The sequence below is a fragment of the Columba livia genome, chromosome 2 (assembly GCF_036013475.1).
Source record: "Columba livia isolate bColLiv1 breed racing homer chromosome 2, bColLiv1.pat.W.v2, whole genome shotgun sequence".
In the NCBI taxonomy this organism is placed as follows: Eukaryota; Metazoa; Chordata; class Aves; order Columbiformes; family Columbidae; genus Columba; species Columba livia.
Genome location: NC_088603.1, coordinates 158,260,953 through 158,386,395, shown reverse-complemented (window position 1 = coordinate 158,386,395; position 125,443 = coordinate 158,260,953). Strand labels below are relative to the sequence as shown.

Here is a 125,443-nt window from a genome sequence, read left to right as displayed (position 1 = left end):
CTGACCCAGCAGGAGGTCCATAGGGACAATTAGGACTAGTCAAAGCACAGAATAATTCTTGCTCTGTGCTGCAAAGCATGGAGGGCTGCTGAAGGTCACTAGATTGCTAGAGTTTGCTCTGTCATCTCTGCCTTCATTAAAGGAAAAAGAGTTGTCTACGTGCCTGTTTCCAGTGCTAAAGACCACGAATTAAATAATGGCCATTGTCACTGTGGCTGTGAAAGAACATCCCTTCTCAGGGGAAATGGGGAATGAGAACCCATCCAGTGGTTCATCCATCCTTATACTCATTACTTTACTATGATAAGGCTTTTTATGTTCCACAGGCCATGAACCATCCTGTTAGCATGAGTGATACAGCAGTTTGATCCAGCAACACAAACACTGGCCTGATGGTGTTTCTGGCATTGGATGCATTGGAGAGGACACATCATGCAAAGAAATTAATTAATGGTTAACTTTCAGGAGGGTTTTGTGTAAATAGCAATGTCAACAACTTTTTATTCTTGCAAAACATAGCTATGGGTAAATCATGGCCAAATATCTTCCACAGTGCCCTAAAACTGGCAGCAATACTTTGTTGGGATGTGTAGAGGTAAGAAAACACACAGAGCCATAATGCAGCCAGGGACAGATGTGCCCTGTGCCTCCCCATATCTCCAGGACTTTGCTTTGTTGTTCTATGCAACGCACTGTGCGTCACCCCACAAAGCTCTGACTTGATATCACCAAGGATGTGTTTCAAAACTGCAAAAAGGGGCAGGGGTCCTTGCGATCTGGCTAGAGGAACTCAGACAAGGGCCAAAAGTGGAAGGTTGTTTACATGGAGAACAAGTTCTGCTGACCTCCTTTGTGGATAATACCCACTGTGAAAATTTGAGTAGTCCATAAAAGCAACACAAACTGAATGATGGCTGGAGGAGGTGGCAGAAATCTGGCTCAGAGGAGAGCACAGGCTGAGCTGTAGCAGATGTCTGCTTAGTCACCAGCCAGACAAAATCCTCTTTTGTCTTTCCCCTTATGAAACAGCAGTCAGATCCACTTCAAGCTCTTGTGATGCCTGTGGAATACTGTGGGGTCTTGGCAAAAGACATAATGAGATGCCTGGGATTTGCTTACCTGGTCCACGCATCTGGTAGTTGAACTGCATTTTTCAGGTCAAAAGGAGAGGCTAGAGTTGTGTTGTGGGTTTTTTGAGTGTATGAGGCCTGGAATCCCCAGATCCCTTTATAATTTCTTTAGCCCTTAGGAAAAATCCTCCTCTGTCCTGATTCTCATTTCCATCTGAAAGTCTTGACTCTTGGATCCAGGTGCTGTGAATCAGGTACTGTCAAAGAATAACAATCTGTCCCGTTAAAACGACGTGTCCCTTACTTTTCAAACAAAACTTACTGCTGTTGATATTTTTGACAATAATGATATTACTGCCTGCTGGTCCCATCCCCTTTAACATGTCCTCTTTCCCACTGTCCTTCTGGACACACAGACATTTGTGGGTTGTAATGCTGATTACCAATCTTCTGATTATTCCTCCCACAGACAGTTAGTTGGCCACATATATCATTGCAAGGGATGCTTTCTGCCTTTTTATTTTGAAACCATTATGACCAGGAACAATTTCTGCATCCATCACTGCTGCTAAATTTCAGACCATCTTCTTCAACTGTCTCTAGAGGCCAGAGATTTCTACCAGCCCAAGCACTGGAGAGGCCAAACCTTGAATCCTGGGGTCAGTTTTGGGCCCCTCATGCCAAGAAAGGCCTTGAGGTGCTGGAGCGAGTTGAGATAAGGGAACGGAGCTGGGGAAGGGGCTGGAGCACAAGTGTGATGGGAGCGGCTGAGGGACCTGGGGGGTTCAGCTGGAGAACAGGAGCTGAGGGGAGACCTTCTGATCTCTGAACTGCCTGAAAGGAGCTTGGAGCATGGAGGGGGTTGGTCTCTTCTGACAGGTAACAAGTGACAGGATGAGAGGAAATGGCCTCAGATTCCACCAGGGGAGGTTCAGATTGATTATTAGGAAAAAAATGTTTTTATGGAAAGGGTTGTCAGGCATTGGAACAGGCTGCCCATGGCAGTGCTGGAGTCACCATCCCTGCGTGTTTTTAAAAGACACGTAGATAAGGTTCTTAGGGACACAGTTTAGTGCCAGTTTTATGTTAATGGTTGGACTCGATGATCCTGGGGGTCTTTTCCAGCCAAAACAATTCTGTGATTATGCATTCCCTTAGCATGCTGTGCAGTCCCACAGGCAGTGGCAGTCCCAGTTACAGAGATGATTTCACAGCAGGGACAAAACCATAGGATGGAAGAAAAAGACACGCTCATAGAAACTTCTAGAGACTCCTTTCTCTAACCTTCCCAGATCACAGCACTTAGGACCAGCATAAGAATTGAGCAGAGGCATCTGGAAGACATCTGTGTCTCCAAACCCTTTGGAAGCCCTCTGCAACTGGTTGAGTTCTCCCATCGCACTTTGGCTGGGCTGCTCAGCACAGGGAAAATGCAGGTTTTGTGTCATTGCTCATGTAGACTGCTTATTTAACCCCTATAAAACCAGCATGATGATATCAGCTAAAATAATATCTGTAGGGTTTAAACCCCTGGTACTACAGCTCATGGAAACTCTGGGGCAGACTCTGTCGTAGTATAAATGGGTATAACACCACCAAAGTTGTTTAAGCTGCTGTAAATCAGGAAGGATCTGGATCCTTTGGCTCTGGTGCATCCCTGCACGTGTTATGACTTAATAAGCAATAACTAAGAATAACATTTAGTCTCCCAGCCTGAGTTCTGTGCAGAATATCGAAGTATTTCACCAGGAGTGCAATAACATGACTTTCTCTGTCCTTCACAATCATAAATATGTCCTAATTTCCCACATCCAGGGAAACAGTGAAGTCACTTATCCCCTAAATTATACTGAAGTCAACAGAAGCAGCGGAGTCCTTGTTTTACCTGATGTTCCACTCGAGAAGGAGCAACGCGAGAGCCTCTGTCATGGCAACTGCTCGTTCCTGGCAGACGAGCTGTCTCCAGGCCTCTCCGATTACATCTTTGCCGTTATAATTCACATCCTGCACTTATTAGCGATAAGGTCAATGGGAGCAAATACAATGGGAGCTGCTGAAAACTCTGTTGTTGCACATACTCCCAGTGACACTCACTGTGCTGCAGAAACCAAAAATAACTTCCTGATCTCCCAGAGTGGCCTGGAAAATATTTCCCTGTATTTTCTGGGTTATGGATAACTTCTCTTCTTTAGGTTTATGGTGGCTGTTTCTCCAGGAGAGCCATACATAAATATTCTTTGGGGGCATGTGCCATTTTCCTCTGCCCTCTGCAGAAGTGCTCTCACCCTTGAGGTCTCTGTGCCCTCCTTACAAGGGCAGAAAATCACTCTCCCTCACTTTCTCTGACTCCTACTTATGCGTACACAGCTTTAACTCACTATTTTTCCCTTTATTTGTTTTTTTCTAACGTTCTCTGCCTTATCTTCTTACTAATGAGAGTGTGAGCAATCAGTGCATGGCCACAGTGGAGAGCAGCAACATTGCTTTTATTCTCTGTTGTTCTTCTAAATGAAAAACACACAACCTGTGAAAGTCCCAGAGGCTCTTTCCTTGTTTTAGGGCAAGAGAAGGAGAAAGTGCTCCAGGAACTCCGTTTTTTCCCTAGGAAAAACTGCATCTGCAACTGCTAAACAGCGTGACAGCAGTAAACCAGAATTACTTTTGCTCAAGCAATTTTTTTGCTTCTTCCTACCACTTTTCCCATTTCTTCCCACCACTTTTTCCATTTCTTCGCATGTGTTCTCTCACTGCCTTCGCCTGGTTCTGGGTGGTGAATTCAGAGAATCTCCCTGCATAGGCAGGGTCTGCTCTGCTAAAAAGCTCATGAATTATCTTTTATTGTCTGCAAATGCTATTTTTTATTAATTTTACATACAGTTGTAATCTCCAGAACCACAATGAGTGTCAGAGAAGATAAGAATGGAATATGAGAATCTAACCGGGTTGAGAGTAAGCAAGAAGTGCATCCAGGGACCTTTGTAAAAGTGAAGTCCTGCAGATAAGGCACCATACCTCAAAAGCCATAAGCACAACTTGTCTTTCTAGTGAGAATCCCCATCCCTTTCCCCCCATATATTTGAAAACACAACTCACACACTCAAGGGGTGAGCCTGGGACCACTATTGCAGCGACACCTGGAGAGCTCAGAAGCCAGCAAGGCCACATTGTGCTGTCGTATGGAGACACATGGTAAGTCCCTGACCTCAAGCAGGATAAACAGGCAGGACAGAGCAGGTAGGCAGGAGAAGAAGAGATTCAAAGCCCTTTTGCTATAAATTTACTATTGCATTGGCCACAGAGAGGGATTTTTTCACTGGGACTGATTGGGCTGGCTGGCCTCAGACTCCCAGAAAAAGCACATTAACTTCTGTGGTTTAAGTATGCTGAAGGCTTTGACTTTCCCTGATCCAGCTGTGCTTGGGATCCAGCTTTCTTGAAAGCTACAACTGTGGTAATGACTCATTGTCAGAGCAAACATCTGTGTCTCATCTCACATATGGTGCAGCAGAAAAAGGGACCAAGTTATTCTGTAAAGGAACCAACAATGACCTGCTGATCAGGCCAAGAAGAGGAAGGCTTCAAGCTGGTTTGCACTGCTCTGTAGTCTCTAGAGTACTATTAAAACATACAAGACCTGGAACGGGGATCACAAGCCCTTTTCTGACCTCATATGTTGCATCCAAGCTAGAGATCCTGAGCATCACAACTTGTGAGCAGCCAGCTGCTTGGGAAGCAAGCCAGATTCAGTAGGAAGGATTGAATCCTGCAAGACAGGAGTAGGATGTCCTCTGAAAGATAAAATTCCCAACAATCACTGTAACAAGTCTGCAAGGAGGCCAGAAAGCTCTACACACCTAATTCTGCCAGCAAGAACGTCTTCCACTTTCAACCTACCAGTAGAAATGGCAGCGACACATGTTGGATGTGTGCACAATCATGTGTTTGCTCTCTCAAATGGAGAAAGCAAGATGAATGGGCAGAGTTACCATAGCACACTGAGATCCTGCTCCATGTCCTTAGAGCTAAGTGACAGTGTAGGTCACACTAGGAAGGGCTGCCCTCAGAAAGCCACTGGTGGTAGTGAGGACTCCATCTGCCTTGGGCTATGGTTTGAGCAATTGCACCGTGAGGTGTAGTTCATAAGAACCTTGTACTCAATCCAGTTGTCTCGTGCTGGCCATGAAACCCCAGCCTCCAGCAAGGCTTCAATCACACCAGCTTTGAGAGTGAGCCTGGAAACTGGGCTCAGTTATGGCACAGCTAACTGCAAAATGGTCACAACAACCCCTTGCAGCGCTACAGGCTGGGCGCAGAGTGGCTGGAGAGCAGTCAGACAGAAAGGGACCTGGGGGTACTAATTGACAGGAAGCTCAACATGAGCCACCAGTGTGCCCAGGTGGCCAAGAAGGCCAATGGTATCCTGTCCTGTATCAAAAACAGCGTGGTCAGCAGGACAAGGGCAGTGATCCTTCCCCTGTGCTCTGCATTGGGGAGGCCACACCTGGAGTATTGTGTTCAGTTCTGGGCCCCTCAGCTCAGGAAAGAGATTGAAGTGCTGGAGCGGGTCCAGAGAAGAGCAACACGACTGGTGAAGGAACTTGAACATAAGACCTATGAGGAGAGGCTGAGGGAGCTGGGGTTGTTTAGTCTAGAGAAGAGGAGGCTTAGAGGTGACCTCATCACTCTCTATAACTACCTGAAGGGAAGTTCTAGCCAGGTGGGGATTGGTCTCTTCTCCCAGGCAGTCAGCAATAGGACAAGGGGGCATGGGCTTAAACTCTACCAGGGGAAACTGAGGCTGGATATTAGAAAGAAATTCTTTACAGAGAGAGTGGTCAGGCATTGGAATGGCTGCCCAGGGAGGTGCTGGACTCACCGTCCCTAGAGGTTTTTAAACTGAGATTGGACATGGCACTTAGTGCCATGATCTAGTAAACGGACTAGAGTTGGACCAAGGGTTGGACTCGATGATCTCTGAGGTCTTTTCCAACCCAGTCGATTCTGTGATTCTGTGATTCTGTGAAAATGCCATGCTGGGGGACAGATGAGCTGCTCTGGAAACAGGGAGCCTGGATATCATGCTAAACATAGTTATTTAGAATCAGAGAATCATTTTGTTTGGAACAGACCCTCAAGATCACCAAGTCCAACCATAACTCAACACTGTCACTAAACCATGTCCCTAAGAACCTCATTTAAATGCCTTTTAAACACCTTCAGGGATTGTGACTCCACCACTGCCCTGGGCAGCCTGTTCACTGCTTCACAACCCTTTCTGGGAAGAAATGTTTCCTAATATCCAATCTGAACGTCCCCTGGTGCAACTTAAGGCCATTTCGTCTCATCCTCCACCTTCTAAAAGTGTCTCCACACTGGCAGCAGAAGGATCTTCAAAGCCTTCAAAGGGACCTGGGAGGCTGTCTCAGATACTGCTGCTGGGAAAGGACAGCCTGGACTAAAGGGGAAACCCCCTTCTAGTTGCAATATCAGAGCCTGTGTGAGGTTGGACACTTCTGCTTTCACACACAGGTGTCATATTGTGACATTTCGTCCTTCACATGCAAGTCAACATGGACACAAACTGGCAAAACATAGCCAAGGATCTCCCTCAGGCAGTTTGGTGGATACTGAGGGGCAAAGAAACATCTTTGCAGCACTAGCAAGGCCCAAATTATGTGGGGTGCTCCAAGTGAGAAAAGTAGAAAGCTCCCCAGACTGCTGGTGGTTGGATGGGTTTGGTATTAAGACTCATGGCCCTGGGGAACACAAGAGTTCCAAAAACCCAGAGACCATTTCAGTCTCGACTCCCGGCTGCTGCTGCTGACAACCTTGCTTTGGAGTCTTCAGCCTGGGATGTCCAAACACTCAGCCACATGTGCTGCAAGTTTGTTCTTAAAGTCAGAAAATTACCCAAACATCTCAGATATCACTGCAGAACCCCTTGTTCAGTTTTGGATACACTGAGAACAGTTCAGAAGAGTTGATCTTTCATCTAAATCAAATTTGTGTGTTCAGATTCTCCCCTGACATCAAAACTAAGCTAAAAGAGCTCGAACAAAAAATCAGGGGTCACAGAGAAATGTCCTTCCCTCTGTCCCTCCCTGCCGTACAACCACTGCCCAAAGTTTCACGCAGCCTTCTTGAACCTTGCGCCACTGTCTCTCCTAACACACACCCTCTCCCCTGCATCACTACATACTCACACCCTTCTCCTCCTTAACTTCAACCCCTCATCTACTCTCTGAACCAGACTGATAACAAGGCACATGGTCTGTGGCCACTTCCAGCCCCCGTGTGTTGCCCACCAATACTGAGGTGCAGCTGACTTCACACTGAACTCTTCCTGTGGTCTTGTCTTCCACCCAAGTCAGATTCTCTCCAAGCCTATGGCCTCCTACCTTCTTCTTCTTGCTCACCTCAAACCAAGACCCCAACCCTCAGCCTCTGTTCTCCACCTCCTTGACCCTGTTCTCCCTGATTCCCTGTCCTCCTCAAGAAGAGTCTTCCCTACATCCAACCCATAAACCTCACCCACTCCCTTTTCCATGCCTTCTACATCCCCCATGACCCAAACATGGGTGTTCTAGAGCCAGCTCATCCCAGTGTAGGGAACCATTTGGTTTAGTCCTGCTCTCTTATGGGATCAGATGTGACAGCAATGAACACAACAGAAAAGCTCTCACTAGAGGCAATATATGGAGACGGGACTTCAGATCTAATGACTGGGAACCATTTCAAGTGTTAATCATCCTTCTTTGTTGTTCTTTAGCCAAGTTGAAGCTAAACCTTAATCTCCTTAATCCCAATATTTCCATGTGAAAGGTCTCCAGGCAATGTGGGAGATAAACTCATTTATTTCTCTTAGAAGTTATGTTAAGGAGCACGACACGGGGAAGATCCGCATAGGCAGGAATTTTTAGCTACAGTCCCCCAGGGTGCAAGAGCCGTGTTCTTTTTTCAAACCTGATTAATTCTGCATCAGTTGGGCACATTACAGACACCATTTTCCTGAAGTCTACAGTGTATTCCCTGGGCCACAGCTGCTGCTTCTGCCACTACTTGCTATTTGTGGAGTGATTGCATCTGACAAATAGCAATGGGAGAGATATCGGGAATGACTCAGAGGCAAAGGCAATTTCACATCCAATTTTAAATCCAAGGACAGATTTTTTCTGGTTATAGAAATATGAACGAATGAGGCTCATTCCTGCTCCAGCATCCTCTTGGGATATTGCAGAATGTCACATCTTAAGCCATGGGCAGTCTATTGCCCTTCAGCTTTTCTCTGCTCCAGGCATAAAGGACAATGACTATCAAGTCCTCAGCCCATTTCTTGAGTTTCTCCCACCCTGGTGACAGTGTGCTGGGTTTGGATGTACCTTTTTCTTCTTTTTCCACGGACAAGTTGCCAGTGATGGGTCTCTCCATCCCGTCCTACCTTTGTGAGTCACCAGGATTTAGTCACTGCCTTTTGTCCCCCAGCCTGGGTGTCCTGAGACAGTGCATGTACATGCAAATCTTGCCAATTTGCTCATCTAGGAAACATTTACACCCACCATTTTTTCAGCCCTTCTGCTGTCTGTCCCTTCTGGTGTTTCTACACCAATCTTCATCAAATCTCCATTCTTGCCCCTCTCAGTACTTCCATTATAACTCCACAACACACTCAAAATCCCTTCTCCTGCTGACAGCATCGTGACATCTTCGTAATGGAGAAAGATGTTGCCACACAGGAATTGGCACACACAGATCTCAACTGGATCTCAACTGACCCAATGGGATCTGAACCTTGTCCCTTGTCCTTGCAGGCTCACAAAGAGCAAATCTGGGACCAACACACACCTCCTGTGCCTCTCACCAACCAAATAAAATGTGGGTTGTATGTTCACACCAAGCTGTGCGTAGGGGATTGCTCCTCCTCGCTGGTACTGCGTTGGTGTGGATTTATCTCAAGGAGGGCTAAGACAACAGCAACCCTTTCTTTCTCCCCTCTAGCACCATTCAGCAGAGCACAAACTCTCCGTGCCCCATCCTGGAGAAGTCTGTAACATGATTTCTCCTCCTGTTGGCCCTGCAGCCACATGCAGCTCTGCCATGATACTATTTCTTCCATGGCGCAAAAGCTCAACTGGCCTGTGTTCCCTTTGGAAACAAGTTTCATCACCAGAGGTAGATGTTGGCCTCCTGCATGCCACCTCAGAGGAGGTGGCATGTCATAGAGTCACAGAATAGTTTGGGTTGGAAGGGACCTTCAAAGCTCATCCAGTGCCACCTCTGCCATGAGCAGGGACATCTTCAGCAGCTCAGGTTCCTCAGAGCCCCATCCAGCCTCGCCTAGGATGTCTCCAGGGATGGTTAATCCACAACCTCTCTGGCCAACCTGGGCCAGTGTTTTACCACCCTCATTGTAAAAATTTCTTCCTCATGTCCAGTCTGAATCTCCCGTCTTTTCATTTAAAACCATCATACCCTGTCCTGTCATAACAGACCCTGCTAAAAGTCTGTCCCCATCTTTCTTATCAGCAAATCTTGTGTACTAGAAGGCCACAATAAGGTCTCCCTGGAGTCTTCTCTTCTTTAGACTGAACAACCCCAGCTGTCTCAGCCTTTTGTCACAGCAGAGCTGTTCCAGCCCTTCAGCATTTTTGTGGGCAGGCACGTGGCACCACTGGTCCAACCTGCCAAGGTCAGCATGTGCAGCAGGGGCATGGTAGGAGCATCCTTAATGTGTAGTGATGAATTAGCCACTGCGAGTAATCATCGTGGCAATAACAAGTGCTCAAGCACCATCAGGGTAATCAGAATTGAGACCATTTCCCCTTCACGTCTAGTCTATCCCACAGTGCCAGCCGAAACCCATTCAGGAAACAAAGCAGCAAGCGGCAGATGTCAGCAGAGTAACTTGCAAGCTGCAACGTTGCTGAGATTCTGATGCATTCCCAGAGCTGGCATAATCCCCAAACAAATAAAAATGGATCTTGAGTGCTCAGTTTCCAAAGCACCCAAGATACTAATTACTGGTGACAGAACGTCAGCAGGGTGGTAGGTAGCAGCAGTGACTACCCTGCCCATGCATGACCCACCTGCTAATGAAGACCTAGTGAGCCCTTGTCCTCCACTGTGGGTAAATTTGCCCATTACCACATCCCTGCTACAATAGCTTTCAACCTCTGTCTGTGTTTCTGCGAAACAAGGAACATCATTCATACTGCAAACCAGGGGAACATTGAGGCCTGGGCCAGACTGGGCCTGCCATCCCAGAAACCCACGTAGGCAGGACCTGATGTTGCTCTGAAATGTTTGTTTTCAGAATTTCGTTCCACATCCCAACAGTATCCCAAAAGTTTTGGGTTTGGTGCTTTTTTCCCACAGAAGAAAATTATGTGGCAGGTGATATAGAGCAGGATGGAAGTGGGTTTTCTTTTTTTCTCTTTGAGGTTCAGTTTTGAGGTACCGACTTAAAATGGTCTTAAAACACCATTATTTAATGAGTTAGAAACAGTCTTCTCAAACCACATATTTCAAAAAATATCTTTCAGAAATATTAAAACTCAGCTTTTCTCTATCGTTAGAGAACAAGTTGCCCAGAGAGGTGGTGGATGCCCCGTCCCTGGAGCCATCCCAGGCCAGGCAACCTAAGCTGGTGAAGATGTCCCTGCTCATGGCAGAGGTGGCACTGGATGAACTGTGAAGGTCCCTTCAACACAAACCATTCTGTGATTAGAAAGTTTATGAAATCCCCCCAGCTCCAGGAACCTCTCACTTTGTAGTGGAGACACATTGACCTCCCAGGGGAATATCCCCCTACCTGCACATCTATTGCTGCATGAGCTGGATGATCTGTGGCTACAGGCAGCGATGCACACAAAGCTGTCATCCAAACACAGGGTTGGAAATTCAGGTGGGAAACGTGTGAACGTGACAAGTGCCACCCTTGCAGTTCTGAGCAGCATCCTTCTGATGTAGTGCCAGAAGCCAATCCTTGACCACCACCACCTCCTCTGTGCTCCGAATATTCCTTATATTCGTGCTACAGTTCCCAACGCTGGAAATTATGCATTTGTGCATCTCTTCCACTTCTAGAATTTGCCCATTTTGTGTTTTTTTCCTTCTCTCAGGAATAGCCACGGGCACCTTCACAGACAGATGTGCAGTGGGTCACTCCTACCTCTTCTTCTTTTGTGTGACCCAGGCTTGGCCTTTTCTTTGTAGCCTTTTGACAGTAATATGTCTCACAATGCCAAATCACCACTCTCTAATTTCAGGAGGATTAATAGCAGAGATGATAATTAATATGACGGAGGAGTAACAGTAATTACCAGTAGAAATTAACACGTATTTTTACTACCATTGTTATTAATATTAATAATAGTAATTGTTGCTATTCCTCTGGCAATTAGAAGAGTAACAGTGTTAGTGCTGTTATTATATGTTGTTGTCATTGACCCACAGCCCTGAAGCACCTCAGAGTGCTGGTCATGGGTGAGGACATCTCTGTTCTAGCTTTTCGATGAGCCAAGCCAGCCATGGTGGCCAAAGCCTCAAAACACAAGCCAAAATGCAGCTTGAGGAGATGCTGAAATGGAGATGAAGGAGGTGGAGACTCAAGACGTCAGTGTCAGCACCTTGGCATGAGACGATGGGTGCTATCACACACACTGAGGACTCAGGAGGTCCTGAGCCATTCCCTTTCTCCACCACAACCTTCCCGCATGACCTCCAAGCAGAGATATTTGGAAAGCCATCGGGGACAGGAGGCAGCTGCAGGTTACAATGCTTAATTGTGGGTATCTCCATAGGCATTAAGTGCCTGATCTCACATTACAGCCCTCAAGGAGCTAATCAGTGCTGCCAGGGAAGACTAATAAGCAATTTAACTGACAGAATGTACAGTTAACCCCCTTGCCAGAACATAAGCACCACATGTTATTTGAGATGCTCAGACATACCTCTGACTGAAAGCCACTGAACTTCTTCATGGCGCAGTTCCCCATCAGTCACATGGAGATGTTACGGTTCACTCCTCTACAACTGCGTGTTTCAGCATGCCATCCTCCATGATAAGAGACGTCCAGAGCTCTGCAGTTGGCTGATAGACAGCAATTATATCACTAACAACATAAGAGTTTTGTTTTGTGGCAAAGCCACAAAGCTCAGTACTTGATTTAACTCACAGTTCTGCGCTCCTACATGAATCTCATGTCTGCATGTAAGATCTCAAGATGAGACGACCACTACATGTATGTTTTGCTTATGTTTATACACTTCAACCCATCCTGGAAGCCTACAACATCTGTGGATGAGAAGACAGTCCAGATCCATGTGCTGACCACATCTCTAACAGTAATTCACCACCTACCAGTCAGAAACTTTGCAGAAACCAATGCTGGTCCTGCAGGCCACCCTCCACTCTTCAGGAGTGACACATGCAACAAGGAACTCCTCGTCTTCCCCCCATGCATGTGGTAGGTTGTACTAGAGACCTCCCAGGGTCCACTCCAACCTGTACCGGGCACTGGTGAAGCCGCACCTCAACTGGGGTCAGTTTTGGGCCCCTCAAGCCAAGAAAGGCCTTGAGGTGCTGGAGTGAGAAGGGAACGGAACTGGGGAAGGGGCTGGAGCACAAGTGTGATGGGAGCGGCTGAGGGACCTGGGGGGTTCAGCTGGAGAACAGGAGCTGAGGGGAGACCTTCTGATCTCTGAACTGCCTGAAAGGAGCTTGGAGCATGGAGGGGGTTGGTCTCTTCTTCCAAGTAGCAAGTGACAGGATGAGAGGAAATGGCCTCAAATTGCACCAGGAAGGTTCAGATTAGATATTAGGAAAAAATTCTTCATGGAAAGGGTTGTCAGACATTGGAACAGGCTGCCCAGGGCAGTGGTGGAGTCACCATTCCTGAAGGGGTCTAAAAGATGCGTAGATGTGACACTTAGGGACATGGTTTAGTGCCAGTTTTATGTTAATGGCTGAGCTTGATGATTTTGAGGGTCTCTTCCAACCAAAATGATTCTATGACTCTATAAGGAGAAATTGACTCCTTCCCACCCACAGTGAAACCACTGGTCACACCCAGGGAGCCATGGCCGTTGTCTGGTGACCTGCTAACAAACACAATCTCCATGCCATGATGCTGACAGTCTCTCTGAGCCCCAAAGGATGCCAGTGGGCATCCTGGTCCTTCCCCTGAGGTCAGGAGCACCTCTGCTCTCCCCGTCCCCACTGCCATGCATTGGGAATATTCATTTCTGGTGGATGAGCCCTTGGCCTTGTGCTCTTAGGACACTTTTGCAGAAGGAGAGACAATACCTGAGATAATAACAAAGAGTTAGTACAGTGTGCAGAGCAAACACCTGATGTGGCAGAGAGCCAATAGAACATTAACCCAACAGTATTTTGCACAGAAGCAAGAACCAGGGATCACTTTGCAACATGTACTGTGGTGTAAATACTGTGGGAACAAGAGCATAGGTAAAAGATAAACAGGAAGACCAAGAGAAGTTTGTGTGTCACCACTGGGAGGGCCTTGTTTCCAAAGTAACTGGGTAGATTTTCAAACCACAGTGAGCAGAACTGGGAAGGAGATGAAGAGGTGACCTCGTCCTTCCCTCTGCCGCAAGGCAAGATCAAGCATGCCCGAACCAGTCCTGAGAGCTCCTAGTTCAACCTGCCCTTGGAACGCCCAGGTCCACAACATTTGTTGACCTCAGCTCTTGCCAAGTCTCTGCCTCAGTTTCCCTAGCTGTAAAAGGAGGAACAACCAGAATAAGTGGATCCGTTGTTGGAGAGGAAAGAAGTGGGGAGGGCAACCTTTGGCTGATGGTTGATCATCTGGTGAACAGCAAGAAATAACCATGGAGTACTGTGTACGTATGGGTGATTACAACTGCCTATGTGAGTTTGACACAGCTACAAAGTGCTGTCAGTGTCTTACACAAGATGGCCCAGGTGTGCACACACCTGCATGTTTTGTTCTTCTTGTGCTCCTCCAAGCACAAGATGGTCATTTGCCTTGCAGAGGAGTTCACAGTGCAGGGACTGTGACCAGATTTCCCAGGGATACCAGGTATCATCTCCTTTGAACTGCAGTTTGTTGCAAGCTTTGCTTTTTTTATTCTATTAGGCAAGGAAAAGTGTGGGAAACACAGGGCTGGACTTCCTAAAAGAGATGAATATTTGGCAAATTGGTCCAGCATTCTACTTCAGTAATGAGCGTGAGAACAAGATTCTTATTTGTGTCCAGTGCTGCATACATCTGACACTCGTGTGACAACATGATTGCAAGTGCACTCAAAAGGATGTTTTAAAAATGACAGTGACAGCATTTTTATGCTATTAATTGTGATACCCTCAAGTTTTGAACTCTGCTGCTTTGGAAGACATCCTAAGCCTCCAAAGCTGGTTAAGGTGGGTCCAGGTCTCTAGTCAAGACCAAATCAATATTTTGCCTGAATCAATAATTCTTCAGTCCTGTGGAAAATCATGCCATCAGCCTGGGCTTGAATATTCATGATGCATCAAGGCAGGCCCCAGACAGCCTCACAGATGTCCACCAGCCTCTCCTGACCCTCAAGAAAGACATTGCATGATCTGCCCAGGATCTACAGGCTCTCGGTGTGATTCTCCACTGCCTTGTATTAAATATTATGGCTTATTCCTGTGCAAGCAAGTATTGATCTTGCGTTCTACAGGTACTATTTCCTACCCAGCCATGTGAGAGACAGGGAAATGGACACCATGTCTCCAATAGGACCTGTCAGCTTGAGCCAGTGCCTCAATTACTATTAAAGATATAACTAAAAGCAAGAAGAAAGCCTGTTTGGAGACCGGAGGTGGCAAAGACTACAACACAGGCTGTGGCTCAGGGAGTCCTTTCGGTGCTGGGGCTCATTCAGAGGAACAAGCCTATTTTAGATGGCTGCACCCACTATCTGATGGGCTGCACCCAGAAAACACGGGGAGCCACAAACAAAGCCAGGCTGAAAACCAAGCTTTTAAGCCCAGATGCTCTCCCGCACTGTAGCAAGCACTCAAACATAGATCCCAGAAACCTCCAGCAACTCCAGTTTGCCAAAGAAGCAGGAAAAATAAAGCAAAGAGAAGCAGGATTTTTTTTTTCTCAAATTTGGAGAATAGTTTTGGCACCTGCCAGAAGATCAGAGCAAACTTAGCTGAAGATAGTTCGGTGTCCTGTACCTTGCTATGTTCCTAATTTAGCTCTTAAGTCACTGCTCCAGCCACTACTTAGAACACTAAACCTGTGTCATTAAATCAGCTCACAGCCCTCCAGAGAACAGCTAAGACTCAGGATGGCCTCTCGGCATTACTGTGCAATTTAGCTCTGTTTAATTCCCACTAGCAGAAAAATATGATGAAAATGTATCTAGGAGACCAGTGATTAGCCATACAGCTTCTATTCTTGACACATGCACAAGCACAACTGTCCATTGACAGTAATTTCTGAAAACTAGGACCCCATGATTTATCTAAGGTTCTTAAGAGCTTGAAATCTGCTGTTCTTCCAGCACGGAAATGCAACGTTTAAATATAAAACCTGCCTTGAAAAGTTCTCTGCAATCCAATCAGCCAGTAAATTTCTTACAGATGATAATGCACTGATCCTGGCATAATCCAATGTTTCATAAATGTCTTAAAAGATTAAGGCATCATTTTCTGCCCAAATGACAGAGGAGATTCACATCTCTGCAGAGTAAACACTAGCAACAGTCTTGCATAAGAGCCGGCAATATTGCTAAAATTCTCCTCTGTGCTTCCTCACAAGGGCAATTACATAATCAGAAGCCTTCATCTATCAAAAGCAATCCTTTTCATTAAATGAGATGCTCTGGTGTAAGTGCACAAGCGCACATCAAATGGGAAGGTAGCTGGATTGCATTGCCTGACTGACCTGAAAACAGGATTTTAACCATTTAATGACTCATCCCTGCTTACCATGTTCTTCTGTTGTTTTCTAGTTCCAGTTCTAAGAGTATGTTTGAAGGAGTGTGCCAAGACTCTTTGCCTCATGTATCATAAAATCACAGAATTATAGAATCGTTTTGGTTGGAAGAGACCCTCAGGATCATTGAGCCCAACCATTAACCCAACACTGGCACTAAACCAAGTCCCTCAGAACCTCATATATGCATCTTTTAAACCCCTCCAGGATGGTGATTCCACCACTTCTCTGGGCAGCCTGTTCCGACACCTGACAAACCTTTCTGGGAAGAAATTTTTCCTAATATCCAATCTAAATCTCCCCTGGTGCAACTTGAGGCAGTTTCCTCTCGTCCTTACAGAGTCGCACATGCCCCAACCTTCTTTGTAAAAACAAGGGGTTGACCTGCAAAGGAGAAGGGATCAAAGCAAGGTTCTGGCTGAAAGACCTGCAGGTGCAGAAATGTCACTTGATACTTGCCAGAAGTTTGAAGAACTAAGACACCATCCCACTCAGCCGTGCTCCTTTAGGGACTAGTAATTCTGCTGCTCCCTGTGCCAAAGGATCCCTTAGTTCCTATTTTATCCTAAGCTGCAATGAGATCTGTAAATTAGGGCAATTATTGGTTGAATCTTAAGGTCACTGCAGACAGGAGCAGGTGTCTGCACGTGAGCTTGTCATCTAGATTCTGTAGCACCCATGGGGAGACATCGCCTGGGATGAGATGTCCTAGTCATGCCAGTTTCTCTCGACTGGCTGTGCAGTGTGAATCTGACACCATCTGCAACACCCCAGCTACTTTTCTGGTTCAGTTCTGCAAACAGATACAGCAATAACCACTGCTGGCACCACCTCCTCACCAGCAGAGAGCTACAGATAGCAGCTATCTCAGGAAAAATGACATCAAAAGCCACATATGTGTCCTGAAGGACCATGTCCAGTTATAAAACCATCATATATAGAATCATAGAATTGATGTGGTTGGAAGAGACCCTCAAGATCATCGAGTCCAACCATAAACTAACTGTAGCACTAAACCATGTCCCTAAGAACCTCCTGTATGTGCCTTTTAAACCCCTCCAGGGATGGTGACTCCACCACTGCCCTGGGCAGCCCGTTCCAATGCCCAACAACCCTTTCTGGGAAGAATTTTTTCCTAATATCCAATCTAATACGCTAATTAACCTATTGTAAAAAGATCTCTGCTGCTATCAAGACCCCCTGGGAGAACCTCAGGTCTGACTCAGTTTGCTGTCTCATAGAAAAGCCATAGGATTTAATTGGGGATTCTCCTTGCGTTGGTGGCTCAGATTAAGACACATACACTGTCCTCAATGAAGATAAGGTCAAATTGTGCAGGGGCCCTCGGGATGTCCATCTGGGTTTGGGATGGGCCTCCCACCTCTGTTCTTATTGCCTCTTTATCGTGCATCTGCAAGGGAAAAATAAAGGGCTGGAAGGACCAGATTTAACACGTGCAATCTCTTCCAAGGCAGCTGAGGGAGGGATGTAATTCACTGAAGTGCCTTCCATCAGCAGGAGAGACCTTCCTGACTGCTGCTAAAGAAATATCAGGAAACAATATTTTCCCACTCAGACCTGGCAAGCAAACAGCACGGAGGTGGGATTTTTGGCAGAGTTCCTCTCTGAGAGCAGAAGGCTGCACGATAATTGGATGAAGGCAGATGGGATGCGAAGAGAAGGAGACCACGATAGGAAGGTCGCTAGGGCGGAGGTCAGAGTCTGTATTGTGAGCTGGAATGAGAGCATGGGGAGAAAGAGATGGAGCAAGGAAGGAATTGGATGGGGAAGGAAGGCCAGGAGGTGGGTATCCCAAGAGAGTTCCCACCAGTGGCAGAACTGGAAGAGTCCTGATATACAGCACATCTGTGACCTGTTAATATGTCTGGGCCTCCTAAAGGGACCATCTCTCCTACAGAGCACAAACATCAAACCAGACTGATTTTGTTCCAAACCTTTATGTCTGAAAAGATCTCACCTTACATTCAGGCTGATCCACTTGTGATCTGAAAGTCCCGTGTTAACTTCCACTGCCATTTCTCTGGCTTTCAGCTCAGGCCCCTTAGGTTTCAAGGCTAAAATGATGCAACGTCCTCCCCATGACCCAACCAACCTCCTTACTTTCCTCTGCCAAATAGATTCCTGCCTCTGAAGCCGCTGCTGGTTCTCAGGAGCAACAAAATGAGTTGATATAACCAGCACAGAGACACGTACCAAGACTAGAGGATACTGCTGTGGTCCTCCCTCCATTCACCACTGTGACCACAAGACCATCCTCCTGCCATGGCACAATTTTGGTGCTGTATCAGCTCATCTAATCCAGGATTTACAGAGTGAGGAAATACAAGCCCAGGAAGATACAAGAGAGGATTTAGCAAACCTTTCCAAACCATTTGCTGCAATGCACAAGCTGTCCTTGGAGAAGTGGAACAATGAAACCTGTTTTTTTTCAGATATCAAAGGTTTTTAGGTATTTTAGAGATCTCTGCTCTGAGGTAACATGTAGCACATTCACAGCACTGTATTTCCATTAGTGGAGGCACTGAAAGAGACTCTTCCACTCTCCAGCAACCAGTGTTTGGAAAAGTGGTAGGAATTTTAACATCTAAGATCTTTAGCCCAGCCAGATGTGGCTGAAATGGGTAAAGGATTGAAAAGTATGGAAGAGTGAAGGGGAAATACAGCACGCCAAGAGAAATCAAGACATTATTAGCTTTAAACCTCTAGTAACCAATAGCTAAGGAAAATCAACATCCTTAGCTATTGACTGTGATATTCATTAGCTATTGCTAGATCTGGCCCTGAAAGGCTCTGAAAAGCTGTCTCGGTCATCTCGGAGTTTCAAGATGATTTTGCCACTTCCAGTCAGTATTTTCAGGAGAAGCTGGGCACTCACTGGGAGGAGGAGGGAAAACAAGTAAACACAAGGCGATTGTCTGACTAATTTTTGACACACTCAGGCAGGCGGTTTGGCAGTGAATGGACTCATTGAAAGTGTGTCTCAAAGCCAGGCACGAGGTTGGTTGCAGAGAACAAAGTTTTTGTTGGAAAGCTTTAGCACTGGAACTAAATACCTGTTGTGCTCTGCCCATGGGAAAGCTGCAGCTTATCTCCTCAGCAGGGAGAAAACCACACAACGCCTCCAGCAAAACAGAAGACACCAGTGGGATTAATCAATAGTGCTCGAAGAAGAGAAACAAGCTGTTAACACTGTACAGATCTGCTCTAGGAACCCACTTTCAAATGCTCTAGGATAAGGGAAAAAAAAAGGGCTTTTAAGATAAATTAGTCTTTGTAAGTGATCTCCTGCGATGGAGTTTCCATGGGTCCAGGGAAGGTAACAGACGGTGGGTTAGGTGGTGGGTATCCCAAAAGAGTTCCCACCAGGGCAGAACTGGAAGAGTCCTGATATACAGCACACCTGTGACCTGCTAATATATCTGGGCCTCCTAAAGGGACCGTCTCTCCTACAGAGCACAAACATCAAACCAGACTGATTTTGTTCCAAACCTTTATTTCTGAAAAGATCTCACCTTACATTCAGGCTGATCCACTTGTGATCTGAAAGTCCCATGTTAACTTCCACTGCCATTTCTCTGGCTTCAGAGAAAAGGCTGCGGTGGGAATTGGGGGCACCTCTCCATCCTTCTGAGTCTCAGCAGGGTAAACATGATGCTGGGACAGTAGAAATATCAAAGCCTGCACCGAGCAGAAGAAAAAATACAAGGAAAACTGCTGATGTTGCAGCCGAGGGGACTGAAAAGCTGAACTGACTTAGAGCAGGTCACTTCCACAGAGCTCACAAACTGCCTTCAAATTATCCGGTCAAATGAGTGTTAGATAAGCAGAGAGTCCTTTGGGCCTTCAGGGGAATTCAGACAAGAGGGTTATTCAGCAGCTGGGTGATGACTAAAACTTTCTGAGGCAGGTGGGGGATAAATCACTGCTGCGAATTAGCAAAACAGCTGGGGTGGTGGAGGCAGACTGGGGGGTGTCTGAGCTGGGGCAGGAGCAGGGTCTGTCCTGCCCAGCTGCACATCCCTGAGCTCTTTGAGGAAGTTGGTTTCAAGGAGGTTTTTTTTGGCTGGGGTTTGTTTTTCAGCCAGGTTTCCAAAGTGGCTAGGAAATCCCCTTACGCAATAGCTGTGTGTGTCTGTAACTCCCCCCCTGCTCAACAATTTTTACCCCACCAACCCAGAGCTTTCAGAAGAACAAATAAAGGTTTTTCCTACAAGTGTTTTGAAAAGGGGTGGGTGAGGAGAGCAAGGTGTTTGGGGTCAAAGGGTTTGAGCGAAGCATCATGGGGTCCCATCCATAACAGCAGGGGAGAGGACAATTCTCTGGAAAAGCTGTAGGATGCCCACACTCAAACACACATCGGGTTGTGGGGATGGATAGAAGATGGAGAGCATTCCCATTTGGTGGGAACCATCTCAGCCCACCTGCAGCCAGGGCTGGACCTGCTCTGAGACCCTGTTGAACACAATGGGGGACCCGGAGGGCACCGCATCTGCAGTCTGGCACAGGACTATCTCAGGAGATAGCGCGGCTGGAGATGAAGAAGGCTGGGAGACGGGAGTCTGGCTTCTGCCAGTACGTCACTGCAGAGCTGGGCAAGCTGCCCGTTCATTCTGTTATGCCTCCAGTTCTGGCAAAAACTAGGATATAAATCTATCTCCATGCTGGGCTCTGAAATCTTCTGAAGGAGGCAAGGTACGTGCATTTAGACATCACAAGCCTATCCTTGTGAGCCTTGGAAAGGGAAAGTGCACAGTTTCTCCTGCAACCAGCAATTAGCAGTGCCATGGAAATCAGCTGATGATGATTCAAAGTGTATCAGTAAGGTTAATGAAGGACACTGAAGTCATCACTTCCCCCTTCTCTTCCCTCTCATCCAAACAAAGATCTTCTCCTTCCTGTGCTGAGAACCATAGAACAATTTAGGTCAGAAAGGACCTCTGGGCATCTCCAGTGCAATCTCCTGCTCTAAGAAGGGTTATCTTCAAAATTTGATCAGGATCTTACCCAGGTGACTTCTGAGTATCTCCAGGTGTGGAGGTAGCACAGGGCACCTGTCCCAGTAGTCACCCAGTCCCAGAGTGAAAAATGTCTCCTTTGCTGTACAGGGCACCATAACAGAAATGTTCAGACTGGTGTGAACAGGGATGTTTTGTGTGGACGCACCAGAAGGAATAAACAGCAAGGGAAGGGCTACACAAATGACACGTGCAGATGTCACCCAGCAGAACAAGTCAGCAAGATGCCAGAACATCACCATGCACCACCTCAGGCTGGGAGACAAAAGCCAGTGAGTAAATCCTGGTGATTCACAAACATGGGACAGGATGGAGAGATTCAACAGGTCCCACCCTTTGTCCTCCACGGCTTTGCAAGGAACCCTGGACAGATGACTTGGACATGAGTGGTTTGGTGCCGCTCTGGTGGGTGCATGCTTGTGGGCATGAATGTCTGAGTGCAATAAGTGGCAACATTTTTTGTTTCAGTTTTGCTTAAAAATTAAATCACCTGCTCTCTCACAAGGTCTCACATTACTACATCATCACAGTGTCTTTTCCTACAGCCGCAACTTGTGTTTGTTGCCTCATCCTCCCACAGTGCACCTCAGAGAAGAGACTGTCTTCTCTATGTCCTCCTCTTAAGCAGCAGAAGACAATAACTGCATTCCCCTGAGCATCTTCTCTCCCAGGCTGGTCAAAGCCATCTCCCTCAGCCTTTCCTCATGAGTCTTGCACTCTTCACTGGACCTGGTCCAACTTGTTGGTCTCTCCCTTGTACTGGGGAACCTACAATTGAAGGCAGTGTTCCAAATAGAGGGGAATCATCACTTCCCTCAACCTGCTGGCTATGCAAGGAACCTGCAAGGCACAGATATGAGGAAACTTCTACTAAATTCAGTTCAATTGAAGTCGTCCCAGAAGAGCCAAATAGTCTTGTTGTCCCTCTGTGCACCATGTCTTCAGAAATCTCATGACAGTGACATATATACCTCTTGTTACTTCCCAAATATCTGGCTCTGTGAGCAGGAAGAACGAGCTCTTGCATCTTTAACAGCAAAGCTTTCAGTATTTGTTGACATGAACTAACATTCCTGCTCCAGTCTGTGTGTCTACCCCCCTATGCCTGATAAATTGGGTCCCATGTCTTCACGTCTGCTGAGCAAAACTTAATTAACAGCAAACCTTAGAAGAATGAACAATAGAAGGTTCCTGCTGGAGATGAAAGGGTGCTTTCAAATCATGAAGAAAATATGAGGGTTGTTTTTTTTTTTTTTCCTTGTTCCAAAGCAGGAGGCCAGATCAGCTTTTCATTGTTTCCTCATCCCTACAGCCTCCATTGGCAACTTATTCCCCTGGCTGATTGAGCTCGTTGTGGTCCAGAAGCGAGGGTAGGAGGCTGCAAGACAGGATGTCTGGGTTCCCTCCTGAAGTCTGCCCCTGACCTGCTGTGGGAAACGTATCTCAGCTTCATTCCCAATGGGTTGTGTTTGCAGATGTCGAGGCCAAGTCTGCCCGAGAGGTGGTTCCATGCAGGACACGTCACTGCAGCTGTGCTTTCCACTGCACTTACCATTACGGCACTGTAATGCTTCCTTGTCTTCTGGAAGTGTCAGGAAGATTAGTTGATGTTTGCTCAGCACTGGACAGATGCGAGGAGAGGGGAAAGGTCCCCTGCCAGCTCTTCCTTCTCCCTGAATAAATGTGATTCTCTCTCATGATGTTTTCAAGCCCTGCCAGGATCCCTGTGCTTGCCTTTGCCTCCTCCCCTCTGGTGGACCTTGCAGATCGAGGTCCCAGAGCACAGCTTCTCCACCCAGAATAGCAGGAACCTTCTCATGGGAAATGTCAGGGCACTTAAAAAGCCCTTCTTTCTCACACCTTGCTTTCATGCCTCTTAGCTCCGCCCTAGAGAAGCTGAGAAATGTCCTTGTCTCCAAACATGACTTGGCCACACACCTGGAGCATGAAAATCATAAAATAGTTTGAGCTGGAAGGGTCCTTCAAATCTCATCCAGTGCCACCCCTGCCATGAGCAGGGACATCTTCACCAGCTCAGGTTGCTCAGAGCCCCGTCCAGCCTGGCCTGGGATGTCTCCAGGGATGGTTCATCCGCCACCACTCTGGGCAACCTGGGCCAGGCTCTCACCACCCTCAGTGTCAAAAATTTCTTCCTCATGTCCAGCCTGAATCTCCCCTCCTTTAGTTTAAAACCACCATCCCTTATCCTATTGCAACAGGCCCTGCTAAAAAGTCTGTCCCCATGTTTCTTATAGTCCCCCTTTAAGTACTGAAAGGCCGCAATAAGGTCTCCCCAGAGCCTTCTCTCCTCCAGGCTGAACACCCCAACCCTCTCAGCCTGATCTCCCAGCAGAGCTGTTCCAGCCTTGGGTCATTTCTGTGGTTCCTCTGGCCCCTCTCCAGCAGGTCCATGTCTGTCCTGTGCTGAGGACCCAGAGCTGGACCAGCACTGCAGGGGGTCTCACCAGAGCAGAGGGGCAGAATCACCTCCCTGACCTGCTGTCCACGCTCCTGGTGATGCAGCCCAGGACACAATTGGCTTCTGGGCTGCAAGCGCACATCACCAGCTCATGTCCAACCTTTCACCCATCAGCGTCCCCAAGTTCTTCTCTGCAGGGCTGCTCTCCAGCCCTTCATCCCCAGCCTGGCTTGATACCGGGGGCTGCCCCAACCCAGGTGCAGGACCTTGCACTTGCACTTCTTGAACCTCATGAGGTTCACAAAAAAAAAAAAGAGCCTCTCTCAGCTCTCACTGCCTTTCTCAGACAGCACTGGAGCTAAAGCAAGCAGCACAAAATCCCTTTGTCTGAAACAGGGGGGGAAGTGGTAACATAGAACCACAGAGGTGACACAGCACCACGGAGGTGACACACGGCGCAGTGCCACCACAACAGGGTGAAGTTCAGCCTGGCTGTCACTCACTCTGTGCACACTCTGCAATGCAGCAGCCTTTCTTCCATGGGTGGCCAGCCAAGAACTACACTAGTTCAAGAGCACAAAGCCAAGCCGTTTCAGCTGTGGTCCCACAGGGTTTCTCATTCTCCATGTTGAGGACTGCCTACATTCATCGAGTGTCTCCTGATGCATTGGAGTCCAGTCCAAGATGCCAGACAGTCTGAACCTGGGCTATGGTGTCCCAGAGGTCTCTTCTGCTGTCTGGGCACAGATCAGGGTACAACACACACACAGTTTGTAGGAAGCACCAGACAAACCAAGAGTGGCTGAGCTGATCACTCCCACAGCCCCACGATGCTGGGTATGTCAGGAGGTCTGGGTTTGAGGCCATGTCCTGTGCTAGTCAGACCTTCACTTAGAATCATAGAATCATTTTGGTTGACCATTAAGATCATCAAGTCCAACCATAACCTAACTTTGGCACTAAACCATGTCCCAAAGTACCTCATCTAAATGCCTTTTAAACCCCTCCAGGGATGGTGACTCCACCACTGCGCTGGGCAGCCTGTGCCAATGCCTGACAACCTTTTCCAGGAATAAATCATCGCAAATATCCAATCCGAACCTTCCCTGGTGCAATTTGAGGCCATTTTGTCTCATCCTGCCACTTGTTACCTGGGAGAAGAGACCAACCCCCTCCATGCTCCAAGCTCCTTTCAGGCAGTTCAGAGATCAGAAGGTCTCCCCTCAGCTCCTGTTCTCCAGCTGAACCCCCCAGGTCCCTCAGCCGCTCCATCACACTTGTGCTCCAGCCCCTTCCCCAGCTCCGTTCCCTTCTCTCAACTCGCTCCAGCACCTCAAGGGCTTTCTTGGCATGAGGGGCCCAAAACTGACCCCAGGATCCGAGGTTTGGCCTCTCCACTGCCTAGGACAGAGGGACGGTCACTGCCCTGGTCCTGCTGGCCACACTATTCCTGACACAAGCCAGGATGCTGGTGGCCTCTTGGCCACCTGGGCACACACTGGCTCATGTTCAGCTGCTGTCCCCAACACCCCCAGGTCCTTTTCCCCCAGGCACTTTCCAGCCGCTCTTCCCTGAGCCTGTAGCGCTGCCTGGGGTTGTTGTGACCCAAGTGCAGGACCTGACACTTGGCCTTGTTGAACCTCAGACAATTGGCCTCAGCCCATCGATCCAACCCATCCAGATCCCTCTGTAGATCCTTTCTGCCCTCCCACAATGTCCTAATCTCCTCCCCGTTTGACACCCCTTCCCGTTTCTCTTGGCTATAACCCTTTCTCCACCCACAGCCTAAAGAGAGCACAATGCTGCTTCTCAAGAGAGCTGTGGCCATTTTTCCAAGCCAACCCCACCATGGTGGCAAACACTGTGGTTTTAATGAGCCCAGTGGGCAACAGCCACCGTGAATGTAGAAAAGCAGCAGCCAAACACCATCACGGGTCTGCAGAGCTGAACTACCATTCGAGGAATGAAGAAAGAAATCCCATTTTATGTGACCCTGCATTTGCCCTGCTCCACTCCCTCTTTGCTGCCTGGAGCGTAGGTGTTGCAATGGACTTGTGCCCAGGATCGAGAGGCAGGTTGGCGCTGAACTAGCTCTGCTTTCTCACACAGCAAAAATCCACATTGCCACCAGCTGAACCAGATGACGCTGAGTGCTGGGATGATCTCTGAGGCTCTTCTGGGTCACAAACCAGCACAGTTGCAGGTCAGGAGCACCCCAAGAATGGTACGGGAAGCAGGGATATGAAAACAGCAGCATCACTTCAGGAGAGAAACACACATCTGGCTGCAGCAGGGAATAAAAGCATGAATAAATGAACTCGCTTCCAGCTAAAGGCTGAGTTCAGTGAACAGCATTTGACTTGATGCCAACCCCAGACCAGGCAGATGTTGCAGAAAAAATAGCAACCCACCAACAAAAGCCCAAAGTGAAGCATTCCTGTAGTCATGAGGGGAAGCTTCATGAGGCCTTGACCCATGGGATTTTTTAAACCTTATCCTTCGACATAACCAAAATGAGGGCAGCCAGGAGGCAGGAATCTCAGCAGATGAGGGGACCTCCATCTGGCCAAGCTTTCAAACAGTCCTGAAAGCTTTACCACAAGGTAGCTTCTGGGATGACCCCACCACAAACAGCCTCCCTCCATCCCGGCGCCTCTGCTGAGGCAAAGCTCCTGCTGCTGCCAAACTTCCCAGCTTTGACAGAGGACAGCAGTAGGAGGAATCAAAAAGCATTTATGCAGAATTCACCCAGCACTCATAAACAGAGCTGCCTCTCAGCATCACAGCCCAAGCTTGTCCACCAGGCAAAGCACTGCAGCCTGGTTGTGCTGATGAGTCAAGCACTAAATTGGACTTTTAAGAGGAAAAGAGTTTCTGTAATGCACCGTGGTGCCTGTCTGCCACTTGCTATTGAGCATGGGAGCAGTTGCCATGGCACTGCAAAGCAGGAAAATCTCTGGGCTGACTAGGATTAAGCATCAGCTTCCCAAAGACCAGGCTCCCCTCACCAAGCACGCCTCTGGCTTTTCTGCCAAGCCCTGCTCTGCTCTGCATGTGCACATCTGAGTGCCAAGGGAGCAGCTCAGGAAGGGGGCCCTGCAAACAGGGTTTGGCACCAAACACAGGACCCCTGCAAAAAAAGCATGTGTGCTTTTCAGGTGTGTGGCACACAGAGACATTGCACATCTACAGGTCTCCCTCCTTTAAAGCATCTCTTTTGTTCAGTGGTTTGTAGCCAGCTCGAAGTCATAGAATCATTTTGGTTGGAAGAGACCCTCAAGATCATCAAGTCAACCATTAACGCAACACTGGCACCAAACCATGTTTCAACTTCATCTACATGTCTTCATCTACATGTCTCCAGGGATGGTGACTACACCACTTCCTCGGGCAGCCTGTTCCAACACCTGAGAACCCATTCTGTGATGAAATGTTTCTGAATATCCAATCTGAATCTTCCCTGGCACAATTTGAGGCCATTTCCTCTCATCCTGTCACTTGTTACCTGGGAGAAGAGACCAACCCCCTCCATGCTCCAAGCTCCTTTCAGGCAGTTCAGAGATCAGAAGGTCTCCCCTCAGCTCCTGTTCTCCAGCTGAACCCCCCAGGTCCCTCAGCCGCTCCCATCACACTTGTGCTCCAGCCCCTTCCCCAGCTCCGTTCCCTTCTCTCAACTCACTCCAGCACCTCAGTGTCTGTCTTTTACTTCTGATACAAGCCAGGACGCTGGTGGCCTCTTGGCCACCTGGGCACACACTGGCTCATGTTCAGCTGCTGTCACCAACACCCCCAGGTCCTTTTCCCCCAGGCACTTTCCAGCCGCTCTTCCCCGAGCCTGTAGCGCTGCCTGGGGTTGTTGTGACCCAGGTGCAGAACCCGGCACTTGGCTTTTCCAAGGCATAAGGATGGCCCCTCATCTCAGTATCAAATTCCCACCACATTTATTTGCATGGGAAGCAGAGATGTTGTAAGCAGCACTGCAGAGCACCTCCCTCTCTGTGTAATGGACCCACGTGGCTTTTCAAGACTCTGGCTAAGAGGGACTGGTGAACAGCTGCTGTTTCACAGAGTCACAGGGTTTAAGACACATGGGGGTGTACAGTGCTAAGCAATCTGCCCTCTTGCAAAACCCAGCGCTGACAGCTTCCCTCTGAGCAATAATTTTGTTGTCTTGATTTAGAGATTTCCAGCTATGGAGAACCTACTATCTACCGGATACCCCAGCCAGCTGGTCACAGTGATTCCCAGTCTCCACCAGTTAAAACCAGCAGAGCATCTGACTGAATCTGAACGTATCTGGCCTTTGCTCCAGATCACTGGACGTGGTTCAGTGTTCTCAGCGTGGCCAGAGTTTTGTTCAGCCCTCGGCATCTCTTTGCATCAACCTCATCCTTCACTTCTGCACTTCACCCTTGCTTTGGGCACAGCTGTGTCTGGTCATCCCCAGTGGCTAAGAAGAGCCATGCTCTGTTCCCTGCTCTAATCCCCTTGATTTCCTGCAAGGCCACATGTTACATGAGATCTTCTCAGATATTCAAACAACAGCAGAGACATCCCATGGCTGGGAAAGGCCAAACCAGCATCCTGCCTCTGCCGGGTAGGTTCCTCTAAAAGAAATCGCAGTGGGGATGCAGGATGGACACACAGGTCCAGTGGATGTTAACATCTGGGTGTATTTTTATTAGAATTCAACATCACATGCTGACAGAGTCTCCAGTGACCCCCACCACACACTTTTTTGGTGATCCTGGTAGCACCAGCAGCCTGGGACCTCAGTTCCAGCCACTCTGCCTTCTTGCTGGACCATGAGTAGAGGCAGGTAATCTGTCCCCAGAGCATCTCATCCTTCCAGCGAGAGACTGCTTCGAGCCTGCAGACAGACATTTTCATGGGACTCAGGTCCACAGTGCACCTTGGCTTCCCCAGGAGCATCAGACCCCTGGGGACACTCTGGACATCTGCAGCTCTCCATGCTGGAGGTGTGTGGTAGAGAGGAAAGTCTGGATCTGCCCTGTCCTCTAGTCCAAACCCCAGGCAAGCAGGTTATTGAATCCTTGTGATAACCCCCCACAAGTGCCAATAGACCCAAACCCCATTAGGAGCCGTTTGCATGACTTCACTGACCTACCAGGTGGAGACCATACCCCAGTTTCCATCTCACACATTTCTGTCGCCACGCCATCTCTGCTTTGGTTATCTCACCAGAGCTGTTTTCTGATTTAAGTTGAACCTCCTCCGCAGTATTCAGTGCCATCTGAGAAGTCACCTTGCCTTTCAGCTGCCAATTTCTTGGACGTCTTTGATGTGCCAGCTCCTGCCAGGTGGGACACCTCGGGATCCTTGAGCAATGGAAGAGCCGCAGGGATGATCCATGTAATGCCTGAGCTGCAGCCAGATCTCAAGAGGAGCAAGAGAAGGAAAGCTCATGTGTGAGATCTGACACGCTGGTAACAAACCCAGCTGGCTGGCACACACACCGAGCCCAAAACACCCCAGGCCACCCCACTCCCACCCTTCTGATACCATCACACCCCTCTGCATTTAATTAAAAAAGGATTAAAGCTGCTGCAAGGACGTGGGCGACAGCTGAGGTCAGGGGGTGCCTTGCAAACCTCTGCCAAGCCCAGCAGCTGGTGCTGGGACAGTGGTCTGTCTGCTGGTGACGCCAGCTTCTCCAGAACTAAGGCAGGTTTAATCTGAGACCCAGGCGACTTACCCGGGTTGTTTTGTCTCTCACATCACTGGTCTGAAAGGAGAGCTGCAGGGCAAGGATGGGATCAGGGCTGGTGGAACCCTCACGGAAACGCTTGTGCCATTGGTAAGTGAACCAGCAATGGTGGCGGCATTCCTTTGAGGCCTCCGTGCTGTCCCACTGACCCTTCCCAGAGCTTGTGTTTGGCTGTATCTCCTTCCAGAGCTCACACCCTCATCCCATGTGAGACACCTGCAACCGTCCCAGCCCTGGCAATGAGGTTCAGCTCAGGCAAGCATCTCTGTCGCAACATTGCAGCCCGTTCCAGCCCGCTCCCCGTTTCCCAAAATACGAATGTTTCACCAGGGCAGAGCTCAGAGGCTTTTTCCAGCCAGGCAGATGCCAGGCAGGTAGGTCCTTCCCAGAAAGCCCTGAAAACGCATTTGTGGATGAGGCACAGTGCCAAGGAGTCCCCCATCTTTCCTGGCTGGAGGAGCCATGGTCACAAATGGCTGGAAGTCACCTCCACACAGGGGTTAACCCTGGGATTAAAACCTCGGTATCAGTGAGATTCACCTTCAAGAAGGACAGTTACTCACATGCTGTGTGCTGGCAGGAGATGTCTCAGGTTGGTGGATGGACCACACTGCACTAATGTTCCCCTTGGGAGCCCCTGGCCACTCAGCGTGGTTCATTACACAGAGAACTGACCTGCAGGACACAAGGCGGTCCCTTGTCAGCAGCTTGATGGCCCACCCAAGCCTATAACACACGGCTGGTCCCTCTGGGAGGACAGGTGAGTCCACAGCATGTAAGCCCTCTCCATTTTACCCAAATCAGTCTCACGTCCCCTAAAGCATTTCTGTTGAGCCGCAAACCCAACTTTTTCATAGTGGCTAGGCCATAGCAAGCCTGAAGAGCTCAAAGAAGTTCCTCATGGCTTTTAAAGCTCTTTCTGCTATGAATTAATTGCTTTCCCCTTCTCCCCTTTCGTCCATAGTCCAAGACAGCCCTGCTGCCCTCAAAGCAGGCCGCTCTTCACAGGATCTGACCTCTCTTCTAGGTATTTCTAAACGCTCCCAGTCCCAGCAGCCTCTGTAATTGCTGCTGTCCCCGAAACAACCCATCATCCTGTCACCCAGCCTTGGAAAGTTTTCTCCCTCCTTACCTTGCACTTGCCAGAGACTGGCTGATTCACCCACTATCTGCCTCAGGCAACCCACGCAGCCACCGATGATTGACTTACTTAACAATTAAGCAGAGTCTTAAATCTTTGCAGCACTTAACATGTATTGACTAATTAATCCAAGCACCCATGTGAGGTAGGTTAGTTCAGTCTTGTGTGTCGCTTCCAAACATGCCCACGGCTGCCTCACCATGGGTTGAATACAGAGGCAGATCTGTGGAGGTGACAGGAGGGCTGGGGAGAACTGTGTCCAGTTCTGGGCTCCACAGTTTAAGAAGGACAAGGAATTACTGGAGAGAGACCAGTGGCTACAAAGATGAGGGGTCTAGAGCATCTTTCTTATGAGGAGAGACTGAGAGAGCTGGGGCTGTTCAGCTGGAGAAGAGAAGCTGAGAGGGGATCTCATCAATGTTTATAAATATCTCCAGGGTGGGTGACAAGAGGATGGACCAGACTCTGTTCAGTGGTGCCCAACGACAGGATGAGGGGCAACGGGCACAGACTGAAGCACAGGAGGTTCCATCTGAATATGAGGAGAAACTTCTTTCCTTTGAGGTGCCAGAGCCTGGACCAGGCTGCCCAGAGAGGTTGTGGAGTCTCCTTCTCTGGGTACATTCAAACCCACCTGGACACCTTCCTGTGTGATCTGCTCTGGTGACCCTGCTTTAGCAGGTGGGTTGGACGGGATGATCTCCAGAGGTCCCTTCCAACCCCAACCATTCCGTGATTTTGTTATGATGCAGGGATGCACACAAGGTTATGTAGAGTCCATGCCAAGGTCCATAACTAGGCAACTCCTAGACCTGGGCTTCAAGAGAGAGAAAGGAAGGAGGTTTGCTGTAGCTAAAGCTACATATAGAGACTTGGAGAGCTGAGCTGGGTTCAGAGCCACACAAGCCTTGGGGCCTGATCATCGAACTTTTCACTTTTTCCTCCAACCTTTCACCTAGCCAAGGCTAAAGGAAAACACCACGTCCTTGTGCCACGCAGGTTCCCAACTAAGGCCAAGGCAGACATTAAAACTCCTGGCCATGCCATGGTCCTCTTGCGGTAAAGAGTACAGGATCCTCCCAGCACAAGGACAGGCACCCCAGAGGTAGGTGATGCGTTTGACTCCCCACCACCAACAGGTTTCAGCCTGAATCCTCTAAGCATCTGGTGCCCTTTCCCTGCCTCCCTGTCACCCCAGGGCTTCAGCACAGTGACATCCATCCCCCTCCCTGACAGGCAGGTGATGAGGCTTGAGAAACGCTTGATGTGAAGGACCTGGCAGCAGAAAGGCACTTGGTCAACCTGGGGAGTTGTGAAGCATCCATCCAGAGGAGAGCTTAATCTGAACAACCTGGCTCAGAAAAGCCAGGACCAGCAGAGTCAGGATCTGCTTAAACCACGTGGTGTCTGTAAGACCAGCTTGAGTCAAAAAGCATCAGCATTCACGCTATAAAGGTATCTCTGCTGCATGTCATGGTACATGTTCACATGTTCATGTGCCCTTCATCTCACGTTGCTGAGGACAGGGTTCCTGCCTCCCCATGGATATACCATTTGTTTTCTTTTTAACGTGCATTTAACAACACCAAAGGCAGAAAAGAAACTTCTCCCTTTGCAATCCAGCCCAGAAAATCCTGAGTTGTAACGCAGAGGAACTTGTAGACCAACACTTTTACCTCTGGGTCATAAACAATCACAAATATTAGAAGGGATTTTTTATTTATTTATTTATTTTTTTCCTTGCCGGAATATGTGCTGATCTCATTCATCTTGGGAAAAGCACAGGGTGTTCTCATCCAGGCTATACCTGGCAAGCTGCATCCACTGTGACAGAGGGAGCGAAGTTCTGAGCGAGCTCTGCAGTGGCTGCTGACGGGCTTCTTGGGGTTTATTTGATGTTTTGAGCAAGAGGCCGGCTTCTTCACCTGGCATTCTTGGGAGAGATGAAGGGTAAGTCAGCAAATCAGCTTCATGCACTGCGAGCATCCTCTGCTTTCAGCCATGGCAGAATCAGCTCAGGTCAGGATTTGCTGGTAGCTGGGTGAGAAACGTCTGCAGGGCTTTCTCCTCCCCACCTCTCCTGGAAGGAGAAAGCGAGCAAATATATATAGATATATATTTAATGTGCTGCATGGAGGCAGGTTGCAGGAGCTGTGGTACCCGGCATGGCTCAGCAAGCACTGCCAGGGAAACCAACAGTTCCTGATGCTATTTTAAACATGGGCAGAAAACGCGAGCTAGCAACACCGAATTCGACAGGGCTGCGCAAAGCTCCCGTAGAGCAGGGATCCCCCCCACCGCACGGCGATGTGTGGGCTGTGGGTTTGTTGAGAATATTTGCTACCTACAGCGTGGATTTGACATATCAGCTGGCAAACCGCTATCCGGATGCCTCGGTATCGCGCAGGCACCTCTGTTTCAGTCCTCGGGAGAGCAGCTTTAGCTCCGCTGGCCGGGGGTTAAAAATGCATCGCAGCTAAAACTGCTCAAAGGGATCCGCGCTGCCGCCAATGTGAGTGCTCCGTGCCTGGAAGTTGCATGCCTGGCTCCCAGGGGGGATGCAGCTCTTGCCGGGTGACTGCCAAAAATCACCCCTGCCCTGCTAGGGAACATCTTGCCTTGCTTGCCTGGGAGAGGATGGAAAAACGGGGGAGAGGATGGAAAAAGGGGCGCGTTGTGGGATTGCTGCAGCCAGCAGGCGCTGCTGAATGAAATTAAAGGTGGTGTCTGAGAATAAAGATGCCGTAGCAACCCGTAGCTTTAGAATAATGAATGCTGCAGGTCTGGCTACTGCAGGAAAAGTCCCCTTTGTAGATCGTGCTGTTCCCGGGGAGAAGAGCAATTATGCGGATTCTGCTGCAGCTCGTTTTGGTCGGGTTAATTTGGGAAGAGGGTGTTTGCTGGCAGCTAAAGGAGACCGGTTAATATGCAAAATTACCAGACCTGGTTGCTGTTTGGAAATGGTATAATAAGGCAGGAAACACAGCTCAGTGTGATTTACCTTCTGAGGTAGGCAGGAGAGGAGAGAACTTAGTTTAGAGGGTTCCTTAATTTAAAAAAAAAAGAAAATATTCCAAAGATAGAGCCTGTTCTGCAAAGCCCAGACACCTCGATGATGGGTGTTGCTGAAACCAGCTGTCCTGCCTGCCATCTGAATGCCAGGCCTTTCCGGAAACGCTGTTTGTGCGAGTAAAACAGCTCAGGGGAAAAAAACTCAGGGGAGTTTGTTTTCACACCTTGGTTTTGTGTGCATGTGTCTGTGTTCACGGGGAGGAGGCGTGAACTGCTCACCGTACCCCAGGTCTGACTTTGCAGCCGTGGTTTTACTGTCGCTGTGACACTGGGTGTTACGCAGGGCTGTGCTTTTAAGAGGAGAGCCGCGGTTGCGGTGTAACGGGATGGTTATTCCTGGTGCTTCCCAATGCTCGCAGTTTTTTAGTGCCTGGTTCTCAAAAGCTGATGCCAAACACCCAGTGCTACCAGGGGACCTCCTGCGTGGATGCAGCGAGGACATGAGGGCTGAGACGCTGGGGTGATGTAGCAAAAGCGCCAAGGAGGGGGAGTTGGCAGCATTGATTTGGACAGAGTGAAGATGGGGAATGAGGGCAAATAGCAGCAAATCCTCCTGCAAAGGAGGTGACCGGGGATCAAAAGGGAGAGATGGCATCTGTGTGCACTTGAACAGTTGGTGGGGTATGTAAGAACATATGGATGGGATAACAGGGACCGCTCTCCATACAATGAATGGGTGTCTGTGCCCACCTGCGGGTGCACAGAGCCACCAGTGAGAGACCACGCATACTTGCAAAAACGGGACTTTTGCTCATTCTCTACTTCTCTATTGAACTTTGCATCGCAAACTCTGCTTTAGCTCTTCTTCCAGAGGTAAAAGAGCAGTCGCTGTGAAACCTGTTTTTTTAAAATCAGTAGCAGAAGGGACCTAAATCACAACCTTCCTCCTGCATAACTTTATTCTTATTTCCAGTGGCTGCTTCAGGACTCATCATCACCAAACTATTCAGCAGCATAACGGCACTTCTGCAGAAATAGCAGTCTGCTACCGAGTGCTACTTGATTGTTTTTCCACTGGTATTTGCCCTAAATTTATGGTTCGTATTGTTTTGTTTAATGCTGCTGAGGACAAAGGGCCCTGTGTACTGAGCAATCATATTAAAACAGCCTATTAAAGCTCCCCCTGTGAGACCACAGGGGCTGACTGCTGTGGCCTTTGGTGGCAGTCGTGCTGGTGTTTTAGTCTTGAAGATCACAGGAATGGAGCATAAAGCATCACTCTTGTTGAAAGGGAGGAGGTCTGGTGGTAGGAGAGCAAAAATGGCACATGAGGAAAGGTTTGCAGATCTCTGATGTGCAGGAGACCATCCAGTTGCCTTCACAAAAGGTGGAAAAGGAGAGAGAGGCACCCTGTGGATGTCAGTCCAAGAGGGAAGCTCAGCCAAGGTCAGTTTGCTGGTGCTCATGCCCCTCACGGTGGGAAGGTGGGAGGGGGAAAATGCTACACCCACTTCAACAGCAGACTATAAACAGGTTTCCAATCCCTGCAAGGCAAAGCAGTGACCATGCTTCACAGGCGGATTAAGGGATCGCTGGAGATCCAGGTTATGAATCAGCATTGAGGACAGGCTGAGAGAGTTGGGGTGTTCAGCCTGGAGAAGAGAAGGCTCAGGGGAGACCTCATTGTGGCCTTTCAGTGCTTAAAAGGGGCCAATAAGAAAGATGGAGACAGACTTTTGAGCAGGGCCTGTTGCGACAGGACAAGGGGTGATGGTTTTAAACTAAAGGAGGGAAATTGAGGCTGGACATGCAGAAGACATTTTTTACACTGAGGCAGGCAGGGTTACAGGCTCGGGGAAGAGTGGTTGGAAAACTGCCTGGCAGAGAGAGATCTGGGGGTGTTGACTGACAGCGGCTGAACATGAGCCAGTGTGTGCCCAGGTGGCCAAGAGGCCACCAGTATCCTGGCTTGTGTCAGGAATAGTGTGGCCAGCAGGACCAGGGCGGTGACCATCCCCCTGTCCTGGGCACTGGGGAGACCAAACCTTGAATCCTGTGTTCAATTTTGGGCCCCTCATTAAAAGAAGGACATTGAAATACTAGAGAGAGTGCAAAGAAGGGAATGGAGCAGGGGAAGGGGCTGGAGCACAAGTGTGATGGGAGCGGCTGAGGGACCTGGGGGGTTCAGCTGGAGAACAGGAGCTGAGGGGAGACCTTCTGATCTCTGAACTGCCTGAAAGGAGCTTGGAGCATGGAGGGGGTTGGTCTCTTCTCTCAAGGAACAAGCACCAGAATGAGAGGAAATGGCCTCAAGTTGCACCAGGGGAGGTTTAAATTGGATATTAGGAAGAATTTCTTCACATAAAGGGTTGTCAGGCATTGGAGCAGGCTGCCCAGGGAAGTGGTGGAGTCACCAGCCCTGGAGGGGTTTAAAAGGTGTTTAGATGAGGTTCTTAGGGACATGGTTTAGTGCCAGAGTTAGGTTATGGTTGGACTCAATGATCCTGAGGGTCTCTTCCAACCGAAATGATTCTATGATTCTATGGTGAGAGCCTGGCCCAGGTTGCCCAGAGAGGTGGTGGATGCCCCATCCCTGGAGACATCCCAGGCCAGGCTGGACGGGGCTCTGAGCAACCTGAGCTGGTGAAGATGTCCCTGCTCATGGCAGGGGTGGCACTGGGTGAGCTTTGAAGGTCCTTTCCAGCCCAAACCATTCTACGATTCTATGATTCTATGATCTCCAACATCCCAGAGCAAGGGGGATTAGATCACACGCAAACACCTTGCTAGCGGCTGCGTGCACACGCTGAAGCAACCACATAGCCTGCAGCTCCCACACAAAAACCCTGACCTGAATGGCAGCCAGATCATTTTTTATGAGAATATACCATTCTTGAGCAATTTTTCCAGCACATCCCACGCAAACAGTTTTTCCGGCATGCCAGCATTTACCGTGTCATGCCAGCTTTTCTCTTTTCCTACATGTAAGGAGGGCTCTCATGTATCACTTAGTGGCTCTGTGCTGATGACCACAAAGTCTGAGGACCAAAATCATGCAGTAAACCCATGCAGGTTTCACTGACCCCATTTCATGTAATCAGTTCTGCCGAAATCAGACACGATCCCACCTTTTTGCGAAAGTCTGAGGCCTCCGGTTTGTCATGTATACACCGATCTAATAACACATCCTTCCTCTTCCCATCACCACAACAGCCTTCCCAGGAAGGGCACACTGACTCTTCCCAGTTTGCGCCCAGTGGCTTGCACAGCTGAAGCAGCGTTGGTCCTTCAACACTGCTGCTAGCTATTGGTTTCCATGATATTTTGCTAAATTAGCTAAATTCTTGGTGGTAAAAAAGGGCTCTGGAGGGAAAATGGAACAGTGATTATAAAGTCACAGTTGATGTCCAACTCCCTTCCCAAGTGAACCAACGTACCCTGTGTAATCTGACCTGGATTTTGAGCTTCTGTGAAAACAGGGAGTTTTCAAGACCTTATTTCATCCAATTTATGAACTTGCACCACACCTCAGGGCAATGCGATGTAGTAAATAATGCTCGGAAGTGGCAAATGCCTAGGGAAAACTGTTCCATTGCACAGTTTTACAAGGGAGAGAAGCAGCAAATCCGGGAGTCACGTAAAGGTGTCCCTCTGCAAGGCTGAACGCAGACTAACCTGTCTCCTGTATGTGTCCTTTCAGACCCATTTTGGGCTATTTGATGTGATCCTTAGCTAACTGTCAGAAACAGCAGCAGCTTCTGGCTGAGAACACAACTGTGTTGTTACCTGGGGACTCCTGTGTTTGCTGTATTCGTGAACATTGAGCAAATATTGTTTGGAACAGGCTGCCCAGGGCAGTGGTGGAGTCACCATCCCTGCAGGGGTTTAAAAGGCATTTAGACAAGGTTCTTAGGGACATGGTTTAGTGCTAGAGTTAGGTTATGGTTGGACTTGATGATCCTGAGGGTCTCTTCCAAACAAAATGATTCTATGATTTTATTCTACGTGGTTATTAGGAGAGAAGCAGGATGAGCCGGGTCCTTCTCAGTTTGTGGTGCACAGGCCACTCACCATGGCCAGAGGATTCACTGTGCTTTGGCAGGGAGGAGAGCGAGTTTCAGACATCAGTTCTCACATGCGCAAGCCAACAGATAAAGTAATGATAAACACACAAAGAAAAATGCGGCTTAACTTCGCTTTAGCGACTTATGAAAACCACAGCAGCAGTGCTGCACAAAGGGGGATTTGCATGCTTAAGTCCAAAGATTAAGCGGCCAGAAGAGTGAAAAAACGTTGGCAACTGCTAATATGTTATGCAGCTCTTGTCTGAGCATCCCCAGCATCTGAATTTCCCCCTTCACGATCTGCATTGGGCTGCAGAGCAGCCGGCTATTGGGAAGCTTTGGCAGTAACGGCGGAGAGGCTGGATGCTCTTGGCATCTGTTTTGACAAGTCTATTGTGTAGATGGGTTTGCAGAGCTGAGCTGGGTACTGAGGAGAACAGTGGCCTCTTCTACGACTGGGCAAGAGCTGTGGCTCCCCACACGTTGTACAGGATCCGCTTGGGCCTCCGACTCAAAGCCCCATGAGCGATGGAGACGGGACCGCGTCACCCCTTTGTGTGAAGTCTGGGCAGACACATCCAGGTCACTCGCTCCAGACAGCATTCACGACCTGCGTTTTTGCCATCTTCCCGTTGCCCAGAGGGGAGCTCGGTGCCTTGGCAGCAGCCCTGCCTCTGTCCCCAGGGTCCCTGGGTTGTCCTGAATGCTGGAGCATGGCCGGAGCGTGTGGCAGCTTGGACACTTGGGAGGAGGCCACCGCGTCCTGCTTGGATGTGATGCGCCTCACGCCACGCTGCCTTTCGGGTTCATTTAGGCACACGGCTCATTCTTCATTAGCTAAAGGGAGATCCAAAACCAGGATTTAGCTGTAGCTCACCCTCCTTCTCCTCCTTGATCCTCTAGGATGAATAAATACAAAAGAGAATGAAGGTCACCCACGGCCAAGGCAAGTCCATGCTAATCTCGCTCTGGAGCCTTGGTGGACTCCAGCATTCAAGCTCTGGGAAAGGGATAATTGAGCAGGAAAGGCCAGATTTTGGCAGCTGTGAAAAGGAGAGGCACACTTTAGCCATGCCATAGAGAGAAAGGTGAGAGTTTCCCTCTGCTCCTGGGATTTGGACACTAAGGGTACACGGGACAGCAGACTGGAAGATGAAAGATGGTGCCACACTTGTTGGGCTAACAGGGAGGGACCACACTGGAGAAAACACAGTGGCTCAAAGGTGACTTTCAGACCCAGGGGGCAGCTCACCTCTGTGCATACCCCTCCTGTGGCATTTTCAGTAGATGCCCTTGTATGCATTTGAGAAGGAAAGAAAATCTGTCCGATAGTCCGTTCTTCTAGCAGATCTTCCCTTTTGCTTCTGAGGCCAGATGTTCATCTCAAAAACAGCCCTTTCTCTGCTGTGTCAAAGAGAGAACTGAAAGTGCAGCATCAGATGAAAAAGACGAACTCTCTGCACACAAACCCGACACCCTCTGCAACAACCGAGAGGCCGGAAACTTCATTTGCTTTGTTTCTACACAACCGATCAATTGAAACCAATCAATGGAACACTGCGGGTTTGCACGTTCCTGCCTCCGCGACGCGGGTACGTGGTGCCGCCTGATCTGAACAGCAGATCAGAATGAGTGCACACGTGAACACAGGCCAGTGCACACGTGAACGCACACCAGCGCACACGCGAACGCACACACATGCAAACACACGAACACACGCTCCTCTAGTGGGATCTCAAGTCCTCATTTGGGCTCCCAGTGGGGAAAGGCCAGTTCAAAGCAATCATCCTGGGTGACGGGATATCTCGCATATGTCTAAGTATTGTCTAAAGCTCAGCCTGGATAAAACTGGGTTTTTATATCCCTTTCCTCCTCAGTGTTCTCACTAAATTCAGCCTGGAGAAGAGAAGGCTCCAAGGAGACCTTATTGCAGCCATTCAATGCTTAAAACGGGCCTGTAAGAAAGATGGGGACAGACTTTTAAGCAGGGTCTGTTGTGACAAGGGTGATGGTTTTAAACTAAAGGAGGGAGATTCAGGCTGGACATGAGGAAGACATTTTTCACACTGAGAATGGTGAGACCCTGGCCCATTGCCCAGAGAGGTGGTGGATGAACCATCCCTGGAGACATCCCAGGCCAGGCTGGACGGGGCTCTGAGCAACCTGAGCTGGTGAAGATGTCCCTGCTCACGGCAGGGGTGGCACTGGATGAGCTTTGATGATCCCTTCCAACCCAAACTATTCTTTGACTCTATGATTCACCTGGTTAAAATCTTAGTCTTTTACCCATCTAGTTAACTATCACCCTTATATTTTTAGGGAGTCTTTGGAAGGGCTCCTCAGAAAAACCCCCATAAGAGCCACCCCCAGTCCCCCGTATTTGCTGCCGGGATCTGCACAATGCCACACAATATAATGACAAATATCATTTTCCTTCCCCATGTTCCCCTGTTTGCCTGAGCCTCCCCGTTTTCCGATGTCTCAATCTTGGAATTGCAAATGTAAGGGTTTGTTGTGTAGCACAGTTTAGCCCAGCTGCAGCTTCTCATCCTATGGCAACAGAAACTAGCTATAAATAATCAGGTGGTGACTCATTAAAACCAATAACCTCAATAATTAGGCTTACTTAACATTTCCAATTATATAAACAACCAAAAAAAAGTCTTGAGATTTTCCAATATTTTTTACTTTTCCAGTTTCTCACACAGAAATTATCAGTATCGGGCACTTGTTTCAGTCAAATTTCCTCCCCACACAACAGCAAATGCATAGTATGGGGTGAAATATTTGCTTTGCCCATATTCCACTAGTGCTGGAGACTCTGCAGCGCTTTTTCCCTTCTGAGTAAGGAGGAGCCCGACTGCAGCCCTGCACTGTTCCAGCTGCCACCGCTATAGGAAATAACATAGGAAAATAACTAACTAACTAAATAACTGCAGGCAGAACTGTCCAAGTTTCGAGTTCCTAAAAAAAAAAAAAAAAGGCAAAAATATGTGTTTAAATCAACAGGGATAGAGTCTGGATGCAAATTTCTGTCTGGATTTGAGGCTCAGTGGGTGCATCTCTGCAACCAGTTGAAGTTGTACCCTGGGTACCACCTCTTTTCTGCTATCTGCCCCTCTCTAAATAACCCTTACCTGCCCATTGCCTCTTGCCAGCATGTAGAAAGAGTCATGGACCAAGACAAGAGCTCTTACGCACTCCCAAAAAAGCCCCAGCAAGTACAAAAATACAGTGTTAAATATGAAAAGTGCTTGTGGAGGGAGATCAGCTTGCTTTGTTACGCAGTTTTATGTCCTGGAGTTCCTTTTGATGTAAATGTGTGAAATTACACATTTATTGCAAGATTGAAATGTAGCCATGGCAACGTGATTATCAAACGGTTGCATATGGAAGTATAAATCCATACATGTTTCTGGCTGGCGAGATTAGGCCACCCAGGGACGGGACTCAATCTATGCCAAGCTCAGACCTTCCGTCTCCAAAAGGAATCAGCTCTGGCTTCTGTGCTTGGGAAAACTGCATTTCTTTGCATCCAAATTGTCTCCATTCAGCCGTGTTCCTCAGCCAGAGGATGCAGAAGGGCAGCTAAAATACCTGGTACCCTCAGCAGAGACACAGCATCAACGCTGCCGCCAAGGCTCGTTTAAATCAACTCCTTTGCTCAGCCTTGCGAGGGATGAGGAGGGTTCAGCCAGGAGCTGTGTCCCTGAAGAGCTGGTTTAAGTTACACCTTGAGCAATCGTCGGGCTGTGTTCATAGATAAACACCCCAGGCCAGGCTGGACGGGGCTCTGAGCAACCTGATCTGGGTGAAGATGTCCCTGCTCATGGCAGGGGTGGCACTGGATGAGCTTTGAAGTTCCCTTCCAACCCAAACTATTCGATGATTTACCGTGCAAGAAAACAAGCTGTGCAGCCAATGGCACCACGCTGGGAGCTGCCAGGGAACTCCCCCACCCACGCTCCCTCATGTGACAGCGATCTGGTGACATCCGAGGAGGGGACGAGCAAAGCTGGCATGTGTACTAGCTGCAAGGAGGAAAAGGCTGTGCCCTTACAGCCTCAAAAGCATGACCTTGCCAGCCATTCTTTGGAAAAACGGCCCATGGATTAATTTTCCAGAGGCACCAGTGACAGGCTGAGCCACAGTTTTGCAGCTGAGGAAAGTCCGTCGGATTCTTCTGCCTTGGATGTGAGGCGGGCTCTAAAACTTCACACAGCGGTGTCTGCACCTAAAGTCTGCTCAGCTTGGTTCTGTCGTGTCTGGAGTGAGGAGCGTAGCATCAGGTGGACTGCGAAACTACTGCAAAACTGTGGAAAGGAAAAGGGAAAGGGAAAGGGAAAGGAAAAGGGAAAGGGAAAGGGAAAGGGAAAGGAAAAGGAAAAGGAAAAGGAAAAGGAAAAGGAAAAGGAAAAGGAAAAGGAAAAGGAAAAGGAAAAGGAAAAGGAAAAGGAAAAGGAAAAGGAAAAGGAAAAGGAGAAGAAGAAAAAGAAGAAGAAAAAGAAGAAGAAAAAGAAGAAGAAAAAGAAGAAGAAAAAGGAAAAGAAGAAGAAAAAGAAGAAGGAAAAGAAAAAGAAAAAGAAAAGAAAAAGAAATAGAAAAAGAAAAAGAAAAAGAAAAAGAAAAAGAAAAAGAAAAAGAAAAAGAAAAAGAAAAAGAAAAAGAAAAAGAAAAAGAAAAAGAAAAAGAAAAAGAAAAAGAAAAAGAAAAAGAAAAAGAAAAATAAGAAGGAAAAGGAAAGGAAAGGAAAGGGAAAGAAAAAGGAAAAGGAAAAGGAAAAGGAAAAGGAAAAGGAAAAGGAAAAGGAAAAGGAAAAGGAAAAGGAGAAAAAGAAGAAGAAAAAGGAAAAGGAAAAGGAAAAGGAAAAGAAAAAGAAAAAAAGAAAAAGAAAAAGAAAAAGAAAAAGAAAAAGAAAAAGAAAAAGAAAAAGAAAAAGAAAAAGAAAAAGAAAAAGAAAAAGAAAAAGAAAAAGAAAAAGAAAAAGAAAAAGTAAAAGAAAAAGAAAAAGAAAAAGAAAAAGAAAAAGAAAAAGAAAAAGAAAAAGAAAAAAAAAAGAAAAAGAAAAAGAAAAAGAAAAAGAAAAAGAAAAGAGATAAAAACGAACGTGCACCCCAGCATGCAAACAGGCCAGTGGGGAGGAAACAGAAGTTTCAAACAGACATTCAAAGTTTGGCTGAATTTGGTTGTAGATGAAAACAGAGTAGTGGATGTGCACGGATTTGTCCTTGTTTTGCTTTTTTTTTCCAGAGACCTGAGGTGGCTCTTTCAGTGAGAGACACAGAATTAGGGCACAGTCCCCTGACAGGCACCCAGGAGGTGTCCACAGCGCTGAGTTTGGGTGCCCGAGGCGGGAGCCCCGGCAGCCCTCTGGGGTCAGCAGAAAAGCTCCAAAAACGTGGTGAGCAACTTACACAGAATCACAGAATCACACAATATCAGGGGATTGGAAGGGACCTGGAAAGCTCATCCAGTCCAATCCCCCCACCGGAGCAGGAACACCCAGATGAGGTTACACAGGAAGGTGTCCAGGCGGGTTTTGGAACTGAGGGACCCAGAACTGGACACCCTATTCCAGATGTGGTCTCCCCAGGGCAGAGTAGAGGGGCAGGAGAACCTCTCTCAACCTACTGACCACCCCCTTCTCATCCACCCCAGGTACCATTGGCTTCCTGGCCACAAGGGCCCAGTGCTGGCTCATGGTCATCCTGCTGTCCCCAGGACCCCCAGGTCCCTTTCCCCTACACTGCTCTCCAACAGCTCGTTCCCCAACTTACACTGGAACCTGGGGTTGTTCTGCCCAGATCCAAGACTCTACACTTGCCCTTGTTCTACTTCATTCAATTTTTCCCCGCCCAGCTCTCCAGCCTGTCCAGGTCTCTGATGGCAGCACAGCCTCTGGCGTGTCAGCCACTCCTCCCAGCTTGGTGTCATCAGCAAACTTGCTGACAGTCACTGTATTCCCTCTATTCCTGATGTCCAGTCTGAATGTCCCTCCTTTAGTTTAAAACCATCACCCCTTGTCCCATCGCAACAGGCCCTGCTACAAAGTCTGTCCCATCTTGCTCATTAACACGTATAACGGTTCCCATGTGACAGCTCGGGGCGGTTGACATCACGTGGCTTAGTGTCCGACTAAGCTATTCTATAATTATATATAATTCTATGAGGACAGCTTCCTCAGCAGGATGTTCGTCTAGTCAATTAACCCCTGATCCTTATTTCCAGTGGGACCAGGCTGCCCAGGGAGGTTGTGGAGTCTCCTTCTGTGCAGACATTCCAACCCGCCTGGACACCTTCCTGTGTAACCTCATCTGGGTGTTCCTGCTCCATGGGGGGATTGCACTGGATGAGCTTTACAGGTCCCTTCCAGTCCCTGACATTCTGGGATTCTGTGAACATCTCTTATTTCTGTCCCGAGCAAACAGCTTTTGCAGTGCTTTGCCTAATAGATCAGACAACCTGCTCCAACCCGGCACCTTCTTCTGCCACACGTGTTTCTGGGCACCCAGCACATCTCTTTTAATCCTCCCTCCTGAAAGGAGTTCCACCACCCTCTGCTTTCCAAACCTTTCCATCTATCAACCATCCTCCTTAGTTTCTTTCTCTTCACCGTGAGGTTTTATAGCAGAACTCCTTTGCTTTTTCTCAGAGACTATTTTAAATAGTGATTTCACAGGAAATCTCTGGCTTGAATGAAATATAGGGTCTCATCACTAAAGACATCCCCTTCTCAGTATACACAAGGCTTTTGATTTAAATATGGTTCTTAACTTAAAAAAAAATAATAAATTGTTGTTACGCAAACAATTTTTGCATCAGCTCCTGCCTGTGGCCATGCAGATATGGGTCATTCTGCACACGAACCTGCAGCAGATTAAATATCTGATATTTTTGCCTAACCGTGAATTATCACTGAAATAAGGGCAGCACATCTCTACCGTTAACACGGCCTGATGCGATGCCCGGTCTCCTGTGATGTGGGTGTGCTGCTGAATCGTCCAACATCTGGACACGATGCCGCCACGACAGCTGCTCCCCAAATTTGGTCTCTGCTGCTTGAGAAAATGGACCAAAACCCTCTAAGAGGGGACGCGGAGCTGCCATCTGCATCTCCTCGTTGCACTGCCCTTTGTAGCCCTTTGATCCCTATAACCGGAGAAAACTAATGGGTACACTAGAGTCTGAAGTGGCTTGAAGCCATTTTCGTTATTGCTGGATTAGTGCTGGGAGGATACAAAATCTGCCAGCGTTCGGCTCAGAGCAAGTCAAGAGCTTTCTGGGTTTTGCAGAGCGGCCTGCTAACTGCTTTTATGAATGGAGTTTAAAACAACAAACGCTGTGAGGCTCTTACTAAAAGCTTTTCTTATTTTCTTTTTCTGGTGTCCTGTCTGCTCGGGCCAACACAAGCCCTGAAATCACAGAAATGGGCAGGAAAAGAGAAGCAGAGGTTCCCTTTCTGTTCTCTGCCCGTACGTAGTTGGGCAATTATACAGTTCCAGGTCTGCAATTATTCCTGGCAAGGTTTATTCATCTCATGGGAGACTTTTGGAATAACACGATGCTTTTGAAGGGAGTGTCAACCGCCAGGCGAACGTGCCTTCCAGATCTTTTATTTTTTTTAAATATGTAAGTAATTGTTTCTTTACGGTTTGTTCGTTGCCTTTTAATGACTCACATTTTTACCTTGTCAGCTTTCAACACAGGCCCTGCCCTCCCTCCCGGTGCTACAATCCTCCCAGATCTCACCCGCCGTGCCAGGTCACCCAGGGTGAAATCGCGAAAAATGAGAATCCGTTTTGTTGGTGCCCTGTCCAGATGTTCTGCTTGCAGGAGCTGATTTTAGGGGGCTGCAGAAGCTATGGGCACAGCATAAAAAATGAGGTGCAAGCACGTCTCTAATACATTCAAATAGAGGTTTGTGTGTGGTTTATTATTTGGACAAACACATGCATTTTCATGGAGACGGCGACAGGCTCTGATCCCCAGCGCTGCGTCCGTGCCAAGCGTCTCATTCCCATTCCAGGCTCCTGCGGTGCAAAAGTGCTCTTCAAAATTAAGAGGCAGAAAGCTTAAACATTCATAAAACCGATCCTTTAGCTTTAATCGCAGTGAAATACGACTGCGTCTTTTTTAGAGGGTTTTTTGGTGTGTAACTTTTCCCCCTTCATTCCGCAAAAAAAAAATGTATTCAACTTGAGGCAGGGAGCAATTATGGAAAATTTCAGGCTGAACGGTTCAAGCGTGGCCAACTTGTAAAGTAATTGGAAACATAGAAAGGAAAGTGTTTGGCAACATGGGATAAAAGGTGCTGTGTAAGTGGAGGATTCTTTTTTATTGCAAACTCTTCTCTCTCTGATATGTTAATTGTGTTTTGCCTGATCCCCTTGACAGTCCATTAATTTTTTGTCCAATTGCAGGCTGTTGAGTGCAGATAAATTTCAGACTATTATGGGAACACCCTAGAAGTTTGTATAGAAAGGAAACTCTCTGTTTCCTGTATCATCCTTCTGGGGATCTTGAAAGAGTTCACAAAAGCCACTTAAGCAAACTTTCTTTGCTGGATAACGGAAGGAAAGGAAACTGTGAACAAGCAAACAACACTCAATTCCATGAGACAAGAGATACTCATAGGTCATTAGAGAGAAAGTAAAGTCATTGAATGCAACACATAGACACACAAAGTATCTTGTGCTCTAAAAATAACAGGAATTTCTGCACCTGCACACCATTTCTGATCTATAAAAAGGTAAAGCATGGAAACCACCAGTGAGACAAGGAGGTGGGTTGTTTGTCCCTACAATGCATTAAATCTTTTTGAAGTTTTTCGCGGTTCAAATAATAAACTGCGGGCCGAGTTAGAAATGGTCATGGATCAGCTGAACAGCTTCAGTTTCTTCCTGTTATTAACAGCACGGTTGCCAGAGATCTGCCACAACCAGCTCTGAATTTTTTGTCCTGTATAGATCGAAAGCAAAGCTCTGCACAGCTCGAAGGTTTCTAAGCACTGGCTTGAAGCACAGGATTCAGATGGAGCTCGGAGGTATTGGGCAAAGCAACAGCGTTTTTGGAAATATCGGAGATTTGCAAGTGGCTCACATGGAATATGGATTTGGTGGTATTTGATATCATATAGAATCATAGAATTGTTTGGGTTGGAAGGGATCTTCAAAGCTCATCCAGTGCCAGCCCTGCCATGAGCAGGGACATCTTCACCAGCTCAGGTTGCTCAGAGCCCCGTCCAGCCTGGCCTGGGATGTCTCCAGGGATGGTTCATCTACCACCTCTCTGGGCAACCTGGGCCAGTGTTTCACACCCTTATTGTAAAAAAGAATTGTTCCTAGCGTGACTAAACACACGTGGTGTAGAGATCTCATATCTGCTTAAACCACAGGAAAACTTCTGGTTGAAGTTTACGGTCCCCAGCAAGGCGCAAACCTGCAGCAATAAATTGTGTGGGGAATATTTGGTGAGCGGTCAGCAGAGCAGGGAGTGGGGAAGGGAATGAAAGGGCAGATGCACAGCAGCATCTTTCATTTCTGAGAAGCTCAAAATAAGCCAGAAGGGATGACATAAAGCTGACATCCCTACAAAACACGCTCACTCTTCTCAGAAAAGGAGGAGTTTGTGCAGCAGAGTGACTGAAGATCAATACGAAAGGACCAGGCCGTTTGACAGGTCATTTTGAGGACTATCTATTATCTTGGGCATTTCAGAAGGGAGGTGGAAGAGCAAATGAACTATGGAGCCAGCACCAGCAGGTCTCCAGTTTGAGTCTGATAGATGATAAGGAAAAACAAGAGGCGGCCGGTGTCTGTTCCGTACCTGTTGTATAATTGAAGAGTGGATTTCCGTCTCCAAGGGCACTGACTGGCAACTTTGGAAAAGCATTTAAGAAAACATCAATTGCGAAAACATTGTTTCTGGCAGATTCTACAACATAAGCTTCTGGTCTGACCAAAACCACTAACAGGGAAAAAAAGAAGAGTGAGGAAAATACATGAAACTCGCCAGCAGGAAAAACAAATATATTTTGTTCAAATTTGGAGCAATCCAAATCCCATTCAGGCCATTTCTTGTATCATTGGGACTGGAAAAGGCCCTTTTTTTGCAGAAACACAACTGATTACTTGAAAAATCCAAAATCCTCAAAAACATTTCTCCTGGTCTCTTCTTAAAGTTCTCTGCAGCAACAGTGTTTCCCCAGGGAGCTTGTTAAACCTCCCACATAACCTCATTGCTAGGAACTTTAGCTCCTCTCGGTTTTATTAATTTCTTTATTAAGGAAGAAGCCGTAAGCTCTCAAGTCTACTCTCAAGGTTGTACATAATCTCTAGTCAAATAGTCGTACCGAAACAGCCCTGGGTCTTTGAGGTACCTGAGTTGGGAGCTTAGTCACCAGGCTCCCCTTAAAAATAAAGATGCTGCTGAACTGATAAGATTGTCCAAGTAGGAAGAGCAGGAGGATTATTGGGTTACCCAGTGGTGGATGCCCCATCCCTGGAGACATCCCAGGCCAGGCTGGACGGGGCTCTGAGCAACCTGAGCTGGTGAAGATGTCCCTGCTCATGGCAGGGGTGGCACTGGGGGAGCTTTGAAGGTCCCTTTAATCCAAACCGTTCTATGATTCTATGGAAGGACATCTCTGTCACCTTCCTGGTTTCCTTGCTGTTGGCACAGTGTTCACAGGCATGTCTAAGAAAAAGCAGTGGCACCTCCGGGTCCCCTTCCAGCAGATTGTGGTCGTCGCCTTGGGAAGAGTTTGAGGAAGATGATTAAATTGCTTGAGAAGGAACTGGAATTTTTATAGTGAGAACTGGACGGTGACCTACCCTGGGAGAGACAATATGATGTGAAAAGGCCTGACCATGATCTACTGCTCTCCATGAGCTGAAAGAAGGTTTAGGATTGTTGTTTGAGTCAATGTGTTTGGTTTATCCAGCAGAAAACTATTCCTTCTATATGTAGGACTTCCCACCAAATCAGCTAGATGAACTGACTCATCCTGAGCATATACGATGAACAGACGAAAAGGAAAAGTTGCTCCTTTGGGGAGCAACGAGCTTTGAAATCATTTTAGCTGTAAAGTGAAACTAGATCACAAGACCAGCAGTGTGCAATATCCACACCGCTTGAGGTAGAGGGACTTCCCCAAATCAAACATTTCACGAAAATTCAAGACTGGCCTGTTACTCAGTTCTAGGGAAAAGCAAAAACTGTCTTGAGTTAATTCCACAAACTGTGAATTTGTCAGTTTTCACCCAACTTTTTTTTGGGGGGAAACAATTAAAAGAACCCTAAAAACACCCCTATATTTTTCTGGGGATTTTAATTTCCTCTCCAATCAACTTCGAACTTTGTAAATGCGTTTTATTTATTCCTCAAAGTTTAAAATTACTTTCACATGAAACGCTTTGGGGTCTGCAGTTGTTTGGTCGTGTTTGGAAATTCAAGCAGCTAGAATAAAAATTATTCACCCAATTCATTTCAGTTTGCCGGTCACAAGTACAACACGAGTCTGCTCGGGGTTATTCTTGAGACTTGGGTTGCTTAAGTCATTTAAATAGATTTCTATTTCAGAAACAAAACGAGAGCCAACGATTTCACAATTAAAAGCTCGAGGGTTATAAAACTTGGCTTCACCTAAGACTCCTAACATTGTTTTTATTATCTTAATCACTAGTTTCTTTACATACTAATTTTCCATCCCGTTGCCAACCAGTGCCAATCCAACTCACTTTTCCATCACCCAGGTGAGTGTTACTCATGTTTTCAGGGGAAGGTAAAAAAACCCTGAATATTGTCCGCACAACAGTGTCTATTTTTGCTCATGGACTTCTGCGAACACTGAGTCACAGCTGCAGAAGTCACCAGCTCAGGTGTAGCTCCTTCTGTGTTGTTTCCTAGGACTTCTCCAAAAATACAGACAACACCGCTGTTTTTTTGCAGATGCAGTTTTCATGACACAGGGCTGAACAATTTGAAATCATGTCTATGCTGGGATGCAGAATATTGCAAATGCTGATTAGGTATGTGACCGATTAAGCAAGGGGAGAGATGAGATAAATCACAGCACGTGGTTGTAACAGGCCTTAGCAGAGCAAAGAGAAAAGCGAGTCCTCCAGGAAGGCTACAGAGTCTCCAGGTCCCATGTGGGCGATCAAAACAGACGTGCCCAAAAACACCTGTGTGATTTAAATCCAGCTGTAGCGAAAAGGCTGCAAAACAAGGCGGCGTGAATAAATGCTCAGTTAACTCGAGGTCATGTTTTAGTTTCTAGAGCTATAGAGTAAGACACCAGAATGCTGTGCTGCCACTCAGCGAGACCTGGACAGGCTGGACTGGGCAGGGAAGAACCTGATGAAGTTCAACAAGGGCAAGTGGAACAACCCCAGGCACCAGTACAGGTTGGGGTGGAGCTGCTGGAAAGAAGCTCTGCAGAGAAGGACCTGGGAGTTCTGGTGGACAACAGGTTGACCATGAGTCAACAATGTGCCCTTGTGACCAAGAGGCCAATGGTACCTGGGGTGCATTAGGAGGAGTGTGAGCAGCAGGTCAGGGAGGTTGTTCCTCCTCCTCTGCTCTGCCCTGGTGAGGCCACATCTGGAGTTCTGGGTCCATTTCTGGGCTCCCCAGTTTAAGAAGGACAAAGAATTACTGGAGGGAGTCCAGTGGCTATGAAGATGCTGAGGAGTCTGGAGCATCTTTCTTATGAGGAGACACTGAGAGAGCTGGGGCTGTTCAGCTGGAGAAGAGAAGCTGAGAGGGGATCTCATCAATGTTCATAAATATCTCCGTGGTAGGTGTCAAGAGGATGAATCAGACTCTGTTCAGTGGTGCCAAATGATAGAATGAGGGGCAATGGGCACAGACTGAAGCACAGGAGGTTCCATCTGAGTATGAGGAGAAACTTCTTTCCTCTGAGGTGCCAGAGCCCTGGACCAGGCTGCCCAGAGAGGTTGTGGAGTCTCCTTCTCTGGAAACATTCAAACCCACCTGGACACATTCCTGTGTGATCTGCTCTAGTGAACCTGCTTTAGCAGGTGGGTTGGACTGGATGATCTCCAGAGGTCCCTTCCAACTCCAACCAGCCTGTGATTCTCTGTTGTGACCAGATAAAATATGATATATTTTTCTGCACTGGACTAGCCCAAGTGGCTATCATCTGTAAATTGATCCGTGAAATGTCATGTTGTTATGAGAAAGCATCAAGGAAACAAGATCTCTCAGGTGAAACTTCAATCAAGTCAGCTTTCCAGCAGGAGCCTGTGCAGCCAGAATATGAACTGATCATTTTTTCTGTGTTCACCAGTGTAAACTGGTCAGCTTTAACCTGGATAAAGGTAATGGGAATGAAGCCACATGAAAATAATCTCAGACTTAAGCAGCCTCCTGTACTTCAGGCTTTAGTTCAAGGTTTTGATTCTTTGCAAACCCAATACGATTAAAAGTCTCTATTTTTCAATTTGGCTTTCAGTGAAAATAAAGAGACCAAAATACAAATATCCCTGTGCAGCAATGGAAACCTCAGCAACATCATAGTCATGGTTTAATGTCAGGCAGCTCGGAAGGAAAGCTGACTAATCTCAGCTCATTGCCTAAGCGGAGAGAAACAGAAAGAGTAAATAGTATTTCAAAAAACAAAGAGGTTCTTGAATGTCCATTGCAAGGGAAGAAGTGACTGAACTGAATAAGCCCTGCAGTTCCCGGTGCTTAAGTGAGGACTAGAGCCAGCATTCTTGAAGGCCTGTCAAGTCATCCCTTGTCAGCTATAAACTGCACCGGAGCTTAATTCCTCACAGTTTTATCATGGAGATAATTATAGACCACATACATTCAAGAGGCAGGATAATGTTTGCAGCCATTAATCCGACTTTTTTAGCTGTGCAAACCAGGAAATAATGATAGGGAACTCTCTCGTTCTTTAAGGCATGAACTCATGACGAGACCTCACAAGTGGAAGCAGCGGCAAACGCATCTTACAGCCTGGATCTTGCCAATGTAACCGCTACCAGCTCGAGTCTCCACCACAAACTGTTTATTTTCTATATGGGGATGGTATGGGAAGGTATAGCTGCTGCTTTTAATCCAGGTTTCAGCCCAGGAGAAAGGCAAAGAGACCCTACACCCGCACCACCCTGTTTGCTTCAGGTGGTTGATATTGCTCCAAGTGAACTTTGGGCACAAGACCAGACAAAGGTCTGTACCCGCAGGTCCTGTCTGAAGCCATTTGCCTCTCTGAATTTCAAAATCAAGTTTGGCTACCGCAGGCAACCTAAAACCGAGCAGCAAATCCGCCTGTCTGGGTCCCAGCCACAAAGTCACAGGCGTTATCCTGCTGTCCATGACTTGTCTGCTCACGGAAAGTCTATGTGACAGGCAGAAATAAGAAGCATCCCAATGCTTTTAGGAAAAGACATCAAGGGACAGGAGCTATTTTACACAGTAGTTCCAGCTTAATGACAGCATGTGTTGGGGGAGGGTGTGCAGAAGGATAAACAGCAGTTTCAAGCCCAGAGCACGGATTTCCCATCAGATATCTCACCCTTTGTGAGAGATACCCTGGGGATAAGTTATAGGCGGAATATATAAAAGTTAAGACACATTTTTCAACTCCTGTTCACAAGTGTCCTGGCTGAGAGACCTCACCTGGGCTTCTGGGTGCTCTGATTTGCTTTAAGTCCAGCCTCAGGCTTCCCAAAGCCACCTGAAGGAAGAGACACCTCTATGAGTCGGCTGTGTCAAATGTCATTAAGTCTGAAAGTAAATCAAAACAATCCTGTGAGGTTTTGTCCATCCAGAGGAAGAATTGTCTTTTTTTTAAGTTGCAATTTTCAAGGGTTTAGGAGAAGCAACAGTCTCATGAGATTTGGATAATCTAGGAAACCCTGCGTTTCATGTAAAGCAAAAATCACAGTCGATGCGAGCACTGGCAAAGCGTCAGTTAAATCCATTATCGCATGATAATGCTCAAACATTTCATTAATTCTGAACCAGCTGTCCTCTGCTCCCTTACCCCTTTCATCATCCAAACATTTCTTTAACTGTCTGAGGGAGGGGAGAGGGAGGATCAGACGCAGCCTCGTAAAATTCCTTCACCCGCTTTGCCTGCGGCAAGTTATTTCTTTTGACACGCATGTAAAATAATAGTGGGGGTGTTGTTTGTTTGGCTTGGCTGGCTGGTGAATTTTCATAACCATTTTGTAAGCCAAGTACCTGTGAAATGGAGTAGAGAGAACTCACGGCAGCTTGCTGATGATCCTGCCGCCTGGTTAATTAACGTGTTTCATTAAAATTGGGAAGACCCCTGGCTCCGATTTCTATGCCAAGACAGAAGGTAAGGCTTTTAGAGCAGGATATTGCTCTCCAGTGTTCAGGGGTCCGGTAGATATTATTTTTTTAAAAATCCTTGGTTACTGCACACAAAACCAACCAGTGGAAGCAAGGACAAGTGAGGGATCGGCACCATGGGGGTTTCTCCATCTGTGTGACTCACAAAAGGGAAATGAGCAGAACAAGAGTCATGGAGAGATTTTTAAGGTGACTTCTGGATGTTTTCTTCAGGGAAAGCTCTCGCTGAAGCACCTCAGCCTAGGGACACGCTGAGGAACGGGACTCAAAAACACTGAGGGTGGTGAAACACTGGCCCAGATTGCCCAGGGAGGTGGTGGATGAACCATCCCTGGAGACATCCCAGGCCAGGCGGGACGGGGCTCTGAGCAACCTGAGCTGGTGAAGATGTCCCTGCTCATGGCAGGGGTGGCACTGGGTGAGCTTTGAAGGTCCCTTCAACCCAAACCACTCTATGATAAAGGTTGAGCTTCACAAAAGCTGGGAAGGAGAACGTGTCTCCAGCCTCGCTCTCCACCACCGTTCAGGGGCTTTTCTCCCAGCCCCACAAACACCAGCACACGTCTGGACAGCACATCAGTCGCTTGACTGACGCTCGTGCCTCCCCTGCCAAGACCTGAGGATGCGTTTATTTATTATGGGTTAAATATTTAGAGTTGAGTAAGAACCTCAGAGGAAAAAGGCGGGTCTGCTTCCTTGGGTAGGATTTTTTTTCCACCCCCTCAATCTCGTTATAAAAAATTGGATTTTTAACATTAAAATGTTTTATGGAAAATTACCCTTTCTGACTCTCGGCTCCACTGAAGCCTGACAGTCAACAACCCTCAAGCGAAAATCACTTGAGGAAATAAAATGGAGAAATACCCCGACACATCGAGACATGTCTGGACATTGCCTGAACAAGCCTGAAATGTCAAGGTGAGGTAAAGACCACACTTTGCCGCAACAGCAGGCAACAAAAGGATCCCAAAAAGTGGGATTTCTTCCAGTTATTTTAAAACAAAGTGCCAAAATATCAGGCTGACACAAATTTATGGGTAACAAGAAGCATAATTTAGAGGTTGTAACTACACCTGCACTTTGAGACTCCTGCTTAGTGATCTCAGTTGTGTTAGGGTCTCATATAATTTCCACTGAAGCCTTTTCTCTGACTTTTCTACTACTATAAACATCGGTATATTTTGTTTCTTCTATGGAATAAACTTGAATGTTTTATTAAATTATACTGCATACATTCAGTAGTGATTTAATGGATGTTGTTTTGCTGCCAAGAGTAGGTGTTACACGGGGTTGTTGTCAGTACTGTAACTTTATCTTTTGGCTAATTAAGATAATTATTTTGTGACTTTTTTTTTTTCAAAAAGCAAGCAATGTTGTTACAGTATTTTTAAACATCAAAAACTCCATCATTATTCGAAGAGAATTTGGGAATCCTCACCAGAGGGTTGTTAATTTAGTGAGCTGTGCATAACCATGGTCACGCATGCTTTTCAGTCCTTGGTCTGAATTAGCCTAAAAATAAATATCTATTGATAACAGCATTCTATAATAAAATATTTTAGTTTTTCTGTTTCTTTAGGGCCTGCAATCATGGTATTTTTGGTAGTCTCAAGCTGTTTAACAGCACATAGACGTGCGCAGTTATTCCACTTTGCCTTCTGTGGTTTTCCTTTTTCTGAAGCCTGGTATGCTTCGTGGTTTATTTATTCGTGAGCTGCAGAGAAAGAAGTTCACAATAAAAAACAATTGTTTTGGAATATATATACTTAACGGCGTGCCGAGAAACAAAAGGCAATTACGCTTATGCAAGTAACGTGCATTTTTACACGCCGCTCACACGCTACTTTATGCATCCCCGGTTTATGTAAGTAATGAAAATTAAATATTACGCTGCCCTGCCCAACGCAGTCAGCGCAATTAAGGCTATGAAATGTAATTAGGAATAAAAAAAGCATACACAATACGGTGTTTGATGGCGAATTTGCAGGGGGTGCTCCCGACACAGCAGGACTGTGGCTGCCATCAGGAGCCAAGCGTTTAGATTTCCCGGTGGTCGCTGCGTGTTGTATATTGAGTGCTGTACGTTGTAAACATGACAAACGCCTAATTGCACCCTTGGTCTGGTGTGTGAGATGCTGTTAAAGCACAGGATGTGTGGAGAAGTGGGATGACACCTCACGCATGGCCAAACCTGTGGAAAAGGTGTTATTTTTCCTAACGATGAAGGAAAAATTTTGACGATTTCAGGCTGGCGTGTTTGCAGTATCTCAGGTAGGGACCTGCACTTTCCGATTTGTTTGGAGCTGTGCTTCGCGGAACTTTTTCTGACAGGGGAGAGGGGCTCTGTGCCATGTTTCTGTGGAAAATACACTTTTATCTCTGAGGGGGCAGACAAGGTGGCGGCCTCCAGTCACCCTCAGGCCACCACTCGGGCACTCAGCGATCACAGAATCACAGAATCACAGAGTGTCAGGGGTTGGAAGGGCCCTGGAAAGCTCATCCAGTGCAATCCCCCCATGGAGCAGGAACACCCAGATGAGGTTACACAGGAAGGTGTCCAGGCGGGTTGGAATGTCTGCACAGAAGGAGACTCCACAACCCCCCTGGGCAGCCTGGGCCAGGCTCTGCCACCCTCACCAGGAACAAGTTTCTTCTCAAATTTAAGTGGAACCTCTTGTGTTCCAGTTTGAACCCATTACCCCTTGTCCTATCATTGGTTGTCACCGAGAAGAGCCTGGCTCCATCCTCCTGACACTCACCCTTTAGATATCTGTGACCATGAATGAGGTCACCCCTCAGTCTCCTCTTGTCCAGCTCCAGAGCCCCAGCTCCCTCAGCCTTTCCTCACACGGGAGATGCTCCACTCCCTTCAGCATCTTTGTTGCCCTGCGCTGGACTCTCTCCAGCAGTTCCCTGTCCTGCTGGAACTGAGGGGCCACAACTGGACACAATATTCCAGGTGTGGTCTCCCCAGGGCAGAGCAGAGAGGCAGGAGAACCTCTCTGACCTACTGACCACCCCCTTCTCATCCACCCCAGGTACCATTGGCCTTCCTGGCCACAAGGGCCCAGTGCTGGCTCATGGTCACCCTGCTGTCCCCAGGACCCCCAGGTCCCTTTCCCCTACACTGCTCTCCAACAGGTCGCTCCCCAACTTATACTGGACTTATACTGATCTCCCTTTACACACAAGAACCACCTTGGGAAGGTGCCGAAGGGCTCGTCATCCCCCCGAGCAGCGGGAGCGGCTGCTACACCTGTCCCCCCACACCCCGCCCCCCCGCTCCCCTCAGGTGCGATCGCCCCCGCCCCTGGGCCGAGCCCCGGGCAGCCCCGTAGCCCGTCCGCTTGTCGCCCTGGCAACGCCCCCTGCCCGCCGCCTCCCCCCCCTCAGCCACGCCCCCTCACTGCATATTCATGACCCCCGGCGCGGGGAGGGGGCGGAAGCGGAAGCGGGAGACGGTTTCCGAGGAGCCCGGTATAAAGCGGCCGCTGGTGCCGGTGTCCCCGCCGCGCTCGTGCCGCTGTGAGTGACCTCGCTCCTTCCTCCTTTCCCCCCCCACCCTCCCCGTCGGCACCGCCGCCTCCCCCCACCCCCGCCGCAAGGAGCAGGTCCCGGGTGCAGGGGGAGACCCGGGGGCAGGTAAGGGGAGCAGCGGGTGAGGGGCTTCGGGGGGCGGTTGGGTTGTGTGGAGTGAGGAGGGGGATGGGAGGTAAGGAGCGGTTGGGGAGCTCTGGGGCGAGGGTTTGGGGTGAGGGAGATGAGGGGCTGGAGAAGGTGAGGAAGGGTTTGGGGTGAGGGGCTGGGGAAGGTGAGGAAGGGTTTGGGGTGAGGGGCTGGGGAAGGTGAGGAAGGGTTTGGGGTGAGGGGCTGGGGAAGGTGAGGAAGGGTTTGGGGTGAGGGGCTGGGGAAGGTGAGGAAGGGTTTGGGGTGAGGGGCTGGGGAAGGTGAGGAAGGGTTTGGGGTGAGGGGCTGGGGAAGGTGAGGAAGGGTTTGGGGTGAGGGGCTGGGGAAGGTGAGGAAGGGTTTGGGGTGAGGGGCTGGGGAAGGTGAGGAAGGGTTTGGGGTGAGGGGCTGGGGAAGGTGAGGAAGGGTTTGGGGTGAGGGGCTGGGGAAGGTGAGGAAGGGTTTGGGGTGAGGGGCTGGGGAAGGTGAGGAAGGGTTTGGGGTGAGGGGCTGGGGAAGGTGAGGAAGGGTTTGGGGTGAGGGGCTGGGGAAGGTGAGGAAGGGTTTGGGGTGAGAAAGGTTTTGGGGGAAGAGTGAGGAAAGGCTTGCATAGGGGAGATGAGGGGCTGGTGAAGATGGCAGAGGGTTTGGGGTGAAGGTGGGGAAGGGTTTGGGGTGAGGAAGATGAGGGGCTGGTGAAGATGGCAAAGTGTTTGGGGTGAGGGAGATGAGGGGTTGATGAAGGTGAAGAAGGATTTTGTGTGAGGGGGATGAGGGGCTGGTGAAGGAGAGGAAGGGTTTGGGGTGAGGGGAATGAGGGGCTGGTGAAGGGGAGGGGGAGTTGGTGGAGATGAGAAGGGTTTGGGGTGGAAGTGAGGAAGGGTTTGGGTTGAGGGGCTGGTGAAGGTGAGGAAGAGTTTGGGGTGAGGGAGAAGAGAGCGTAGGGAAGCATTTGGGGTGAAAGTGAGGAAGGGTTTGGGATGAGGGGCTGGTGAAGGTGAGGAAGAGTTTGGGGTGAGGGTGATGATAGTGTAGGGAAGCATTTGGGGTGAAGGTGAGGAAGGGTTTGGGATGAGGGACTGGTGAAGGTAAGGAAGAGTTTGGGGTGAAGGTGAGGAAGGGGTTGGTGAAGGTGAGGAAAGACTTGCAGTGAGGGAGATGAGGGTTTGGGGTGAAGGTGGGGAAGGGTTTGGGGTCAGGGGAGGAGGGGCTGGTGAAGATGGGAAGGGTTTGGGGTGAAGGTGAGGAAGGGTTTGGGTTGAGGGGCTGGTGGAGGTGAGGAAGAGTTTGGGGTGAGGGTGATGATAGTGTAGGGAAGCATTTGGGGTGAAGGTGAGGAAGGGTTTGGGATGAGGGACTGGTGAAGGTAAGGAAGAGTTTGGGGTGAAGGTGAGGAAGGGGTTGGTGAAGGTGAGGAAAGACTTGCAGTGAGGGAGATGAGGGTTTGGGGTGAAGGTGGGGAAGGGTTTGGGGTCAGGGGAGGAGGGGCTGGTGAAGATGGGAAGGGTTTGGGGTGAAGGTGAGGAAGGGTTTGGGTTGAGGGGCTGGTGGAGGTGAGGAAGAGTTTGGGGTGAGGGTGATGATAGTGTAGGGAAGCATTTGGGGTGAAGGTGAGGAAGGGTTTGGGATGAGGGACTGGTGAAGGTAAGGAAGAGTTTGGGGTGAAGGTGAGGAAGGGGTTGGTGAAGGTGAGGAAAGACTTGCAGTGAGGGAGATGAGGGTTTGGGGTGAATGTGGAGAAGGGTTTGGGGTCGGGGGAGGAGGGGCTGGTGAAGATGGGAAGGGTTTGGGGTGAAGGTGAGGAAGGGTTTGGGTTGAGGGGCTGGTGGAGGTGAGGAAGGGTTGGGGAGATGTGGGTGGACTGAAGGTGAGAAAGGGCTGAGATGCTTTTGGGTGAAGGAATTATGGGACTGGAGAGGTGAGAAAAAGGGAGGAGGAGCTTTGGGTTAAGGGGTGTGCAGAGCTGTAAAGATGGGGAGGGGCTGAGGAGCTTTAGGGTGAGGGATGTGTGAGGCTGCAGAGGGGAGAGAGGGATCAGAAATTAGGAGGCTGAGGTGAGGAGACATAGGGCTGCAGTGGTGGAAATTGGAAAGGCTTGAGCTCCATGGTGAGGGCTTGGGCTAAAGGAGATGTGGAGCTGCAGAGGCTGGGAAGGGGTGAGGAATGAATGGTAGGATGAGTAAGGTGAGGTCGGAGAGGCTCAATTAGAATGTCTGCGATAGTCCTAATGAGCTGAAGATGGGATGAGAAGGTGGCCAAGTGCTCCTTTGGGATTATAATGGGTGGTGAGTCTGCTGGAAGGGGACTTGACAAAGGGACAAAGATGAAAATGCCTGTTGCTTTTCAGACTATTAAACTTCACTAGTCTGCCATTTGAATAATACCACACTTAATCTGTAACCTGATCTCAGTGCTTTACCATGAAACAGTTGAGTCTGGCCTCACCTAGTCTGATATGATGGTGGGAGTGGACTGGGGGAAGAAATTTCTTAGCACTTAATTCTTAAACCTCCCGTGAAAGCTGCCGTTTTCCTTAAGATAACATTATCAGTGCTGTGCAGCCCTAAGGTGCCCCTTTTTTAGTACCTTTAGCAGGTGTTGAAGCTGTTTGACCTTGAAAAATACTCTCCCCATACTCTCTTTTCTGTTGTAGTGACTGGTCTGTGGTGTGTATAGAGGAAAAAAAGAGGGGAGGGAAAGCTCTGGCCGAAGGCTCTGGGTGCAGTGAGTGAATCAATGTTGTTAGAGCTTGACTAATGCAGCGAATTACAAATGGGAAAGGATGGGAAAGATATTGCAGGATGTTGAATGTTGGACAGAGGAGGTGATTTCTCCTTCAGGAAAGGAGAGATCGTACAAGGAGTGGACCCACAGGGATCAACAGCACTGGAAGTGCGGAGCACAGATATCCTCACAACACTGCAGTTTCCTGAGAAGAAAATGTGCTGTTAGAGCGTGTATCCCTACTGCTCCGTAAAAACTGCTCCGGTATTATCTGTGTCACGTTCCACTGCCTCAATCAGACCCTACTATAAAATATTTAATGAAATATGCTTGAGCAGGTGCTCAAACTCCAAGAAGGCAAGCTGGTGTGTGCTTTCTGCCTCCCTCCCAGGTATTTTTGTACCTATCTAGCAGAAGTGGTTGCTGATGTGATTGTAGTTACATAATTTGTGCATGTCTTCATCCCTCACACCAGTATTGCAAAGGATATGGTCTTCCTCACTTGTTTTGATGGTTATACTGGATTGATGAAATATTCAGCGGGCCTCATTTTTCCTTTCCTAAATAAGGAAAGGGGTTTCAGACAAAAGATTAAGACATTTATATATAATCTTTATATAGTCTATAATATATCTATATATTATATAGATTATCTTTATCATCTATAATATAAATATGCTGTAAATGCTTCCAGAATACCTTTAACTGTAAGTTTGAAAAGCTGACACTACCTTAAGCTCTTAAAGCTGCATCCCGTGGTCTCCGAGGCATCTGAAAACATCAATGAGTTCTTGTGTCTGTCAAAGGTAGTGGCAGCTGCTGTCTTGGAAGTGAGAGCTTCATTCCTGTACTAATGAGATTAAATTGGGTATTTAAGGGAGTTTTCATGACAAAATAGCAATTTCCATGATGTAATGGATGGGATCAGCGGAACGGCTTCTATTTTGGTTGGGGATTTGTAATATCAGAGGCCAGTTTACATGTGTTGGCTCATGCCTCTGAGCAAGTAAATTATAGCAGTTCTTGCACTTAATTATGTATGACTGAGGCATCTTCAGTAAAATTGAAAACGTATGGTTCTATAGATAACCCTCTTGCGTAATGTGTGTTAATTCCTGCGGGAACCTGCTGCTCCCTGGGAGTTTGTGAAAGGAATGAGCAGTATCTGCTGACATGATCTTGTTTGGATGCTGTGAGGGCTGCTTGCAATAGAAAGTAATCCTCTCCCTCAAAGCTAAAATGTATCTCAGCAGTTCTGTCTGTTTTAAATACACTTGGGTTGTACTGCCTTAAGCTAAGGGAGGATGTCTTCTGCTGGAAGTGTCCTTTATTAGTGGTGAGAAGGTGGTTAGAAGACTGAAATAGCTGGTGAACTTGCTGCTCCTTCTTTGTCACGCCATGACTGAAATACAACGTTCTTCATGTGCCTTTTCAGTGTGGCAACACAAGGGGAGTATTTACATGGCTTCCAACAATGCACAGTGTAACTCCGACTGAAACAATATATGTAGGTCTAAGTACATGTCACCTTAATTTTTCACACTGAAGCAAATGTGTAGCCTAGTTGAGGGGCTTTCTGAAGCAACTGCCTTTGTTCTGCCATGGGGAAACACAGGCTCTGAGCAGCTTAGAGGAAGCAGGCTGAATTTGGAGCCATCTCACAAGGCTGTGACCTCAGAGGTTAATTAATTACCTTTAAACTCTCTCCAGTCCTGGATTCACTGACAGCTGGAAAGTTAGCTCTTGATAAGTTAATATTGCTCTGCTTGTGTGCCAAGGCTGGAATGTGTGGACTCTGCCTCTGTCCCTATATAAACTTGTTTTAAATGGATTGTTTCTAAAAGCTTTGAGAATACTAACATTGCATGGTATCTGCAGAGTATTTCACCAGTGAAACTGCATTTAATGTCTGGAAAAAAAAAAAAAAACAAACCTTCTTGAAGTCAAAATGTTTTGCCAAATTAGAAAAGATGCTTAAGGTTTGAGGGGCATCTTATAAATGCCTAGGTGGGAAGCTGATGGCAGAAATGACCCACAAGCTGCTGGATAATGCCTGCAGTTGTCAATACAGTTGCATGTAACACTTCTATACTTTGAGCAGACACTGATTTAAGCAATAAATAGTTCCCTTACCCTGTAGCATTTGATCTTGTCTAGTGTAATCTGTAAACTCTGCCTGTGATATTCTACTGTTCATAGCTTCAAGCTTCAATTTGTTGAGCAGGCACCCCGTTTCACGCACTGTATGTGAGCACCTCTATTTGCACGTTAGGCAAGACCAGTGAAATCCTTTCTCACTGACCACAAAAGCTGCAGCTGGCAGTTCTGTTTGAGCTGAACTAGCAGTCTGTACCTCTGCTGTTACCCCTGACAGCAGAAGCTGCCCTGAAATACTTGCACCAAGGTATTGAGCAGTGTGTGTTGAGCAACAGTGCATGTGCAGTGGTGTCATGCTTGACATAAAAACAGGCGTCACTTCAGACTGACTTTAATGTGGGGGTTAGTGTAAAAGCAAAGCTACTGGACTTGAAGTGGGGCTTTCCAGTTGATCTGCCAGGAGAGCTGCTATGGAAGTGATGAGGCTGTCACGTAGTGGACGTAGAAGCTTTGGCAGCTTGCGGAGTAATGGTAATATGAACTGTTTTGTGCTGCGTTTGGGTTTTGCAAGAGTCACTCCCCTTTACTTGCAATACTTGCAAGGTCCCAGGCTGTGACCTATTCCAGCTGTAGGCATAAGACTCATCAAAACTGTGCTGACAAGTGGCATAACCCTATGTGCAGTTGTTTACATTAAAGAAGGCTTAACTGATTTGCTAACTATTCTTTTAGAGCTCCTGGTCCTTCAACTTGCAGCCCTACTAAACAGCATCCCTTCAGCAGGGTGGTTAACTTGGGGAATATAGAGCGCAACGCTTGTCACTCGGTTCATACACCAGTGCTAAACTGTTGTGTCTGAAACACCGAAATACTTTTCCTGAGCAGTAACTGCTTTAACAAGTCCAATCATCTTTCTAGCAGAGCTGTGTGTTGAAGTCACCATACAGAAGCAGAAAATACAAATTATTTGGGCAAATCCAGTTGCCAGACAGTTGAGGCAGAATGCTGGCTGTCGGGATGAGTGACACTGTGTGTGCAGCTTGATGCAGCTGGTGTTTGTTTGAGAGTCACCTTCCAGACAGGAGATCCCGGACAGCCCAAAAACCAAGCCTGGCAGCAGACACTTAAACTGTGGAGCTCTGTGCTGTGGACTGAAGACTTTACATGCTTTCAGTAAGCTGCTGCTCGTCAGGTGACTGTTTTAAGATCAGCAGCTTATCAGTAACCCACACATCTTGCATTTGGGTCACAGCCCTACTCAGGGTAACCGCCCAAAATTTATGCTGGTAAAGGATCTTGTATCCTCCAGCTGAGACTAAAGGGTCTTTTGAATCCTCGTGCTGAGTAGTTATTGCTGTCTTGAATAAACTGGTTATTCTGTTATGCTTGTGTATCACAGTTCACTCCTGTCAGAGTGGAATAAGATACTCTGCATGAAAAAGAGCTGAGTTCATACTATTAAATCTAGACCTGATAGAGTTGCTGGAGACTGAATTTGCCTCAAGTTTAAGCTGAGTTTTTGGCACCTCAGCAGTGGATTTGGAGCTCTGCAGTGGCTGAATTAAGGTGGTTTGTGTGCTGCCATCTTAGGGAACCTGGCACACGGTAGCTTAACTAAAGCCCCTTAGTGCTGGTATTTCCAACAAGTGCTGTAAAGCCATTTAGACTGCAGCTGGCATATTGCATTAAAACAACTTGGGAGAAGTAGCCAGCTTTCTCATCAAACTTGCTCTTGGCAAGTGACTCTGGCAAGCATCAGGACATAAGGCTTTTGTTGGGTAACAATTTGGTTTGGCTTAGGACCTGCTGCTTCTGACCTTGGTTTGGCTCATAGTCCACTTGAACATGAATCTCAATATATAGATGATGGGGTGTTGGTCTCCACAACGTGGACAACTAATAAAACTCTTCCCCAGCTCTAAGTGGGTTTTAAGACTTGCTTTCCAGGACTCCCATCTATGAAGGGTATAGGCTATTAAACTGGTCTCTTTAGCTTTAGAACACCTGGCCAGCTTGATACTTTAGGTTTGACTTGCCATCTGTTTTGCAGTGTTATATGAAGACTGACTAATCTGGGGACCTGAGGTGCTCCAGGAGTGGACCAAGACCTGCTTTTCTTACAAGACTGAAGTGTCTAGCAGCTATTGACTGACAATTTATGATGGTATAGAAGGGTAGAAGGTAAACAAAGAGCCGTAAGGAATAGACTGAAGATGCTTCTAAAAATCTTGGTGTGTAAATAGCAGCAGGAAAGCACACCCTCAAATTGTTTTGCTAAACTATATCTCAGGTGGATTTTATTGATGTTCTGGGGAGAGCAAGGCTGTTGCTTTCAGTAGAGTGGAGAGAGAACTTAGTTTCCTCATCTTGTTTTAAATGAGAGCTCTAATGTTTTCGTAACTGAAATTGAAACCAGTGTTATGCTGACCCTGCATATTTTCTATCCTCTGCTGGCTGGCCTGGACTACTTCTGCATGCAGCATAGTTCATTTATTTTGGAGACTTGAAAACAAGCCATTATCACCCTTTGGTGCCAGATAAATAAATGATCTAACTGGAGGCTGAACCCAAAGTGTTCTTTTACAAAAGCACAACTGCGTGTCACTCTTACCATCTTTATTTTGTCCTTGAATATATGATCTGTCTTCCTGGACCACATCCAGAAACCAGTGGCTTAACACAACAAGCGATGACTACAGAACAGTCAGATTTCTTTGCCACTTAATTTTCTATCATCACTTACATGCAGCAAGTGGACTTCCAGCATATACTTATTCTGAGTGCTGTTTAACCTACAACTTGCTTATCAATTGTGGGACTACAAATAGGAAGAACAGAATCAACTATTAAAGTAGCATTGGTGCTGGATTTTTTTGCTTCTTGGTAACAAGAGCTTCAGGATTTTTTCATTTGTGGGGAGGGAAAAGGTGCAGGGTAAAAATACTGCTTCCATTTTACAAGGGGAATATCTAAGCAAGCAAACTGGCCTGTGCAGTCTGGCTCTGGGTACTCCCAGAGGAGCGATTTGACAGTCTGAACTATTGCTCCTTAGAGTAGTGTGGTTGGCCAGCTAAATCCCAAGAGTTCAGAAAAAATAACCCAAAACAAATGTACAACTTGCTTTAACACTAACACATCTAGTGCACATGTCCTGTTTGCTGTCTGAAGTGGATCTGGGGGAATCAGCTTGTGATGTAGGTTTGTTCTTTTTCTTGGCTCTGGTTCTGCTTCTAACTTTGGTGGAGAGAGGGAAAAGGCTCCCATGTCTCAGTGCAGGAGTTATCCTGATTGTTTCCAGCACCATGGCACTTTTGTGGCTCCAGCTGCCATTCACATTGGTTGTCACAGCCTAAACGTCAGAAAATTTTGTTCCTTTGATGGGCTGAAAAGGGGAGTGACTTGACAATTATCTGTACCCTTCATGTTTCTACAGCCATCACTGGCTTTGGGGTTGGAGCTTTTTCTGCTGCTTTGCTTTTCAATCACTGTTCCAACTTGTTGCCTTATATGTGTGATCTGTTCAAAACTCTTTAATATGCAGATGCACGGTTAGTAGATCTCTGTCCACCGCCAGAATGGCATGGAACGGGTAGGATGTGTCCTCTTCCAGACTGTCACTCTGGATAGCTTGCATGACAACTCAGGATGCTCTTGGAAGATAATAAACCTTTTAACTTTATAGTACTACTGTGATCTCTAATCTTCTTTGTATTCTATGAACTGGAGTGCTAGATAAAAGTGGTCTTTCCACTGTGCAGTAGCTGTACATAAAAGGGTTTGGGTTCCCATCCAGTGAATCTTGTGCTAGCATTTTCCATTGATACCAATTCATCTAGCAAGCTTGATATTTAATTGTTAATAATTCTTTTACTAGTTTGGAACAGCAGGATATGCTTGTGGGCAAGTCAAAGTCTTTGGTGTGATGACTTAAGATAGATCCTTACTGTGTCTCAGGGTATTCTTAGCCCATTCATGGCTGGATCTAATTAATATCACTGTATGTAAAACCTAATGAGTCTCAGGGATCATTGGTATAAATTTGACTCTGTGTTCCTTGACCAGATTTCTTTGCATCTTCCTATATCTGCACAAGCATGGAAAGATACTTAGACAATTAAAGCACTCAATAACTGCAGACTGCTATATGTACATGTTCATCAGGCTACAGACTTCAACTCATCCAGCAGCCCAACATGGCACAGTATTTCCCTGAGCTGTACTTAACAGCTTTCTTTTCCTCATTAACCACGCTCATAAATTAATGCTCTTTCCAAGAGATCAGTTCCAGTTCTGTGTTAAGGCTGGTTACTGAATAACTGGTTGTAATGAATGCCGGAATTTATCATAGGGACAATAATAGCTACACTGTTCCCTCAACTTCAGCCTCTTTCAGAAGCTTTTGGTCAACAGACTCACTGTCTGGGTGGCTCTGTAAGGAGTGTGTGTAGGTATTTCTAAATATCTTCATTACAGGATCTTTCAGTGAACTTAAAGCTTCCTTGATTGTGGATCACAACCTCACTCTGCCTACTGGGAATTTAGTAGTTGTTATGCCCCTGAGGATCTTCACTGATATTTGAGGTTTTAGAAGCTTTCAACAGATAAAACCACAGGCTGGTAAGTGGCTCATGGGCAGACATCCCTCCTAGAGAAAGCTTTATATCCCTCCATAGCAATTACTGTATTAAGACTGAATATATACACCGTAGCTTACGACAGACAAATTTTAAGTAGGGAATAAGACTTTAAAATTGCTGCATTCCAAATGATTTGGAGATCTTGCCTCTAGGAAATGGGACAAGCAGGTGCAGCTTTGTGCCTCAAGCATTCTTGGTAAAATTGCTTTGAATTAGAAACAAAAATCTGAACTGGAGAGATGTTCTAGGAGCTGTGTTGGTAATAGTTCCCGAAGGTCTAATACCAAGGGTATATTGTCTAATAAGAGCGAAGTCTAATGCTGATGCATGTAAATACTTTTCTATGTGTTTATAACATCTTTACCGTGCAATATACTGTCCATCTTGCATAATGAAAGCAACATGTTATCTCCAGTAAGAGCATTCAGTTCACCAACATTGCGTCTACCTGTAACTTGGAAAATGAGTGGAAACCTGCCAGTGGCAAATACTAAATAAAAATGAGTTCCTTCTTTTTGCTTCAATGACAGCCCAGCATCCTTTCTAATTCTTATCTGGTGTCGTTATGCTGCTGCTGTTATGCTTCATTTTCTTGCTCACTGTTGTTTTAGGGATTAAATAACTTCCTTTTTAATTGTCTGGGTAATAGTGATATCTTTTCAAATAATAAGAGTGCTGGCCAATTCTTGGCTTTCACTGAAGAAACTTATTAAATACTGGAGAGCAAACCAGGAAGCCCAGTCTGGAAACTTCTCAGCTCTGTTGTGTCTGACAAAGCAAGAGCCCAGAACTTTCCTCTATTAACAAACTGTGTCTCTATAAGTTGTTTGGTGAAAGCAGGTAAGACTAAAGCTACGCAAATGTGCCTTTTTGCATGTGAAAGGGTTTAGGCTTGTAATAATGCTGTCACCCTTATAAGAAAGACTGAAAATATAGGAGGCTTACATGACTGAATACATCACAAGTTGGTTTTTATCTGGGCTTGTAGTTTAATGTCAGATCTACGCTCCCCAGACTAAGTAGAAGGTTAGACACAAACTTAAACTTCAGATTAAGCAGGTAAAGCCTAGAAGTCTGGCCAGCTTTTCTCATCAAGTGCACAGTTTAATTTACAGTGTATGGCAGATGTATCCAAAGTGACAGACAAGTGTCACTGTTCACCATCTCCTGGGATTTGGAGGATGGATTTCAGTGTATGGCTGCCAACACTTCTGAAATTAACTTAATTGCAGGAAGTGTTTAATAAAAAGCATGTGAGGTGGTGTTTGTGTGTGTGTTTATTTTCCATACAGCAAAGAAATCTGGGATCAAGTCACTCCTGATCCTACCCAGATGGCTGGGTGAGTTTCCCCATGCCTGTCCTAAAGTAAACTGGAATCTGTTTTGCACTATTCTTTGGTAGGAATTAACATTTCATACCGAACCTGGGAGACTTGTGTATATGCTTGTTTCAGTTCCATGTTTTGAAGGCTTGTATATTTGCAGAGTTTTGCATTCCATGCCAGCGAAGGTTTAAGCCTGGTTGAAGCTGATGGTTACAGGACAAGTATTTTTTCATCGAGGAGAACACAGGATGTAGTTGCACATTTTATATTCATCCTGTTTCTCTAGACTTGACGTATAACGAGTGGTGGAAGGTGAGCTTAGAAAGCTTTCCAAGCCAACAGTTTATCTGCACAGTCCAACTTGAGTGTGTATAAGTAGGAAGAACTTTGCAGACATTGCATGAATTCTTTTCCTGTGGCATTTTTTTCCTAGTAAACCAGTGATTTTTTACCCTCTAACCAAATTAAATTATCTTAAACTCTGCTGCTTGACTGAAAATGAGGGTGTAAGCTAAGGCTGTTTAAATGTGGAATTGCAACTTAGAAATAGAAGTACCTTTTGGGTTTAAAATAAAGGTTTAAAACAACGGAAGTGACCTTTTGGACTATGTTTTGCTATATGGTGATCTGTATGTCTCCAGATAAGTTAATGGGTCAAAAGTCCAGCTATTAGAAATATTTTTATAGGGAAATATGTCTGACTTAGGAATTTTCTACTGGAAGAACAAACTTTAAACTGTTACTGGATAATAAATGCAGTTCGTTCAAATGAGATTAACAGATGTGGTGCCCCTGTTTTGTCTGTTAAATTTTGGCCACTACACAAAGCAACATTAAGAAACTTCAATTTAGGCTCTTAAAACCTAAAATGCTTAAGGATGTATTATGCTTAACTGTGCATTCTTGAATCACAGAATCTCCTGAGTTAGAAGGGACCTATTTCTTCAAATCTTCTTCAAAAATCTGGCAGGTGACTGTTCAAACAGTAAACACCTTAGTTTATTGCATAAGCTGGTGCTTTAAGTTGACATTTAGAATGACTAAGCACAGCTGCCGAAATAAAACAGCCCAGAAGGGCAAGTGATGCTTTTCATTCAAATAAGCTTCAACAACAATGAAATGTTTCACCTTAAGGGCTCTGGAGAGATCACTTTGTGATCCTTAAACAGCTTTTATGTTAGAAACCTACTGTCAAGCTTTACTTTGTTTAAGAAGAGTCATGTGAGGTGATCCTCACCCTTATTATAACACTAGAACAAAATGAAGAATATCAACTTTCAACAGGAGCCTGACCTGGGTTTTGATTCTCTGCTGTAATCTATAGGTCTTCCTGAAAAACATCTACTCCCTTCTCCAGTTAACCCTGCTAGCAGGAACAATGAATAAGTATTTCCAGTTTATTATAGTTTAATTTCACTGTCCTTTGCCATCTTTGTAGCCCTCTGTTCAATAAACCTGCTCAACCAACTGCTGATGCTTCCAAACCAATGTGAGAAAACTCCCAAAAAGCTACTTAAATACTGGTTTGGAGTCACTACTCTTTGCAAAAGATGTGGAGAATGGTGTAATGTTCTCCAAGTGCATCTGAGTGTTCTACCCACTTCTGTGGTGGCTTCATCGAAGGTTCTCAGATCCTCACTATAGGGATGCATGGCACTTGGTATTTTTTGTTTCCCTGCTCTTAATAGCCATATATATAACACTTCATATACTTAGGACTAATATATACTCCTGTATCAAGGTAACAACGCTTTTTCTTCTCATCAAGTAATTAAACAGGTACAGGGTAAAGTTGTTCCTTAAGCTGAATGGCAAGTTAATTCCAATGAACTGTTGCCTATAAATATCTTGCAAGCAGTGAGGGAACCAGCCCAAAGCAGCGAAATAATTTAGGGGCAGATGTGCTGTCCCTTATCAACTCCATGTGGGATAAATGGATTTAGCTGGTTCTGATGTTGGAGAAAGGAATCCTGCAAGTGTTAACTATCTTCATGGGAACTGGCTTGCAAGCCAAGCTGCTATCTTGTACCCGAATAAACTGATAAGAGAAAGTATTCCGTTAAAAGTAGAACAGTTATTTAAAGAGATAGTATTGAAGACCTAACACTCTTTTGAAAATGTATTAGGTAGTATTATGCAGCACTCATTCAAGTACTTTGGTTTGGCAACTTGAACTCATCCCTTTGTAGGAATTATGACTGTCCTGTTTTTCCATGCAGGTGTAAGCCTGTGATTTCTTCACCATGGAAATAAAGAATCCCTTTCTGAAATTTGTCTAGTCGTGATCACCTAACAGCTTCAATCAGATGTGTGTTCACATCATACTTTATCTGACCTCTGCATGTGGTTTGGAATGCTCCTTGCTTGGGTCGCTGTTGTGGGCAGTTGTCATCATGTCCTGGAAGATGAACATCAAGTCCGTTTTGAAAACGGAGAAATTAGCGGTATATTGTAGCAAGTAAAAGCTGCCAAGAGCTGATCAGAAGTGACGGATGAGGGAGCTGGAAGTGTAACATCTAGGATAGTGTAAGGTCAGGCTCAGCTTTCCAGGGGAGCAGTGAGGAGACTCTGCACCCATTATCCTTATAGGATCAGATAACAGAAAACAACGAAAGCTTCAAGCGAAGAGCTGAATGCCCAAACTTGTGATGTGTTTGTTCTCAACAACTTATGCTGAGCCACAAAGACTAAACCAGAGCAAAGAGTAAGGCTAAAGGTCTTGTACCAGTATTTCTTTTACCAGAGATGAAGCTGGACTGAATGTGAGTGGAGCAAGATGAGGAACAGTGTGCAACCACAAATTTTAAGAAGGATAATGGTGTGTGGATGACAGAACATGAATGGAGATCTGTTTGACTATCTCCACAAAGCCTGTGCTGTTGCTGTGTGATATTACTCGAGTATGGTCTAGTAGTTTAGAGAAGGCTCCTGGTAATGTATTGAAAAGTTCATTGATCAGCTCTTCTTTGGTCGGTTCTTCCTCTGGTATGTTCTGTGAATAGCTGTACTGCCTCTGAGACAGGAGGTCCCTTAATAATGTTATTATTAGATGTATGTTAGACTAATGAGAAAGACTTATCAAGCAAGACTTTGTGCCTGTTGATCCTTCAAATGAACGCTCTGAACAAACTTCACTTGCCACTCTCCAAGTTCTACTTCATATGCATCTTAAATATCAAGGAGATACTCAAAGTCTTCAACTATATACACATGACCAGTTCTGGGGTCCTGAATTTAGCTTGTAGCTGTTATTTACATTGAAAGTATAATCATATAGACTACAGAGTCCCTTTTCCTTCCTCCAAGATGGCTTGCACTAACTGCATTTGTATTTTGGTGTCTCTTAAAACAATACAGGCACAAAACCCAGCCTGTTTTGCCAGGTGCTCAGGTTGCTGCTTCTGTCCCTGTCTCTGAATTGAATTTCCCACTTGGCTTGAGACCTCAGGACCGATCCACAATAACAGAAGAAGAAAAGTGGTTGCTTGTTCTCCGACTTCAGTGAATGCACTGCTGAGAAGAGGATCTAATGCCTTTCTGAGGATCTTAGATGCTTAATAGTATAACCTGCTAACTCAGCTGCTGCACTTGAGTACCATGCGACTCTATGTACTGAAATTCTGGCATTTATTTTGTTGTACTCCTCATGCAGCATTCAGTGCCTTCAAGTATTAAAGCAGCTCTGCCTACCTACAGAAATACCTGTGATACTATCTGACCACAAATTCCTTCTGCCTCGGCGAACAATCTCGAAAGGTTCTCTTGCTGGTATGCAATTAGCTGCACATAAAGAAGCAACCACTAGATTAGCTTTGCTTTCTAAACAATTGTGTTTGTATAGGTTGAACTTCTCGCTACCGCATTCTTTATGCCAGCAATCCTGCGTCTAGAATACGACTCAAGCGCAATCAGCTTGAACCTTTCAACTAAGTAAATGTTGGCTGTGATTTGTTGGCCTTAAATATCATTTTTAAGCAAAGAAACTCTCTTCCTACTAGAAAAACCTTGTCTAGTCCCGTAGAAACTATTGCAACAATATTTTCTTATGAACACTCAATAAAAAATTAGGTGTGTAAGATTGATTTGCTGAGGATGTTTTAGTTAACGTTAGGCTGCATATCTGCTAGAAACCTCCAACAGAATATGCTTGTGGGAGACCAGATGCTTTTCAAACCTTTTTTGGGGGAGGATAATAGTTCATAAGGCAAAACAGCGGTGAAATAGCATGGATGCTGGAGCTTGTGCAAGAGAATAGTGTCTGACAGTCATTCCCAACTTAGGTAAAAATGCCGAATTCTGACAAGACTTTGCCAAGTGTTTCATAGTTCGACAAAGTCACAAATGGGAGAGGTCTGTGTCCTTTAAATATTTCCCTGTCTTTCTGTATCAAGTCCAACTGCCAAGCACTTGCAGCCTCTTATTATTTCAGCGTGTGTGTCAGTAAATATCTTATCCTGCCAGTTCTGACAGGGTTGCAGCTTGGCAAAACACATGACTAAAATAGCATTAGTTCCTAGGCCAGGATCAAAATATGTATTCATCAAGCTGCTCTTAAACGTGGCCACCAGCTCTCTCATAAACCAGCTGTCTATATCATATTACTTGCACTAAAATTGTCTAGAATGGATGGTTTGTCTGTTTGTTACCTGCATTTCTTTCTCTTAGTGTAAATTTTAAAGGGTATGTTTCACCTACTTTGCTTAAAGTACCATTTGTGGAAGTTCTTACTGTATTGTTTGTAGATGCTGTAAATCTGAAATCAGTGTGGTGATGCCACCTTGTAAGCACCAATTTATCCATATTACTGGCCAAACAGTATTCTTCTGGTATTATTTAATATTTATTAATTTTGTTAATTACTGGTGTTACAAGGGGATTCCTAACTTTTGGTTATCTTATAACTTAAAATATATAGGACGTGCATCACAGCTAGGTCAGTTCAAATGTTTATTTAAATAACTGAGAAAGTAAATCAAATAGGGGTATTTCATGAACATAAACGTGTCTGTCATGCTTGGGACAGTCCTGAAAACCTGAAGTGCTTGAGTTATAATGCTTGTTCCTAATCACTTGTGCTTCAAAAGGGAGACACCGAAGATGTTTACTATAAATCTACTGCGCTAACCTATAGCACGTTACTAGTGGAAGGGAAAAGATCTTTCTCATTGATGAGAGTTTCCAAGATTCATAGTGAATCAGTGTGGGCTCAGACTTATTTACCAAGCTGTCACAGTGACAATGTGCTGGTTTGATCTGTCAGTTCACTCAAAGAAGGGAAAATGAGAATATTTAGTGTAAGGTGATATAAGCTGTTACGTATAACTGTTTACAAACCCTCTGGAGAAGCTGAAATGTGAGAAACCCTCTTTTTGTTTTTCTCCGAGTAATGATTTCTTCAGAACTAGTAAAATCCAGCCAAACCCCAACTTCTCAGCCTGTGGAGAGTGAATAAAATTCTGTGGATGCTTTTCATTTGGCCAGGAAGGCCAATGGTACCTGGGGTGGATGAGAAGGGGGTGGTCAGTAGGTCAGAGAGGTTCTCCTGCCCCTCTGCTCTGCCCTGGGGAGACCACACCTGGAATATTGTGTCCAGTGGTGGCCCCTCAGTTCCAGCAGGACAGGGAACTGCTGGAGAGAGTCCAGCGCAGGGCAACAAAGATGCTGAAGGGAGTGGAGCATCTCCCGTGTGAGGAAAGGCTGAGGGAGCTGGGGCTCTGGAGCTGGACAAGAGGAGACTGAGGGGTGACCTCATTCATGGTTACAGATATATAAAGGGTGAGTGTCAGGAGGATGGAGCCAGGCTCTTCTCGGTGACAACTCAATGGTAGGACAAGGGGTAATGGGTACAAACTGGAACACAGGAGGTTCCACTTAAATTTGAGAAGAAACTTGTTCCTGGTGAGGGTGGCAGAGCCTGGCCCAGGCTGCCCAGGGAGGTTGTGGAGTCTCCTTCTGTGCAGACATTCCAACCCGCCTGGACACCTTCCTGTGTAACCTCATCTGGGTGTTCCTGCTCCATGGGGGGATTGCACTGGATGAGCTTTCCAGGTCCCTTCCAACCCCTGACATTCTGGGATTCTGTGAAAATCTTAATTTAACAGTGTTTTCCTGAGACTGAATGATCTTAATGCGTTTAGGGACTGGTAATTGGAGATAATTCCAACGAATTAGACTTTGCAGACTTTAATGATATGCTAAAGGAAGTCAGCTCATGATCTATGCTGTGCTCTTTTTTTTTGTCTTGAGTTATTGAATTGCTTCTGTAATTGTCTAATACATATTCTCGCAGCATTTGGGTTTCTTAAGCATTTACAGCCTGAAGAAACCAGCCTGAAAACTTTCAGAGCATTGAACATAATTAGTTCAAATGCCAGTACGTGAAAACGAAGTATCGCACTTTTAGCGTAGGTACAGTAACATCTGCAAGGAATATCTAATTTTGCGTACATTAAGTAATCAATCCGGGATTGACTGTTTTTTTGAGATGAATATTCATTCAAAACACTAGTCTCAACCTATTATAGAAAGCATTGCTCATTCTGGAGAGTAATTTACCAATGGTTGCGCTGGTAAACTTCATTTCTCACCCTGTGCAATCAAGAGAACAGCCTTGATGAAAGAACTTGCTAAAAAGTAAATGCTAGTGGCAATGATGTACTGATATTGAAAATGATTCTTGCACCACCAGCCCCACTGGGTTCATTGTCCTTCTCCAGGAAGGGAAGATGGTTCCAGTTAAGCCACTTGGTAACGTGTTAAGATGACGATAGCTTTAATTTTGTGTTCCTCTGCCCTACCTCGTTGAGACAGAGGGAATGGATCCATTGACTTCTGATGGGAGAGAACTCCCATGTTCATGGTTTAAAAACTCGTGCATCTTATTCTGGCCACGCTCGTGCTGAAGTTTTCCTGTGCTTATTGAACCAATTTAGTGCATTTTCTAAGCCCAAGTTGTCATTTGCAGCGGTACCCGACCATGACAGCGTGTTTTCACACCATCCCCATGAGTTTGAGTTCTTTATGTGGTGACTAGGTCGTTATTTTTTTGCTACTTTGTCCATAACCTTTATCTAATTTTAGGTGTAGAAACTGCTACTTGGCGCTGTTGTAAATAGGGCATGTGTGTGTATTTGCTGTAGTTCGGAACTGCTTTTTAGTGCCTGTTTTACCAGCTGTTATGTTTTCTGCTGTCTGGGAAGGCTTCTCTTGCTATTTATGCCCACACCACCTTCACTGTTTACCCTTTTAATGTATCTGTATTAATGGACATGAGGGTAGCAGGAGCATATGTGAAGTTTTCTGCCTAGCAGCAAACCAAACAATAAGTTGAATCAGATAATGCTACCTCCTCAGTTTAAGAAAATGAAGTATTTCCTACTGAAAACACCAGCAGCAGTGATTTAACAATGTAACCTGATCTAATATTAGTAGCAGCCTGTGTCTTCGGGGAACAGTATAATATCCAATCCACTGAATAAAGTCTGTTTCACATTAAATTCTGGATCCCTTTTAGAAAGATGGCTTCCTAGAATTGTTTCAGTAATTTCATGAAGACTCATGGTTTCCTGCATCTTTTTTTCCCAGTAATATGATCAGGCTGGGGAAATCACATTGGCCCCCAAAATACAGAGAATAACTAAGTGCTGTCTAATGATGTTCTCCCTGATAACATGAGGACCTTCATCTTTCCACCTGACATCTTAAGCTTTTTATTCCTCCCTGCTTGTCTGGGCAGAAAACAAAGCCCATCGGGGTGTTTGTTATGCACAGGTCGCCATCTGTGACCACATAGTCACATTAACCAAAATCTTCTTGATAATTTTCCAAGTAAGCTGGAATTAGGTGGCGAGAGGATCGCAATTAAGCAAGGGGGCTTCTAGTCAAGGCCACACTTTACAGAAAGACAAAGGCAGGACACCCTATAGCAGATTTAATCCTGGCAAGGCTGGAGTTGGAATCCTCTTTATGTCAGGTTTGAATCATTTCTGGAATTTTGTATACATACCGAGGAAAGGGTGCAACAAGTCTTCAGCAACCCTTTCAAGTGAAGCTGCTCACACTGTTGCTCTTGTATTTCTGGGGGGGGGGGGATTGATATCTGTATATTTTTATGGATTTTTGGGGGGGAGTTGAGTATGTCCAACGTTCAGCATTGATAGCAGAACTGCTGGAATCATTGGCTTTTCTTAAACTAGTGTATTTTTCAAGAGTTATGCCCTGGTTTAAACAAGGGCACGGCGGAGGTTGTAAATGTATCACGTGGATTACAGTGTGTGAAGAGTCCCGAGGGCAGGCAGAGTTTACGTTGCAAGGAATGGAAAAAATGCTGCTTCTCCGTGTGAGGTGCATTGCTCCATATCATCTTAATCGCCAACATGCAGTATCATTTCCACCCTCCCAGACCTTCCTTCAGTGGCTTAAATGGTGGGGTAGCCTCCAAAGTAGGTCATGATGCAAAAGCATTGTGCTGGGTACAGGGGTTTCAAGGAGAACTTCTTAAAAAATATGGTTTGTATCAGTTGTAGGGTTGCTTAGACATTCTTGTAGAGCAAGCTGGTGTGTTTCAATGCCTTTGATCACCGGAACGATGAATTAAACGTTAGGACATGTCAAACGTGGTTCTTGATTGCACCCGGTCAGCCTTAACCTTTTCTTCCTTTGGCAGGCTTTTAGTGGTTCAAAACAGGTTAGTCCAGTTTAATGTAAGAGTGGTTTAAAATCAGAGGTTAACTTTTCTCTCTGGATCTGGAGCAACGTTGCTCATGCATGGGGCTGTTAAGTAATATGTGGTATAATAGCCTTTTTAAAAAGTTATTCCTGAATGAGTATAGTTTCCCCCTCTGATAGGGTTAATACAGAGAAAGCAGTAGCTAAGAATCTTGGTGTTTGCATGTAAGAAAAAGTCTTAATGGAAATTTAAACAACTATTTGCCTGTAATTGCTGCCTTTTTGAACCAAAGGCCTCGTGACTCATATGATGGTGTTTCTAGAAACTCACAGGATGTTTTTTAGTCTACGCTTTTATGAAGGATCAACATAATCTGACTACGGAAGGATAAAGCCCCTTTGCTGAACTTCAAGTAAAGTAGTTGCACAGATTTGTCCAGCTGGGCCAAAAGCTCCAGGTACGTTTTCTCGATGCTTTTCATCCCTCTGCAGTGGCTGAACATTTTGAGTCTCAATATGGGCCAAAGAAACTTCCCCTGTGGCCAGTTCTGTTACTATAAACAGCTGCTAATAATTAGTAACAGAGCCGCAAAACAACCGGGGAGAAAATAGCTGCCTGTTGGCTTTGCACGTGGATTCTGCTGTGCGTCTGAGTCCTAGGAGGCAGAATACACATCGGGATTGCCAGTCATGCTGTGAGAGCTTCTTCTGCCTTGAGAAGGCATCTTGAGCTGGGCAGGCGAGTCTGCTCTTTGCCCTTGTAGCCACAGCGATCCACCGACAATGTTTTTACTGTGTAAGCTGCAATTTCACATCGGGTGTTGCTACCTGAATACTTCTGGCTGCCCCTATCGCTCCCTTCCCCTGTTGTCTTGGTATGGATCCATGCAGCCATGCAATCAGATCAAGCCCAACTGACTTTATAAAGGCTTTTTTTTGTGGTTTTCTCAGCTTAGTTTTCAACCTAGATCGGTTCCACCGTCTGGTTTGCTACTCAGACTGTGCAGGAAGGGGTGGGAGTGAGGAACCTGGGGCAGAGAAAAGGAACAACAGGCTGCTGCTGTTGGAGGAAGTATTTGTGATTGAGAAACCTATAGTATAATAAGCTGGTAACGTATTTTATGTGATAGTCCTGTGCAAGCAGCTCACCTTAAACCAAAACTAGCCTTGCTAGCAAAACAGGCAAATGTAGTTTGCTGTTATAATTTGAAGCTGCAATCAGCTTTGTGCTGCACTGAGTATCCGTCTGTTTTCAGCTGCTCCTACATGTGCAGTGGAAGCTGCTGTCTCTATGGAACAAACTTAATCCCAGGGGAGTCATCTGTACAAAATCTGTTGGTTGGGCACCTTAGAGTCATTTTTAATGTATTTTGAAAACTGATAAATTTTTGTGCTGGAGCCATGAGAGGGATGAAGATCAACCTTGTCTTTAAGAGCTGCTCTTGCACAGCAACATGCTATTGCTATGGCATGGTGGATTTGAACTCGAAACATCAGGAATTATCCTTGGACAAATGCCATTTTACTCTTGAAAAGGCACAAGGCCAAGTGATGGATCATTTTGCAAGCCAGTCAGATGCTGAAGCAGAACCCAGTGTCCATTTTTCCATTGAATGATAGAAAGAATAATAAGTGGTGTTTGTCTGGAACACAGGGATAGAAGCGTTCAGCCAAACATTTATTTAGTCTGAGGAAAAGCCAGATAAACTCAAAATGCCTTTCTTTCCAACACTAATATTAAAACTAGACTTAAATCAGTCTAGGTAACTTTTCAAGAGGTTACTTGTAAACCTTAGCATAAACCAAGCTGGCAGAAAAGTAAATACAATAGAATGACTGGGCAATTATAGGCTTGCCAGGCTAATGTGATTCACAGGTGAAATAGTATGGTTAATAATGTGTATATGTGGGATGTGCTCATTGAAGAATTAAAGGAGGGTATGGTGTAAGACTCTGGAAGTCAGATCTTGTCCTGTTAGCTCGTGGACTCTTTTTCCAGTCAAGCAGTTGAGTATTTCATGAAGCAGAAGTACATGTACCTTTTTTCCTTTTTAGTTAATGATTCTTTCAATGTGTTATGCAGAATATCCCATTAGGATCTGTTAGTGACTCAGTGACAACTGTGACCAGAATTATTGAAGCCAAGTTAAGTTCTGAAAGAATTGGTGCTCAGCTTTTTGTTTTTTGTGGTAAACCATGAAAAGATGTTTGTATTCAATGATGGCTCATGGTATCTCGTCATCCTTCTTTTCAGTGGCAAGAGGGTAGAATTGCTTTAAACTGGAGAGTGATTGAACTGGAGTATTCCCTGATTTGCTAGAAAACAGTTCCTACGGAACAAAATTGAATGCAGCTCTTCACTACGATTTAAGGAGACTTCGAGCAATTTGTATACTTGCATGTCAAATAAATTAGAGATACATTGAAATAATGGAAGAGAGATTGGAGACAAGACATGTCTGGGTCAGTGATTGGAAGGTAATGCAATGGATGAGAGAAGTTCCTTCCACTTTTTCTTAGGCTGTGCTTATTTTTCCTTTCAGATTTTGTAGCTAGTGCACACCTACCCTGTCAAAATAAATTTCATACACCAATAAATGCCTTAAGGATTGTCTAATGGCTTCAGAGGAAGAAAGAGCAGAGCTTAAATCTCCTCATGATATCCAGTTGGGCCCATTGAACTTTATCTACTTGCCAGGCTTTATTACTTTTATCATAAAATACATGTGTGATTACCTGAAACTTGCTGCCTACTTCATAGCTTAATTAAAGTCATGTGCCTTGGCACTGGTGCAGAAAATCTAGTTGCTTGTCGAACAGTACGTTCCTATTCCTTGTTAGCAAGAGATAGATGTGAACATGAATTAAAAATAGTTTAGTCTTCAAAGCTTCGGGCAGTATCACCGTTAGCCCCATTTATTGGGGAATTATGGGTGTACCGCCAATGTTTTCTGTATGACGGTGTCACATATGCAAAAATACCGCTTGTCAACCCCTAAGCTACAAACCACATTGAAAAGTGTGATAAAAGTCGTTTGTCCCAGGGAAAAGAAAAGCACTGAATTTGGGGATCACAAATCGACTGGGTTGGAAAAGACCTCAGAGATCATCCAGTCCAACCCTTGGTCCAACTCTAGTCCATTGACTAGATCATGGCACTAAGTCCAATCTCAGTTTACGTATATAAGTTGTCGTGTTTGGAAACCCTAAAGAAAGGCGGTAGTTTCCCTCTGGTTCTTTAGTTCATGTGCTTTGTCTTGAGCGCTGCCTGTTTTAGGCACAGGATTATTGTGATACGGCCTCGTCAAGCCTGTAATGTTGTTTTGTGCTTCACGTAGTCGTGTTATGACTTATGTCTAGATGGAAACTAGATAGGAAAAGTAGAACAGCTAAAATTACAAGTGACTTGAGGAGCTTTTAGAAAATTGCTTCCAGATTAGTTTTCAGAATATATCACTTGCCTGCGTTGTTGAAATATTCATATTAACTACTGCTTTGTAGGTTTTGTTGTTGTCACAATGTGGCCAAAGGTCAAGGCATAAAACATGCAATTAGACTGAAAAAGTCTGTGTAATCAGTCCCCTCCTCCTATATCCACTTTAAAAGACCAGGAATATTTCCCTCTGCACAACACCCAATATTAACCCATCGCATGACTGAGATTCTTCATTCTACTTCCTTATTCTTTGTTAGTCATTAAAATGCCTTTTAAAACTTGATGGGAATTATGAGTGTCTGCGGCAGAATGTGGGACGTGGGCTCAGCTTCGTGAGAACTGATGTCTTGTGCCAGTTTACTTACATTTTTGAGTTCTTTTCTTTAGCTGCCGCACGGCTGGATGGTCAGAAAGGTACAGTTGAAAAGGAAATTCTCTTTCTGAAATATTTTGGCACCATACCTCGTGTTTGAGGAAGCGATGCTAGCTCTCTTAGTATTAATACCCAGTCTGCTTCGATGACAAGTAAAATAAGCCTAATTCATCCCTTCTTAAAAAGTAAGAAATAGATTGGTGTTATTATTAGGTGGACTCCATGCAAACAGAATCCCAGAATGTCAGGGGTTGGAAGGGCCCTGGAAAGCTCATGCAGTGCAATCCCCCCATGGAGCAGGAACACCCAGATGAGGTTACACAGGAAGGTGTCCAGGCAGGTTGGAATGTCTGCACAGAAGGAGACTCCACAACCCCCTGGGCAGCCTGGGCCAGGCTCTGCCACCCTCACCCCAAACAAGTTTCTTCTCATATTCAAGTGGAACCTCCTGTGTTCCAGTTTGCACCCATTGCCCCTTGTCCTGTCACTGGTTGTCACCAGAAGAGCCTGGCTCCATCCTCCTGACACTCCCCCTTTCCATATTGATCCCCAGGAATGAGTCCCCCCTCAGTCTCCTCTTGTCCAGCTCCAGAGCCCCAGCTCCCTCAGCCTTTCCTCACACGGGAGATGCTCCAGCACCTCTGAACTGCATGACTAAAGGTAAAGGGACTGTATTGGAAATCACTGTGGATGCTCAATACTACAATAAAAAATTGTGAATTGGTTTACTAGCCAACAAACATGAAGAAAATAATGCTAGATGCCTTCTTTGGTATTTTACTCCTTTTACTTCGGAGTTCTTCGCTGCATAAAAGCATCTGTAATGCTTCCAGCAGGTAAATGAATTTGTCTCCCTTTTCGATAAGGAAGAATGGTGCTATTCAAACTCGCCAAATTCAAAATGAAACTTGGAAAAAGCAGTGGTGGAATCTGGATCAGCGTAAAATGAGTCTGAACACAACGGGGCAGGACTTGGGAACGAGCTGGAAGACTTTTCTGAGAGGCTGTTGTTATTCTCTGGTATTAAATATGCACTTGGAGGCAGATAAAAGTGCTGCAGGAAGACGAGCGTTATGCTTCCCACAAAATTGGCGTAATGGAACAGTAATTCTCTGTTCCTTTAGATAAAACCTGCCCATTGTGCCTCTGCTGTTGCACTTGAATACTCTAACTGCTTTTTCTGGCATGTTTAAAATATACTGTTCTTCTTATCTCAATTACAGCTTCAAAGCCTGCCTCCATCTATCATCCATTATTGTCTCCTGAATTATCTGATTACTCCCCATCATCTTCCACTTCAATAATAACTTTTTCAGTCATCCCTTAAGAGTCTCGTTCAAATGGGGTAAATCTCAGATATTGTCTCTTGATCCTTTCCAGTGATAAATGTTCCAAGCCCGGTGTCGTCCCACTCGCGTAACCAACTGTCCCAGCGCATTATGAAGTTCTGGTGGGATGAAGTGACTTTGTGTCTAATTTCGCTGCCCTCAAACTGCGTAGTATAATAAATGAAGTGTTTAGGGAAATTAAGTTAAATGCTCTATAGATTTTAAGCATTAAAAAAACCCCACTACAGACTTTAAAGCTGTCTTGTACACGAGTGTTATCCATGACCCATAGTCATTGACACAACACACATATTCTGAGTGATTTCTGGATGATAAGACCTGATACATAAGCTTTTATATTCTACAGAGTGCAGTTTTGCCTGATGCTGCCAACAATTAAACATTTTATTACTAGTCTGCAATTAAAATAATTGCTCCTACTCTGTAACATGTATTTTGTAGGTTTTACTTACCCAGAACTTGTGTTATAACAAGTGGTTGTGTCTTTTTTTAATACACACAGCGCTTAATTTCATATTTATGATAAACCAATAGCCCTTCAAGGAGTAATTTGAAAACTAAGACAAGGAAAGATAATCACATCCATTCCCATCCTGATGCAAGTTCAGTGCTGTTCTAACTACTGGAAGGAGGACAATTAGCTTAGTAAATACAAACCCTGATTGGTGAAAAACCTTTATAAAAACAAGGTATCTATGAAGAACTTGAATAAATACCTGTGTGTGCCATAATTCAGTAACCGTAGGCACTGCATCCCAGCTCCTCCTGTTAATTGAGTGGTTGTAGAAATGCTATTTTGAGTCAATTTTGTTCGGAGCGATTTAATGTGTATAGATTAAAACTTGGAGCTTAAAGTGCTTATAGATTAAAACTTGGAGCTTAAAAATGCTTGTAGATTAAAACTTGGAACTTAAAACTTGGCTTACAGCAGTTGTGTTCAGTAAGTTCTTTTCACTTCTCTCGTGTGATTTAAAGGTTTGACTGGCTCCAAAGCAAATTATGGTATTACGTTGTTATTGATGTCGTCTTGGGGAACCTGGGGAGGAGGAAAAGCCCAGATCAGAAAACACGTTTCTGAATGGAAGAACAAAACAGATGCGATAAACCCACTGAGGGTACCAGGAGGAGGGAGTTCTCAAGATGATCTTATGCTGCAGTTGTCGGGTCGTGCTGCAACCGAGTTGCTGTTATGATGTGCTCTAAACCCCAAACATGTCATTTTTCTTTCCTGAAGGCTCATTTTTGGGTTCACAGCTTTAACGATCTGGTTTATGCTGTAGCCCACAAGGAGGTTCTTCTTGCCACAACTGAAGGGGCAGTGAACTGTGGCGTGGGGATGTCTTAGGCCAGTTTTGCTGCCAAAGCCAACGTCTTGTGGAATGATACCCTTGGGGGGTTTTGTCCTGGGATACCAGTTTAGTCATACTCTGTGCATAGATGTAAATCCACATCTGTCTAGTACAAATATTTTGCAATCTGACTTTTTAGAAAATGCTTTACTATTTTTCTCCTAAGTGCTTAAACACATTTTGATTGATGTGTTACAGTTATGTGTGTCTGCTTAGACTTTGTGGCATAAAGGATGGGGAAATACAGGAGAAGCTTGTCTGACTTGGTTGGAATACATATACTTTAATAGCTTTAATGTGTGATGGAAGATACTGTACCATTCTACTCTCACTGTCTTCAGAAACCTTAGAGGACGTGGGACTAAGATGCTCTGGTCTTGTGTGCAGAAAGTGAAGATGGAAGCATATGCTGTACATCTATATCTATATCTATCTATATATCTTCATCAATATAAATATTTATAGATCAACCCTCAAAGTTATATTCTTAATGGCTTCTTTTTGCTCGTGTTTGCTTGAGGAATGGTGGGATGGTTACTGCAAAGTAACTGACGACTTCCAAAAGTCTAAATGGAGATGTCTGTGCGGCCTGGGAGTAAATGGTAATTAATGAATCATCTTCCTGGCATAGTTCTGGAATATCCTCCGCTGTTGCTGAAATGGAACCTGCAATAAATTTCCCAGAACTTGTTTTGTGCTTGATGTTCTGAGGATCTCACTGATGTATTTTTCTGCGGCTTCGTGTAGGACCACAAACTGGAGGAACTTATGAGTACAGTCATTTAAATATGAGTAACTCCATTTCAATGGGAACTCCAGGGGTAGGAGGGAATGTGGAATAAAAGACCCTACACCAGGCAAGGACAATGGAAAGCATTAAGCAGGAAATAGGGTATATGGTTAAAGGGGGGGGGGCACAATATCCTGAAAAACGCTATTGAAATTTTTAAATGCTTGCTTTTTGTTGCAGATTAATCAGCCGCTCGATGGGGATTAACAGTGGAGCACCTCTTTGTGTCGCCTTTCCACCTCTCTGTAGCAAGAATAACAACTTCAGCACTTCTTCAATAATAATTATGAAACTGGTATTAACTGAATGGCAATTATGGATTTTTAACTCTAACTCACAGTAAACCAGCAAGCCATATGTGGAAATTCCTACCAAATAGCTTTTCGTTCTTGGTGTCTCGTATCTATACAAGAAGTTGCAAGATACCTGTTTGTACAAGAGGAGTATCAGCATTATTTGCCTGAGGAACAGAAGCTGAAAGAGAAGACACCTTAACTTGTTTGTGGAGTTATGGTAGTGTTATTTATGTAGATATAACAAATATATATATATATATATTTTTATGGTAATGAAAATGGCTCCCCAGAATGCTGACTCGGAATCTATGCAAGTTCAAGATCTACCTGTGGCACAGCTTCAGAAACCAGAAACCAAGGAAAATGAAAGCGGTGAGGAGACCATTAGCGAAGGATCCATCGACCGGATACCGATCCGCCTGTGGGTGATGCACGGGGCCGTCATGTTCGGCAGGGAATTCTGTTACGCCATGGAGACAGCTTTGGTAACGCCCGTGTTGTTGCAGATTGGTAAGTACTCCTCATTTCTGTTGTTTGAAACGATATCTTTTTGCATTAATTCGAGTCAGAGGAAGAGAGATGTGGGGTTCTACCAACTGAAGATACACCAGGTGAAATGGACTTTGTGCTGTTGTTCTTGGCTGTGCAACAGATTCAGTTGTGACCACGTTTAATTGAGGAAGATTTCTACCTACATTCATCTTAGATCTAATATTGCTTCTCTCTGTTAAAACATTAACCCAATTTGTTTTGAGTTCCCATAACCCCAAAAGCTTCTAAAATTCTTTATTAACGATTAAGTATCCTAGAAATCAGAAACAACATTAGACTCTAACGAATTGCAAGGAAGCTTATTTTCATTTATGGAGAAATACATCAGCTTACGATACTTTAGAACAAGTAGCTAAATGGTCTTTTTGAACTACTAGTGAAATGTTGCATTTGTTTCAAACCACTAGTGAGTCTTGTTCTATGTGGTTAATCTGCCTAGTTTGTTATAATACGTAAATACATATGAATAAACCATGATACCAATAATAATGGGGATTAGAATAGGAGTAGACTGTTAAATTTTGTGGTGAGTGATGTAACAAGGTTTCCAATAAAATGCTTGAAGTATTAAGAGTATCTGGTATTACCTTTATCAAATCCAGAAAATCTTGTTCTCTATCAGATATCAGAAAATATGACATGGAACTGAATGGAAGTGCCAGACTGAGCATGCTTTGAGTGAATAAATCAAAGATGTGTGTGCACTGGATAAATGTATCTATAATATATGCATATTAGATGTTTGCTAATGTTTGCTTTGGCTTAAACATGCAGTTGTGCCTTAGAGCACGCTCAGGTGTGGCCAAACTAAACTACTGCACCAACTCTCAAAAACAGTGTTTGTTGAATACTATTTACAGCCTTTTTAAAGCTTCAAGGTTAGCATCTCAAATGACAACATCTGTATTTTTATATTTGGCGTGACAAAAGGGCATGAGATTCAACTGGTGCAGTGTACGAATGGTTTTATCTCGTCTTCCTGTAGTCCAAAATCTGGTTTCATATGAAATTAGTAGTCGGTTTCTTTGGAATCAACGGGGTTCGCTAATCAGTGCGGTTAGTTGCCATGAGATGTGCTGATGGGTTATGCCTCTAGGTTTTCCTGAGAGTTTTCATGTTCACAGCCCATCAAATGTTCTTCTTGAACCTAATGGTGGCTTAGTTAAAATAGATTATAAGCATTTCCCAAATAGGAGCTGACCCGCTGAATAAAACACATGCATCTTCATTTGGGAATGCTTATAATGTCCATGGCTTGTCTTTTGGCTAAGTTGAGATTTAGAGACTTAATTCCTTTGCATGAGCAGCTTTGGTTTACCGTGAATACAAAAACTTGCATCCTGCTTTCCATGGAGAAGACCCCCAGATTTATAAGTGACCTGTACTCTTTGTTGGCTTTTTTGTTTGTGCTGGCACTTGGGTGTTTAAAAAGGCAAAGCTGACTTTAGGTCAGACAGAATAAATAAACCATCCTCTTAATTACTGACCAGTCCACTAGTTTATGTTGCTCTCGTGAGCTCTTCAAGCAGATCTGTTTCCTCCAGATAATTGAGAAATGTCTTTTCCCTTCCTCCCCTAAGCCCAGTGATCCCAATAACATTGGGATTTGGGAGGGAAGGGAAGAAAAGAGCTCTTGCTTCTAGAAAAACCAGCAAACCCAGCAAGCGATGCAGAAGAGGCTGTGGGGATGCAATGACGATGTTCCATGCCTTGGAGATAAGAGAGGTGGCTGGTTACAAATGTTCACACTTTGGGAAGTAATTGAAATTGTTCGTGCTCCGGCTCACGTTCCCTCAGCAGAGGAACAAATAATGTTGGATTCAGTGCAGGGTTAAGTTATTCACGGGTGACCTATCAAGCCTGTTTGGTAATTGCCTCTTCCATGGTTCTGTTTACCTTTATCACCCTCAACATCTGTCTGCCTCAACATAAGCTATATTTATTCCTCACTGCAGGGGGTTGCTTATTGCTGTCGAACTGCTGTAAAATTCCCTTTGCTTTGGGTAGAAGCAACATTCAGTTGTTTTCTGTCAGATTCAATTGGCTCCAAACTATTTTTGAGAAGTAGCACCTGAGGAAATGTGGTGATTCAAGTAACTAACTTTGCTTTTAATACATTGAAGAACCAGAAGTTTTAGGTGGGCAAAAAAGACTCTTCCTTACAGGTGTATGTTGAATATTGACAATTAAGCTTTACGGTGTGTGCTTGTGTTTTATATCATGGAGAAAACTTTGGTCATTGAAATAATGTCAATTATCAGACACCACCATTAAAACTTTAGGCACATTATTGTGATGTTACACGCTTTCTGCTCACAGGTGTTTGGTTTTCCTCGCAGTTTGCATACCCTGGATCAGAGGCGTAATTATGATTTGGCAGATGAATGACCTGTCCTACTTGTTCTGGAAGCCACGAGATTTCAGCAACTGAAGGAGATGGTTCTTTGTATAGTCCCTTCCCAGTTCAACAGCAGTTGAATTCTCAATGTTTCAAAATTTTCCTGAAGTTTGGAATTTTTAATAAAATGCAGCGGTGAGAGCTGGATAAATGTATACTGTGAAGTGGAAAGGTCTGCTGTACCCCTTCCCAAAATAAGGGCTGATTTGTGACTTTATTAATCTTTATTGCTGGGCTTAGATTGATGTTACGTTGCCGTGTCAGAAATGCAGCTACAAATCTGTAACAGCCTTGTAGTCATAGAGTCACAGAATCCCAGAATGTCAGGGGTTGGAAGGGCCCTGGAAAGCTCATCCAGTGCAATCCCCCCATGGAGCAGGAACACCCAGATGAGGTTACACAGGAAGGTGTCCAGGCGGGTTGGAATGTCTGCACAGAAGGAGACTCCACAACCCCCCTGGGCAGCCTGGGCCAGGCTCTGCCACCCGCACCAGGAACAAGTTTCTTCTCAAATTTAAGTGGAACCTCCTGTGTTCCAGTTTGAACCCATTGCCCCTTGTCCTATCATTGGTTGTCACCAAGAAGAGCCTGGCTCCATCCTCCTGACACTCACCCTTTATATATCTGTAACCATGAATGAGGTCACCCCTCAGTCTCCTCTTGTCCAGCTCCAGAGCCCCAGCTCCCTCAGCCTTTCCTCACACGGGAGATGCTCCACTCCCTTCAGCATCTTTGTTGCCCTGCGCTGGACTCTCTCCAGCAGTTCCCTGTCCTGCTGGAACTGAGGGGCCACAACTGGACACAAGATTCCAGGTGTGGTCTCCCCAGGGCAGAGCAGAGGGGCAGGAGAACCTCTCTGACCTACTGACCACCCCCTTCTCATCCACCCCAGGTACCATTGGCCTTCCTGGCCACAAGGGCCCAGTGCTGGCTCATGGTCACCCTGCTGTCCCCAGGACCCCCAGGTCCCTTTCCCCTACACTGCTCTCTAATAGGTCATTCCCCAACTTACACTGGAACCTGGGGTTGTTCTGCCCAGATACAAGACTCTACACTTGCCCTTGTTATATTTCATTCAATTTTTCCCCGCCCAGCTCTCCATCCTGTCCAGGTCTCTGATGGCAGCACAGCCTCTGGCGTGTCAGCCACTCCTCCCAGCTTGGTGTCACCAGCAAACTTGCTGACAGTCACTCTATTCCCTCATCCAAACCATTGATGAATATATTGAACAGTACAGGCCCCAGCACTGCCCCCTGAGGCACTGCACTAGATACAGGCCTCAACTGGACTCTGCCCCATTGACCACGACTCTCTGGCTTCTTCCCTTCAGCCAGTTCACAGTCACCTCACCACCCGATCGTCCAGACCGCACTCCCTCAGTTTAGCAGCGAGGATGCTGTGGGAGACTGTGTCACAACTGGGCTTTATTAGCTTAGCAACAAGAACCAGCCAAATATATGACACCTTTTTTATTGTAATTTGCTCTTTGTTTTCTCAATATCCGCAGCCTAAGAATTCAAAATGAAGCAGCTAACTTGTTTTAGAAGAATTTGGAGGGTATAAAAATACGCCATTTATGAGAAGCGGCGGACTGGCTCCAGATGGAATTATATTAGTTGGGCATTTTCACAAGTTTTGATGTCTGGAAATCTTAATTAATCTTTTTTAGAGACCCATTCAATGGGAAGTTCCTCCCAACTTTACTAGAAAATAAACTGACAGTGCCTTTACGTGTTCATCAGTCCAAGGTGTTTGAGAAACCGAGTGATTTGTGTTAATCTTGAGTATGTTCTGTGTATTACTACTACTGTTTGCTTCCCCTGCCACATTTCAGCCATGCCTTATAAATTCTATAGGAGCAGGATGTGGCCTTGGTATTAAGTATCTGGTACTTAATGCTGCTTATTGGTCAGAGGGAATTAAAATCCCTGCTATTGTTTATTAATTACAGTGTATTTCATTTGTCATTAAACTTGCCTTCTAAGGATTCAGTCACTCCAACTACGTCCAGTTTGTGGAAAATTTGGATGTATTTTAAAAATGACTTTGCAAGGGATTTGGGGTGAATAAAGCTGAGGAGAAACTGACGACTGCTGTGGTGTAAACGTGGAGAAACTCTTAGCTTTTTGAAGCAACTTTTTCTATGAAATGACAATACGTGGCTTCTGTTAACGCTTTAAACCATTAATAACACAATTTGGTAATTTCAGGTTATTTCAGTGGCAATTGAAGCTCAATTTGGGTTGTAGTGCAACCAGTAGATGTATTTTAGTTCTTCTGAAAGTTGGAATCCATGTGGCTCTTCCATTAGGATTAATATTCTGTGTCTTGGGGTGGCTGCTGCTTTCAGCATGAGAAACTTGCTGTCTAATGAGCAGCTGTAAACATGAAGCTTCAGGTTTTATATTTAATATGATAAAAGCTTTGCCGAGCCTTTACTGCTGCATCAAAGGCTCTTTCCATCGCTGTTGAGTGTTTTATGAATAGTTAATAGGCACAGAAGTGACTGTCAGAACCAGAACTGCTCCTCATTCCCCTGCTTAAATTAAATAACTTACACTGGTGCTTTTAAAAAGAAACTATATACATTTACATAAGACGCCAACAGTTGGCATGTGCTGCTTACCTTTATAATGTCACTTAAATATAGGGACGGTACCCTACAGGAGCAGCCTTTATTTTTATATATGTCATATCTGAGTGCCCATCTGTGATATTAACAGTGTTATTTTGTTTTGCTGCGAGAGATAATGGGCCTTGGTAGGAAACATTAGCTAGTGTAGCATTAAATATTAAAGTAGGTTGTTTTAAGCTTAACCCTGAGCATGATGCTCTTTTTAGGCGATAACACTAAGGAACAGCATTTCTGCAAACTCTGTATTTCGGTGCTAATTAACAGTTTTAATAAAGAAAGGCTGAGCTAAGCAGGGCAGAATACCTTAGGTTATTTTTGTTTGGAATACAGATTATTTCGTTGTGTGCTTTTGAAGCAGCAAAATTTAGTTGCTCTTGAGACTCATTTCCTACATGTGTTATACATGTAGAAAAGCAGTTCAGGGTTTTGGGCTGTCATTTCTCAGTTAAAGCATTTAGACAGATTATATCAGAAAGAGAAACTTATCTCCCATTCAAAATCCTTCCAGCCTTAAGCTTGACAGGCCGTGCTTAAAACATCTTGAAATTTAGTTCATGGGAAGCTGAACTGGGTGGAAAAAAGTCTATTAAGCAATAACTCAAACTGCTGATTCTGAGAAATCTCCAAAGCGGCAGCTGAGAAGGGATTTAATATTACGGAGTGAATTTTTAGTATGAAGTAGTGAATCTCCCCATTGAAATTTAGTGTTGATACCCGTCCGAGAAGAATGCATGGAGGTAAAAAGGAGATTATGGAGACATGTTTAGAAGCCAAGCATGAAATGTTACAGATAAATTAGCTTTTAGGTGTGTTTCTTCAAAGGAATTAAGGTACCAATTGCTGACTCAATGCAGGGTGGAAGGGGATAGTTCCTATGGCCAAACCTGAGATGAAAGGAGATCTAAAAACCTTAAAGATCTGGTGTGGGAGAAGGGAACAAAGGGACTGGATGAGCTTTTAGAGGCTGCCTGTAATTCAAGTGAAAAAGGACTGACTGCTCAAACTCATGTAGACGGAGCTGAAATAAAGCAGCACTATTTCAGCTCAAGTAATTGAGTTTATTCGGCATCTCTGCCAGTGGTGACATCTATGTTCACATTATGTCTATTTACAACTTTCTACGAAGCTGCATCTTACCTGACCTTGTCTTAACTGGAATAAGGTGTTGGAGTTGCCATAACCTGCTCTTTGACTCTCCAAGTTTAATTTCTGGACGATCCTGCTCATTTTGGGCTCCCAGGCATAGCTGCATTGGATTCGGAGTGAATTCCAGGATCTGAATTCCTCCTGGGAAGAATTAACGGCTTGAGAGCTGACCTGTACCAAGAGGGGATTGTGACACAGGTAACCTAAGAATCAAATTTACAGTGGATCCAGAATAATAAACACTTAATGAAATACATTTTTCAGTCTTGTTGGCTTTGAAGTTAAAATCACGCAGTTTGCATTCAGATCTCAAGCAGTGGAATGTATAGAACTGCAAATATTGTGCCTGAGGCATGTGTTAATCACTCCATAAAACCTCCCCACCCATCATTTTTTACTTATTGACTAATTTTACGCCCACTAAGGGGTTGTGTAAGACTAATTTTACTGTACTCCTTTTTTTTTTTAACTAACAAGCAAGTCAGTATGGCTTTCATATCATGTACCGCTGTCCTCTTACACAAAATATCTTCTGACCGCAAATCAACAGCAGCATGGTTCTTGAACACGTGTAGCCCTTAGTGGAATGTTTGGTTAATCACAGAATCGACGGGGTTGGAAAAGACCTCAGTGACCATCCAGTCCAACCCTTGGTCCAACTCCAGTCCATTGACTAGATCATGGCACTAACTGCCATGTTCAATCTCAGCTTAAAAACCTCCAGGGCCGGTGAGTCCAGCACCTCCCTGGGCAGCCATTCCAATGCCTGACCACTCTCTCTGCAAAGAATTGCTTTCTAATAGCCAGCCTACATTTCCCCTGGCAGAGTTGAAGCCCATGGCCCCTTGTCCTATTGCTGACTGCCTGGGAGAAGAGACCAATCCCCACCTGGCTAGAACTGCCCTTCAGGTAGTTCTAGAGAGTGCTGAGCTCACCTCTAAGCCTCCTCTTCTCCAGACTAAACAAGCCCAGCTCCCTCAGCCTCTCCCCATAGGGCTTGTGTTCAAGTCCCTTCCCCAGTCTTGTTGCTCTTCTCTGGACCCGCTCCAGCACTTCAATGTCTTTCCTGAGCTGAGGGGCCCAGAACTGAACACAATACTCCAGGTGTGGCCTCCCCAATGCAGAGCACAGGGGAAGGATCACTGCCCTTGTCCTGCTGACCACAGGATACGTTTCTTTAAAAGAAGGGTGCTATGCAAATATGAAGATATTTTTAATCCTGGGGGTGCTGGGAGCATGTGCTTGCTTTTCATATCAAGGCAAATTCCATGTGTTCTGGCAGTTGTGCAATAACTGGTACTTCCAGAGCTGCTTTTTATATCGGTGTTCTGTGTTTCTTTAAGGCACAACTGATAACACGTTGTCAGCTGGTGTATCATGAGGATTTGTGCAGGCTGTGTGAATTTAGATGAATAGTTTTACTAGGAATTCAGAAATGTCTCCCATAGCCTGGAAATCATTTCCTATTAGAGCAGCAGGTAACGTTTTGGTCCCTTTTTGGCTTAATATCCACAGGAGAAGCTGCTTCTAAAATAAATCTCATCCTTGCTCTGCTGCTTTCTCCCATTGCAAATTTTAATTCCTTGATCTTTTAATCGTGCGCTGTAGGAATGTTAATACTTTCATTTCTCCTAGCTTAAAGTGTTCACAGCAAACCTTGTGTATGAGAAACACCTCGTTGAACCCTCGGTTTTGCTTCTTAGAGCTTGTGTGACCTGAGGTTAGTCCAAGCGACCGTACGTGACACACAAGAAACGCTGACGGGTCTGAGAACTGTCGACTGATAGAAAGAGGACTCTGCAAGACAAACCACACTGTATAAATATGAAGACTGTCAGTTCTTATATACAGTTGGAGGCTTAAAATCCATTTTTAATGTTGTCCTTTTGTTCTTCAGATCCGCTTTTTATTTTTCGGGGGGCAATTTTAGGCTGTGATTTGTGAGAAGAGCTTGAGGCCTCCAAAAATAATCCCTCCCTAAGAAAGCAATGGACATCTCTACCCTTACATCAATGATTCTTACCAACAGTAAATCTTCCCCGTCCAACATTCTGCCTCCTTTTTATCTTTCATAGCCAAGGTTTGAGCTTCAACTTCTTGCAATGGCTTAAGTGTGCTTTGAAATTTTCTTTCAGTTGAGTGTAAATGGGCTTTTTACTTCTCTTTTACTGAATTGTCTTGCGATTCTTCCCTCCCACACATATTGGACCCACCTTGTTGCTGTAACCCAGACAAGCTTAGAGCGTTTTATTCTGCTTTCAGGGGCAGATCTATACTAGAAAAGGGCATGTATAGGACTCAAGGAACTGCAGCATCCCTATATTTTTAGTGCTACACTAAGATTTCCTGGGGATGGTGGGGAAAGGGTGAAGTAGAGGAAGACTTTGGCCTCCTAAAATTGAGTGGTTTTAAGCACGTGCCTTTACGCAACCTCTTTCCTCGCCTAAACCCTTCCTCTTAATCTGCTTTCCACCCACATACGCTCTCAGCCAAATTTGCAAAGCCCACGTCTTTATACTTTGGTCTGAACACCCTCTGGTACATCAGGTGAACCTGTGAATGTACGTGCAGGAAAAACAACCACCTGAGTTTCAGTTTTCTGGTCAGAATTTGAGTTTGACCCTCACCTCTAACCAAGATGTAATTTTACCATAGTGATAACAGATGAAACACGATAGTTCTTCTATGCTTTTTATTACAAAGTAATTGTCACCGGGGTGATTTTCCAGCAGGAATTTGCTTGTTCTTTGCTGTAAAATAGAGACTCAAATAGATGCTTTTCTATTGAATATGGATTGTGAAACAGGTTATAAAAAGGGAATTGCTGCAAACTCCTTAATGAACAGGAGTCTTGATTTTCAAGGGAATAAAAATCTGGCTTTTGAAAAGAAATAAATGTCAAAAGGCCATTGCCAAATCAGTTAATAAAGCTTGTTTCAAAGCTGCAGCCCCTTCACTCTATTCTCCTCCAGGTCTCCTCATTGCAACAGTATTTCTGTTATGATGCACCCTCTGGGATTCCCTTTTAATCATCCTCTTTTAACCAAACACCCGTTGAGAAGGTTTCGGATATGCATCCTGCATTGGAATTATTGGGAATTATGGGAAAAGTTTTGAGCTGCTCATTCAGTTTGACAATAGAATTTAATACTAGTCCATTTAACTAAATGGGGGGAAAAAACCAGGGCATGGATTTGATTTACATTGGTTTGGATAAATCCCCAATAGCTCATGTCATTCCTCTCTCTGAAGTTTTGACTAACAGTGGGTACAAAGCAGCAGAGTCGCAGGTTTTCCCATGAATCAACCCAGCAATATTCTATATTAATATCTGGTGATCTTCAGTTGGAGCCTCATGGTGAAGTTTTTGCAGAGCATGTGAACTGAATATGACACTTTATTTTCTACAGAAATAAATTGGATTTTCAAGGGTTTCATTAGACAAGCAAAGCATAAGTTGCTCACAGTCTGAATTACCTCAAAGCCTAAATATCTGTAAAGATGAGGAGGTAGTGAGGGGAGTTGGGGACCATGATGTGCAGGTGGAACTTGGCAAGTGCTGCTGCACCTGGTAGGTGATTCCACTTGGAGATCCAAGTCCTTTATTTATTGTCGCACCTCATTTGGGGTAAAAGGTGTCAATTCCCACCACTGCGGAGGATGTTCAGCAAATGAGGTTTTCCCCCCTTCCAAAGGTCTTAGGAAACTGTTCTTCTTTGTATAAAATAGCATAAAAGTTCACGGAAACAGGCTTTCTAAATAACTGCTGTCAGCGTAGCGGCTCTCTCAGCTGTCCATATTGAGTCCCTATGTGGAGGATGTGTTTTATGAAGTTGTTTCAACCTTGAAATGCTCGCTGTCCATGCGACCTTCTGAAAGTTAAAGAGCTGGATGCAAAGACCACCTTGGAATTGGGGAAACAAAAGGATTTGAGCCCGAATGTCTATTCTCTATAGGGAACGGTGCCTGCTGGTGCGCAGCAAGGTTGGATGGCTCTGAGGAGCGTTCAGGTGAGGACAGAGCTGAGTTTTACACAGACACAGGCTTCTGTTTAGATCGTCTTAACTTTGAGTCTGGATCCCGTTTTCCGTTCTCTGGCTCAAGGGATAAACCGAGCCGGATCGTTTTCTATGTGTTCTCATGTACAGACTGTTTACAAACACAAGTTTCCTCCTTTTATCACTCGTGCTGCTCATAAACAATGGTCTTTCAATAGTTCAGTCTATGAGAGTCGAGGCCCCTCCAGGATAATTTGCAAACTGCAATAATATCCTCCTGGCTTTAAATGAGCTCTTGGTCTGGAGGTGTTTAATATTACGTATAAATGTTATATCCGGATACTTCTGGAAATTAAAGCACTTCTTTGGAGAATGGAGATTAAGTTCGTGTAGGTGGCGGGAAAATTAGTATTAAATTAGATACTCTGAAATTAATATTGAACTTTGACACTCTAGCAGAAAATCTCCACAAATCTAAAGCTGACCAGACGTCTTGAATATTCAGATAAATGATTAAATGATTATATCCTGGGGTAGATGAGTTGCAGTGGATACGGTTGCAGCATTCGCTGTGTTTTCTTTGCCCAATTTAGTCTATAAAACCTTACAAAAATAGGTTTCTGGTGGCTGGACTTTGCTGTTTGTCACCTCTATGGTGGTTTTGTCGTATTTTTAGAAATCTGCTTATTCAAAGGGTTTGGGTTTTTTCACTAGGGGATATATATATTCCTTATATAAATTGAATGATGCTTTATACTGACTTTAAACGAAAGTAGAAGGAAACTTACAGGATATTTAGGGAGAGAATGAGAAAATAAGATGATATAATGAGTTAAAAAGCTGAGGGTGGCTCTTTTTTGGTCATTTAATTAAGGAGTAGTCGCACCAAGCGTTCCCTCCTCTGACATCAGGGTCATAAATCGCATGGGACTCAGTTGCTTTGGAGTCAGATGCATGAGAGGTGATGGAGATAAATGAAGGGGAAGGTTATTTTTCTGCACTATGGATTCCTACCCCATCGATGCGGCAAATGTGTTTGAAATAAGTTTTAAATTATTCTAAGCTGTAACCTTCAACTTTCTGTTATGTAGGATTGACAAAGTCAGTCTTGAAAGTTATTGAGGTTTCTTTTGTTGGATGGCTGAGTAATGCTGTGTTGCTCACTACACCTGTAACATATAGATATATATAACTCATTCTGTTATTTAAATGACAAGAAAAAAGTTACAAGTAGAGTTATGTAAAGCAAAACTACTTTTCACAATATGATAAAAATACTTGTGCGGTTGTTTGAGCAAGAGTTCTCTTGCAACAAGACTGGGGAAGGGACTTGAACACAAGCCCTATGGGGAGAGGCTGAGGGAGCTGGGCTTGTTTAGTCTGGAGAAGAGGCGGCTTAGAGGTGAGCTCAGCACTCTCTATAACTACCTGAAGGGCAGTTCTAGCCAGGTGGGGATTGGTCTCTTCTCCCAGGCAGTCAGCAATAGGACAAGGGGCCATGGGCTTCAACTCTGCCAGGGGAAATGTAGGCTGGCTATTAGAAAGCAATTCTTTGCAGAGAGAGTGGTCAGGCATTGGAATGGCTGCCCAGGGAGGTGCTGGACTCACCGGCCCTGGAGGTTTTTAAACTGAGATTGGACATGGCACTTAGTGCCATGATCTAGTCAATGGACTGGAGTTGGACCAAGGGTTGGACTGGATGATCTCAGGTCTTTTCCAACCCAGTCAATTCTATGATGCTGTGATTTTGTTCCCATTAGGGCCTAATTCTCTTGATTCGCCCACTTGGGAATGAAACGTTTGCTGTCTTAGCTGCTGGCGCGCTCTGCTTGTTTAACTTCAGATATTGCTGGCAAATTTATTCTTCCATGCGTAGCCTCACGGATTGGGAAACAATACATGTGAGTAAAGACTCTGCAGTAAGAATTCTTTTTCATCTTGTGTGATCACGTTTTATTCCAAGCTATCAGTTCCAGTTATTTGGTGCAAAGCGACTCCGTGGATCTCATTATCCTCCGTGATGAAATGCAAGGCGACTAATTTTCAAACAGCTCGTTAAGGGCGGGGGATGCAGTAAGTGTTTTAGTTGGAGTTCTGCCTGGGACGTGGGGGTTAAGTTCTGCTCTAATTACCAAAATTGCCCACATGTTCAACTTTGTAGTGTGACCCTGCAAGCTCAAAATACCAAGATGGAGATTATTATATGGGCAGAGTTCAATGTGAGAGCAGCTCTGCTGTTAAATCTCTGCAGTGCACGTGGAGAGCGTGTCTCATGTAAGTTAATGTTCAAGCTAAAACATACCAGTTTCTATAAGAAAACATGTAGGAAAACGTGGAGTTTGAGGCACGGTATATAAACACCAACACTGTCTTTTTAATCAGCCCCCATAATTTCATTGGTAGAGGAACATCACTTGTGTGGGGGACACCCTCAATTAATTAAAATCCTCCTTTTACTAGCATTTGTAGGTCTAGAAATTGTTAAAACAACTGCTGGACTGCAGCGTTTTTCCTGAATCAATGGTCTGCGCAGAAAACCGTCCCTGCAAACTGCAACCCGCAGTTCATTTGGTGGAGCAAATAGGAAAAGCACTAATAGGATTTGTGTTTCGCTTGGTAGAGCCGCGTGAGGAATTACCTCAATAAAGGCGAATGCGTAGAGGAATGCAATTTCTCTTTAGGAGCTTAGCGTGGGTTAGTTTCAAAATACCTCCTTTTTTTAAGTATACAATGAGTAATGAGTTATAAGAATCTGTGTGTTTATTGATGCAGAATTCAGCGACGCTTTTAAAATAGCAAATCATTGAAATGCAGCGTTCCTGTTCTTAGCTGGTAGGGCTTCCCACTTGTAACAAAAATGATCCCAGGCAGAGTGTTTATTCTTATCATAAACAAACCTATAGTCCCAAAGACTTTAGAATGGCCAGAAGGTCGATTTTTGCAGTGTAGTAACAATTAACAATACACCTTTTGTAAGCCTGTTGTGGGAATGGTGGCTTTTTGGGAGGCTTTGAGTATTGAAAAGAAGGGGAGTAAAGCACTTTGTGACCTGAGAACATAGGTGGGATCAATTCAGCTTTTTTCCCCTGTGACCAGTTTGGGGGCATTTTTAGCTGGGAAAATAACGGCTTTTAGAATATGAGCTTTACATGATGTACCTATAATGTTTATTAGCTATTATATTTTTTTGTGTTAGGTCAGCTAGGGTAATTATAGAAGGAGCTGACCCTTAAAGAGACGATGCTAATGTTATCCTGGCTGAAACGGAGAGAAGATGAAGGTTCTCGGGTGGTATCTGCAGGGGGACACAGGCCAAAAACCACCTTCTTGAGCCACTGTTTTCACATGGCTGCCAAGTGTGTGCTCAAGCTTAGAAACCGGGGAAGAAGAGGATGATCTTTATCAACACGCAAAGATGAGCTCCTTGCATTTTACTCTGCCGTGCATTTATTTCCTAATACACGCAACTTGAGGCTACTTGCAATTCAAGGGTGCCAATGCCGTGCTGACCGTACCCTGCCTGGCTGCCTGCTCAACCCAAAAATGCTTTTCTTGGCTACCTTCGAGTCTGTTTGCCTTCCTTTTCCCACTTCTGTTCCTGGATACACTGACCAGATGGCATGCTGGGCTAAGTAGATGCCAGTCAGTTGTTTGGCAGCATGAACTTGATCATTCCTTGGGGTTTGGTGGGGTAGAACGGGACACATCAGGAGTAATTCTGCTGCAGTGAATGGGAGTTTAGTATCTAGTATTTTGAAAGTCTTGGGCGACTCATAAGATTTGAGATGTCCTAGCCACGTTCTTCATCTTGCCCTTGCTTAGTTTTGTTCATTATAGAATCATTTTGGTTGGAAGAGACCCTTAAGATCATTGAGTCCAACCATAACCTAAATCTAGCGCTAAACCATGTCCATAAGAACCTCATCTATGTGTGTTTTAAACCCCTCCAGGGATGGTGACTCCACCACTGCCCTGGGCAGCCTGTTCCAATGCCTGACAGCCCTTTGCATGAAGAAATTGTTCCTAATAACTAATTATGGTTCCACCTCCCCTTGAGGTCTGGTTAGAGCAGTGCAGAAGGGCGGTCAGAGCATTCCTTGGACGCTAAATCCTTGCACCGCAGTGCAGGACCGGGTCACCCAAACAAGGGCTCCGGCTGCACCCACACAAGTCTGATTTTAACTGAAAATTAATTTAAAATAAAAAGGAGCCTATGAGCAAGATGGGGACAGACTTTTGAGCAGGGCGTGTTGCGGTAGGACAAGGGGTGATGGTTTTAAGGTCAAAGATGGGAGATTCAGGTTGGACATGAGGAAGAAATTATAGACAGTGAGGGTGGTAAAACACTGACCCAGGTTGGCCGGAGAGGTGGTAGATGAACCATCCCTGGAGACATCCCAGGCCAGGCTGGACGGGGCTCTGAGCAACCTGAGCTGGTGAAGATGTCCCTGCTCATGGCAGGGGTGGCACTGGATGAGCTTTGAAGGTCCCTTCCAACCCAAACCATTCAATAATTCTAATTGAAAAGCTGTTCATCAACCAGACTTCTTTAACAGAGTGTGGGAAAGGGTTAGTTCAGTCTCATTGAACATGGATTTCAGAGCTAATGGTTCAGGTTTGACTCTACTTAGAGGCAAAAATACATGTCAATGCCAGGTTTTGGTTAGGATTTGCTTCAGATGTGTAAGTACAGGGTCATATTCCAATGTGTTAATTGCTGCAACAAAAGCTGCACTGTTGATTAACAGACCAGCCCTGTGAGTTGGTGCCGAAAGATTTTTCTATTGTATTTATAAGAGTCTTTTGAGTTGGAGAATTCCAAAGCGTCCAAGTGCCTCTGCTGATAAATTTGCCAATATTCGAGAAGCGGTGACGAAAACCCATATCGAGCTTCGGAGAAACTGGGATGCCGCATATCTTCAGGCGACGCGTGTCACGGCGATCGATGTCGGTTGTGTAATAACGCACAGGGAGCCCAAATGGGGCATCGCGCTTTAATTACAGCCCGTAAAGGCAAGGGAAGGATTAGCGTGGCGAAAGAATTTATCGATTGCCGCGTTCCGTATACGTTTAGATGCTTGTGAGTGATGGGAAATGGATGTTGGAGCTGCGTGTGACCTTTGAGTCCTTCTGTATCTGCAGCTTGTTTAACTGGCCAGCAATAGGGCGTTTGAGACTGGGAATAAATACCCTGATGTTGTGAAGTTAAGCCTTGAGTGGCCATACTGATATATATATATGTAGTTTAATACAACCTGCGCTTTTCTGGGACCACAAAGGAAGCTCTCAGCTTTTTATTTGATGTAAACACCTTTCTTCTATCTCTAAATCTGCCTTTTGGTGGAGGTTAAAAGACTTTTTCTTTAATTACTGCTGGCTCAGCACACTGGAAGTTGCATCAGATTTAATCTCCATTCAGTTTCAGCTCGTTAAGCTCCGTGATGGAAATTTATCATTAGTGTCAAAGTGCTATATTTCTAAATATCGGTTAAGAAGCGAGGGAGGAAGAAACGTTAAAAACAAGTTTCCCGGAGCCAAAAAAGGATGGCACAGATAATCTAGATGGCTGCAGTGAATCAGGCTGAGCAGTTGATAGGAATTCTTGGCAATGGTGCATTTCTTTGCCCTCTCTGGAGCTTAATTACCTGCTGCCACCTGGAGAAAGCTCATTATAAAGATTATAAAAGGTTTTGCTGCTGCTTAGGTAAACCTGGCACTTTTCAGTGGTCTGAATGTCCCTTGGCAAAAATAAACACCATTGTTTGGGTAAGGATATCATTCTGTGCAAGCTATAGGAATTGCTAAGCATTTTTACTATAATAATGATAATAATAATAAATGATTACAACAAAATAATGCAAAATGTCCTCACTCTTTCCCTGAGCAGGGCATATGTTGTATGTGTGGCCTTTGATAAATAGTTAATATCAGCATATCTGTCTGTTAGCAATTGCTTGATATATTGGATAAGGAAATAGAAAAGTGGGTTATTACAATGGCAGTAAGCTAGAAATGATCTACCTGAATTACTACAGGTTAGTAGGTTGCTACTGTAGGTTAGTAGGAGGGTTAGAGACTTGAACATAAATAATTAAAGCTTTAAAAGCTTTACTTGACAGCGTTTGTGATCACGCTAGGAGGAAAAACGTATTTGCTGTGGGTCTGTGCGTTTGTTCTTTCTCCGATGCCTCAGACCTCAGCTGTTCGGAGGCTTTTGCTCCCCCTTTCCCCTCCCATACGGACCTTTGGCTCCCTTCTCTTCCCATATGCTTCTCTTTCCTGACACAGCACCATAAAACCGGGTTATGAACCAGAAACCATCGGGGAAGCCGCATAAACCTTTCGACAGCTTTGGCGGAACAGCGGCGGAGCTTAATGAAACGCTCATGCCTCCCACGGCTGCCAAATACGAGAAGGGGAGGACGGTTGTAGGAGGTTGAGAAGCAATAATCGAGCCAGAAAACGGGGAGAACTGGCTGATGCAATCCTTTAAGGAGCCTGTCACTGCTTCCCTTAATTCCATTTTTCAGAAGGGTTATTTAACCCCGCGCGGTCGCCGCTTGCGTGGGTGATTTCCAAAGCGATTGCTATACCCAAAGGCAGAATAGCTTTGCCAGAATTACTCTTCCACACCTTAAAAACACCTCCAGGGCTCTGTATGAGAAACACCACGCTAATATTTCTGTCCTGAAGCTGTTGGAGAGCTAGAACACTGGTTTATTACCAGTTCAGTTGTGGTGGCTCTAGTCTAGTTGTAGGAGTGGCGTGTGACAGCTGTAATAGCTTCCAAAGCCTTGGAATTTGGTGTTGCTGTAAAAGTGTGACTTGTTTGCATCCAGCTACTGAGGAAACTTAAAATTTAAAATACAAGTTTTAAGGAAATGCTGGATGTTTTTTCCAGCATCTCTAACCTAATTTCATCCTTTCGATATTCCTATTAATTGTTTTGTTCAGATATCTTAAATCTAGATCCAGTTTTCTTCTGTCATTTTGTCCTTGTGACTAAAGCAGAAATGTAGCTGTGTTTTAAAGGTGAGAATCTGCTGTAAAAGGTTTGGATGTCACGGTGACGCTGGTGTCGCTGTCCCAGAATCACAGGATGTCAGGGGTTGGAAGGGACCTGGAAAGCTCATCCAGTGCAATCCCCCCATGGAGCAGGAACACCCAGATGAGGTTACACAGGAAGGTGTCCAGGCGGGTTGGAATGTCTGCACAGAAGGAGACTCCACAACCCCCCTGGGCAGCCTGGGCCAGGCTCTGCCACCCTCACCAGGAACAAGTTTCTTCTCAAATTTAAGTGGAACCTCCTGTGTTCCAGTTTGAACCCATTGCCCCTTGTCCTATCATTGGTTGTCACCGAGAAGAGCCTGGCTGCATCCTCCTGACACTCACCCTTTATATATCTGTAACCATGAATGAGGTCACCCCTCAGTCTCCTCTTGTCCAGCTCCAGAGCCCCAGCTCCCTCAGCCTTTCCTCACACGGGAGATGCTCCACTCCCTTCAGCATCTTTGTTGCCCTGCGCTGGACTCTCTCCAGCAGTTCCCTGTCCTGCTGGAACTGAGGGGCCACAACTGGACACAATATTCCAGGTGTGGTCTCCCCAGGGCAGAGCAGAGGGGCAGGAGAACCTCTCTGACCTACTGACCACCCCCTTCTCATCCACCCCAGGTACCATTGGCCTTCCTGGCCACAAGGGCCCAGTGCTGGCTCATGGTCACCCTGCTGTCCCCAGGACCCCCAGGTCCCTTTCCCCTACACTGCTCTCTAATAGGTCATTCCCCAGCTTATACTGGAACCTGGGGTTGTTCTGCCCAGATACAAGACTCTGCACTTGCCCTTGTTATATTTCATTCAATTTTTCCCCGCCCAGCTCTCCAGCCTGTCCAGGTCTCTGATGGCAGCACAGCCTCTGGCGTGTCAGCCACTCCTCCCAGCTTGGTGTCACCAGCAAACTTGCTGACAGTCACTCTATTCCCTCGTCCAAATCATTGATGAATATATTGAACAGTGCAGGCCCCAGCACTGCCCCTGAGGCACTGCACTAGATACAGGCCTCAGCTGGACTCTGCCCCATTGACCACGACTCTCTGGCTTCTTCCCTTCAGCCAGTTCACAGTCACCTCACCACCCGATCGTCCAGACCGCACTCCCTCAGTTCAGCAGCGAGGATGCTGTGGGAGACTGTGTCAAATGCTTTACTGAAATCAAGATAGAAGAAGAGATAGAAGCAGACAAACAGATTTCCAGCCCTCTCTCCTACAAAATGTCCCTGTGGATTTTTCCCCCTGACTTTTTCTGGTAGCTTTGCAAAAACATTCTCCATTTTACCCTTGGCTGTCAGTGCCCTGAAGCACCGTGCTTTTTATATCCTTGTGATATCTGTTAATTATTTGTTCTCTTGATTGCCACTCCCCTCAGTGCCAATAACCCCATCCAAAGGGCTGAAATTGTGCTTCATCCCTCCGCTCTTGCATCCCTAGCAGCCCTATCCTCGCTTTATATCTTCTGGAGCAATAACAGCCCAGCTGAGCGAAGCCGAGAGAATGGATTCATGGAGTGAACCAGAGAACTGTCCCTGCTGACAAGAGCTAAACAGGAGGGGGAAGGAGAGGATGGACGTCTTGCGTTCCAGAAAAGTACATTCAGATTGCAGGGCGCACGTCCTGCTGCCTGTGAGATGCATAGAACGTGCTGAAGGGTTGCGAATGTTGCAGGCTAAGCTCTTATTTGACAGGCACAAGAAGAATTTCAGGATGTGAATTCTGCCAGCGGGAAGATTCAAGCCACGGTTTTGATGTTGCTTCTATTAATATTTTATGTGGTGTTTATCACAACAGGTCACTGACCGAATAAAGATGCGTGACAACTCGAAAGGCTGTCGGTTTTATGTAGAAAGCTAGCAGCTATTAAAAACCTCATGGTGCTGATTTTGTTCTTCCTTGCAAGCAAAATGATCATACGTACCGGTCAGTATAATCTCCCTCCATTATCGTTGTGCAATTAGTTAAGAGCAGCTTCTGCACAAGCACTGGGCTTGAGCAATGGTGTCTTATCATACAGGCTGGGCAGGTGTAATTTGATAAAGAGCAAGATTTTCACGTAAAAATCAAGTCTGGGGTTGGGTTTTGTTTGTTTTCACACCAGCAGCTGTAAGATACTGAGCGTTTAGAGGTACGAACTAGAGACTGCCTCTTAGATAATCTCAGACTGTGATTTCAAGTAGCACTTCAAATTATTTCCTTCTTAAAAGCTTGTACTCGCACATTTGGAAGCTGCTCAAATCATGGTAATGGGCACCAGGAGGAATTAGTGTTGAGTTTTCATATCCCTCCCCTGTCAGTCAGAGTTGTTATTTCCACACAGGAGTGAGAAGGTGGGTGCAATAAACTCAGTATCTGAGTGCTGACCGTACCGCAATGTACTGCTCAGATCACCAGTCCAGCCTATTCCAGTGCATCAATCCAACATATATTGGCTCAGGTTTGGGGTTTTTTTGGCAGCTCAGAGTCCCCCGTGAGCTCTAAACCACTGGAAGGTCTAAAATCTGAGGGGAGGCAGCAAGAAGCAAAAGGGTTTGTGGTTGAAGTTTGATGGCGATACAGTTGTCAAAATAGGCATGAAGATTGTTTGCAGTTTCCCCCGGGGCACCTGGATGTGTGGCAAACTGTGTGTATTTATTATAAATACAAGGGAGTGGGTATCAAAGTACATCTATTCACTGATTGCAGCTGCATTCTGTTCCTCATATAGACACTCCAAAGCTAAAATACTTTTTGTAGTGGTTTCTATGATTGTCTTTTAACAAGATGAAGAGCAGATACTGAGATGATTAATTCTTCACAGCTTTTTGACAAGCATTGGTTTTCCTTGCTGCACTCTTAAAAAATATAGTCGAAACAAAGCAGCTTGGATAAGCACCGCGTTTTTAAACAGATCAATGTGAAATACCTTCAGCAACACACAGTATTTGTGGAATATAAAGTATTTGCGGGGCATGAGAGCTTGTTGTGTTGGTTCAGAAACCCGTGTGGTGTTTGCTTTAAGAGCACAAACACGTCTCTAGGTGATGATTTCTGACACGTGAAAACAGGAGCTTAGCATCCTATTCCCATATCAGATCGTATTGTTAAGCTTATAAAGAACTATTTTTCCCCCAATAGAACTTATCAAAAAGAGGTTTTGAATAGAAAGCGCTGCACGTGATTCAATCTTCCCTGTAAGCCGTGACCTGACGCAGCCCCTGTGCTGACGGTGACACACTGAGCATTTCCTGTGAACCCTGAGCGCCGCTGGTCCCACTATTGTTGGGCTCTTTTTTTTTGGTCTGGGAAAAAAACAAACCCTTATTTACTAGAAGCCAGTGTCCTGTTTGTTTGTAGCTGGCTGGGAAATGCCATATTACCAGGGTCTCAGTGGCGGTCGGCGCTGCTTAATAGAAGCTGTTGTTGTGTTTTGCTCCTTTCTTTTCCTCGCTGATTTGTATGAGACTTCTCAGTCTGCCTTGTGACCCGCTCCAGATTCAGTTCACGGCACAAATACTAACCTTGTTTATCCAATATGTTGGGTTTTTTTCCCTCCTCGGTATTTCCTCAGATTAGCTGTCAGCAGAAGCCTAAATAATAATCCTCCAGTTATTATTCCTCGCCCAAAAGGCCACCAGGTTGCTTTTCCAAGTTGGCGGATTCGCGGTTAGAGCTGCTACCTGGCAAGGCAAGCGCGGCGATGGAAAGTTACAGACAAAATAAGAAAACAGCGTTAAACCAGTAATGGGATGCAGCTGCTTTGGCCTTCGAGTCCACATGCGAGTCTCGGCAGCCTCTGGTAAAGCATTTCCTGCCCGATACTTCTTTTGGCCACACAAAATCCAAGTGACAGCCTGTTCCAGGTGGGTATAGCAGCTCTCAGCGCTTGGAACGGCTTACATTTGGCTGTAAGAGGTTGTGGTGAGGCGGCTGTATGGATGACATTGTAGTCAAAGATCTATACGTCTGTTGTGCACGGGATGCTGCAGAGCTCCTGGCCACACATATCGCCACAGCCAATTGATTTAAAATACATTCTGCATCAGTCCTTGCCACTAGATGGAGGTGTCAGAAGGAGCTTCTTGGTGTCAGAATATTCCCCTTCTCTCTCCGTTTCTGCTTGTCATCATCTTATCCTGCCTTGGATGTCTTCTTAGCTGTCTTCCCATTTTAAAATATCCTATAAAGTGGTGAAGTTCTATAGGTATAACAGCATATATAGGCAGAGAAAGGAACCGTTAGGATATGTAATTACAGAATCCCAGAGTGTCAGGGGTTGGAAGGGCCCTGGAAAGCTCATCCAGTGCAATCCCCCCATGGAGCAGGAACACCCAGATGAGGTTACACAGGAAGGTGTCCAGGCGGGTTGGAATGTCTGCACAGAAGGAGACTCCACAGCCTCCCTGGGCAGCCTGGGCCAGGCTCTGCCACCCTCACCAGGAACAAGTTTCTTCTCAAATTTAAGTGGAACCTCCTGTGTTCCAGTTTGAACCCATTGCCCCTTGTCCTATCATTGGTTGTCACCGAGAAGAGCCTGGCTCCATCCTCCTGACACTCACCCTTTAGATATCTGTAACCATGAATGAGGTCACCCCTCAGTGTCCTCTTGTCCAGCTCCAGAGCCCCAGCTCCCTCAGCCTTTCCTCACACGGGAGATGCTCCACTCCCTTCAGCATCTTTGTTGCCCTGCGCTGGACTCTCTCCAGCAGTTCCCTGTCCTAACCTTCTTACCTTCTTTAACTTCAAAGTGCCCCTTGCAGACATTAATTTCTATAAAATTTCATTATTGGCGCTTATTCTTGGGAGGCAGCAAAGCTCTGGAAGACTTGGGGGGTTTTGTGTTGTTCATACATACGCACACATATGTATATATCTCATACAATCTCTTTAAGTATTTCAGTTTTCAATTCCCGTATTTATTTTCCTTCTGCTGCCAAATCATGCACGCCAACCTAAATACACGTATCGTGTATGCAGACATTCAAGAGACTAAAACCAAAATAGCCTCTTTTAAGGGAAAAAAAGTGTTTGGGGATTTAAATTCTCCTCTTCTGTCTGGAACTTTCTTATTGATATGAAAATATAGAATATCCCTCAAGTTGTGCCAGAGGAGGTTCAGATTAGATATTCGGAAAAAAATCTTCAAGGGAAGGGTTGTTGGGCATTGGGACAGGCTGCCCAGGGCAGTGGTGGAGTCACCATCCCTGGGGGGGTTTAAAAGAGTATAGACGAGGTTCTTAGGGACATGGTTTAGTGCCAGAGTCAGGTTATGGTTGGACTCGATGATCCTGCGGGTCTCTTCCAACCAAAACAATTCTATGATTCTATAAAATGTCTAGCGCTGCAGCAAACCTACTACTGAAATGCTGAAGATGCTGCTGTATGAAGCAGGAATTTGAAGAACATCATCTACAAGGAATGGTTTGATGTCTTGGGACAGTGGAGGTGGTGCTCATTGCCTTGGGAAGCTCTTTCCTGGAAGACCCGTGGTAGGACATGGCTGTGAGCTTTACAAAGTCTGACTTTCCAGCAACAGTCCTGATGGAATCATTTGGGTTGGAAAAGACCCTCAAGATCAAGTCCAACCATTTAACCAAACACTGGCGTTAAATCATGTCCCAGAAAACCTCATCTATGTGCCTTTCAAACCCCTTCAGGGATGGTAAAGGTCTCCCCTCAACCTCCTGTTCTCCAGGCTGAACCTCCTATTAATTTTTCCAGCCCCAGCTTCCCACCAGGAATCTTCTCTAATACCTCTCTTGAGCAACCAACTAAATTCTAATGTGACGATATCACCGGTTACGTACTTACGATAAAGTCATACGCTTCACTTAATAAATTATAACTGTTTTGAATTCTGCGTAACTGTGTATAAAACACATGCGATGATGTTATGAACTGCTGGCTTACGCTTGGAATTCAATTTATAAAAGCCCTGCCGCTTTGGTTATAGAAGTTGTCCTATGGCATGACTGCTCCAGCAAGAGGAAAAGCAGGTTGTGTTCGCGTTGATTATACATTTATTATACATTGATTACATTTATTATACATACCATTCTACAATCTGTGGGAATTGCTTCACTTGAAACGTATACTTTCCTGTTTACGTGGAGGAGCACTGAAAGCTTTTTTAGAAATTCTTCCATTTTTCTTAATATGAAACTATTTATTCTCATAGATTTTTAGTGTGGCCTCTTTTTCTAAAGTCTTTTTTCATGTCTTTTGCACAGGAAGATGTTTTTAACGTAAATATTTGGATTTAAGCTTTAATTTATGATACTTAGATGTTAGGAAGATCACCCTTTTCGATCAGGGAAATTAAAGCCAGTCTCTGTCCTCTGACTCCTACACGGAAGGATAAGCCTCCCTAATTGTAGGTTGGGGAAAAACCCTTTCTTCCTTTCTTTTACAAACCCAAATGAGGGACTTAATCTGATTTGGAGTTATTACAAAGTTGACCTTTAAAGCACTGAAGTCAAGTAATGCTGCCTGTAAAAATCACTGTGTTTTTTAATAATCTTAGGACATTTCTATGAGAGTTGGTTAACTGTGGCTACAAAGCATGTTCAGCTGTCTCAGCGTATGTTGGAGTATTAAAATAAGGTCGCTTAATTGTATCCATTTAATTTACATCTATCTATTTAAGGCTGTTTATTCATATAAAATAGGATGATGCTTGTAATGCTACTACCGGAGCTCTCGGCAGCCTAAAGCCCTTGTGTTTATGTAAAACAACTGGATGATTTACTGCAAAACCTTCCCAACATCTCTCAAGTGTTTACTGATGGATGAGCTCCATTGAGATGTCCCAGCTCATAATTCACAAGTCACAACATCATTCAGAAGAGAAACTTGTGTTCCCTGGCAGTGATACGACATAAAATGATTTTGGATGTTGGTGACAGTAGAGATGTGCTGCCCTTATTTCAGTGATAATTCACGGTTAGGCAAAAATATCAGATATTTAATCTGCTGCAGGTCTGTGTGCAGAATGACCCATGTCTGCATGGCCACAGGCAGGAGCTGATGCAAAAATTGTTTGCATAACAACAATTTATTATTTTATTTTTAACTTAAGAACCATATTTAAATCAAAAAGCCTCGTGTTTACTGAGAATGGGTTGTCTTTAGTGACAAGACCCGATATTTCATTCAAGCCAGAGATTTCCGGTCAAATTGCTATTTAAAATAGTCTCTGAGAAAAAGTAAAGGTGTTCTGCTATAAAACCTCATGGTGCAAAGAAACTGAGGAGGATGGTTGATGGATGGAAAGGTTTGGAAAGCAAAAAAAAAGGTTTGGAAGGTGGTGGAGCTCCTTTCAGGAGGGAAGATTAAGAGATGTGCTGGGTGCCCAGAAACACATGGGGCAGGAGAAGGTGCCGGCTTGGAGCAGGTTGTCTGATCTATTAGGCAAAACACTACAAGAGCTGTTTGCTCGGGACAGAAATAAGAGATGTTCCCACTGGAAATAAGGATCGAGGGTTAAATAACTAGAGGAACATCCTGCTGAGGAAGCTGTCCTCATAGAATCATATAGGATTATAGAACAGTTTGGGTTGGAAGGGACCTTCAAAGCTCACCCAGTGCCCCCCCTGCCATGAGCAGGGGCATCTTCACCAGCTCAGATTGCTCAGAGCCCCGTCCAGCCTGGCCTGGGATGTCTCCAGGGATGGTTCATCTACCACCTCTCTGGCCAACCTGGGCCAGGCTCTCACCACCCTCAGTATCTAAAATTCCTTCATGTCCAGCCTCAATCTCCCTCCTTTAGTTTAAAACCATCACCCTTGTCCTATCACAACAGGCCCTGCTAAAATTTCGTCCCCATCTTTTTTACAGGCCCCTTTTAAGTACAGAAAGGCCACAATAAGGTCTCCCCAGACACCTCACAGCAACCTCCGCTGCGTAAGTGCCGCTCAGCGGGATGGCTCTGGAGGCAAAATGGGATGAGTATTTACACATTGCCATTTCTTCCGTATCCTGCAGAAAAATCACTCACCCCCAGTGAATTATAACCTGCCTACCGTTTGGTTTAGCTTGCCTTGAACTAAATGTTTCCTCTTTCCCATCGTTATTTTGAAGCAGATTCCCTGTGTATATGCCAGCTCAGGCGCTGATCCGCGTTTGCATCCCGGAGCAGGTGAGGTGCTGGTTAAACACACCAGGATACTTTCCCCATTCCCCATGGGCACATTTGGTCCAAAAGTGCAGGTTGAAAGAGGCAAATTTCTTCTAATAACTCTTTACTCATTTAGGCAGCTGTCGCCATCAGCTTGTTCCTTAGCCAGAGTCCAATCAAATAGACCTTGGCCTCAGACCTGGTTTTTTGAATCCTGATGATGAAATTGGTTATTTACATAAAAAAATAGCATATTTTCCTATATTGGGAACTCCGCGTCGCCGCAAGGAAAATCTGATTTATCTGGTGGAAGAAGCCAGCATTGTTTGTCAAGATTTATTTGATGGTACTTTAAACACCAGATTAGATTTCCAAATTTGCAGCGTGGACTATTTTGGGCAGGGATTGGTATAATCCTGCTCGGTACCGGATGCCTGAAAAAGGCAGCACGAGGTACAGGTTGATCTCGCCAGCGAAGGTCAAATACGACTCAAATTCACACTGTGTGGTTTTGCATAATAAATGGTTTTCCTTCCAGGGTAAAGAAATTTAGTTTTTCAGTCTTGGCACTGCGAGAAATTTGGTTTGTTTTGCTAAGAAACGCAGTAAAGCAGATACCTGATAAAGGGAGATGGATCTTGGAGGAGCTCTGGGTCATTCTGCCATCTGCAGGTCATTGCTTTTCACAGAATCCCAGAACGTCAGGGGTTGGAAGGGACCTGGAAAGCTCATCCAGTGCAATCCCCCCATGGAGCAGGAACACCCAGATGAGGTTACACAGGAAGGTGTCCAGGCGGGTTGGAATGTCTGCACAGAAGGAGACTCCACAACCTCCCTGGGCAGCCTGGGCCAGGCTCTGCCACCCTCACCAGGAACAAGTTTCTTCTCAAATTTAAGTGGAGCCTCCTGTGTTCCAGTTTGAACCCATTGCCCCTTGTCCTATCATTGGTTGTCACCGAGAAGAGCCTGGCTCCATCCTCCTGACACTCACCCTTTATATATCTGTAACCATGAATGAGGTCACCCCTCAGTCTCCTCTTGTCCAGCTCCAGAGCCCCAGCTCCCTCAGCCTTTCCTCACACGGGAGATGCTCCACTCCCTTCAGCATCTTTGTTGCCCTGGAAAGCGGGATGGGGGGTGGGTTCTGTTCTTCCCCAGGAATTGTTATTTGTAACAAGAGTTTTTTCTAGGTAAATATTAGCAACTAAATCAAATTTGTGTCCGTCCGATCCTATGAATAGTCACCTCAGCTCTGAAAAACAAAAGGCAGAGATAAGCATAATGAATAATTGCTTTTTCTTTTCTTGTCCATTGTTCAAGTTTATAAATTAACATTGTTGTGCTTAGAAATGGGGCATTTCATACAACAGCCACATTCTTTCCGTCACTCTCAGTCTGTTAAACCTCTTTAAGGTGCCGGTCCTAGATGAACAGCATCGCTATTACGTTCATCTCACATTTAATGTTACAAGTTTCGCTGAAAATGGGATTTGTGTCCGTGACAACTAAGTAATTTTCCGAGCATCCCAAAAATCTTGGATTTTATGGTCCACAAATGGCCAGAGGAGGCAGCAAAGTTATGGGGCTTCTACACTGGAGACATGGGGGATGCTTATACATAAAGGCTGGCAAAAAATAATCAGTACACATGGCAAAAGTGTGATTTTTTTGGTTAGTAGTAACTCATCTAGACTGGTGATTCCATTGTTAGGTGTGTGTGTGTATATATATATATATATGTTATTTTTTTCACTTTTATTTCAGTACCTTAACTATACCCTTTATTACCTTTAGGTATTTTAAAGATTTATGATCTATACCGTCCTTAGGGTTTTTTAACCATTGATAAATCTTAACTGAGTTGTTGGAGAGGGAATTTACTCCTGGTAAATTTCAATTTAAAGCTACGACATGAGCACAATGTATGGAGCGAAATGTTTTGTGTGTCCCACGCGACCTTTAAATGATTTCTGGTTTTCTTTCAGGTCTTCCCGAGCAATACTACAGCCTCACCTGGTTCCTCAGCCCCATCCTGGGCTTGATCTTCACTCCGCTCATCGGTTCGGCCAGTGACCGCTGCACGTTGAGCTGGGGCCGCCGGCGGCCGTTCATTCTCGCTCTCTGCATCGGTGTCCTCTTCGGGGTTGCGCTTTTCCTCAACGGCTCCGCTATAGGTAAATAAGGAGGAAATCAGCCACGTGTATCTTCTGCTGACATACCTGCTTTAGGATTTTTATGTAGGAAGCAAAGATGATAAATCACAGAATCGACTGGGTTGGAAAAGACCTCAGAGATCATCCAGTCCAACCCTTGGTCCAACTCCAGTCCATTGACTAGATCATGGCACTAAGTGCCATGTCCAATCTCAGCTTAAAAACCTCCAGGGTTGTTACTCTTATTTTTAGAAGTCTCCCTCCCCAAGTAAGTAACTCAAGTCTTCAGTTCTACTATTAAAGTCAATTATTTATCGTTTTACCCCTATAAGCCTTTATCTTCTTCCACCTTGTAGCAGCCTAATCACAGAATCGACTGGGTTGGAAAAGACCTCAGAGATCATCCAGTCCAACCCTTGGTCCAACTCCAGTCCATTGACTAGATCATGGCACTAAGTGCCATGTCCAGTCTCAGTTTAAAAACCTCCAGGGCCGGTGAGTCCAGCACCTCCCTGGGCAGCCATTCCAGTGCCTGACCACTCTCTCTGCAAAGAATTGCTTTCTAATAGCCAGCCTACATTTCCCCTGGCAGAGTTGAAGCCCATGCCCCCTTGTCCTGTTGCTGACTGCCTGGGAGAAGAGACCAATCCCCACCTGGCTAGAACTGCCCTTCAGGTAGTTCTAGAGAGTAATGAGCTCACCTCTAAGCCTCCTCTGCTCCAGACTAAACAAGCCCAGCTCCCTCAGCCTCTCCCCATAGGGCTTGTGTTCAAATAAGACAATAAAAAGGAAATCACCCATGTATATCTCCTGCTAACACACCTGCTTTAAGATTTTTACATAGGAAGCAAAAACAATCATAAATAAGATAATAAATAATGAGGGAATCAGCTGTGTGTATATACTGCTGACATAACTGCTCTAAGATTTTTATGTAGGAAGCAAAGATAGTGATAAATAAGATAATAAATAACAAGGAAATCACCCATGTGTTTCCTGCTGAATATCTGCTTTAAGATTTTTTTGTAGAAAGCAAAGATAGTGATAAATAAGGGGATAAATAAGAAAATAAATAATAAGGAAGTCACCCATGTGTATATCCTTCTGACTTACTTGCTTTAAGATTTTTATGTAGGAAGCAAAGATAATGATAAATAGGAATAAATAATAAGGAAATCATCTGTATCTCCTGCTAACTTACCTGCTGTTTGATTTTTATGTAGGAAGCAAAGGTAGTGATAAGTAAGATGATAAATAATGAGGAAATCAGCCGTATGTATATACTGCTGACATATCTGCTTTAAGAATTTTATGTAGGAAGCAAAGATAGTGATAAATGAGATAATAAATAATAAGGAAATCACCCATGTGTATATCCTTCTGACTTACCTGCTTTAAGATTTTTATGTAGGAAGCAGAGATAATGATAAATAAGATATTAAGTAATGAGGAAATGACCTGTGTGTATCTCCTGCTAACTTACCTGCTCTAAGATTTTTACGTAGGAAGCAAAGATAATGACAAAATAGTAAAAAGGAAATCACCCATGCGTATCTCCTGCTAACACACCTGCTTTAAGATTTTTAGGTAAGAAGTAAAGATATGCAACTGGTTTAACTTATGTCAAAATCTCATTTGAACTATTTGAACTATCCATTCTTCTTATTCAGAAGTTGCGCTGCTAATTATTGTACAACCACAGCTCTAACTATGAACACAGCGTTATCGATACAGTGGCTGCCAGGATAATGTTTGCAGTCGCCCAGACGAATCGGGTCGATCTTTGACATGGGAAAATCGTAGCAACCTATTCACAGGGAAATGTTTCCTGTTGTGATCCGTTCTCCCTTTAATGCGTATCTGGCAACACATCCTGTTTCCAGCATTATTTCAAAAATTATCTTTTCACTTTTTCTCGTGCTTTTCTTAGCCCTGGTATTGAAAAAGCCCAGAACACAGTTAATATTTGTTTACCCAAAATTATGTGGGAAAATAATTTTTCCCGAGCCCCCATCAAGCTGGTAAAAATAGTTTCCCTTGAACATAGTTTACTACTGAACTTAATCTACGATCTCCAATCTACAATCTCTTTGTGAATTTAGTGTGAGAGGTGACAGCAAGTACATGTGGGGAAGTGTTCACATGGGCGTTGTACCAATGGAAACGAAAGGAACTTAGCACCTATTAATATCCTCTTGCCCCTCTTATTTTCTTGGTGGGGGGGGTCAGACGCAGCTCTATTGTGAAAAAGTTTTACTATTGAGGGAAATGCGTGCGACGTCACCTTAACTCAGCATTTTCAATTTTTAAAGCCAGATTGGGCTGCCATATGATGCTTTTTAATCTTCTACAAACCACAACGTCCAGACTGTTCAGACGAATGATATTTAGCTTGTGTAGCAATAAATGTTGATTATTCGAATTGCTGACATACGGTATCAATTGTACTTTGTGTTTCCAAGACTCGCTCCTCCTCATCCAGATGTGTGCAAGTTGTTAATTGCAGCCCTCACACCAGATTTTCATTGATAGGAAGCTCTTATTTCCACAGAATGGTTTAGGTCAGTGGGGATTGATGCTGCCAAGCAAAGCTCACACGCGCTTTATAGGTTTATTTCTAATAAATCAGCAGAAAACACTGATTTTTCTCTAATTCTTTGATACACAGTATAATATAGTTTTCTAGGAAACCTGCGCTTTCCAGATACTCCGGTGCCACTTTCCAGCTACTCCAGGCCAATGAAACTTCTTTGAAACACAGAGGTTATTGCACCTCAGTGCAAAGTGAGCCGTGTGCTTGATGCAGCCGTTCCTGGGACGTTCTCGTGGTAGATTTTGAACAAATACCCGCTTCTGAAAGCTATAACCACCACTATACCTCATTCCGTGGTTTCCTCTAAACCCATTCTGGACTAGAAGGCAGAGATTTGCCACTAACATTCAATTTTCATCAGCGTAAGGCAGCACTTGATCTACTATTTAGAGCAGATGCGCAATATGATGCAGTAATTTAGCCTCTTTCTAATGGAACTTTTGGAAATGGTGACTTGTGTCACTTTTTAGAGAGGAAAGACGTTGCTTACCAGGCTCTGGCAAGAGGGGGTGTCTGGCAGTTTGCAAGAAAAGGCCTCATTTGTAACCAGATTTTCTTCTAGATGAACCCTGTATCCTTTCATTGTCTGTCTTCCCATTTTATGTTCATGTTTTCTTATCCTTCGTCTCCAGTTCCTTGCAATCCTCACTTCAATTAGCAGGAGATGCTGCAAAAACACAAGGTGCTCGTTATATCTCACCCTTTTTCATAACCTGGCACTCGGAGTCATCGGGAGGGGAACAAGAAGCACAAGAACATGCTAAAAAAGAGATTTATAATCCTCATAGTGATACAACCGCATCCCGGGAGAACAGCTGCGTATCCATCTTATTCAACTCCTTTTCTGTTCAGGTTTCCAAGAAATCTAAAGCTCTGACACTGTTTTGTTCTCCTATAGGATTCAGCCGAGCGTGGAACACGTAGAAACTTCTTTAGCATTCAGAGGACTTGGTAGAAATGAGGATGGAATATGCAGGAATCGTAGCACTTGAGATTTAGATGACTTTTTGGTGGCTTAGCCAGTTCATCTCTTTCCACAGGCATTTTCATCAGTTACGCTAACGGTTTTATCAGAGTCCTGCACACGTAATGTTTAAATCTCTCCAATTCAAGTAATTCACGCTTATGTCGTGTTTTATTGCTTGAAGAATTCTACAGCTGTTATATATACATTAATGCTGCCTTTTTCCTCTGTAGACAAAGAGCATTTCAGCCCTTGCTATCAATAGAAGCTGACTGATGTTTTTTGCAATGCCAAATACCTTTGTGTTGCTGCATCTTTAAAAGTTTTGCTTCTAAAATTGATCTAGAAAACACGAATGTTTAAGAAAAGCAAAGAGGGAGGTGAGGGGGTTATATTATGCTTTATACTGTTGTGCAGCAACCGTTACATGTTAATCTCAGTGTCAGAAATGTATTTACTTGTGTTTGTAACAGATAGATGAGGTATCATAGGATAGTTTGGGTTGGAAGGGACCTTTAAAGGTTTGGGTTTGACTGTTCTCATCTTTTAGAAAAACAGTCTGCAGCATTTCACAGAATCACAGAGTGTCAGGGGTTGGAAGGGCCCTGGAAAGCTCATCCAGTGCAATCCCCCCATGGAGCAGGAACACCCAGATGAGGTTACACAGGAAGGTGTCCAGGCGGGTTGGAATGTCTGCAGAGAAGGAGACTCCACAACCCCCCTGGGCAGCCTGGGCCAGGCTCTGCCACCCTCACCAGGAACAAGTTTCTTCTCATATTTAAGTGGAACCTCTTGTGTTCCAGTTTGAACCCATTGCCCCTTGTCCTATCATTGGTTGTCACTGAGAAGAGCCTGGCTCCATCCTCCTGACACTCCCCCTTTATATATCTGTAACCATGAATGAGGTCACCCCTCAGTCTCCTCTTGTCCAGCTCCAGAGCCCCAGCTCCCTCAGCCTTTCCTCACACGGGAGATGCTCCACCCCCTTCAGAATCTTTGTTGCCCTGCGCTGGACTCTCTCCAGCAGTTCCCTGTCCTGCTGGAACTGAGGGGCCACAACTGGACACAATATTCCAGGTGTGGTCTCCCCAGGGCAGAGTAGAGGGGCAGGAGAACCTCTCTGACCTACTGACCACCCCCTTCTAACCCACCCCAGGTACCATTGGCCTTCCTGGCCACAAGGGCCCAGTGCTGGCTCATGGTCATCCTGCTGTCCCCAGGACCCCCAGGTCCCTTTCCCCTACACTGCTCTCTAACAGGTCATTCCCCAACTTATACTGGAACCTGGGGTTGTTCCTGCCCAGATCCAAGACTCTACACTTGCCCTTGTTCTATTTCATTCAATTTTTCCCCGCCCAGCTCTCCAGCCTGTCCAGGTCTCTGATGGCAGCACAGCCTCTGGCGTGTCAGCCACTCCTCCCAGCTTGGTGTCACCAGCAGACTTGCTGACAGTCACTCTGTTCCCTCATCCAAATCATTGATGAATATATTGAATAGTACAGGCCCCATTTGAAGGAAAATGCATGTGAGGAACATGAAATAACACCCAATGCTCTCAAAGGTTTAAGGGATACTTGAAAAAGAACATTTTGAAAAATAAACGTCAGCCTTACAAATACAAAAAACATCATCTTTGTTCCACATGAAGCTGTGTCAAAGAGTCAAAATTGTCATTTTAGTCTGTAAAGAAATGTTTCGAGTGAGCGTGTTGACCGCCTTTCTCTTCTGCTCGTAGCAGTTTTCCCTTTTTGAATGACGTGCTCAGATTCCTCATCCCTTTTCCCCCAGGTCTGGCTATCGGCGACGTCCCGGACAAGCAGCCCATCGGTATCGTGCTCACGGTGCTCGGTGTCGTGGTGTTGGACTTTTGCGCTGATGCAACAGAAGGGCCGATCCGGGCCTACCTGTTGGATGTGGTGGACAGCGAAGAACAAGACATGGCCCTTAACATCCACGCGTTTTCAGCCGGTATGGAATTAGTCCAGATGATTTTAGCGGCTGTTGAGTCTTCCTGATGAGCGAAGTTGTGACCGAATCGATTCTTCCTGGCCTCACTTCTCATTTTTTCTCTTCCACAGGTCTTGGAGGAGCAATCGGTTATATGTTAGGAGGGCTGGACTGGACACAGACCTTCTTGGGTAGTATTTTTAAATCTCAAGAGCAAGTCCTTTTCTTCTTTGCAGCCATTATTTTCTCTGTCTCCGTTGCTCTCCACCTTTTTAGCATTGAAGAAGAGCAATATAACCCTCAGCAGGACAGGATTGATGATGAAGGAGACACGCTTTCCAGTGTCAAATTCAGCAGTAGCCTCCCCCCTTTAAATCGACTGAATGTAATTAATGAGGAGGAGCCCTACGGGGCCTCGATGTTCCACGATGAGGTTCAGTCAGAGCACGATCTCAATATGGAGTTCCTCGACGTGAACATTGTAAGAAGTAAGAGCGACTCGGTTCTGCACATGCCCGACGCTACGTTGGAAATCGAATCGGAGCTGCTTTTTCTCCACGACATCGAACCCTCCATTTTTCAGGACGCTTCGTATCCGAACACTCCCCACAACACAAGCCAAGAGACCATGAAGTCCAAACTCAACCACTTGTCTGCTTTCCTCAGGGACAACGAGAAGGAGGAGGAAATGTTGCTTGATAATCGCCTCCATGAGGACAAAGGCCCAAACGAGAACGGCTCCCTACCAAAAGAGTTCCTCAACGGGCACGCTAGGATAGGCATGAAGCAATCTAGCACTTCGAACTCCATGCGAAGACGGCGGCACATGTTCTACCGTCAACCGTCCTACACCTTCTCCTACTACGGCAAAATAGGCTCGCACCGCTACCGCTTTCGTCGGGCCAACGCTATCGTCTTGATCAAGTCCTCGCGCAGCATGAACGACATCTACGACATGCAGAAGCGGCAGCGGCAGAGGTACAGACACAGGAACCAGAGCGGCACCACGAACTCCAGCGGCGACACGGAGAGCGAAGAGGGGGAAACCGAGACCACGGTCAGGCTGCTGTGGTTGTCGATGCTGAAGATGCCGAAGGAGCTGCTGAGACTTTGCGTCTGTCACCTCCTGACGTGGTTTTCCATCATTGCTGAAGCCGTGTTCTATACGGATTTCATGGGACAGGTCATCTTCCAGGGCGATCCAAAAGTAAGAGAACCATCACCGTTGGCAGACACGCTTATAATGACTCGTTTCTGAGGTGCGCTCGTTACAAGAAAACAGCTTTGCGTGTGTTCTTTTGTTGCAGGCCCCTTTTAACTCCACCGAATTACACGCCTATAACGCTGGAGTTCAGATGGGATGCTGGGGACTGGTGATTTATGCTGCTACTGCTGCTGTTTGCTCAGGTAAGGGTCTCTGCACAATCGGAACGCACTTCGGACGTGTATTTGCGAGGTAAAAATAGGTTTTATTCAGTTAGCATCCGCCTCCTTGTTTGGGGTGAAGGGTATTTTGGAGAAGCGTTTCACGTGGCCGTAAGGGGGGGATTTAAGAATCAATGTTAAAAAATTCCTCCAAATGTAGAGGTGGGAATGTGAGCAGATTGGTAAGTGGCTTAAAGCACAAAATGCTGTCAAAGGATATTGACTGGCATGTAGCCGCTCATTAGGAAATTAAAATTACACTTGTTAGAAGATTCAAGCGTATATAAGAGGGTTTTTGCAAAGGATGATTTTAAAATCAAAAATATATATTTCCAAAAGTCTTTTGTGTCCTCTGCTAACAGATAAACCGACCACAGACAATTTTGGCTTGGAATACACTTTGAAATTGTCATGACCACGTTAAAAGCTTCACCAGCTAAACTGATATCGATGTTTTATTCTCGATCTCCGCAGCCTTGTTGCAGAAATACTTGGACAACTACGACCTTAGTATAAAAGTGATCTACATCCTGGGCACGCTGGGTTTTTCTCTGGGCACTGCGGTCATGGCCATGTTCCCCAACGTGTACGTCACCATGATCATGATCAGCACCATGGGAATCGTCTCCATGAGTATCTCCTACTGCCCCTACGCGCTTTTGGGCCAATACCACGATATTAAGCAGGTAGGTGGAATATTTGAATCGAGGCCTAGCGTTCCCGTTTCTCTGAAGATCGCAGTGGCAAAATGGATTTATTAAATCGCGTGATTTGAGATACCTGCTTTGTTGGGCCGTGCGCCAAAGCACAGATTTGTCCTTGATCGTAAATAGCAAGAGCTGCCACTTAAATCAGATGGTATTAGCATCAATTGGCTCAGTGAGGTCACGATCGCTTTGCCCTGTGCTGAGGTGTAAAAGGATTTGGCTGCATATGGTAGATGGAGAGAGATGAAATAATTATTGGAGTATTTATTATACACCTGGTTGTTGCTACTGTGGAGTCACCATCCCTGGAGCGGTTGAAAAGGCGTTTAGACGAGGTTCTTAGGGACATGGGTTAGGTTATTGTTGGACTTGATGATCCTGAAGGTCTTTTCCAACTGACATGATTCTATGTTTCTGTCATGTTACATTAACATTACTCAGGTTCTTGGATATTGAGGTGAGTCTGGAAATGCAGGTAGAAGTTTGGGGAGACATAAAGCAAACTGGTTCTGGAAACAAAGACCAATTTACTTTCCACTATTTAGCACCGTAGAATTCAGATACAAATCACAGGATGATGATTTCTATCAACACATTTCTGCACTGGGATTGGGAAGGGGGATTCCCTTTTTATAATCACAAAAATCATGTAATTTTTTTTCTTTACAAAACTTAATCTTGGAGCTAATTAAATATCTGCCTTTTGGTGTAAGATGAGGAGGCTGTTGATAAGTAGATGAGGAGGCTGTTGATAAGAGGAGGCTGTTGATAAATAGAAGAGGCTTTGGCCATGTATAGTCTGTAATGCACAAGGATGGCATTAAGTTGACCACGTGGAAGGAATATTAGTGTTTAATTGTTTTCCCTCTTAACGCGTTCCTCATCTTTTTTTCCCAGTACATTCACCACAGCCCCGGCAACTCCAAGCGCGGATTCGGCATCGACTGCGCCATCCTGTCCTGCCAGGTTTACATCTCGCAGATCCTCGTGGCCTCGGCGCTGGGCGGCGTGGTGGACGTAGTCGGCACCGTCCGAGTCATCCCCGTGGTGGCTTCGGTGGGATCCTTCCTGGGTTTTTTGACGGCCACCTTCTTGGTGATTTACCCCGAAGTCAACGAAGAGCCAAAGGAAGAACAGAAAGGTTTAGGTCCTCCCGAGCCGGCCGAGAAGCCGACGGTGCTGAAGCTCACGCGGAAAGGAGCTGCCGCCTCGGGGCCTGAGAGCGAATCCGCCGTGTGAGGCCATCGATTCTTCTTCACCCACATTCCAGCGAGTGCAGGTGCACCATCGAGAGCTTCTTTTTTCTTTTTAATTATTATATTATTATTTTTTTCCAGGAAAACAAATTAGGATCTTCACTACTTTGTAGCTAAAATGACAGAAGAAAAGGCAGTTTCATGCACAAATGTAAATGAAATTCTCTAGTCCTTCAAATAGATTTGAACAGGTAGTCTGATGCTAATCGCTTTCTCTACAACTTAGACATGTCATTTCTGAACACTTTTTTATTAAGAATACATTTAGGTTTCGAGTAAGTTTTATTAATCTGCATGAGACTCACAGTGTATACAATTAGCAGTTAGAAGAATGAAGTTTGGGGCTGTTTTTAACCTAACTGAAAATGGAAGCTATCTTATAGTCTCTTGCTATTATTTTTGTCTAAACATTTCAGATGTCACTAGTGTAACAGCCGAATCAAACGCCAAGACATGGATCCGTTTTGTTTCTCGTAAGCGCGATATTACCGGTCTGACAGCTCTTTACCGTTCGTTTTAGACCTCACGTTTTCGTTAGCGAAATTGCTACAGGATATAGTTTGATTTGTAATTAATTTTCTTGGTGTTATGAACATCATCTCTGGATGAAGCTGCCGTGGGGTTGGCTCAGTGGGAGGGGGCGTGAGGATTCTCTTTGCTAGGGAAAGGAATTAGTTCATTAATTGCACTTTTCACCATCCTTTCACCTCCCGGTTGGGAATGTGGCAGCCGAGGGAAAGACGCAGCGTCCGTACAACAAGGTAAAACCTCCGTCACTTTATGGTATGATCTGGGTGCATAAAAATCTGCGTCTGAAACAGTTTTTTAGGCCTGAAATTCCAAATCGCTGGGCGTACATTGCCATTCCAGTCCCTGCGTTGGAGCAATTTGGGGCTGGAGCTCTAGGGAGCTGCTGTACCAATGTCATCGGCGCAACCTCCGTATCCCCCTCCCCTTGATTCAGGACATAGCTGCAGCGCAAAGACATTTATTTAATGTGAAGAGTCATATGAACCCGATTTCAACCAGCGTTTGGATCTACGGGCGGCCAAAGCTCAGAGATCCTTTTCAAGCTACTTTAGAAACCAAACTTCCATTTGTCGTCTTGTAAAGAAGCGTTTGCGACGCTATTCACCCCTTTCACACGGACCTCGGGGCCGCGCCATGTGCAAAACCAGACACATCACAGCTCGCTGGGAGAGTTTTGCTGCCTCAAAACTCCGCACAGGACTTAGGTTGGTTGTTATTTTTCTTTTCAAGTGTCTGAGAAAGCCTTTTATTTTCCTTTAGGGTGAATATTTTTTTTAGTTTAGAACACATACTGTGAACTGTGTTCAGACAGGGGAATGATACTACTGAAGAACGCGAGACTCTATTGAAGAAATCAGTCGTGAGAAACACTTTGAACTTCTGCCGTGAACTTTATCATCTCAATGACATTTTATATATTCTGCTGACGTTCATATATAGCGGAGATGAGTTGCATTTCACCCTATAACTGGCATTCATGTAAAATATCATACACACTGAGCTAGCCATTTTAATATTTGAATTTTGAAGCTCCTTGAACATCCTGCTTTTGGTTAAACAAATGCTGGCAAGCGCTCCGTATTTTAATCTCTATTTCTGGGAAGGTTCTTTCACAGTTCAAAACCCTTTTCCCCACGATCTTTGCGGATCAGCGTGGGTTCAAATCACCGTTACTCCACGTAGCACCTTTGCAAGGCAGAATTTCTTTCTCACAGCATCATTGAGCCCACCAAGGTCTGGCAGCGAAGAGGGAAGAGAACTGCATGTTAAAATCCACATTTAGGGCATTTTATGGGGCCGTTTAATGACGCTGTTTAATTATTCTCCATAACACGTGAACACGCACGCTGCCTTGCAGCAGGAAGCTCCATTTCACTCCCCTGTAAAGCCAAAGGAAATAATTACCCATTGTAAACGTGCCGAGCTATTTGTAGTCTTGCCAGAAGAATTAAGTCGGGGAAGCCCCTGGCGAAGCGAAACCACCGCGCGGCCGCTGCTTTTTCTCCAGTTTGAGTTTTCATTCAATTCCCGGCACTTCTCAGGGTAGAGCAGGCAACGATTTATTTCTTCACGTGCCCCTTATTTTTTGATACGGGAATGATTATTTTTTGTGCTGATTTTATGCGTTTTTGTGTTGTGGGAAGAGTTGAAGGGGGTTTATTTTATCCCTTGCAACAAGAATTTTCTGTTTGTCGGTATTACTGTATCAAATTCATCCCACGCACTCCAGCTCTTTGGACCTTTCCCGCGGCCGGCGGAAGGTTTAGTGGGTTTATCCCGTTTTGCTCTATACTGTAAACAATTTGACAATTCCACGGTCCTTCTGGTGACCATGAAAAACCATCAGCGCTCAGATTCTCGAGCGTCGCGCATCTAGAAATATTTCACGTGCGAGCAGAGAAGCTCAAGCTTGAAGCGTTGGGTTTTGTACCATTGGGTTATTGCAAGAGTCCGCTCAGATCCCAGATGGCAATTTGAGACTCCAGAAGCAATAATTTCTTAGGAATGTTTCTCTTCCTGCTGGTTAGACTTTCATAGAGATTTATTACCTTAAATAGCCTTTTAATAATAGGAATCTGGCGGTGAGCGCTCACGGAAAGACGCGGGTTGTTCATCATCGGAAGGGAAGAAGGCAGTAAATCCACAATCCCGAAATGCGCCGTGTCCTTTTCCCCTTTGGCTTGGAGCTTCTTTCCAGCCTACGAAGTAACAGGAGAACCCCGCGATGTGTGAGTTTTTCTTTGAAATCCGGGGTTGAATCTTTCTCGTTCCCCTCTCAAGTGCCCCCGGCACTTGGAACGACAGCGGTGACAACAGCGATTATCGCCATGTACCTCGTTAAAACCTCAGTCTCATCATCACAAACGCGTCCGCCCGCCCTGGGTTCGGGTTTATTTGAGGCGCGCGTGTGTCTATATGTGTCTGTGTGTATATACGTTGATACACACGCTGCTCGGGCCAAAATGTTGTGCTCGTCGTCGCTGTGTTCGATATTTTCAACTGAGTTCTTCCAGGTTTCCCTCATCGTAGTCCCATGCGAGATGAGCTCAGCTATAAATATGTATTTTATTTAAATAACTAAGCAAACTCCTGCATGATATTCCAAGCACATGTAGCAGCTTCGGCATCTGAAGTATCTATTGTGAAAGAGAAGCTGGTTTTATTTGCAGCTGTTTTGTCCTCGTTTCCTTTGCAATAGGCCAAATAAATGTAACGAACACCAAATGTTGCACAGAAACGTTATTAATGACTGTGTAGAAGAAATATACCAAATTTTATTTTTCTTTGCAGAAACTTTATGGTTACAGAGAGTCCTCTTGCTGTTCTTCTTCCTTAAACGACAAAGCTGAACGTTTGTAAAGTGCGTCCAAAATGGTCATTTTGAACAAGCGGAGCTACCCAAAGTTTTCTGGTTCTCATGTTGCATCCAGAAGGAGCCGTCGGCACAAATATCAACCAACCTTTTGTTTTCAAGGCCCGGGCAGGTAGGAAATTGGGTTAAATCATCACAAAAAGGCTCAGTTACCTTTTTGGAATGCGTGTTAACATCTGCCCGGCTGCTCAGGAAGACGTTCCTGCTTTTCTATTAATTATTAACTAAGATCACGTCCTGAAAAACCCAGGACACGGTTCAATTTGACGAGCTCCAACCTATTATTTACATTTTGAAGCTGAGGGTGAAGCTCAAGGAGCATTTAACTAAACCAAGAACCCTCTGATGTATCCAGACCTCAGCGACAGCCAAATTGTAGGAGAGCGCCCCCCCCGAAAAAACCACTTTCCTCTCAACAAATTGGCCGTTCCCAATATTCATCATTATTTTTCTGATGTAACATGAACACTAAGCCCTTTTGGTAGCCAGATGACCAGCTTATTTTAAACGCCTCGTATGAATAGAAAGCGGCATATAGGTATCTCATAGTGGGGGAAAAAATAAAAGAAAATAAAAAAAGATTAAAAAAAAAGAGAGAATATTTAGTTCCTTTGTGAACTGGCCATATGACAACTACTTTTTTATCAACTTATTAAGTTGGGGCACTATAATAGCTCTTGCTGAGTTTAGCAATGTTTATAAGCATGTGTTAAACACATAACGTTAAGTTTTATGAGGAAAAAGGGATAAAGAAATGTCACAGATGAATGTTTGAGTGCGTAGACGGCATAATGTATGTATGGGTTTTTATTTCTACACTGTCGAGCTTATTTTCTGTTCAAAGGTTAAAAAGAGGTTTGTTGCATGAGAACTGTTTTATCGTGTTCTGCACTTTCTGTTCTTTTTGTATAATCTTGACTTTTTTTGTTTCATTTACGCATAGAAAAATCAATTTAGAAATACTCGACTCCACAAGACGTTGTGTTTCGATCCGTTGTTCTCAAGTTCGATCTTAATAAACGTTTCTAAGAGCTGGTGGCTCACGGTGCTGTGCTGACTGGGGGACGCGGGCGGAGGGACGCGGCCTTTCTGCCACGCGCTTCATTTTGAAACCACCCAAAAGCAGCTTCCAAATTATCCAGACTAATTAACCACTTGACGAGAGGGGAAAGCCGGAGAAACCTCGGTATGAGCTGACAGGGCTGAACTTGCAGCCTAAAGAGCTCAAGTGTCCTTTGGTTTCCAGCAGTTTACTCGAGGGATTTGATTTGTGACAGCAGCTCAGAGGGGTCGATACCTACACAGTGTTTGGTTCATTTTTAGCTAAACACAGCTCAGCTGAGCTTTTTTTCTCACTGGACCTGAGGTTAAGAAGAAGTAAAAACATAAAACACAATAAATCTTGACCTTAGGCCTGGGCGAAGAAGTTGCTTTTTCAGAGCCCAAAGTGAAGTGGGGGGTTGAGTGAACGGGGACTGTACTACATCCCTGTCAGAGACCAAAGGGATGTGAAAGTAGGAAAGATATAAACCAGAACCTCCCTGGGCTGGGTCTTGCAAGGCGTGACTCTGTCCATGTATCTCCTCACGAGGAGCCATACACCAGCCCTAACACCCTGCCAGGTGGAATCCCAGAATGTCA

At 45.3% G+C, this 125,443-nt stretch overlaps 1 protein-coding gene across 4 annotated transcripts; it reads left to right on the top strand.

The window, feature by feature from the left end:
• The first annotated feature begins 32,149 nt into the window (after positions 1–32,149).
• SLC45A4 (solute carrier family 45 member 4) lies at positions 32,150–124,834 on the top strand. Of its 4 annotated transcripts, none has more exons than XM_065054492.1 (8): positions 32,150–32,298; positions 83,369–83,994; positions 111,340–111,528; positions 116,853–117,032; positions 117,143–118,218; positions 118,319–118,418; positions 118,911–119,122; positions 120,041–124,834. In XM_065054492.1, exons 2-8 carry the CDS (start codon positions 83,751–83,753, stop codon positions 120,380–120,382), a joined length of 2,343 nt encoding a protein of 780 aa, XP_064910564.1. In that variant the 5' UTR covers positions 32,150–32,298; positions 83,369–83,750; the 3' UTR covers positions 120,383–124,834. The 4 variants fall into 4 exon arrangements, with proteins under 4 accessions (XP_064910564.1, XP_021146274.2, XP_064910565.1 ...); XM_021290599.2 differs by lacking the exon at positions 32,150–32,298 and adding an exon at positions 32,722–32,860; XM_065054493.1 differs by lacking the exon at positions 32,150–32,298 and adding an exon at positions 56,211–56,300.
• The last annotated feature ends 609 nt before the right edge of the window (positions 124,835–125,443 follow it).

Bases quoted from the DNA above. Each gene is read 5' to 3' on its own strand.
- SLC45A4 (XM_065054492.1), top strand. From the start codon at position 83,751: ATGGTAATGAAAATGGCTCCCCAGAATGCTGACTCGGAATCTATGCAA. The intron at 111,529-116,852 runs GTAAATAAGGAG...CTTTTCCCCCAG, and splicing joins CCTCAACGGCTCCGCTATAG to GTCTGGCTATCGGCGACGTC. The intron at 119,123-120,040 runs GTAGGTGGAATA...TTTTTTTCCCAG, and splicing joins AATACCACGATATTAAGCAG to TACATTCACCACAGCCCCGG.